General features: G+C 46.1%; 1 protein-coding gene and 1 pseudogene across 1 annotated transcript; one reads left to right on the top strand and one right to left on the bottom strand.

Moving 5' to 3' along the window:
- Window positions 1–65,717: 65,717 nt before the first annotated feature.
- LOC114695382 (RING1 and YY1 binding protein) lies at window positions 65,718–119,482 on the top strand. The gene is made up of 5 exons (XM_028872707.2): window positions 65,718–65,840; window positions 66,480–66,605; window positions 114,845–115,021; window positions 115,126–115,224; window positions 115,602–119,482. The coding sequence occupies exons 1-5, from the start codon at window positions 65,809–65,811 to the stop codon at window positions 115,852–115,854; spliced, it is 687 nt and encodes a 228-aa protein (XP_028728540.1). The 5' UTR covers window positions 65,718–65,808; the 3' UTR covers window positions 115,855–119,482.
- LOC114695381 lies at window positions 102,795–103,821 on the bottom strand (annotated as a pseudogene).
- Window positions 119,483–144,179: the final 24,697 nt, after the last annotated feature.

Here is a 144,179-nt window from a genome sequence, read left to right as displayed (position 1 = left end):
TAAGTAGGGGAGACCACAAGCTCAGGGGACAGTGTCCAAGGCCTCCGCGCTCTGAGCCTTGGACTCCAGGGGCCCAACTCCCCTGGTCCTTGGAACACCTTGGAGGCATTCTGACTGTAGACAAGGGCAAGAGTTCCTGCCCACACCAGGGACAGTGAACACAGCAGGTCCAATGTCCAAGATCAGAGGCAGTGGGGGCGGGGGGGGGGGGGGGGGGCGGTGTTTATCGGTAACGGGGATGTTCGATGCTCATTTTGTAGGCAGCTGTTGAGAGGAGCAGACAATAACACTTTCCTCTCCTGGAGCTTTCTGCCATGGTGACAGATCCATCTCCGGCACAATTAGTCAAGATTTCCTACCCGCTTCCGTTATTAAACGTCTCCTGCACTCTGAATCATCCAGCAGACTGGGAGCATCTTGTTAGCTATCCTCAACACACTTCAGTCACTCTGGGGCCTTCTGAGAAACCAGAGCCCCCCTTGGGTTTCCCTCTCCGTCCTTCCTCTTGCCTCTGAAGTACGGAGTGAGTAGTGCTGACGGGAACCGAGGCTCACAGCTGGCCTGCCTGCCCCTCTCCACTGCACCTGGCTTCACATTAGAATTAACTTTCCAGGAATAGAAGGTGGCCTACAAATGAGCAAGTTCTCCCCTGATCTAGTTCAGAAAATAATGATGACAGAATTGTCATCTAAAATAAAGTCAAGGGGGCTGGAGAGATGGCTCAGTGGTTAAGAACACTGGGTTGCTCTTCTTGAGGACCCGGGTTCGATTCCTAGCACTCACGTAGCAGCTCACAACCATCTAACTCCAGCTGTAGGGGATCTGATACCGTCTTCTGTCTTCTACCAGGCACACAAGTGGTACATAGACAGACATACAGACAAAACACTCATACACATGATATAAGGTAAAAGTAATGTTTTAAGAAAGTAAAGCTAAGAAAATGGTTTTGTGCTGGGTGGTGGTATCGCACACCTTTAATCTCAGCACTCGGGAGGCAGAGCCAGGAGGATCTCTGTGAGTTTGAGGACAGCCTGGTCTACAGAGTGAGATTCAGGACAGGCACCAAAACTACACAGAGTTTAGTGTCTTGAAAAACCAAAAAAAAAAAAAAAGAAAGGAAGGAAGAAAGAAAGAGAGAGAGAGAGAGAGAGAGAGAGAGAGAGAGAAAGAACGAAAGAAAAAGAAAGGAGAAAGGAAAGAAAATGGTTTTGTGACTATACCACTGAGCTACTATGGAAGAAGTGAGCCTTAGAGGTAGGAAGACCTGAGGTTGATTGTTGTAATAGTCACTCACTGTGTGTTGTGAGTGAATGACTTAACTGTCCTGGGTCTCCATTTCTTTATGAATGAAGCAATTTGTACTGTGTAGTCTGCTGTTGTTCAGTCAGTTAGTTTTGTTTTGTTTTGTTTACCAGAATGATTGCATCTTTGGGTAATAGTATGTCCCCCAGTTGTAGCAATGTTCATGATCACCCCCGCCACACACACACACACACCATCTCTTCTACAAGCTTGGGCCTAGCCAATGAAGCTAGACTTGGGATGCTCCCTGGTCCCTTAAGAAGGAAGACACTCATCTAGAATAGCACTGTTTTTCCCTTGATGAACAGAAATGATGGCAGTTCTAAATGGTAATAACCCTCCTGTCCTGTGCACAGCCCTTCCCTGAGGAAAGCTACCACCCAGAGGAGCCTGTCTCTGAGGAGAGAGAAGGAAGTCTCAACAGCAGCCTTTGCCTCTAAAGTGAGGTTTTTCTTGGATTTTCATATATCATCTTTTACTTCTGGAAGTTTTTTCATTTTTTATATGGGTATGGTGTTCTGTGTGTGCATGTTTGTGTATCTGTGCATGAGGTGTGTGTTCATTTGCATTTGGAGACTAGAGATGGGCATTGGGTATCTTCCTAAGTCACTCTTCACCTCACTTTTAAAAATACTTATTTTTAGCTGGCCGTGGTGGTGGCACATGCCTTTAATGCCAGCACTCAGGCAGATCTCTGAGTTTGAGGTCAGCCTGGCCTATAGAACGAGTTCCGTGATAGCTGGGACTACACAGGGAAACTCTGCCTCAAAAAAACAAAAATAAATAAATGATAAAAATAAGGTATTTTGTTTTGTTTTGTTTTTTGTTTTTTGTTTATGTAGCTCTGGCTGTCCTGGAACTCACTCTGTAGACCAGGCTGGCCTTAAACTCATAGAGATCCACCTGCCTCTGCCTCGTAAGTACTGGGATTAAAGGTGTGCACCAGCATGCCAGGCTATTTTGTTTTATCTGAACTATGTATATGTGTGTCTGTATGTGGGTTTGTACTCATGAGTGCAGGTGCCTGTGGAGACTAGGGACATCAGAGTCCCTGGAGTTGCAGTTACACCTGGTTGTGAGACACTTGACAGGGTGCTGAGACCTGGGCTCGGGTCCTCTGCAAGAACTCTGATCTTCAGTAAGAGCAGAACACACACTTAACCACTGAATCAACCCTTCAGCCCACCACTTTGATTTCGAGGCAGGGTCTCTCACTGAACTTGGAGCTCACTAATTTTACTACACTGGCTATCCAGCAAGCCCCTGGGATGTGCCTCTCTCCATCTCAGTAGTTCTAGGATTACAGATGCGCGCCGGCATGCCCGGCTTTTCACATGGTTGCTCAGATTCAAACTCGGGTCTTCACACTTCCCCAGCAAGCACTCTGCCAGCTGAGGCATCTCCGCAGCTGTGTTTCTGGATGTCCTACTTGATTCTTCAGCTCCCCTGGTGGCTTTTGGTCATTTCCTGTTCTATCCAGCTATGCTTGCCCTGGTCTGTTCTTTCCACAGACGTATTAAGCAGAGCTGCTTTATGATCTATGTCTGTTTATTCCAATAGGAAGTCTGAGCAGGACTGTTTCTGTTGGGGCTGGTTTTTGCATGTTCACATTAATGGTACCTTATTTCTCTGCATCCCTCATTACCTTCAGTTGTTCGCTGCTCATTCGCCCCTGAGGAATAACTTGCAGGAGTCATTTGAAGTCTAGGGTTAATGGGCATGCCTCCAAAGAGAGCCTATACCTGCTTTCTCCTGGTACCTTGGAGCTGCTTTAAGCCAAGGTTCAAGGATGAGGTGGCCTGTACCACCTGTCCCCAAAGCCTGGCCTTAAATCTAGTATGAAAAGCTCCCTTTATATTTGGTTCAGTTTTTCTCCAAGAGCTTTGGGATCCTGTTATCAGAAAGGGGGTACAATGAGGCAGCCCTTTTGATTTCCACTCCCTGCTCCCCCAAAGCCATCAAAACAAAGATTCACATCGCAAAATTCAGCCAGTGTCCTTAGTTCCAGAGTGACCTTATGCTATTTGTTTGCAACACGGTCCCTCCCCTCCTCTCTTGAAGCCTCCTGGCTACCCATCTGCCTTTTCTATGCCACGCGAATCTCTTTCCTCTTCCTAAGCCTTGGCATTGCCTCCAGGTTTCCAGCACCGCTACGGGCTGATGGAGTTGTTTTCATAAATGGCTTTGAGACTGAGTCAATCCCATTATCTTTGGTGAATGCGGGATTGCATTGCCGAACCCCATGCATGTTTGTAGTGACAAGGTAAATTTTAATCATTTGATCCTACACAGAAGAAAGACCAAAGTTTAAAACAAAGAAAGGAAGCGGGGACGGAAAGAAGGAAGCAAGCAAGCAGACAGACAAACTGGGGACTGGAGTTACTGGTCAGCTGGTAAAGTGTTCACCTTACAAGCTGAGAACCTGAGCTTGCTCTCCAGAACCCACATAAAAAGCTGAGCGTGGTATCACAGGGCTTGTAATCCCAATGATGGAGAGGTAGAGGCACTGGGGTTCAGTAACCAGTTAGCCTAGCCTAAGGCAAGTCCCAGGTCCCAGTGAGAGACTCTGTCTTACAAAGCAGATTGGATGTCTCCTGTGGTAGGACACCCAAGGTTAACCTCTGGCCTTCACACACACACACACACACACACACACAGACAGAGACAGAGACACAGAGAGACAGAGACAGACAGAGAGAGAGAGAGTCAGAGAGAGAGAGATATTAGTGTAAAAGAGGAACAGTGTCAGAAATGCAGGGAACCAGGGATACAAGTTTCAGTCCTTAATGAATCCCATTAACTGGAACAGCCCATCCTAGTCATTCTCCCCTCATTCATGAAATGACATCAGAACCACCGTCCTCTGGAAGTTGGTACAGGATAAAAGAGGCCTGGTTAGATCAGTGTCTGAATCATCATGTCATTATCACGATTAACAGCTTTCGGGTTCCCACCTTCTCTCCAAGTGTCTCACCCACTTTGTTATCATGTGGCTGCTCGTCCTCAAACCCACCCTGAAGTCTCCATCCCTGGAAGCTTGACGTTGTGAAGCAACCCTGTGGGCTCATTATCCCTAAATGCCCCAGTGAAAACATACCTTGGCCCCGGACTCATGTGTAATGAGCGGCTGCTGGATGAGGCTGTGGGGGCTGCACCACGAGGAAGGTTCTGTGCACAGATGAGTTACAGCTTTCCAGCTTCTGTACGAATCTTTTTCTCTGCAAATAGGGAAGGCAAAAGCAGTGAGCCTCCCGCAAGGACTCACTATACACGGGGCTTCGTGTCTTTGGCTCAGTGGGTCCAATTTAACCTCTTCATCTGCTAAATGAGAGAAGACTCAGAGATGTGGAATGAGACACCCAGGACTGGTAGCAAGCCAAGGGAAGTGTCCATATCCTTGTCCCACAGTTAACCTGCTGTGTGTGTGTGTGTGTGTGTGTGTGTGTGTGTGTGTGTGACATGCTGAGGGTGGGGGTGTAAAAATGTGTGTTCAGAGGACCCACTATGTCCACGAGTTCTTTAAAATCGCTAGCTCTGCGATGACTCATCTTGCCTGTCAACTTGATTGTCCCTAGAATCAACACAGAGACCCACACAGGGTGGGTCTGTGAGAATGTGTATAGGAAGGATGAACTGAGCAGGGAGCCCTTCCTGTGGAGCGGGCCACTCACTGCCGTGGCCACGCAGACAGAAAGAAGTCCACGAAAAGGCGGCGCTGCCTGCTCGCCCACCTCCATTCTTGCTAAGTGCATCCGTCATGCTCCTGCTACCACCGTCCTTTCCTGATGTTGGTACCCAGCTTCTTTTTGTTCCAACCTAGGCTGAAGAGCAGAGGCTTTCCCAGAAGCTTAGATAGGGACTGTCAAGGCATCCAGCCTTGAGAGCTGAGCATCTACAGAGTTCTCAGCCTTCCCAGCATGCAGACAGCCATTGTTGGACTACGTGAGGCTAGTCTAATAAATCTCTCTCTAGAATGTATATTATATTCACCCTGTGGGCTCTATTCCTCCAGGGGACCCTAAGACATCCCCCAAAAGGCGGAGGGGAAGCAAGCATGGCAGTGCATGCCTATAATGCTGCCTTTTGGGGAAGCTCAAGCAGGAGCCTCTGGAGTTTGGGGCTAGCCTGAGCTACACAGTGAGCCCCCTTATCTCAACAAACAAACAAAATAACAAAAGCCCAAACAGCAAAGGGTAATTCCCCCCTTTACTTCGATGTGAGCTATACTTGGATACCTGCTTCAGGTAAATGGCAAGTGAGGAAATGGTCCGGAAACTCCTGAGTTTGGATCATAAAAAGGTTTCCTTATTCCCTCTTTCGGTCTAGCTGCCGTGTGTGCACAGATGAAAGATGTTTGAGGTTCCTTGGTGGGTAGCTGTTTACAGAGGGAGGGAGGCCTCTTGTGATCCATCAACACTGACTTGCCAACCTGAGCTGCAGTCTGATTCCCAGCCCTAATCATGGTTTCAGAGAACAACAGCCCCAGTGACATCTGACTCATATGAGAGCACACGGGCCAGTGCTATCTACTTAGTTACTAACAATGTACCGACTCACATACATTGTGGGGGACCATAGGCATTCATTGTTTGAAGTCCCTGAGGTTTGGGGATGATTGTTAAGTACACACAGATGGACAGACAGACAGACAGACAGACCAAGTTAACTACTATCTGATTTAATCAGACTTTGTTGCGAAAGCAATAAAACTTTTATTCAGCCAAGTATAGTGACTCAAGCCTGGCTGAGCCTGGAGGATTGCCATGAGTTCAAGGCCACCTTAGACTACATAGTGGATTCTAGACTCCTGGTCTACAATGTGACTCTCTCAAAACAACCAAATAGAGCCCCACAAAAACCAAGCCTGTCAAGATAGCTCAGCAGACAAAGACACTTGCTACCAAGCCTTAAGACCTGAGTTCCATCCCCAGGAACCCACATGGTGGAAGGAGAACTGATTCCCTCCAGTTGCCCTCTGACCTCTACTCTTGCACGGCAGCACCTGTGCCTCCTGTAACCCCCACCCCAGTAATAGTTTAAAGAATTTTAAGTAAATGTTCATCTAGATTTGAATCCAGAACTACTCAACCCTTAGCCTAGTTAATTTTTTGTTTTTGTTTTTTTTGTTTTGTTTTTCGAGACAGGATTTCTCTGTGTAGCTTTGGTGCCTTTCCTGGATCTTGCTCCATAGACCAGGCTGGCCTCGAACTCGAAAAGATCCACCTGCCTCTGCCTCCTGAGTGCTGGGATTAAAGGCGTGCACCACCACCACCCGGCATAGCCTAGTTAATTTTTTTAAGATTTATTTTAATTATGTGTATGTCTGTATGTGAGTATTTGCTGTGTTTGTCAGTTCCATGGAGGTCCAAGGCACTGGATGCCCCTGGAGCTGGAGTTACAGGAGCTTGTGAGCTGCCTAGTGTGTGTGCTGGGAACAGGACTCAGGTCCTCTGCTGGAGCAATCTGTGTCTTAATCACTGAGCTAGCTCTCTGGCCCCTCAGCCTAGACCTTAATGGCCCTGCAGTGGTGTGTTACCCAGTGAAGTCTCTCAACCAATACTGGGTAATTTTATACAAGGAATAAAAGCTCTGGGCTCCTTAACCCAAGACACAAAAGCTCAAAACCAGCTGGAACCAAACAGACGACATAAGAGACAGAGGCCAAGCTGAAAAGTCTCCCCGTTCTTACTGCAAGTCCAACAAGTGTGATGATAAATAAGTGACCTTCACCTCAGGGTAAGGGGAACAAAAAGACAGCTGGAGACCCTCTGAACAGGGCACACATCTAAAGGGGCAGAGGCCCCCCTTCAGCTCTGTCTGAGGATGTGTCTATTGGCAGAGCTCATGCCTGGCATCTGTTCTGATGGATCTGCTCCAGGCCTCCCTGTGTTAAAGAATTCCAACCCTGTGTTGGCAGATCTGATCTTCCAAGAAGCTGGAGAGCTGAACTTTTATGTGAAATCCTTGGCTTTTAAGTTTGAGCAACAGATAGATGATAGATAGATAGATAGATGATAGATAGATAGACACATACATGTGTGCATTTATATATACAGAAAGAGGGGGGGGGGACACACAGGATCTCTCTATGTAGCCCTGGTCCCTTGGAACTCACTCTGTAGACCAGGCTGGCCTTGAACTGGTATTAAGGGCTTGTGCCACCACGTCTGGCTGCTGCTGCTTCTGCTTCTGCTTCTTCTGCTCCTCCTCCTCCTCCTTCTTTTAAATGACTATAGAGGCTAAACCTGAGATAGAGGCAGTAATTATAATCTCTGTCCCGAACTGGGGAAGGAGAACTTGGCTGCTCACTGTTTTTTGCTTTTTGTTTTATGTTTTATTTTTTTGGGGGGGAGGGGGTGTTTGTTTGTTTTGCTCAGTTAACTAAAATAGGACAAAACAAACAGGAAAGGAAAAGAGAAAGGAAGGGAGAGGAAGAGGGAGGGAAAAAGGCTCCTTGACCACCTGAATCTCCAACAGTCACCAAGGCGGAAGACAGACAGATGGTTTTCAACAGGAAGAGGAAAGGAGGGGCCCTCAGTGACCAATTGTCCAAGGTGCAGAGCCAGTAACCGGGAGCCCCTTCGACCTCCCGATTCTGCCATGGGTCACGCCCGCTAATCAACTTTTTATTTTCTTTTTTCTAATCACCTTGGAGGGCCTCTCCATCTTTGTTCAGCTGTAATCTTTCTTAATTAGATAATTGAAATAATCATCCAATTAAGTTGGTTCCCCTCACCCTCCTCACCAAGTTCTTGCTGGATCCAGCTGGCTCTCTCTTTTCGGCTGACTCGTTCTTTGCCTCATGCGGGGCCTGAAACGGGTCTCAAGCTGTTCGCTTTCCTCTGCAGTTTGCCGTTTCAGTTCAGAGGCGCTACAACTAAATTTCAGTTCTGGTCATGTCAAAACAGACTCCATAGGCAACTAGAAGCCGGAGCTGCAGCTGGCACAGAGTCGGCACTCGCTGCTGGGGAGTTTCCAATCGCAGGGATTCCAATCCCCAGCCTGGTATTTACTAACGGGCTGATCCAGCTTGTGCCATTTGGTCTGTCAGCAAGCATCTGGACTTTTGGGGACTCCAGTTTCCTCATCTGTGGAATGGGGATCAAACCGGGACCTGCCTCCAGGCCGCTGGGATAATGTAAGTAAGGCTGACTTCTGCTTGTGTGTGCTGAAATAGTACCAAAAAAAAAAAAAAAAAAAAAAAGCTGGAAAGAGAATGGGAGGGAGGAGCGGAGGAGGAAAGGAAGGAAAGGAAGAAAGGGAAGGAGGCAAGGAGGGAAGGAAGGAAGGAAGGAAGGAAAAAGGAAGGAAGGCCCAACCTTGAACTTCTGATCTCCTTGCCTCCACCTTCTGTGTGCTGTGATTACAGGTGTGCACCACCACACCCAGTTCAATCCAGTTCGCACAGTGCAGGGGATCCACCCAGGGCTTAGTCCGTTCAGAGCAAGCACTCAACAAACCGAGCTAAGCTACACCCCCAGTATTAGATATCCCCCCCCACTCCACCCCGCCCCGCCTTACCCCCAAGAGCTGACTTGGAACTTCCAATCCTCCTGCCTCAGTTTCCTGAACTTCGGGATCACAGATGTGTGCCGTTGCAGAAAAGAAAGAGAAATGACAGAGAGAAGCAGGACAGGAGTGCTTCCGGACGTCCTTCAGTCAGTCAGAGTGTGTGTGTGGACTCTGCAGCTTTAGTATCTCGATCCTGGTTTACTCTAACCCACACAGGAGACTTAAAGCTAACTGGCTTTCCTTTAGATAGATTCTTGACAATGAAATTTTAAGTCGGTATTGATCCTGTGTTGGCCAGAATGCAAGGTCCATGTAGGAGGGCTGAGTAGGTCACAGTGTCCGGGGACTCACTGAGGAATACGAGGTCACAGGTGCAGGATTGTCCTCTGACGGCACCTCTGAGCCACTTTCAAGTGATGGGACTAAAACATTGGAGCCAATTGTGGTGGTAAACCTGTAGTCCCAGCACCTGAGAGCCGGAGGCGGGAGGACCAAGAATTCAAACTCACCCTTGGCTGCTTAGCCAGTTGGAGGCCAGCCTGGGCTGTAAGAGACCCTGTTTCGGAAATAACCAAACCATTGCCAATGAGGCTGTAAGGTATACTAGGCATATCACCTGTGGAGAAAAATTAGAAAAAGGCTAGCAACCCCAGGACTACAGAGCAAAATGAAAATCAGTTGTGACTCAGAAATTCAGATGCCCTGGAGTGTAGTCCAGCTTTGTCGGAAGGCTGACATTGGCCTTTCAACCAGCCCAGCCTCAGTTACCTCTCATTCTCTGCCAGTGACCCAGCTCCCAGCAGCTCAGCTGCCTTCTCCTTTAGTCCGTCGGAGTTGGGTGTCCGACAAGGAGAACAGGCAGCTCTGGGATAAGTCTGGATAAGGTTCTGACTTCTAAAAGCTATGCAAGCCGTGAATCACTTTTAAAATGAACAGAAAAACAAACAAACAAACAAATAAATAAAACAACTGAAGGGGGAAAAAAGCTAAAAGTGGCTGGTAGGTTTAACAAAATGAGTTTTCTAAGTTTTTTTTTAATGGTGATTTTCTTTCTTTTCTGGAACGTGCTTTTAAAATGTAATCTTACAGTCCTACATAAAATGGGGCTGGTGATATGGCTCACTGGTAAAGAACACTTGTCACTCTTAAGGAAGACTTGGGTTTGGTTCCCAACACCCACATGGTGGCTCACAACCATCTGTAACTCCAGTTCAAAGGGATCAGACACTGTCTTCTGACCTTCTTGGGCATCTGGCATGCATGGGGCACACACACATGCATGCCTGTAAGCAAAACACTCTTACAAGTTAAACAAAATAAATATGTCTTTAAAAGGAGGGGTAAAGAGATGGCTCATGGGTAAAGTCCTTGCTATGCAAGCGTGAGGGCCTAAGTTCAGAACCTCATGCACAAGTAGAAAGCCTGTGACCCTGGTGACAGAGAGGGAGGGACCAGTGGACCCTGGGGCTTGCTGACCAGCCTGTCTAACAGAAATGGCAAGCTCCAGGTTCAGTGGGAGACCCTGACTCAAAACAATAAACAAAAATAAACAAAAAACCCCATCAAGGTGGAGAAGCTGGAGAGAGGCTCCTCACTTGGTGAAGAGTACCTGGGTTCAGTCAGGTGGCTCACAACTGTCACTCCACTTGAGAGGGTAAGACTTGGGCACGTGCACACATGTGGCATATACAAATTCATTCAGACACACACAAACACACTTAATTTAAAAGCTAAACAGGGGGTTGGGGATTTAGCTCAGTGGTAGAGCACTTGCCTAGCAAGTGCAAGGCCCTGGGTTCGGTCCTCAGCTCTGAAGGGGAGGCAGGGGAAAGTTAACAGATCTAGAGGCAGTGGTAGCTCACACCTTTAATCCCAACACTCAGGAGGTAAAGACAGGCCCATCTCTGTGAGTTGGAGGCCAGCCTGGTCTACAGAGCAAGATCCAGGATAGGCTCCAAAGCTACACAAAGAAACCCTGTCACGAAAAACCAAAATAAATAAATAAAATAAAATAAGATCAAGAGTAATAATAGAGGACATCCTGACATAATCAGCCTCTTGTTTCTGAAAGTGTATGTGTGGGTGAGCATACTCACCTCTACACACACACACACATACACACACACACACACACACACACACACGCATGTACATACACACAAACACACACATGCATGCACACACATTCACACACATGCATGCATGCACACATGCATGCATACAAACACATGCACACACATACACAAACACACACATGCATACATGCATGTGCTCATAGCCATGTATGAAGAAACAGTTTCTTGACACTCAGCTCTGAGATTCAGCACACACAAGTCTTCGGATATATGCCATGGTTTGCTACTCTCCCTATCAGGGTGACTGGACTCTAGCTGGAGTCTAGAGAGAACGCAGAGAACATTCCAGACAAACTGGTTTCCTGCACACATCATACTCCCTAGTTCTGCCTCTGGGTCTTAGTGAGGGAGCCAGAATCCATTGTACTCCCTAGGGATTCCCATCTCTTGGTATCCATGTGTGCATGTGTACAGCTGATTATTGAAATCAGTAGGGAACTATAGGATGATGGAGTATGACTTCAAACCTAGGTCACCCATGTTACCTTTAGCGTTCATGCTTCACCCTCTTGACTCACTCAGACAGATGTAAGGTGTCACCTTTGACCCTCAGCTACTGAGCAACAGCAAGCTTAGTCATAGTAGAAATAGTCCTCTACTCTGGCCTTCAGACCAAGACCGCTCAGCCCACAGCCTGAGCACAAGCTCCAGGATGCCTAGAGCCACAACCTAACCAAGCCAATTAAGATTCTTGCCCCCACACAAACAGAGACAGGTCTCGGTTTTGTTTGAAATAGCTGAGTATTGAAGTGATTTGTTAGACTGCAATAGGTAGTTAATACACAGGGCCTCTTGTCTGCAAGCCTGACCCTTTTCCTCTGGAATTTGTGAACCCTCCAGGCTCAGGGCATTTTCCTTCTCCTGTACTCGCCAGCCCACGGGGATCTCTTTTCCCTGAACTGCATTCCTTCATCTCCCTGGTATGGACCAGAGGTAGGACAAACAGCTCAGCAGGGACTGGACATCTGTGTGTCTTTATTTACAGGTGACCAACGTGAGAATATATGAATGTGCTCTGGATAATGAGGCTGGGACTCAGACAAGTCCGGGACAGTTCTAGAGCAAACGCCAATATTACCAGAGTTGTTGGGGTCTGAATGTGGGCTCTGGCAGCCCGAATAAGCTAGGCTAGGCCCCCCAGACTTGATTAAATGGAGTTATAATGAAAAGCAGAATAGGGAGATGTATTCAGTGTTGCCACTGTTGGGAAGAAAGACAAAGTGATCTAATGAGATCCATACCTGCCCCCATCATTAGGGTCTTCATATGAGGTCTCAGCCTAAATAGAAGGCAGGAGTTACACATAGCTAAGCAGTCCTGAATGGGGTGTGGTCCTGCCTATCAGTGACCCATCTTTGTCATGTTCAAGGTCTGTCCTTCGCAGAAGGTAGTCTGAGAAGTTGTCAGCACTGTGTGAAATCTGTATTGGCACCAGTATTTCCCCTTTCCCAGTGTGATACTCCTGGGGGAAACGCCAGTATACTGAGATGCATTGCTTCGGAAGTCTGAGAGCCAAGGAAAGGGTACTATTCCTTGGCTGGGAGTGGTTTCCTTCCTGCTAGGATGGTTATAGTAACACTCAGTTACCTGCCTCTAAGAGGTGCTGCTACCTCCCTCAGAGAGGCCCCAAGAGGGAAGATATCAAAGCATTATTTACCTGGTGCTTGGATATGCAAAGAAATAAAACTTATCTTTCCTCATCATAGATCTCTCTCCAAGCACGTCTCTGCCCAGCTGGAGAGTTGAGAGAGGAATACATTTCCCTGCCAGCCTTATCTCAGCGATCTCTGACATGGTTGTGTCACTGTGTAGTAGAATAAAGAGAAAAACACAGAGTTCTGGGCCCCACCTCCCTATCCTGGCTCCCCGACACCTCTCCACCCCACACTGGACTTGTAGGGGGGGTGCTCATTCAGGGGGAGACTAGGAAGTAGAAGAGTCAGGACCCTTCAGGTCTCCTCTAACAATGCTGGTGTGAGGTCTTCCTGCATTGGGGACCCTAAGGGACATTTGGCTGGCATTGCTTTATGCAGCTATGTTGGGGGATGGGAACCATCTGTAACAGGTGTGGGGTTATGCTCTGCACACAGGCTTCCAATTAGAGACTGAACTCCAGCCAGTCCTTTGCCAGCCGAGCCATGAACCCTTGGGATGAGTGCATGAGTCAGAGGAGCGAGCCTTCTTACAGGCATCTGTTGGCTGGTGCAAGCCCTGGCCAGCACCCAGATCCCAGGTTCTTTGCCCCTAGCCTCGCATTCCTTGCCTGTGGCAGCCTGTTGATTCTCATCACAGGCCAGAGCTCTTGGGCACCTGCCCGGCCCCACCTCTCAGGCCTCGGAGAAATTCTGGATACCCTATGTACCACATGAGGCCATGTAGCACCAGAGGTCTTCTCTGACTCCTCTATTCACAACCCGCTACCACCCCTACCACCTGTGGGTGCCAAAGTCAGAAACCAGATCTCCCAGGAACCATTAGCTTCTTCACACTTGCGTGGGAATAGGATCCACTTTCCCTGATCCTTCATCCATTGTTTTTTTTTTTTTTTTTTTTTTTTTTTTTGGTTTTTCGAGACAGGGTTTCTCTGTGTAGCTTTGCGCCTTTCCTGGAACTCACTTGGTAGCCCAGGCTGGCCTCGAACTCACAGAGATCCGCCTGGCTCTGCCTCCCGAGTGCTGGGATTAAAGGCGTGCGCCACCACCGCCCGGCCATCCATTGTTTTTTTTCTGGATGATTCTAAATCTCCATTCTCTAGAATTTGAATTTGAACTTGACCTTGGGATTCTTTTTTTTTTTTTAACCACCCTCCCAGTATAGTGTGAGTCTGTTTAGAGGACCTCTGACATCAGTATGCACATGTGACGATGAGCACACCCTGTGCTCACAGGTACACGTGTGTGTACACAGTCATACATTATAACACACACACACACACACACACACACACACATACACACACACACACACTTGCAAATGACAAAACCTAGTGACAAAAGCTGGCCCTTTTCACCCGGAGTGTGGTAGCGTCCACAGGAAGCAACAGCTGTGTCCTGGCTGCATGGCTTGGAGGGATTTGGAACCCCAGAGAAGGCTATGCCTGAAGACGAATGGGATCCGAAGCTTCCAGAATCCACCAGGCAGCTGGGCGGGTAGAGGGAACGAATGTTCCAGGGGTGTTGAGTGGCTGACTAGGAACACCTCCTGAGAGCTTTCCATCTGACTTGGTGAGAGGGGAATACACAGTTGAGAAATACCTTTCCCTCTCCATAAAGCCGGGCTTTCAAGGGCCTTGTCCCTGGCAGAGGTCAGGAAAGGCAGCTTGGCGACTTTCACGCCAATCAATGGCCTCTTTATTCTCAATTCTTTCTCTTTCACCGGGACAATGAGCCTCCCTGGCTCAGCCCTTGCGCTAGGAAGTGAGGAGGAAGCACAATTTAAAGTGGACCACCAAAGCACCCCGACAAAGCTCTAGTTGACAGGGGAGCCTCCAGATGCGGGAAGATGAAACCCCCTCTGGTGCAGAGGGGGATGGGTTAGGGATTGGCAGTGAGACCCCGGGCTTGCAGCCACACACAGCAATCCCCATAAACTCTGCCTAAACCGCTTTCCCCAAAGCCAGGTTCAAGTTACCTGCGGGGCTTTTGTTTTGCTGAGTGGCTTATGCAAATGTGGTACTAGCCTGGTAGCATCAAGGTGAGCCGAGGCAGCTACTAGTCCCCACCCCCCACCCCCCCCCACTTCCCAGCCTCCTGGAAAGCTCCAGGGCTCCTCCCTTGTCCTGCAGTCCTTTGTGCAACTTTACCTCTGATAGGCTCAGCCGTGTTGCTGGGTAGCAACGGGCTATTCATTGTCACGTAGCTGTTTTCTTTAAACAAACCACCCTCAATTTATTTCTCCCTCCCACACTTCATTTGGAGCTTAGCCTTCTGAGTTATCACATGCAAAAAAAAAAAAAAAAAATCAGCCATGAGGACTGTGGTCCTGCCTTCTGTGGGGACCCATTTCTCTTGTCTTGTGGGCCTCTCCTTCTTTCTTTAACATTCCAGTTAAAATAGCTGTTGTTCCTGGCAAATGCAATATTTCCATTCTGAGCATGGAGCATCGGAAAGTGCAGAGTTTATAGAGAGTTGCCATCAATGTTTGCTCAATAGCACCCCTTGGCTTTTCTCCCCCTGAGAACACCATGAGTGGGCTGGGAACACGACTCAGCTGGGAGCATGCTTGCTAATATGCACAGAGCCCTGGGATCCATCTCCAGCACTTAATAAAAGCCGTGGTGCTTGGTGGTGCACACCTGTAATCTTAGCTATCACATGAGAGTGGAGGCAGGAGGGTCATCCTGGGCTAGATAGAAAGTTTGAGGCCAGCCTGGGATGCATGTCTTAGTCTGTGTTCTGTTGCTGCCAACAGACTCTTACAAAAGAAAGCATTTAATTGGGGGCTTACTGACAGTTTTAAACCTAAGAGGTTTAGTCCCTTATCATCATCATGGAAAGGAGCATGGCATAGTGCTGGAGAAGTAGTTAAGAGCTGCATCCTCGTCCAAAGCTGAGAGAGAGAGAGAGAGAGAGAGAGAGAGAGAGAGAGAGAGAGAGAGAGAGAGAGAGAGAAACTGGGCCAGGTATGGGCTTTTGATACCTCAAAGCCCACCTTTGGTGACACACTTCTTCCAACAAGGCCACACCTCCTAATCCTTCTAATCCTTTCAAAAATTTCCACTCCCTGGGGACTAAGCATTCAAACATATGAGCCCTTCTTATTCCAACCACCGCAATACACGAGGCTCTGTCTCAAAAAAACAAAAACAAAAAGCCCAAACCAGACAAAACCCACCTAGACACCGCGAACATTCTTTTGACAGCATCCATGTGGAAGGGCCCCATGCTCATTCTCACTCCTTTTGGCCTCTTCTTGCACAGATGTCAGGTGAGAGTTGTGACTGGGTTTGCCCAGGAGAGCTCTGGAGACAACTGACCACCCACCCCACAGACCATAACCCTGAAAAGGTGCTGGGCCAAGGCAGAGGCCTCCTACCAAGGCTGGACACAAGCTACCTGACAAGGCAGAGCTACAGGTCCACATCGAAAAGCACAGGAAGACAGAGAGGAAGTAAGGGGAAGTGTGTGGTGGGTTTAGAAGGCAAGGTCACTACAGCCGCGGAGAGGAGCTGAGGCCGGGCACTCTGTACTCAAACTGCTGCCCTGCGTGGATTCAGTTAGAGTCACCAACCACCAGTTAAGGACATCTTTTGTTGCTGGTATTTTTTTTGTTTTGATTTTTTGAGACAGGGTTTCTGTTGTTTTAAAAAATAATAAGTGGCGCTGGTTACCGTGCAGAAAGGTCATGAGGCAGGAGCCACGACAAAACCCAGTATCAGAGCTTTATGGGGGGAGGGGGACACAAAAGAACCAGGCCTGAGGAAGAAGCACATGTAGAGAGCAGAGAGAGAGATAGTGGGGGAAGAGAGAGCAGAGAAGAGAGAGGAGGAGGAGTCTGTGTCCGGCCTTTTAAGGATTCCTGTGCACATGCACAGGTGGGCTGCGCCACGTATGCGCTGACTGCATGACTGCAGTGCACGTGAGACGTGAGACCCCTTCCTTAGCTGCTGAACCGCACATGTGTGCGGTCATGCAACTGGAGTGGGGGCAGAATCCTTACATTCCAGACGTTTTGCTTATTATAAAAAGCAGGTAAACCAGAATGGGGCGTCTGCTTCCAGCTGACTTGGTGGGCGTCGGTTGACTCTTGTGGGGGTAGGGAAGGGGGCTTCTGAGGTAGACAGGCGTCCTGGGGTCACCTGCTGCCTTGGGAATCGTCTGACAAGTGCTGTTCAGGTGGATCCAAGCTGGTTCCAGAGCTCGCTGACCTGTCCAGGTGGAACATTTTCTGAAACTTAGAAAAAATTTGAACATATTAAGAAGCAGCCATGAGAAAATTAAAGTCTTGGGCTGGTGACCATTGTAGTGTTTAGTACTCTGCTTATATTGGTTAGTGTTAATGAGAGAGAGAGAAAGAGAGAGAGAGAAAGAGAGAGAGAGAGAGAGAGAGAGGTTGGAACATGTTTTTAATTTTTACCTGAGATAAGCTTTATCAGAGACAGATTATTTTAAGGCACCTGTCTCCTTTATTAGTTTAGCATCTAGGAGACACGGGTGATCAATTGTTGGGAGCATTTAACAGTAATAGATGGCTATATTAAAGTATGTTTTTGCAGAGCCCAGACACTTTTTGGTCTGGGGGTATAAATACCTTTTAACTGTTACTGTTCATTACCACCTGGGTATATATGATGGTCCTTGGACTCCAGCTCTATGGTGATCCTGTAACAATTAGCTGAGTAGTTAATTAGAAGAGAGAATGAAGAAGAGAAAAGCTCATGGGGTGAGACCTTTCTTCTGGAATTGGGGACAAGGCAGTGGATCCTGATGTCCTCGGGAACTTGAGAGAGAGCAGGGTCTCTCAAGTGCATGAGAAGTGTTGCTGACAGCTCTGGAGTGAGGCACATGGAGGGAGCAAATGAAATGAAAGCTCCTACCTTAGCTGGACAATCTTTTCCCACTAAGTAACCCTGAAAGTACAATTAAGTCTGGTGAGGTGGGTAAGGCTGTACCCTACCCCAACAAAAGGGAAATGAGAAGGAGAGGTGGGATCCCAAAACTCCCTCAGGACTGATTAAGTGGCTTGGTATCCAAAAGGAAGGAAATGGATCACTCCATGCTGCATCCTGCGATGGTTCCCTGCGAGGCCACGGCCAAGCCTAGGAGGTCTACTGAAGGTCTTAGTTTGATGTATCCGACAAGAAGGAAATGGATCACCCCATGTGATCCCTGCGAGCTAATGGCCAAGCCTAGGAGGTCTACTGAAGGTCTTAGTTTGATGTCCCTATGCCCCTGGGTGCACCAGGGCAGTCAGCTGACCAGTTATCTCTCTAAGTGGCACTTTGAACAAGGCTCAGTTGATGGCCTAGCAGGGCACACACTAGCCCATGTGGCCTTTTGTAGCACACATTTAAAACAGGGACCTGGAAGCCCTTATGCAGCCGCTAGGATGATGGCATGTGCCAACATCTGGCAATTCTGTTCACCAGCTTTCTCATCTCTCCCATGGTACCTTAAATGCCACAGCTGATACTTCTGCCTGTGGGGTCAGGAGCCATGGCGTAATGGTTAGCATTCTAGACTCTGAATCCAGTGATCCGAGACAGGGCATCAATGTTGTTTTAAAAAAATGATAAGCGGCCCTGGTTACTGTGCAGAAAGGTCATGAGGCACGAGCCATGACAAAACCCAGTATCAGAGCTTTATTGAGGGGGAGGGGGACGAAAGAGCCAGGCCTGGGGGAGAAGCAGTGCAGAGAGAGAAAGAGAGATAGTGGGGGAGGAAAGAGCAGAGAAGAGAGAGGAGGAGTCTGTGTCTGGCTTTTTAAGGATTCCTGTGTGCTTGTGCAGGTGGGCTTATGGAGCCACACGACGCATGTGCTGATTGCGTGACCGCGCTACACACAAAGCGCAATCACGCAGCACACTGATGACGTAAGATATAAGACCCCTTACTTAGCTGCTGAACTGCACATGTGCGATCATGTAGCTGGAGTGGCAGCAAAATCCTAACAGTTTCACTATGTAGCATCAGAGCCTGTCCCGGAACTCACTCTGTAGACCAGGCTGACCTGGAACTCACAGAAATCTGCCTGCCTCTGCCTCCCGAGTGCTGGGATTAAAGGCGTGCGCCGCCGCCATCCGGCCAGTTAATAAGATCTTAAAGCAGAAAATTCTAGGGGACAGAGAGCTGCCAGCTCCCTGTGCCTTCTCTTCTCCATTTCAAATGTGGATGACTGTCCTCAGTCTCTTCTGCATGTTCCCATTACCTTTGACCATAAGCCTAGGTATTTCCACATGCCTGTTCCTGTGTGCACGTTTTTGCATGTGTATGGGCCACTGATGACTGAATCTAAAGCCTCTGGAATGCTAGGCAAACGCTCTACGGCTGAGCTATGCCGCAGCCCCAAATCTAGCTGCCTTGAAGTGGCTCTCTCTGTCCTTCATTTTTTCATCTGTTAGGTAGGGTCATTAATCAAATGTACCGCTCACCCTGGGTGCTATGGGCACTTGGAACTGATCGTTCTTTGCCTATCCTGAGCACTGCAGCATGGTTAGTCTCACCCTTGGCCTCCCCCACCTGCTGCTGGAGGCCAGAGCATCACCTGCATGTTCTTAGGTAGGGGCTCATGTCCCACTAAGATCTCCTGCCCTAGAGCTTCTGTAGGTATCACACCAGATAACCTGTGTCTTCTTGGAAGAGTGATTGACACTGAACAGTCAATAAACCTCCTCTATCTCCATTTATGAAGAGATCCCAGATGCCATGGGGCTGTGACTCAGGCTGTCTTCACGCCCTGATTTATTTGTTTAGTTATTTCTTCATTATTCCTTTGTAATATCCTGGGTTCTGCCTTCTCGAGTGCCCTGGTTTAAAGGACTTTTTTTTTTTTTTTTTTTTTTTTTTTTTTTTTATAGGAGACATGCCTTTCTCTGAAGGTACAAGTGTCAGAAATAAAACTTAGAGGTACTGGCATTTATGAGTGGCTTTTGAAACTGGAGAGCGCCGCAGACATGTAAATCATACTCCTCTTCCAGGAGCACAAGAATGTGTCTTTTCCTGAGAGCTTTCACAACCATTAACTCCTTGGCCACCAACCAAGTGTTCCGCTGCGGCGCTGCAACGGAATTCTGAGTGTCCCCGTTTGGGGGGACTGGGTCTGGGGTTCACATGCTCTGCATCTTGCTGGCTCCTGGCTGATGGAAGGGAAGAGACCACTCCGTGGACAGGAAGTGTGAGGAGGCAGATGGTAGGGTGCTAATCCCCCTCTGTTGTTAGAGGGCTTTGAACAATGGGGAAGGTGTGGGGTGGGTCATGTTGCCGGTGGTTACTGTTACCAGACTGGGGCAGGTAGGGAGGGGCCTCCAACACTCACCTGAGTCCAGGTCTCCTCCAGACAAAAAGATACAGGTGGCTTCGGGTCACCCTCGTGCAGGACCTTCTTACCACCAACCAGCATCAACAGAAAACACCCAGGTGCATGACGGAGACCTCTTCCCTGCTCTTTTCCCAGGGTCCTCAGAGGCTATGACCTAAGTAGGTCCTTCCCATCACCACTTTGCTGTGTTTTCCCCCTGGCTCTGCCTAAAGCTGTACATGTACTTGATCCCTGGGGACACCACCCCTCGTGGTCACTGAGATGAGGCCAGGTAGTGGTGCTTCGTGTTCCCAGTGTGAGGCTGTTGGCCATGTCCATAGTTACTAGCCACAACTCTTCGTAGTCTTGGCTGGGGCCCTCTTGCTCTGTCATAAGTAGGCAAGCAGCTCTCCAGTGCTGGCAGTCCTGGGCTCATTCATGTCCAAGGCTGAATGAAGGGCTGGGCTGGTAGACCCTGAAGCTGACAGCTCTGAGCTCTGAGCCCTGAGCGCCAGCGGCCTCCAGCAGCCAAATGCTTAGAGCTGTAGGTACTCAGATTGGAGGCTTATTGCTCTGGACTTCAATCACCAGCATCTTTAGCATTGGCAGCCATTGTAGTCCTTGACTTCCAGAAGCCGCAGCAGGTACCTGTGGGATCCAGCATTCAAGTAGGCCTTGGGTGTTAGGACCTTCATCTCCTACAGCAACTAGTGTTACAGCCCTCCTGTCCCATGTCTGGACCCTTGGTCCTGGGTAACAACAGTAATCCTGATGTCAGATCTATGATGTGTGCGACATGGGACGTTAAGGCTTCGCATCCCCCTGGAACTCTGTCTCTCATCTCTGACTTCACAAAAGCCTTCTGTCTTTCCTCCGGCTTAGCTCTCTGTCCTCCCTCCTCCACGTCCATCACCCCCTCCCCCCCATTCTCTCTATCTCCTCAGCTTCTTGTTCCTTTCCGCTCTATCCGCTTTCTAGACTTCCTCAGTGGCCCTTTCGTCAACACCACCGTTGTCCCTGCTACTCTGCCCCTGCGACCTTCGGCCAAAGCTTCCCCCATCAACACTGTGTTAGCACCTCAGCTCCCCATCAAAACTGGGCCCCAAAGGCCAAAGGGGGAAGCCTCTCCTTAGACCAATCATCCCGGGAGGAGTCTCTCCTGCCAAAAAAGCGAGAACAGCTGCTCACAGAGCCCGAAGCAAGCAGAGGGGGCAAGAGCGTTCGCTCTGGTCAGGGCCCTCCCTCGTACAAATGAAGAATCCCGTCGGCACCAACTGTGGGCCTCTTCCTCTGCACAACCAGGGGAAGAACTCCCTCTCCAGCCTGGATGAAAACGGTCCCGAGACTTCAGCAACACTTCAGACGACAAAAAGAGGGGCTGGAGAGATGGCCGGGTGGTTAAGAGCCCATACTGTTCTTCCTGAAAATTCCCAGTACCCATATCAGGTGGCTTACAACTGCCTGGCACCTCAGTTCCAGGGGGATCTCACACCTCTGACCTCTGTGGGCACTTGCATTCACGTGCCCGTACCCCCCACCACACACACATATGCACACAATTAAAATAATAGAAATACATCTTTATTTTTTTTAACGACAAGAAGAGCAGTACACGCTACTTCAAACGTCTGGAACTGGGACGTGGCTCCTGGAGCCAGACTGGTGCTTCAGTGTCAAGCATCTCTGGTTGCAGTACAGCTTCCTCAAGGTGCTTGTGGGGAGCTCAGGAGTGGGTGTGTTGGGAGTGGCTGCCAGGGAGACAGCTCAGCTGGCCGCCAGCAAGGATCGGCTTAGCTGACAGTCCACGGCTCAAGACCACTAGTGGGGACCAGGGAAGGGTCTCGCAGCTGCCGGTGAGCGAGTCAAATCGCAAGCCTCATCATCTTAACTTACTTAAGGGGAAAATAAACATTAAAAAGGAGTGTTTACAATAAAGGCTCGTCATTAACGGAACAGCCTCTGGCAAAGCTTTCCCAGAGTTTAAAGCCTGCCCTGGGGAGAGTCTGGGTTCTCCCCATCTGTTTCACAGCCACACCCACTATGGCTAAGACCACAATCTGTCACTGGCCACAATCACTCCCACACAACCACACCCCTGTCTCTGGCCACCAGCACGGACATTCCTTCTCACAGCTGCCTTCAGCCAAGTGGCTGCCACCGAGGTTCCTGAGAAATGACTCCAGAGAGATTGCTGGGGGGGGGGGGGGGGGGGGAGGAAGCTGCTGGTGTTATGAGGGAGACAGACTGGTACCTGGACTCAAGAGCCAGCCTCTAGTCAGAGGCTGGGGATGTAGCTCAGCGGTCAGAGGGCTTGCCTAGCCCGCGCAAGGACCTGGGTTCGATCCCCAGCATGGCAAAAGCCTGGGTGTGGTGGGCACATACCTGTAAATTGAAGACGGGAGGGTCAGCAGTTCCAGGTTATCTTCTGCTTTGTCAGTTTGAGAGCAGAAGACTTTATATCCCCAATGATCCTAAGCTCCTCCTGCGTGATTCTCCCTGTCCACGTTGAGGAGCTGAGGAGCCTGGAACTGTTTGCAAACTTCAGCAGGACGTTTGGGGTGGCACTGGGAGTATCGTTTTCTGTGAAGTTTGGTAAAACGTCCATTTTCCTTGTCCCTCTGCCTTGGATGCCTCCTCAGAATAAGCCTCAGTAGAGGCAGGTGAGCCCAGAGAGCCATGCTGTGACCCTCAGAAGCCCTTGGTGTCCATTTAGACTTCACTCCAGCTGACTCCTCCCGCAGCAGGGGCTTTCCAAGGACACAGCCTGGGTCTACTTCGGTCTTGTTTACACTTCAGAAATCATTAGTCTGGAAGTTTCCTTTGAGCTTCTCTCTCACCCGTACCCCACTCCAAGACAGCCTCCAGTCACAGCTCCCTCCTCCCTCTGGCTGGAGAGGAGGGATTCCTTCAGGCTGTTTGAGAATGGGCTGCCCTGTATAATAAAGAGATGGTATAATGGATAGAGACGCCTGCAAGCCTGGGGACCACAGTTCCTTCTTCAGAACCCATGTAAAGGTGGAAAAAGAGAACCAGTTTTGACACAATGGACTGGAAAGAGGGCTTAGTGGTTAAGAGAATGCATTTCTGTACAAGAGGATTAGAGTTCAGTTCCCAGCATCCACACCAGATACTAGTAACTTCAGTTCCCAGGAGATCTGATGCTTCTGGCCTAGTCAGGGCACCTGCACACACGTGCACACACACACACACACACACACACACCCCGAGACACACAAACATTTAAAAATACCATGGGACTGGGAAGATGGCAGTCAAGAGCACGTGTTACTCTTTCAGAGGACCCGTGATTAATTCTCAGCACCCACACAGTAGCTCCCAATGGTCTATAACTCTAGTTCCAGGTAGTCTGATGCCCTCTTCTGACCTCCATGGGCACCAAGCATGCATGGAATGCACAGGCATGTATGCAGGTAAAACACTTAATACCCATAAAATAAATATGCCTAAAAAGATTTCAATTTGTCAGCCAGGCAATGGTGGTCCACGCCTTTCATCCCGGCACTCGGGAGGCAGAGGCAGGCGGATCTCTGTGAGTTTGAGGCCAGCCTGGTCTACAGAGTGAGTTCCAGGAAAGGCTCCAAAGCTACACAGAGAAACCCTGTCTCAAAAAAAACCAATATATATATTTCAGTTTGTCTCCACATGTGTGCTTTTTAAAGCACACGTGCCTGCCCCGAGGCACAATATGCTCACATACAATAACAGATTTTTTTTAAGGGAAGGGGTGAGGGGAGAGGAAAATATACCAATAAGGGATTCTGCAACTTCAAGTACATTAGAAGCACCTGAGGTCTTGTTGCAGTGCAAATTGGTTCTTCTGTCCATGGTGCAACCCACAGCTCTAGCAAGGTCCCCAGGTAGCATACAGGCTGCTGGTGCTCTCACTAACCTTTACAAAGCGAAAGTGTACGGGACTTGAGTGTCCAACAAGCTCGTGATTCGGGGAGCTGCTTCAGCATGGAGGGACACGGATGGAAAGGAGATTTTAGTCTCAGGGTTGTCTGTGAGTCTCAGCTTTCAGGCTGCTTCCTCTCCAAAAGAAGAGCTCTGGCCTGGGCATCCAGCTCAGTGGCGAGTGCTTGCCTAGCGTGTGCAGGGCTTGGTTTCCATCACCAGGGGTGGCCCAGTCTCAAGTTCATCTTTGTTGCCAATTGCTCTCTAGTATTGTCTGGTGAGCCAGGTGAGGCCTCCTCCTTCCCCAGCATGAGATACTCACAGGCCAGTGGGAGCTACCTCCCGGACGGACATCTGACTCATGAGTTCTGGACTCCACCCAAGCAGAGATCAGTGAGTATTCTCATTCCAGCAGCTGAGACTGCTGAGCGTGTTCTGCTGCCAAGAATGTTCTGGAACTGTTGGGTGCCTCGTGGCTCTCGGCCTGACCCTTTTAGCCTTCCCTTTGCTCTAGTGCATGCTCCTCATCTTTCCATGAAGTTCCTTTTGTCTAGATTGACCCAAGTCCTTTTCTGTGGCTTACACTGTCAAATGACCCCACCAAATACAGTTACTTTTTTTTTTTTTTAATAAACATGTTTATTGTTGTTGTTATAGAGACAAGATCTCATTATGTCGTCCTAGTTGGCCTGGAACTTGCTATGTAGACTAGGCTAGCCTTGAACTCACAGAGACCCACCAGCCTCTGCTTCTAGATTAAAAGCATGGGTCACTACGCCCAGCTTAAAGGTTTATTTTTTATTGTTTATTTATATGTATGTGTCTGTGTGAGCATATGCCATCCATGTGTGAGTGTAGTGCCCATGGATGCCAGAAAAGGACGCCCTGTCCCTTAGAACTGGAGTTAGTTGTGAGCCCTCTAACGTGGGTGCTGGGAACTGAACTCCTCTGGAAAAGCAGCAAGATCTCTTAACAGCTGAACGGTCTCTCTAGCCCGCCCCACCTCTCTCCTTCCCTCACCCTTCCTATCCCTGTGTATGTGTGTGTGTGTGTGTGTGTGTGTGTGTGTGTGTGTGTGTGTGTGTCTGTATGCCTGTCTGTCTGTGTCTGTGTGTCTGTGTGTGTGTGTGTCTGTCTGTCTGTCTCTGTGTGTGTCTGTGTCTGTGTGTGTCTGTGTGTCTGTGTCTGTGTGTGTCTGTATGTCTTTCTGAGCTATGCTGCTACTTTGCCGCTTTGAAACTGACTTCATGGGTGCCGGCTTTGGGGAGGGAGGCTCTACCAAGCACTGTGCCTGAGAGTCAAGAGTGTAAGTGCTCAATTGATGGGGTGTACATAGGCTGAGCAGGGTGCTGCATACCTGTGTCCTGTGAGAGAGACAGAGGCAGGAGGGTTCAGGGCCAGCCTGGGCTACAGAGCAAAGCCCTATCTCTAAAACACAAAAAGCAGAACAAACAAAGAAAGCATGGACAGCTGTGGCTGTGGCTGCCCCTCTGCCCAAGGACACCTCAGATGACCTTCAGGCTCTGAAATAGTAGCGGTTCCCAGGCCAGTCTGTGGCAGTGCTCGCCAGAAGTACAGTTTTTGACCTCTTCCTTCTGTTCCCTTTCTCCCCATATTTTACAAAAAGCAAAATATGGCAGGGGGTCAGAGGAAGTGTGGTCCTTTTTTCAACCAGGTTTCAATCAAATTCTGGTTTGATTAAAATAGTCCCGCTTGGCCAGGCGTGGGGGTTTGTGCCTCGAGTCCCAGCCACTCTGGAGGCTAAGGCAAAATCTCTTGAGTTCAGACGGTCAAAACCAGCCTGGGCATCCTAACAGAACTCCACCCCCTACGCCCCAAAAAGAAAAAAAGAAGTCCTGCTTCTGGTTAAGGAACTTACACCTAAGGACAAGCGGACTCTGTACACGATATAAAGGTTGACAGGACAGGCTGTGGGGGCAGGAAGCTGTTGAAACACATCCTAGCTGCTCCAGGAGCCAGGTGTCCTGGGTGGCATGTTATTTAACTTCTCGGAACCTCGGTTTCCCCTTGTAAAGTGGTATGCTACTAATATCTCCCTCAATGAGTTATTTAGAGGATTCAACGAGCCAAGGCACATGAGTCATAATGTCCACCAATGAGCATTTAGTTAAGCACCTAGAAATCTGGAACCCTGTCTTCCAGTAAGGGTTAGCAACCAAAATGGAGTTTGTTGAAGCCAAACAGCACTTTTTTCTTCCTTCTACCCTGTTTCTCCCTCCCTCCTTCCCTCCCTTCCTTTTTAAAAACAGGGCCTCAGTTAGTAGCCCTGGCTGGCCTAGAACTCACTACGTAGACAAGGCGTGGTCTCAAATTCCTCCTGCCTCTGCCTCACTACTGCTGCAGTTATGTTCCTGTCACACCCCCTCATACTCTTCACAGAGAACTTTTGATATAATTATGATTTTAAAAACATGAACTGAGCTTGGTGGGGCACACCTTTAATCTCAGCACTTGGGAGGCTGAGGCAGGAGGAACTCTGTGAATTCGAGGCTAGCCTGGTCTATGTAGTGAGTGTTAGACCATCCAGGGCTATACAGTTTGACTTTGTAAAAGTGAATAAATAAACAAATAAAAAAGCAAAACAAACAAGTAACAACATACATGGGCAAAAGATAGAAAACATACTAAGGGCCGGGTGGTGGTGGCGCACGCCTTTAATCCCAGCACTCGGGAGGCAGAGCCAGGCAGATCTCTGTGAGTTCGAGGCCAGCCTGGTCTACCAAGTGAGTTCCAGGAAAGGAGCAAAGCTACACAGAGAAACCCTGTCTCGAAAAACAAAAAATAAATAAATAAATAAATAAAATAAAAGAAAAGAAAAGAAAACATACTAAGATCTTCAGTGTTGGTCTATGGTGGGACATTATGCATAATTTTTATTTTCTTTTTTGGCTCTGCTTTCCAGGTTCTTTGCAATGAGTATGCATACTGATTTTATGACCATAAAACAAGCCCTGACAAATATCACCTATGTTTCTGTTTATTTGTGTACATTTTATTTTATGTACATGGGTGTTTTGTCTACACGTGTGTATTTGTACCACTTGCATATCTGGGGCCCTTGGAGACCAGAAGAGGGTGTTGGGTCCCTTGAGACTGGAGTTTCAAACAGTTGTGAGCTGCCATGTGGGAGCTGAGAATTGAACCCGGGTCCTCTGGAAGAGCAGCCTGTGCTCTTAACCTCTGAGCCATCTCTCCAACACTCAAGTATCCCTTTTAGAAGAGATGAAAACCTTGGTGCAAACTGACCTGATTTTTTTTTTTAAGGTGGAACCAGATGGAAAAAATTCCCAGTGAGATGAAGAAATAGACGTTTTCTGGTCAAGAGTTTGTAGAAAGGGAAATTGTATCCGTTTGGATTCCCATTGGCTCTCTAGACAAATCATAAAGAAAAATGAAAGTCCAAATGGGTAGGGTGGGGGCTGGGCCCATGCCCGGACTTTGCCTGGTGAATCATCTACCTCGAAATGACCTCAGGAGGGCTTGTGGCCCTCCCCTTCTCCCTGCACCTCGGGAAGGCTGCCCTGCAGCTTTTCAGGGCAATGAGCCATGCTATTTATAAGTCCTCTAGGAACTAACTCTACATGCGGTTCCTTCCTCCTAAGCTTCGAGCAGGCTTGACTTAAGGTTTGCAGGTGTCCTCATCAGGTAGCAATCGCCAGCCTAGCTGAACATGGAAGAGGCCTGGGAGAAGTCCCAGATCTTTCCACTGGCCCTGGGTCGTTGGACAAAAACTCAATGCCCTTGGATGTTGCTTTTGTTGACTTCGCAGCAGGGGTAGGAAGAATTGGAAGAGCCAATAAGGACATGGAGCTTAGCTTCTGAGATGCCCATGGGCATAGCTGTTCCCTGGTGGGAAAAGCAAGCCAGAGTGAGGTAGATTATCTGCAAAGAGAGTAATAGGAATTGGAGTTAGGGTGGTGAAATCTGTCCTGGGGAAGCTGGGAATCTGGGTATGGGAAATGGGAAGGGACTGAGCATCCGGAAGGAGAGGAAAAGCAGCTTGGGAGAATGGGAATCAGTAATGGTGACAAGGAGATGGGTGAGCCCTGCTGTCACCCTGAGCCTAGGAACTTGACCTGGAGCTGTATCCTGTTGTAACATGTCTGTTTCTCCATTGCCTAGGGACACCCCGAAGCAAGCCTCCTCCTGTTCAATTGGTGTTTGCAACATGGAGGAGATGAGGCGATGCAGGGGTGGCAGTGACCAGAAGAGTGGACAGCAGTCTCCAGGGCTGCAGATACTGGCTGAGAGCCAGGAGAGTGGTGACTGTGGTCCCTGCTGACTGGAAGAAGGCACACCTTTCTGGAAATCCATAGAATCTTTGAAGGAGGTAGGTCAAAGTGGGGTCGGTGGGGCAGGGGAGGGGGTACGTACACTTGGTGTTTTTTTGTTTATTAGAAGAAAGGATGATGACTGAATTCTGGAGAAACTGGGGTTCTCCAGGGGAGAGTTGGGGTGCATTAGCAGAGTTAATACGAGTACCAGTGGGGACCGGAGTGGCAGTACTGATATTGGTCATGTATTGGTATCTGTTTTACGATAATAAAATGCCACAAATCAGGTAATTATATACAATAGGAACTTATTTCTCATACATCTCATGTCTTCAAAGTTCAACATCAAGGCGCTGACATATTCAAAGGCTGGTGAAGACCCGAAGTGGCCACAACTAAAGGCAAGATGGAAGTCCTTTTATACTGTTGTTAATCCATGCATGGGGCAGAGTCTTCATGCCCTCCTCCCAAAACACCTTCCAAAGGGCACCACTTCCCGAACTTAGAGTGAGGTTCCATTTCCAGAACATGAATTTGGGGGTGCCACATTCTAGCCACAGCAGTACCTCCTCGCTTTGCCTCCCTTGAGTCCTGAATTAGCTACAGAATCCGTTCTCCCAGGGCCTAATCAATGAACCGCTGCTCAGCCCCTCCCCTCCTGCATGTTGATGAGAGTGGCATGTGGTATCAAATTAAAAGCCCTCCGGAGGCGGGAGATACACTTATGACTCCCTTATCCACGCGCCAGGCCACTTCATCATGAAAGGAAATTAAATTGGCTTAGAGTAAATTGCTCCTCCCAAAGCCAGGCTGGTCCCCAAGCCTTCCGACATGGCTGCAAAGCTGAAGGGTGGATTATCACTGCATAACAGATTGTACCCACATCTAATAGCTGCACAGTTTCTATGGGCCAGGAAATGGAGAGTGGCTTGAGTGGGCGGATGTGACTTGGAGCTGCTCCTGAGGTGGGAGTCGCCATGTCACCTGGGGCTGCAGCCGTCTGAAGCTTCGGAGCCGAAACATCTGCTTCCAAGGCTCATCGACATGACTGGCGAGTTGACAGGAGGTGTCTGTTCCTAGCTCTGAGGACATCTCCATTAGGCCACTTGTGTGTCCTCATGACATGGCAGCTGGCTTCCTCTGGAATGAGCCAAGAATGAAAAAGCAGAGCCATGGGTATGACAGTCATAGAAGTCACCTCTGTCACTGATCAGTATTCTACTGGTAACCCAGGTTATCCGTGCTCACTGTGGGAGGGGACTAGCCAAGGGCATGCGTACCCTGGGAGGTCAGAATCATCTGGTTTGGAGTCATCTAAGGATGGTCATCTCCAGGTGTTAAACTGGAACTGACCATGCAACAAGTCTCAGAGCTGTTGGCTTTCTTCTGTCTACATGGGGATGACATTGGCCAGTTTTCAAGTGCTTTCATCTACCAATTGGCGTTCACCTACCAATTTCATCAACCGGGAGCTGTTACTGCCACACGCTACTGATGAAAACTAAGGGCTCAGAGAGGTAAGTGGCTTGCCCGATATCCCAAGCTTAGAAAGCTCTGCAGGACTGGGAACTGAACCCATGCACGGCTCCATCAAAATGAGTTGCCACTGAGCCCCGAAGATATCCCAAGCCACCTTCCATTGCAAGACAAGGTGAATTAGGAAGGCTGCTGGTACAAAGAAAATCCCTTGTCCTCTCTGATAGAGAGACAGGGCCTTATGTAGCCCAGGTTAGTCTCAATACATAATGAGGATGACCTTGAACTCCTGATTCTCCTCCCTTCACCTCCCAAGTGATGAGATTATAGGTGGGCTTCACCATGCCCTATTTTAGGTGGTGCTGGGAACTGAACCCAGGGCTTTGTAAATGCTGAGCTCTCTATATCCCTAAACCTCACCCCATGGCTTTAAATGTTTCATTGAACAGGTGACCCAGGGCCATTATAGAAAAACTACAAAATAGAATGGTTAAGGAGAGGAAAAAAGAAAGAAATGAAGAAAAGAAAGGAGAAAAAAAAATCATTCCCCTATAATTCTCCCACCCAGATCTTCCACTGTTAATATCTCAATGTATTCCCCTAAGAACAAAGGAAATGGATTTAAAATGCATTACGTTAACAGCATCTCCAGGGCACACTCTGAAGGAAACCCCATCCACTCAGCTTCCCCCACAGGGAGGAAGGCTGTGAAATTGGACCTTGTGAGTGCAGCCAGCCTCGTGTGCATGCCTGTGTGTGCACGCATGTGTGCCCCTGTGCACGCCCCTTTACTTCCCCCATATGAAGGAAGGGAGGCTTGGCACAGTGATAGTTAGCCAAGTTGCCCAGGATTTATCACCCGAGCACAGTGTGGTTTTTCGTTTTCGTTTTGGTTTCAATGAAGGGCAGGGAGTGGATGGCTTCAGGTGGCAAGAATGGCTCAACCTCTGGTTTAGTTCAAGTACCTCCAGGCAGGGGAGGGTTGATTGAGTTTAATTCAATCCATTTGGCCTTCTTAAGCTGCCTGCTGAGCTTGGGTTTCTGTGTGTTTCCAGGATACTCTGAGGCCCCCTTTCATCATATTCTTTACCTACTGAAATGACTTACGATCAGCTTCTCTCCTCCAAGAACATCAGCCCTGGAGAGGGAGACTCACCTGCCTCCCCTGCACCTGTCTCCCCAGCACCTGCTATGGTCTCTGGCAGGCTGCAGTTGTCAAAATTGTGTTTGAAAAGAACTGCAGAATTTGGGGGCTATCCACAAGGCAGTTGCTAAGGACAACCACAACTTTTATCTAAAAGGAGCCAAACCCCCTTGAAGTGGTAGTTGGAGTTGAAGGCACATTTTATCTCTCCACCTCTTCTTCCCCTTAATCTTCTTTTTTGAGGCACGCTCCTACACTGTAGTCCAGGCTGGCCCAGAAACCCCACTTCTGCTTCAGCCTCCTGAGTACCGGGATGGCCGGTGTGAGCTACTGTGCTGGGCTCACAAGGCACCTTTCTTATCGTCTGTCAGTGGCTCAGGACTCCCAGGGTCAGACCACTGCCACCAGATTCACGCTTCTTCCAAGAACTGCAAGAATTATTAGGAGTAATGGTGTATCTTGCAATCCCAACACTTGGAGACTAAAATAGAAGGCCCATGATTTCTAGACCAACTTGTGCTATAGGAGAGAAGGAAGGGAAGGAGGGAGGGAGAGAGGGAGGGAGGGAGGAGGAGTCCAATATTATATGTCCTGAACTTGGAGACACTAAAGCAGTACTGAGTTTCAATGTCAGAGGAGCTGAGAACCAAGGGCAAAGATCATCTGTATCCTCAGTATGTGAGCTAAGGGAGTTGTAGTATGTCACCAAACCTCAGTCAAATGGGATCAAAGTGGGCATCGTGGATCCTGATACATCAGCCCCAAATGTGCATTCTTCCCTTGGAGAATCAATCTCCCTTCACCTTGAAGATCCCAAGGCAATATGATTTCATGACCCCCGGGTGTTGGGATGCAGAGGCCTTTGATGGGTTCTACCTAGAAACAGCTCTTGCCCAGCAGTGTCTCTGTTCAGTGACATGAACCCATGTGATATGGGGATATGTTGGAGCATAGCTCTAAATCATGGCACCTGGTGACCAGTCAGGACCATGCTCCCAGCACCAGTGAGGGCTAGACAAGATACTTCAGCAATGAGATAAGATGTGGTCAGCGCCACACTGCTCTGTGGGCTTCTTTCTCTATTGCCTTGGGTGAGGCAGGGGGTTGCTTCTCTAGTAGGAATCCATGTGTAAGGACCAAAGCTGTACACATCATTTAAGTGGGTGAAGTTTGCCTCAAAAAAGCAAACAAAAAGCAAAATTGGGGTGCTTTCTGAAGATACCATCTGTATTTTGTGGGTTGCCAGACTAGACATTGTTCTCATCCAGCCTCCAGGTCTTGTATTTTTCTCGAAGCCCTTAGAAACAGGGTTGTGTAAGACCAATCAGCTCTATACCAATTCCCTACTCCCCACACTCTGCTATAGAGAATTTTATGATCCTAAGGGGTGAAACGTACCTCTACAGTCTCATGATGACTTGAGGCATTACCCGAGTGGGAGGAAACATCTCTGCCCCCTCATCTACTGCATGTCCCTAATTCCAGAACCTTCTAGTTCATAAGGTTGTCAGTAGACTAGCAGCATAGCCATCACCAGGGAGCTATCAGTTAAAAATGCATAAAAATGCATAAAAATGCAGAAGCTGGGCTGGCAGGTGAAATCACTTACCACCAAGCGAGATAACTCCAGTTGGATCTCCACAACCTACATGATGAAAGAAAAGCACTGACTCTCCCAAGTTGCCCTCTGACCTCCACACACCCTTGCACACTCACACACACACATAAATAAATACAAATAAACAAAAATATGTGTGCTAGCAGTTTTTTAAGAATGCAGAACCTCAGATCCAAATCAATCCTTATACAGAAATGAGCTGCATTTTTTAACAAGCTTTTTGTTCATTAGAATGCGATTCGGAATCTAAGAAACACTGGTGCCTGGCGGTGGCTCACACCTTTAATCCCAGCACTGGGGAGGCAGAGGCAGGTGGGTCTCTGTGAGTTCCAGGCCAGCGTGGTCTACAAAGAGGATTCCAGGACAGCCAGGACTGTTACATAGAGAAACTTTGTCTCGAAAAATCAACAAAAGAAACCCTGGTCTAGAACTTCATTCATCTCCTGATGACTCCAATCCCAAGGATCTCTGGATTTCCCAGGCTGCCTTAATCCCAGCACAGGCTGCTCAAGGGATCCTGATGACGGTCATGCAGTGGAAGAAAAGATCTCTCTTCCGGGTTCTGACAGCTTTTAGTTTTTCTTATTTAAAAAACCAAAAAAAAAAAAAAAAAAGTGATCGTGGATGGAATCATCATGTAGCGGAAGTGCTGTGTTAAGAGGCTTCTTACACAATCATAACCAGGTAAGGAAGTGTACAGGGAGGCTCTTTGTCAATGATAAAGCCGGCACAAATGTTTCTTTTAGTTCCCAGGCCGTGGAATGACAGAATGATGTCCTTCATGAGCCCATTCCCAGTGAAAATGTGACATTTCAAGTTTTCCAATTATTCTCACTTGAACAAACATGTAAGGCACTGGAAGAACGGCTGTCAACCTTGTCTGTACATGAGAATGGGGGGAGTTTGACTTTAAAATGTGGGAGCCTGAGCTCCAGCATGGGATGCTATGTCTTGAGGCATTGGGGGCCACGGTTGGTCAGGGCTATAGTTTTAAACACTCCCCGGTGATTCTAGAGCAGAGGGAGACTGGAGAGCCACTGAGCTGGACAGTTATTTTCCAAACTAACTTAAATATATGGGGTTAGAATTTGATCTGTATTTATTGTATGTATGAAATCTACATCCCCCCCTCTCTCTCCTTGAGATCTTTAACCTTTAACTTGCCCTGTAGCCAAGGATGACCTTGGACTCCTAACCTCCTGATCCTCTTGCTGTGATTACAGGTATATGCCACCATGCCCAGCTCTCTCTCTCTCTCTCTCTCTCTCTCTCTCTCTCTCTCTCTCTCTCTCTCTCTCTCCTTTTCCTCTATTTTTCTCTTTTTCTTTCTTCGCACGTCTTGCTCTTAATGATATCCCATACTGCCAGGAGGTGTCATTGGAGCTGAAACACTAATTGGTGCTGATTGCAAATGGTATGAACTTGGCAATGACATTTCTGTTAACTGTTCATTCTTTCCGAATTTAACACTGCCCAGATAACTTTCATGGTATCGAAGACTGCCCCCAACCCTGACCGGACCTCAAATGCCATATGGTATCTGCTGCACAGAGAAGAACTTTCTCAGTGAAAAGTCTTAAATTCTCAGGCGTGTTCACTCCTCCAGTGTTTGGCACTAGACCAATTTCCTGCTCTTACAGAAATGAAGACTAAAGCTGGGCAGCACTCAGGAGGCAGAGACAGGCGGATCTCTGTGAGTTTGAGGCCAGCCTGGTCTACTGAGTGAGTTCTAGGTCAGCTAGGCCTGTTACACAGAGAAACCCTGTTTCAAAAAAAAAAATTCAAAAAAAAAAAAAAAAAGACTAGAGTCAGTTGGTGGTGGTGGCACACTCAGGAGGTAGAAGCAGGCAGATGGATCTCTGTGAGTTTGAGGCCAGCCTGGTCTATTTAGGAAGTTTCAGAACAGCAGGAGCTACACAGTGAGAGCCTGTCTCAAAAAACAAGGTGGTGGTGGGGGAGGGGGGAAGAGAGAGAGAGAGTAGCCAGGCACAGTGATGTGCCTGTAAGCCTGACTACTAAGGAGTCAGAAGCAGGAAAATGATCAGGGTGAGGCTAGCTCGGGCTACATAGAGAGACTGTGTCTCAAAAATAATAACAACTAAATAAAACATTTTTTAAAAGTCTCACATGAGAAGAAGCTGAAAGAAAAGAGTCAAAAAGAACCGGGCAGACATCTTCACCCTTGATGCCTCCGGTGTGGGCCTCCGTCCAGGTCTTTCCATCATGGTCCTGTCACTCAGTCTTCAGGGCCATCTCACCACATTACCTTTGAAAACTGTTGCCACGACATCCCTTAGGAGCATCCTTCTTAGAGGGAAGTACCACTCGCTTTGTGCTCACCTCACCTCCCTTCTGCCCCAAGTCCAAACTTCACAGTGAAGAAGAAACTCACTGGAGGTCTGTTTAGCCTGCAGATGGCTGGGCCTTCAACTGTCTCCAGGTCTAAGGTCCTTCTAGAGTCCTGCAATTTTTTCTTCACAAGTTTTCCAAGCATTCAACTTGCTTTTAATCATGTATAATTTAGCTGGAAGCCTTTCCCAAACTTCCCTTATAAAAAAATTCTCTAGATCCATCAGTAAATGGATGGATAAATGAGACATGATATATCCACACTGTGGAATATTATTTGCCCATTAAAAATGAAGTATTAATTCACACTACAACCCTGAAGATATTGAGCCTTGAAAATATTGTATGAAATCAAAGAAGCCATGCATAAATGTGTTTATCCTGAGCCACCTCTCTAGTTCCTATTTTATTTAAAAGTTTTTTTGTTTTGTTTTGTTTTGTTTTTATTTCACCCACTCATGGTGTGATTACAGGTATATGCCACCATGCCCAGCTCTCTCTCTCTCTCTCTCTCTCTGAGACAACACTCAGAAGACAAAAGCAGGTGGATGGATCTTTGTCTTTTTAAGTTTGAGGTCACCTTGGTCTACACAGTGACCTCCAGGTCAGCCAAAGTTACATGGTGAGATCCAGTCTCAAAAAATTTTATTCCATTTATTCATTTGGGGTGGGGAGCAGGTGGGCTGTGTATGCTGAGGTCAGAGGACAACTTGCAGGAGTCTGTTCTCTCCACCTACCTTGTGAGTCTTGAGAATCAAACTCAGGTCATAGGGCTTGTTGGCAAGTGCCTTAATCCATTGAGTCATCTTGCTGGCTCTAAAGGGGTACATTTTAGACAATGGGAATTGTACCTTAATTTCTCTTCAAAGGAAAGGGTCACTCCTCTAGGTGGTTGTTTTTTTTTTTTTTTTTTTTTTTTTTTTTTTTGGTTTTTCGAGACAGGGTTTCTCTGTGTAGCTTTGCGCCTTTCCTGGAACTCACTTGGTAGCCCAGGCTGGCCTCGAACTCACAGAGATCCACCTGGCTCTGCCTCCCGAGTGCTGGGATTAAAGGCGTGCGCCACCACCGCCCGGCTTAGGTGGTTGTTTTAAAGGCACTTTCAGTGCTCAGGCTTTATGGCTGTTGTGGAGGAAGCTAGGTATCTACTTTAAATAAACTCCCCAAGTGACCACTTTCTATTATTGCTTGTCTATTTGGCTGGTTGGTTTGATTTTTGCAGCAGGGTCTCTTGTAGCTGGGAACTCACTATATAGCTGAAGATGACCTTGAATTCCTAATCCTCCTGCCTCCTCCTCTCAAGGGATCATGGACATAGGTCTGGTGAATGTAGGAGAGAAAGAGAGAGAGAGAGAGAGAGAGAGAGAGAGAGAGAGAGAGAGAGAGAGAGAGAGAGAGAACTTAGAGGTCAGAAGACAATGTAGAATGACAGTCCTCACCTCCACATTGCTTGAGACAGTCCTTTGTTCTTTGCTGCCTGGGCTAGGCTACCTGCCCACAAGCTTCCTGGAACTAAGGGGGCTCCTCCTGCTGTCTCCCTTTCAGATCACGGGGCTCACCAACATTCCTGCTGCAGTGCCAGGCTTTTTCATGACTTCTAGGGATTGGAACTCAGGTCCTCACACTGTGTGCAAACGATTACTCAGAGAGCCATCTGCTCACACCTGGCCCTTTGATTTTTTTTTGAGACAGGGTCTCACTCTGCATCTCAGGCTGATCTCCAACTGATTCCCTTCCTCCTACCTCAGCCTCCCTAGTGCTAGGATTACAGGCCCTGCTTCCCATGACCGGGTGAAAGGAAGACTAGGAAAGGCCCCTGGTACACTGAGGGCTTCTGCAGGGACCCTTGCATCCCATCCTTGGCCAGTGGCCTCTAGGGACCCCCTGTGATCCCTGCCTTCTAGCACTGTCCCGCTCCACTCAGTTCTCGTTACCTGAATCACTTCCAACATTAAGTTTTTGAAAATTGCAGTTTCTACCCTGAGAACATCCACAAATGACTCATGGGTGAGAAGACTCTCAATGCCTGCATCATTGCAGAGATTCAGATCAAAACCCCCTGAGTCATCACTTCAACCCCCTGGGAAGAGCATGTCAAAAACAATTCTTTTTCTTTCTTTCTTTCTTTCTTTCTTTCTTTCTTTCTTTCTTTCTTTCTTTCTTTCTTTCTCTCTCTCTTTCTTTTCTTTTCTTTCTCTCTCTCTTTTTTCTTTTCTTTCTTTCTTTCTTTCTTTCTTTCTTTCTTTCTTTCTTTCTTTCTTTCTTTCTTTCTTATAGCACTGGGGATTGAGTCTAAGGCCTCATGAACCTTAGGCAAGTGCTCCACCACTGAGCTACAGCCCTAACTTTTTTTTTTTAAAGAACAATAAAAACCAAAAGCAAAATATAAAACAAGAAGAACATGGAGGCACATGCTGGTAATCCCAACACTACAGAGGCAGACATAATAAATTCCAGACCAGCTGGGGTTAGAATGAGACCCTGTCTGAAAAAGAAAAAGAAAGGAAGATAGAAAAGAGGAATGGGAGACAGGGGGAGAGAAGAACAGTCAAGGAGGAAGAGAGACCAGACCATTGTCAAGGCAGAATAATGCAACCACTGTGGAAATGGTACAGTAAAACTGGAAAGATAGTTCAGTGGGGTAAATGTGCTTGCCACCAAGCCTGAAGACCTGAGTTCGATCCCTGATACCTACATGGTAGGAAGAACTGACTCTATCAAGTTATCCTTTGACTTCCAAATGCAGCTGTGGCACATGCAGCCCCCCCCCCCCATGAATAAATGTAATTTAAAGAAGAAAAGAAAAGAATGGGATAGTTCTTCGGAAAGTTAAGCATAACCATCTATGTAGCTCAGTGGCAGGGCACTTACCCAGCAGGCCTGAGGTTCTGGGTTCTGTCTTCAATACCCCACAATAAGTAATAATGTGCAAACAAGTGTGTAATCCAGCTAAGCACTAAATTACCCATAATCTTCCTCCTTGGCGTATACCTCAAAGAGTTGACGGGCAGCCTCATTAGAGTGACATTGTCTTTAAACCCTGCGTGACAATCCCCGATGTACTGTTGTGATGCCCAGGAAAGACAGGGTAATCTTGACGTCCAACTACTTCCTTAAGACCATCTGACTTCTGGACGATTATAAAAAATGCTTCATTGGGGAGCAGACAGTATGGATTCCGAGCCCATCAGCAGATCCGCACATCCCTTCAAGGGGAGACCATGAGGCTGATGGGCAAGAACACCAAAATAGCTAACAAGAGCTATTTAAAGCAGGAAGAGTCCACATCGGTTTGCAGTTTAAGGGTCCAGTCCATCATGGTGGGGGAGCACCAGGGAGCAGGTCACACACTGTGTTCACCAACAGGAAACGGAATGCAGCGGCTCCGCTCACTTTCTCCTTTTTTCCTTTTCATTCAGTTTGGGACCCCTACCTGTGAGAGGATGCCACCCATGTTCAGGGTAAATCTTCCCTTTGTCATTGAGCTTCTCTAGAAATACCCTCACAGACACACGCAGTGGTGTGCCTCCCAGGGGACTCCAAATCCAATCTAGCTGGCAGTGAAGTTTAACAGTCACAGCTGGCAAACCTAGAGTTGCTACCTTTTTTTTTTTTCTTTTCTTTTCTTCTTTGTGTAGCTTTGGAGCCTGTCCTAGAACTCACTCTGTAGACCAGGCTGGCCTTGAACTCACAGAGATCTGCCTGCCTCTGCCTCCTGAGTGCTGGGATTAAAGGAGTGCGCCACCAACCATGCTGCTACCTTTAATATAGTTCCTTTCAGGGGTCTGAGTATGTCCAATCTAAATGCTTGAGTCTTTGAAAAGAACTCCCACTGGAGGCTGGGAGATTCATCGACAATGCACATTGCAGATTTGCATGGGGAGAGGCTTCTGCCTGTGCCTGAAGGGAGCAGTATGCAGAGCATGAGGGCGAATAGGAGAAGTTCTAGGCTCAGAGTCCACTATCCACTTGTCATGGGGCCCCTGGATGACCACCAGGGAAATGACCATCAAGAAAATAGAGACCCATAACTGAAGCGATTTGAGTATGGCCAATGAGCCAGAAGAACTTGAGAGTAAGTCAACTCCAGAGGGAGATACACAGCCCTGCTGACCCCTTGATGTGGACCTTGTAAAGCCTAAAACATAATAAATGGACTTCAACTGATAGAGGTGCAAGATGAATAAGCCTATCTCATTTGTCAGTCACTGAATTTGGGATGATCTGTTACAGCAGCAACAGAAAACTAATATACATATATATGTATATGATATTTATTGGTTTTTCAGTACTTTCCTAGCGAGAATCATTGCTATGCAGATGTTGCATGATGCTATTTATCACTTTCCACTTACCCTGCTGAAGCAATCCGTCACTATCTGGGAGCCTCTCTGCAGTTCAGGTTTGAGTGTCACAAGCATTGTTTCTGAGGCTCTCTGGGAAACGAACTCCTCCTCTTCAGGAGCCTGGCGTCTGGCTGGAGAAAGACTGAGTGCCTGGGGGTTGTCCCAGAGGCACCAATCAATACTCACCATTAGGACAACAACTCCTTGCATCACTAACCTTTGACCTCTGTGCCCCAGAGAGGTCCCAAGATGCCAATTGATGCACAGGCCATATACATAGTCCATGAATGCAATGCCTTCATAGACTCCCATAAATTAAGTCATAGAGACTTTGGCAATGGCAAAATAATGTTGTTAATGTAGAGGATGCCTGGATTAAAGTAGTGGGGCTTGTGTCTTTAAGAAAGATCTTGAGGATGGATTCTGCATTCAGAACAGTAAGCTAGATGTCACTGTCCTCTACATGACTGGGTGGAGCTGGCATAAAATGTCTTGTAAGCCAGTCGTGAAATATGCACATGTGTGCAGCCCCAAGACCTGACAACAAGCTTGTGCACACACCCTTCCTAGAAATCAGAAGACAAAGAAAACTTTTAAGTGTGCTTCTCTTTTATGTGCAACTTTGGGGATTTTATTTTCCCAGAAACGTGTTTTGGGGGGACTACTTCATAATGGTCTATCATCAAATAAATTGTGGTATTCACAGAAAAAGGTGATGAAACTCTGTTCCTGGACTGGTTCAAGTGGGATCCTTGCCAAACAGCTATCTGGGTTAAAACCGAATGGTTGATTCAATCAGGCTTAAAAGGGTAGTCATTCTGACAAAGCGGGGTGGGGGGATGGGGTGGGGTCATAGCTGAATGGCTTGTTGAAGTTTCTTATATCCAATCAGCGTGGCCCACATATTTGCCTCATGTGCTAGCAGAAGCCACTGGCGCCTCCTATAAGAGGGGGCTAGCAGGAGAGAAGAGGAAGTCAAAGTCCATTGAAGAAAAGGTTACAGACTTCAGAAGTACTGAAAACCACTGGAGCCGAAACAAGTTCCCCCTCCCCTCCCCCTCCCCTCCCCTCCCCCTCCTCTCTGAAAGCACTCTTGCTGCTTTCTTCTGGAATTTTACTCCTCTTGATAATTGACATGCCCAAGGTTGTAAGCTTCATCTGCTTTGCGTCCTTTACACTTCTAGCTCTTAAAGAATAAACAGACAATGGAATAGACTTTGTAGACTTACTTCATCCTGCTCCTGAACTCGAATCCATGCGAGTTTGAAATCCTAGGGAAGGTTTTGGCTGGATGTGGGGCATAGCTGTGTTCCAACTGGCTGACTCTTCCAGTTGGTAGAGAGGACAGGAAGTAAATGGCAATAATTTCCAGAACAGGGCAGGGCTGTAGCTCTGTGATAGAGCACAGGGCTGCATCTCCAGCACCACCAAAGACCACCACCAACAGGAACTCAGACATTTTTTGAACTAACAGTAGCAGGTGTACCTTTGCTTTTTATTTTTTATTTACTTATTCGGTATTGTTTGTCATTACTTTGGTTTTGGTTTTTTCAAGACAGGGTTTCCCTGTGTAGCCCTGGCTGCCCTGGAACTTGCTCTATAGACCAGGCTGGCCTTGAACTCAGATATACCTGTCTGTGTCTCCCAAGTGCTGGGATTAAAGGTCTGCACCACCACCACCCAGCTTGTTTTGTTATTTAAAAAAAAACAAAAAAACAAAAAAACAAAAAAAACCAAGGTCTTGTTATTCACTCCAGACTAGCCCCAAACCCCACAATGCTGCTGCCGCAGCCTCCTGAGTGCTCAGATTGTTGGCATGTGCCATTTTGCAGCTTCTTTCCCTACCAAACTGCAAGTTTTGATGAAAGAGGACTTTATTTTTTTCATCTTTACTGTCATACTTAACTAAATACCTTATACACAGAAGACAGTCAATGTAAAATATCTAAAGAAAAAACGGTCACACCTACCTACTTTCAAACATATATGCATTATTTATTTACTTACTTTGGGACAGGGTCTTCAATATCCCCAGCTCGACTGGTGCATCCCATGCAGCTGAGGATGACCTTCTTCTTCTGATTCTGCTGCTTTCATCTCCCAGGTGTTGGGCATGGCATGCCAAGCCCACATCGTGCTGAGGTTGGGACCCAGGGCCTCGAGTATGCTACATGAGCGGTGCCCTGAGCAAGCATACGTACAATAATGTTCACCAGAAGGTACTAGGGGGTGGGGGTGAGGATTTAGCTCAGTGGTAGAGCAAGCACAAGGCCCTGGGTTAGGTCCTCAGGTCTGGGAAGGGGGTGTGTGTGGTTACCAGGATACTAACAACAAAAGTGGGGATGGGGGCCAGGCCTGCTCCTGGGTTCTTTCTTCCTGAAGTATATGAGTTAGTGATAATGATCATTTATTTATTGCCTGTTTTCCATAGATAGAGTGTAAGACACTTTATACTTTTTTGTTTCTTTTTTGTTTTCCTTTCTTTCTTTCTTTCTTTCTTTCTTTCTTTCTTTCTTTCTCTCTCTCTCCCTCCCTCCTCCCTCCCTCCCTCCCTCCCTCCCTCCCTCCCTCTCTTTCTTTCTTTCTTTCTTTCTTTCTTTCTTTCTTTCTTTCTTTCTTTCTTTCTTTCTTTCTTTTTTGGTTTTTTGAGACAGGGTTTCCCTGTGTGGCCCTGGCTGTCCTGGAACTCCTGGAGACCAGGCTGGCGAGGAAACCACAGAGCTCGGCCTCCTGAGTGCTGGGATTAAAGGTATGTGCCATCACCACCCAGAACCTTATACATTGTTCTCTCATTTCTCCAATGCTACATCTACAATAATCCTGTGAAGAAACCGGTGCTCAGAGAAGCAAAGCCACTTGCCTAAAGACACCCAGCTCTGAATTCTTGTCGCTAGCTCTAAGCCTCAGTCACCCCCAGCTTGTCACTCCTCCTGGGCTATGAAGAGCTGTGAAGGAAACTGGCAGATGATGCTCAGAGGACAGGTGCTGGCTGGGTCAATGCCAATTTTGTGGAACTAAACAAAATTGTTCCATGCTAACAGCTCTTGAGAGCCTTCTGGACGTGGCCTTGGGCCTTTCATGGTTGTGAGGCTTTCCTACAACGCCTCCTAATTGAATCTTTCCAGGCCGAGCTGAAGGATTTCAGCAATTCAACAAGGGAAGAGTTCTCAGAGTTTCCTAGGAAAACTCCCTTTTAGCTGGGTGAGACTGTGTGTGCCCCTCAGCTCTCTATTGCTAACCACTGAGAAACACCCTGGGAGCGAAAGGCCGGTGCTAGGTCCTGGCTGCCATTTCTCACGGCACTTTTCACAGCCAGGACTGAGGTGGCCAGTTGGCCTTGACCCTCCGGGCGGAACTAACCAGGGGAAGAGGTGTAATATGAACATCCACCTCCTAGTGCTCTGTGTACCCTGCGGGCCAGGGACAGACTTCATGCCTTCTTATTGTTCAGGACTTACGTTTTCGTTTCTAGATAACGGCACTCACCTCTGCTTCAGCCAAAGAAAGCCACATTCTAGAAGTCCTTGTCAAAGGAAAGAAGGGCCCACGCTGCTCCCCAGAACTGGGCTTCTATGTGTTGGGATTTTCTCCTTGTCACACTCACACCCCTAGTCCTGCCTACACGTGGGTAACCTCAGGAACAGTGGTGGAAGGAAACTGGTTTAGTGCAAAAACACAGCTCGTGAACACACTCAAGGAGGCTCAGTATGAGCCCCAGAGGGTGGCATATCTTGACGTTTTCGACCCATGAAATCCGCATAACCTTCTAGGGTGGTGAAGTGATACAGTCAGCCTCTCTCTCTCTCTCTCTCTCTCTCTCTCTCTCTCTCTCTCTCTCTCTCTCTCTCTCTCTCTGTGTGTGTGTGTGTGTGTGTTTTGTTTTTGTTTTTAGACACAGGGTTTCTCTGTGTACCCCTGGCTGTCCTGGAACTTGCTCTGTAGACCAGGCTGACCTCCAATTCAGAAGTGCGCCAACCTCTGCCTCTCAAGTGCTGGGATTAAAGGCATGCGCCACCATGGCCTGGCTAATTATAGTCTCTTTATTTTGGCTCCCTACTAATAAAATGCCCACCCAACATGCTACTGTGATTTTAATTATGTTTGGAGTATTTTCTTTGGAATAGATCTGGAACAGAATTAAGATTTTAATGAGGTGTGCCTGTATGAGTTTATGTGTGCCATATTCGTACAGACCCCTACACAGGCCAGAGGAGGGTACTGGATCCTTCTGGAACAGGCAGTTGTGAGCCACTGGTTTGGCTGGCAAGAACTAAACCCAGGTCCTCTTCTTGAGCAAGTAGTCACTCTTAACCACCTAGCCACTCCAGAATTAGCATTTTAATGACACAGAAGGATTCTGAATTTCTAAAGTTCTTCCTCGTGGCCCTATCTCCAAGTGTAGAGTGAACATGTGGGAACCCTTGAAATGCCTGGAGGTATTTAAGCGGCTAGAGCAGGCACAGGCAGTAACGTGAAGAGGTAAAGTGAGTGTAGAGGGATGGACTGGGGGTGGCTATCGTCTCATCTCTATTACTGCTTGGGACACTCATCTTAAGCAAATTGCTTAGACCCTCTGAACCTCCTCATCTTCCTCGTTCCTCGTAACCGTGTCCTGCGGTTCTAGGAGCTGATGCTTGCAGAACGGTCAGCATGGAGCCAGGAGCACAGCTGGGACTCAGCGATGCCAGTTCCCCTTTCTAGAGCTCAAGACGTGAGCCCAGCTTCCTGCTGGGAACTTACTCCACACTCAAGATGGTCTTTGTCATCTTCCGTTGGAGGCTCGTCCTTTCCTGAGCCCCCCGAGAGATGTTCACTGCCTACCAGCTCCTCCTGTTTGTGCCGCGTGTACCCATCCTGCGAGCATATGGCAGGACCTCCCTCTCCAGGTCTCAGGGACTGTGATGTATGACTGTGAGCTTGTTAACAGAGATTTGGAGCTGGGAAGGATGGGCTGTCCACTGCATTTGCCTCCGCTGAACATTTATGTGCGAAAACGGCACGCTGGAAATACCGGCAACTGATACAGACAGCCCACGGCAGGCAGCACAGTTCCTATCTCTCCACATAGCTCCCTCTACCTCCAAGGTCAAGACCAAACACTGGGTGCATTTGTAATGAGAGCAGGTGAAAGAACGCAGTCAGCCGGTGCACCGATGTTGGCTTGAGATGACCCTGGGTGCAATGCTGATAGCTGAGAGACTTCGGGCGAAGCCCTCCGTTTCCTCGTCGGCTAAATGGAAACACAGTCAACATCTACCTCCTTGGGTTGTGAGGACGTACTGAGATGATGAATCTGAAGTGCAGGGCACCAAGTCGGCACTCAGGAAACAGTTCATCATCGGCACCGCTGTCGTCATTACTAACTACCTCTTGGTGTTCCTGAGTGTAAGTTACGCACAGCATCTGCCAGTCAGTCAGCCATTGCTCCACAGCTGGCTGATGGTACAATGTTTCTTTTCTGAATAGCAATGGGGAGAAGCCAATAGTTTTAATAGTTCTCCAAATCTGTAAGACCTTTGTGTTGCCCTTAAGGCTGTGCTTGCCTGTGGAAGAATGGCTTCTTTTTTTGTTTGTTTTGTTTTCCAGACAGTTTCTCAGTGTAGCTTTGGAGCCTGTGCTGGGTTTCCGCTCTGTAGACCAGGCTGGCCTTGAACTCACAGAGATCCGCCTGCCTCTGCCTCTGCCTCCTGAGCGCTAGGACTAAAGGCATGTGCTACCTCCGCCCAGCCAAAGGATGGCTTCTTACAGCAGACAGTGTAGCCATTTAAACTATCAGACATCTTCTTTCTTCCTTCCTCCCCTTTCTCCTCCTCTTCTTCCTCCTCCTCCTCCTCCTCCTCCTCCTTCTCCTTCTGTTCTGGGGATTGACCTAGGGGCTCAATGAAGCAAGTGCTCTATCATGGAGCTATAGCTCAGGCCCTCCATTTTCCTGTCCAATTTTCATTTCAATTGTTTACTTATTTGCATATGTGTCACATGCATGCAGGTGCTACAGCCTGTGGAGAGTAGTCAGAGGACACCCAGGAGTCAGTTCTCCTTCTACATGTGGGTTCTGGGGATCAAACTCAGGTTGTCAGACTTGGCAGCAGGTGTCTTTTTCCTGAGCCATCTCAACGGCCTTAAATGATTTAAATGTACGTATTTATTGAAACAGGGTCTCATTTATCTCAAGTTGCCCTTCGATACATTGTGTCACAGAAATTGACCTTGTACTCCTGATCCTCCTGCCTCCACCCGCAAGTGCTGAGGGTACAGACACAGGTCCAGATTTATTTTTGTGTGTGTTTGTTTTTGTGTGTGCGCTTTGTTTGGTTTGGTTTTTCAAGACAAGGTTTCTTTGTGTAGCTCTGGTTGTCCTGGAGCTCACTCTGTAGACCAGGCTGGCCTCGAACTCACAGAGATCCACCTGCCTCTGCCTTCTAAGTGCTGGGATTAAAGGTGTGTTGCCACCACCCCTGGCTTTGTTTTAATTTCTAAAACAGAATATTGATAAATTCCCCGGGCTAGACTTGAACTTGCCTTTCTCCTGTTTTAGCCTCCAGAGTAGCTGTAACTACAGGCCTGAGGCACTAAGCCCAGGTCCTTTCTTCCTGGACTGGGAGCCCTGTGCCTAGCCCTAGGGTAGGAGTTATAGTCTCTGCAAGCTGCCTGATGTCCTCTGGTTTACCTTTTCCCCAAATTGATCTAGGGGCAGACAGAGGAGCGAGGTCTAGCTAATGCGGGAGAGTGTCAGGACAGAGCGGACCGTGGAGCACATAGGAGCCTCATCTGGTCCTGTCCCCTTTCTTCCTGCTTTAGGTGCGGTCATGTGAGCCTGTGATGCTTGGAGCTGGAGCTGCTATTTTGTGACCATGAGGATGAGGACAAGGACAAAAGCCAGCATGGTTAGGATTGCATAACAGAAAAAGAAAAGGCCAGGTCCTTAAAGCTCTTACTGAGCTTGGCTCTGAGGCCGCCTGTCTTCGGAGAATGTTTAATCCACTCTGTTCTTCTGCTTCGTGCCATTGTTCACCCAGTGTTCTCCTATACTGCTAAGTTCTTGTCTGTGGCCAAGCCTGGGAAAGGACTGCTATTTAAATTCTGCCTAGTAATAAAGACATCCCATTCCTATTTTCTCCTTGTACATTTGGGTAATTGAGTGTTTTTAAATAAATTCCACCCTCACCATAGCAAACCTGCCCTCGAAAAGGTCACCAATGGACTCTTGATTGACATGTCCAACATCTTTATTGAATTTTGTATCCAAGCTGTTCCACTGGACAGCTTGACCATGCTTTTATTTTTTTTTTTCCTGGACCAGGGATCAAACCCAGGGTCTCAAGCATACTAGGCAAGCCCTATACTGCTGAGCTACTTCCTCAGGCTGTTTTAACCTGAAATTGGAGGTCAGAATCTCTCTCAGTTCTCCAGGCTGGCCTCAAAATGCATGATCTTCCTGCCTCAGCTTCCTGAGCATCCATGTGTGCCGTTACGCTGAGGCTGCTTATTGTTCTGTTTTTAGTTCGTTCTCTCTCTCTCTCTCTCTCTCTCTCTCTCTCTCTCTCTCTCTGTGTGTGTGTGTGTGTGTGTATACATGTGAACCTCTCTGTGGCGGCGGAGATGCATGCGTGTGGGGAGTGTGTGCGCGCATGTGTCATTGCTGCCCTTGTCTTTTGTATCCTACTCAGGCACTGCCCATCTTTTTCTTTCTTTCTTTTTATTCTTAGACAATGTCTCTCACTGACCTAGAAATCACCTCTGACTGGTCAGCAAGTCCCAGGGATCTGTGTTTCTGCCTCCCCATACAGGGATTACAAATACGAGCTACCACATCTGTTTGGGTTTTTTGTTTGTTTGTTTTTTAAAATTTATTTATTTTTTGATTTTTTAAGGCAGGGTTTTTCTGTGTAGCCTTGGCTGTCCTGGAACTCACTCTGCAGACCAGGCTGGTCTTGAACTCAGAGGTTCGCCTGCCTCTGCCTCTCGAGTGCTGGGATTAAAGCAGTATACCACTATACTAATCCTTTGTTTTTGTTTTTAGCCTCAGGTTCCAGGGATTAAACTCAGATCCTTGTTCTACAAAACAAGGACTTTAGGTGCACACCTTTAATTCCAGCACTTGGGAGGCAGAGGCAGGGGAACCTCTGAGTTTGAGGTCAGCCTGGTCTACAGCCTGAGTTCTAGCACAGCCAGGGCTTCACAGAGAAATCCTGTCATGAAACAACAACAAAAACAAGACAAGGACTTTATCAATCTATCTATCCCACCAATGCTCTGTTTTCATTTTCTTACCATATATTTTTTTAAATATAAATATATATATTTTTCTATTTTTTTCATACATTTGTATGGTACGCATATGTATGTATGTGTGTGTGTGTGTGTGTGTGTGTGTGTGTGTGTGTGTGTGTGTTCAGGCTTGTTTGCATGCATGTTACAAGCATGTGGGCCTGTGTGTATGTGGAGGGGTACAGGCATGTGGAGGCCTACAGCTGATGTCAGGAATCATCCTCGGTTACTCTTCCACCTTACTCATTGAGTTAGGGTCTCTCAGTTAAACCTAGAGCTCACCACGATGGCAAGTCTCCCTAGCCAGTGCACTCGAGATTCCCTGTCCACCCCTTCCAAAGCTGGAATCACAGGCCTACCACCATGCCTTGGCATGTACATAGGTTCTGGGGACCTGAACTCTGGTCTCCAGGCTTGCTGGGCAAGCGATAACCTAGCCCAGCCATTCACCAGCCTCCTACAACCTGTGCATATTTTTAAAGCTGGTCTTTCTTCAGCAACAGATCCACAGCCGCTTGGATGCTCACCCCTACCAACCATCAACACCACATTTCCTGAGCTGAACTATGTCCCCTTCAGACTCCTTGTCCATCCTTCCTTTGCTACTCCTTACCACAGCCAGAAACTCAGGGTCCTCCTAAACTGCACCCCCCCCCATAAACTAGTTAATCACTGAAGTTATAAAAAGCATTCTTTGCTTGATAGTCTATTGCGGCTTCCTTCCCCTTATTCACTGCCACAGCTTTAGTTGGTCAGTTCTCAACCCGTGAACGTTTTTGTCTTCTTCATCACCCCCTCCCGGCCATCTGCTTCGCTGCTGGAGTGGGTTTGATAAACTCAAATGGAAACATGCCACTGACTCTCACAATCTGCATGAGGGGAGAGGCGTGTCAGAGTGAATGGTCTGGCAATGGTCCTCCCCATCATCAGGCCCTGCCCATGGGGCACAGACCCTGTACCAGCATGGCTTTTCAGCTCTCCTAGCCCATCACAGTCTAGCTCCTCATCCCAGGCTCATGATTGGATGCCAGATGTCATAGCTCAGCATTCTAAGTTAGTATCCCCCCAGGTCTCAAATCATACTGGGCTTCCCCCATGGTGTTGTGCTAGCCCTCCACCTAGCCCCGAGGTTCCTAGCCTGAGCTACTGACTATTGCTAAATCTCCCTTGGAGAATGGAATTGGGCATCACTTTAGAGCATCCCTGTCTTCTTCCACCGTCGCCTATGTGACTGGCTCCAGAAGTAACCAGTTTGTCAACCTGTTGTCTTTCCTGCCTTGCTCGCCTGCTAGCTACATCGTGACTTTGAGGGCTTCATACTGGGAGCTATCTCGTCTGTCTTCTCCGGTGAAGCATTCTTCCCACCTAGGAAGGCACTTAGGTGCAATGGGTGTTCAGAAGTTGGTTTTAAGTGAGGGAATCATTGCTCTCATTCAGTGGCTCTAGCTGCCTCTCTTAAAAACAGTCTTGTGTGACCCAGGCTGGCCTCACAGTCACTACCTAGCCAAGGATGTCCTTAAACTTTGGATTTCCCTGTCTCGACCTCCTCAGTACTGGGGTCACAGGCTGGCACATGTAGTTTATGTGGCACTAGGGATCAATCCCAGGGCTTCGTGCATTGCATGCTAGGCAGGCACTCTACCAACTGAGCTACATCTACACAAAATTCTTAGTAAGTATTTTTGTCAAGTCTTGTCTTCACCCCATAATAGTCTACACAAGACTCTGCCCACCAGCACTGCGCACATTATAAGCCAGCGCCAGTTAAGATACCAACTTAATAAATACCTGTCGGATAAAATCATGCTTGCTCTATCTTGAAGCCTCTTCTAGAATCAGAAGGATCAGGCCCAGGCCTGTGTCCAGGAATCTAGTGGTCTAATTCACCCCTGTGTAGTTATACCAGCCCAGCTCTGTCTTCTCTCAACTGTGCCTGCCAAACCCACCCACCCAACAAGAGGCTGTCACTCAGAGCCAGTGACAGCTGAGAACTCACTTCTCTTCCAGTGCGCCACACTGCCCTACACTTCCAATCTCAGGCACAGAATGCTGGTGGGTTAAGGACAAGGTGTGGCCTCCCCAGCCTCTCCCAATACAGGAACTCACCTCTGCAGCATGCCTATGACTATGAGCTGAAATGTAAGAGATAAGCTGGATTCAACAGGGACAAAGATATTATTGGATCCAGAAGGAGTGCTCAAGCTCTGGCGTGGGGTTCAGTGTTCAAGGAGCTGGGTGGTTAATATGCATCCCTTAGTCCCAACAGCCTGGAGGGAGAGGATGCTAAATCCATATTCACATTTGACATCCAACTCTCTGCACGAATACCAGAGTAAGGACCCAGCACTTGGTTTAAGGTCAGTTCCGTTTGAACAACCAAGCCAGGTGCAGAAACACACAGGCTGGACCTTTGGACTGCGCATGTTGCAATCCAGATGCTCTGCAAAGGTTGCTGATGGTGAGAGCGAGTGTGCTGCTTGCTCTCTTCTAGCATCTTCCACAGGGAGCCCTGGACAGTAGACCTGGCCCCAAGCCCACTTTCTCCACCAGAGTCAGGAAACAGTAGCAGCTGCAGTTGTTGCTAGGGATGAAGGATCAGCCACTGGGGAGCTGCGAGAGTCTGGAGGGGGCGGGGTGGCAGGAAGGAGGTCATGAAATTGACCTTGCTCAGGGGCTACCCACGTTTGGATTGCCCAGAGACATTCAGCAGGGAATAAACTAGCAGGCTCTTCATGACAGCCCTGACCAATATGATCCATGTGACCAAAGGAGTCTGAGAAGCAACTGTTGTCATTTATTAAAGGAGAACTTGCCGGATTCCACGGTTTTTATACACTTTTCCCAGTCCCACAACTCTGATAGTATACAGATTGAGGGGTTCAGACTTTTTCAGGTTAATGCCAAGCACATATGTTGTTTGGAATTTCCTTTTGTTTGTTTGTTTGCTTTTTATTTTTGAGAAATATGTCAGACAGAAAAAAGAACTACACAGCAATAAAATGCTAGTGCAAACAAACTCTGCAAAAGGTTGCGACACGGGCTGGAATGATGCCTCCTTCGTCAAAGGCCAAAAGACAAAAAAGGACATGACTACCTTTACCTCACTCTCAGAGAATTAGAAAATAGGCGAAGAGGACATTTCATTCCCGCCTCTCTCCTCTCCTCCCCTCTCTTCTCCCTCCTTCCCTCCCCTCTCCTTCCTTCTCCTCTTCTCTGCTCTTATGCATCCCAGACTAACTTCAAATTCACTGTATAGCAGAAGATGTCCTTGAACTCCTGACCCCGTCTCCACTTCCCAGGTGCCAGGGTTACAAGCATGCCCTACCACAACTGGGTATAGTGCTCAGTGTTGAGCCGAGGGCTTTATCCATACTAGACAAGAACACTACCGCCTAAGCTGCACATTCAGCCCCTAAGTGAGTGTGGCTGAGGTATGATACAGAGGGGAATTTTCAGAACAGAGCCCTTGCTGCCAAGCACCTTGGACCTGGGTCCTGTTTGCTGCCCCTTCTTTTAAGTTCCCTACTCCAGAACTCTGGTCCAAAGTCAAGAGGAACAGTGGCCTTCTAGTTGCTCATCCCAGAGGATATTTTGTCAGTTCCTCTTTAGCAATGAGGGGTCCTCTTGTGACTTGGCATAGGTGTCCCTCTGTCCTGGTTATCTCCAGCTTCTCCTCTACTTTCTAGATCTTTCTGTGTGACACTCTTTTTCTTCAATAGCCCTGGAGCAGCTGCCTTGTGTGGCTGTGTAGGAGCTTTGTGTGCCTGCCTTTTCCCAGCAGTCCTCTGTCACCCCTGCAGGGCAGGCTTACCGACCCATCCATTCAACCAAGGCCATGAGTAATTAAGAAGCCCCCACTGGAGGTCACAGAAGGAGCGAGAGGCAAGGCTGGAGTCTCAATGCAGGCCTCTGAATCTAAAACCAAGATTCAGCTATTAAGCTACATCTTCTCAGGAGACCCTCCTTGCACTGCAGTGTTCTGTAGGGTCTGTGTGTTTGGCTCATTTCCCTTCTTTGTGCTTGGATCCCTGTAGCTCAGCGGCAGAGCTTGTCCCCAGCTAACTCCTGCATGATATGTCCTATTGTCCTTATTCACCCAATGTTCCCATTTTTATGTGTTTTTATGTGCTTGCATGGGAACAGTGCCTTGCAGAAGTGGAGCCATGGACCCCGGGGCTGTTGTCACATTCTGGATGAGTCACATCTGACTCTTCCAGTAAGACACAGAGAAGAAGTTTTTCTTCCTCCTAAAAGGACACGTGGAAGATAGTCCCCTGTCTCTTAAGGTGTGTTTCTTGTGACAGGGGACCGGTGACACTGTTTGCATCCTTAAGTTGTCACAAACAAGAGAAGGATGGGATGGGGCTTGGGTTCTTGACAGCCAGCATGTTAAAAGATGTATTCTCTTGGGGTTGGGGATTTAGCTCAGTGGTAGAGCGCTTGCCTAGCAAGTGCAAGGCCTTGGGTTTGGTCCTCAGCTCCAGAAAGGGGAAAAAAAAAAAAAAAAGATGTATTCTCTCATGGTTTGCATAGGATTTTTTTTGGGGGGGGGCGGAGGGGTCATTTTTATCATGTTATATCTTGCTCTTGTCACTTGCATCCTAAATGACACATCAAAATTGTGAGTCATGTGGTGTGCCTTCCATTTGAACCCAGGGCCTTATTGTACTAGGCAAATGCTCTACTACCGCCCGAAGGCCCTAATCAAAGTTGTCATCCCAGCCATTCACCTCACGGTCTCCCGTTCTAAACACCTTCTCCTCTGATTCTCTTTCTGTTAATCCCACCGTGGCCCCTGAAGTCACCCTTCTCTTCCCCTTGCCTTACCCCTGAAACTCAATCTTGAATCAATCTAAGAGATTTTCGGCATGAACCCTTCATCTTCCTTTTCAGTTCTTCGCCAGTTCATTTTTTTTTTTTTAACTGATTGTCCTCGCTCATACACTGACCCTCAAACCACTGGCATCTATCCACATTGCTATCAAAGACACTTTAAAAACTCAGTGTGCACCTTCACTGATTGTAACTGTGCGTGGCCTGCCATGGTCTTCAAGGTGGAATGAAGCTGATGTTAAGGGTCGTAGGAGGCTCCGGGGCCCACTCCTCTGCTCTCTCTTCCACTCCGCATGCACGTGTGCCAGGTTGCAGCGCACAGATCGCCCTGCAGTGCCAAGCTACCGCTGTGTGTGCTGTTGGCCTGGCCTGCCTGTGCTGACATGCCTCTGTGGGTCACTCCACTGGGTCCGAAGTTCTTATTCACACTCGTTTCCTCTGTTACAAACCCAGTAGTTATGCAACTCCACTTGCTGGAGATTTCTTTCCTTATTGTTCTCTTGATTTCTATTGTGACCTCGATTCTGATTCAGTCCCTGTGTAGAGAGGAGTGTCTAGCTGGTCTCAGGGCATCTGTTCATCACACATTGCCACAGAGATATTCCTGGTGTGTTTCTTGTCCCTTAAGAACCTGAGAGTGGTCTTGGCGGAGCCCACCCCAGGGCCGAGCTTGTCTGTAAGCTCAGAGACAGCCTTTGACTTCTGCATACCCAGCTCGGGGGTCTTGTTTGCCGACTGCCTCCCCTGGCTCTGCTTCCTGCTCGCCTTCCTCCTTCCCCAGCCCCTGGGAGTTGTTCTGTCTGCACACGACCCTCCCTTCTTCCCAGCACTTGCTGGCCCCATCCCCCACCCCCGCCTGGGAGATGGTGAACTAGCCTTTAGCGTTACACAACCCTGAGGGCCAAGGCTGAAGCCCCCGCCCCCCTGCTGTTCTGTGACTGGGAAGAGAGGGCAATCTGCTAGGTTAAGAGAGAAATTCCAGGAGAGCTGCAACCTCCTTCAACTGGTGGCCACCCAGCTGTTCCTATCTGCTCACAGGCCAGTTTCTCTCTCTCTCGCTGCTAGATCTAACTACTGAGGTCTACTGCAGCATACTTCAGCTCAGCATTGTCAGCCTCCCCCCTCCTCCTCCCCCACCTCCTCCTCTCCCCCCTCCCCCCGGCATACATAGGAAGCATGCCTACCTGTGAATGCTCAAATTAAAAGTACGAAGGAAGTGAGTGACAGAGTCATAGCTTGAATGAGTCTCTGCTTGTGTGGTCTCCGGTTAGATTTTACTGTCTGCTCCCTGGCACGGGATCGCAGGACCCATGTCTGTTTCTTGGGGCTACAGAGGCTACAAGCAGCAAGGTGCTCTTCAAAGCCCTGTGCTTAGTGCCTTCTCCCCTTTCAAGCCTTCCCAGATTCAGGCTCAGTTGTCCTAGCTCAGGTGTCTCTTCCCCCTGTAAACCTATTGCATGGATTCATAGTTGTGTGTGTGTGTGTGTGTGTGTGTGTGTGTGTGTGTGTGTGTGTATGCGCGCGCGTGTGCGCGCACGCACGAGTTTGTGAGTGCATGCATCTGTGTGTATGTGTGGCACACCACATGGAGGTCAGAGGGCAATTTTGTGGATTCTGTTTTCTCCTTCCCCCTTTCCAGGGTTCTGGGGATTGAACTCGGGTCACCAGGCCTGCATGGCAAGTGCCTTTACCCACTGACCCATCTCTTCATCCCCTGATTCATGGAATTTTTGTCCTTGTTCCCCCAGCTTGGGTCTTTCTCCTTCCTCCAGCTAACCACATTCAGCATTCTTGAGTTCCAGGGCTCTGGTGTGTGGTGACTTCAGAGAACTTGAAATTCTGGTTTCACCACACCCTGGCTGGCTGCATGGATGTGGGACACCAGAGTCTGAGCCCTCCAGTTCCTCATCTGAGCTATGATCAGGGAATGACCACAGCTAACTTACTAGAATCTTCAGAGCCCAGGCAACAGGATTCAGCTCCCAGCCTAGTTACTTTCAGAGTGTGTGACTCAAGACAAGTGATCCCTCCTCCTTCCTCCCCTCCATTTATTTTAGCCTTAGTTCCCTTATTTATAACAAGGGAATCATAATAGAATCTGCCTCACAGGGTTATTGTTAGTATCCACTGTGTTAAAAACACCCTAAGTATGCTGGGCTTGGTAGTGTATACCTGATTCCAGTTCTAGAGAACCTGAGACAGGATCAAGGTTTTAAGCCCAGGGGCTGGAGAGTTGGCTCAGCAGTTAAGGACTAGAGTTCAGATCCTAAGACCCAGGTCAGCTGGCTCACAAATCCTATTAGTTCCAGCGCCAAGGGATCCGAAGGCCTCTTCTGACCTCAGAGGGCACCTGCACATATGCATATACGTTCACATGGACACATGTAGACATACATAAAGATAAAATGTAAAAGAGATTTCAAACCCAGGGATCAGCAATAGAGCTTAGTGGATTGCTGAGTATGGTGGCGGCGGCGGCGGCGGCGGCGGCGGCGGCGGCGGGGGTGGCGCACGCCTTTAGTCTCAGCACTTGGTAGACAGAGGCAGGCAGATCTCTGTGAGTTCAAGGCCAGCCTGGTCTAGGAATTGAGTTCCAGGACAGTCAGAGCTGAACACAGAGAAACCTGATCTAAAAAAAAAAAAGAACCACCACCACCAACAACAACACTTGCTGACAAACCTGAAAGCCTGAGCTCCATCCCCACATGGTGGATGGAGAGAACACATTCCTGCAAGTTGTCCTGTGACTTCCACACACACGCCACAGCACACCTGTACTCACATACATCTAACACAGGCAGACGCAGTTCATTTTTAAAAAAGATTTGGAGCCCAGCTTGGATTACACAGAGAGCATCTGCTAAAATAAAACAAAAAAAACAAACCCCGTGTGCTTAGTGACTGCCTGAGCCACCCTGTTAGCAGTGTGAGTTATTAACCCCAGGGGCGTCTCTACCCACACTCAGAGCATAGGCGATGGTTTGCTAGAATTACTGTAACGAAATACCACAGACCAAACACTTAAGGAACAGAAATGGACTTTCTCACACAATTGGAGCGGGGAGTCTAGAAGGAAGGAGTTTGGCAGATCTGGTCTCTCAGGGGCCTCTTTCCCCAGCTTGTGAAAATGTCCTCACCAGGCCATTCCGTCACATGTAGACTTTTGAGATCTCTGAGTGTGTCCAGATGTTTCCTCCTCATCCCTCCCCTCCCTCCTCCCCCTCTTCCTCTTCCTTTTCTCCTCCTCATTATCTTCCCCTCCAACTCCTCTTTCTCCCCTCTCCTCTTCCTCCTCAGTTTCTCCCTTCTCTCCCTCACCTTCCCTCTCTTTTTTGGTTTTCCTTTCTTCCTTTTCTTTCCTTTCCTTTTCTTTTCCTTTCCTTTCCTTTCCCTTTCTTTCCTTCCTTCCTTCCTTTCTTTCTTTTCCTTCAGTTTTTCAAGGCAGGGGTTCTCTGTGAAGCAGTCCTGGCTGTCCTGGAACTCACTCTGTAGACCAGGCTGGCCTCGAACCCACAGAGATCCCTCTGTCTCTGCCTCCTGAATGCTGGGATTAAAGGCACTCGCCACCACTGCCCAGCTGGTTTTATTTTCTTGAAACAGACTCTTGTTATGTTACCCAGACCTGGAACTCACTATGTGCTTGGATTTCAGGCATGTGCTACCATGCCTGACTTTGAATGTTTTTCTTAAAGAGACATTGTGTGTGTGTGTGTGTGTGTGTGTGTGTGTGTGTGTGTGTGTGTGTGTACACATCTTTAATCCAGCACTCAGGAAAGCAGAGGCAGGCAGATCAAGGCCAGCTTGGTCTAGATAGTAAGTTCCAAGCCAGCCAAACCTACACAATGAAACTCTGGTTCAAAAAATTTAAAAAAAAAAAAAAGTGTGTGTGTGTATGTGGGGGTGGGGTGGAGTTGCTGGTCCCACCTTATTGACTCCGTTTTAATTTAATGACCTCTAAAGATGCCATCTCCAAATACATCACATTCTGGGGTGGCAAGGGTGAGGTCTTCACCATCCTCATCTGGAGGAGAGGAAAGCCCTGTAACATATAAATATACCCCGATATTAGATGGCTTTGTTTTAATTTTTATTTATCATTGTGTGTGCATGTGTCAGGAGCAGGCATGCTCCAGTACATATGCGGAAGCCAGGACAAACCTGGAATCAGTTCTCATGTTCTACCTCATGTTGGCTCCAGGATTGGAACTCAGGTCACTGGACTTGCATAGAAAGTCCCTTTACCGGCTGAGCCCCCTCACCACTCCCTGGCCCAACATCAGCTGTTTCAGTGAACAAGATGTATTAGTGAATGAACGGTAGGACTCTTGATGTATAGGGTTTCCATTCTGCTGTGACAGAAAGAGTCAGCAACCGGAGGGCTGGATGTTGTCAGCCTGGGTGGAAACGCAGGTCAGTGGGGATTTTCTTGTTTACATTCACATACACTACCATAGCCAACTGTCCTCAACCTGAAGAGGGCACATTGGGGGTTCACATAGGATGGTGATTAGGGTGGTGTAACAGCCTCAACTTCTATCTGCATGCTAGCTTTTCCCTCCGAACTCAGCGAAATGTCTTAACTCTTCTCCCTGTCCTCAGAGAAGGGCGACTCTGATTCCAAGGTAAGGGAAAACAATTATCAATGTGGGAAGTGACTGCTGAGGTTTGGGACTTGAGCACAAGGACCCCTCTGCACATCACAGGCCCAAACCAAGTCCCAGCCAGCGCCTTGTTCATTCCATGCGGCCCAGCACATGTGGCTGCTCTGTACAGGCAAAAGCTAACCGTCAGACGGCTCACAACCCAGGCTTACTAGGATCAGAAAACCTTCGTGTATATAAGATTTACTTTAAATTCTGTAATGTGCATGTCTGTATGTGGGTATTGGTCCTCTGCAAGAGCAATGCTTACTCCTAACAGCTGAGTCATCTCTTCCAGCCCCGGTATTTGTGGTTTCCCCCTGAAGAGGAGGACTACTGAGACCCTGTATGGGTTAGGGATGGACCTAACTGGGGCATCAGGGAATGGAGAAATCACAGACACACAGACACACATACAGACTCCTGTCAGAAAGGATCCACAGGACTTTGGCATGTGTCTACATCCCTTGGGGACCTTTCAAAACAAGCTGTCCCTTTGTGATGCTTCTGAAGAGGCACACTGAAAAGACATGACAACAGATTGCGTATCGGGGGCTGAGTGGAATTCAGACTCTGTCCTGACTCAGTTTGCTCGACTAGCTAATGAAGTGATGGTGATTCTTATTTTCTTTTAAATTTTATCGGGTATGAGAATGGAAGGAGAGGGAGAAAGAGAGAGCAGGGGAGAGAGAAAGAGAAACAGAGACAGATATATACACAGAGACACAGAGAAAGGGAGAGAGAGACAAAGAGAGAGAGACACACACAGAGATAGACAGAGACAGAGAGAGAGAGAGAGAGGAGAAAGAGAGAACAAGCACAGTAGCAGAAGAGTGCAGAGACACTACAAACAAGTGGAAGTCAGAGGATCCTTTTTTGGGAATCCATTATCTCCTTCCACATTGATTTTGAGGCGGGGTCTCTCTAGTTATTTCTGAGATAACATTTGAGAGAACTTCCAGCTGATTCTTTTATCTCCACCTCCTATCTCCATATGCTGGAGTTACTGATGGGGGCCACCACCATGTATACCTTTTATGTGGGTTCTGGGGAGCTACCTCAGATCCACAGACTTGCCAGGCAAGTGTTTTTGCCTGCTGAACCACCTCTATGGCTCAGTAATGGTGATTCTCTCACTGGGTCATTTGAGGCTTTAAGAGGGGAACGATGTAAACATGTTTTTGTCTTGCCTTCAATTATTACTATCTACTGGCTATGGGGACATTTTCTATTCTAGTCTAGACACTACAGACAGAGACTGAAGAAAGGAAAGCTGTTGTTCCCCTAGAAATTAAGTTCTAGTCAATCCTTAGCAGGCAGGCGGGCAGGCAGGCATGCAGGCATGAATTCTGGTGGCAGTTACTGTGTGAAGGCTCATTCTTAATCATCTAAGGGAAAATACAGCAGTTTGAAGGGTGATGGTGACTTGAGCTCAAGCTATGTAAGATATTGAAGGATTTTTGAAGAGGGATGTTTAGCAGGCACCAGGACACCAGGGAGCTAGGAGCTATGGAGAGATCCATGGGGGAACAGGCATAGAGGCCTTAGGGGACCTGTGCTTGGCAGAAAAAAGCAAGGCACCTGCATGCCCAGAGTCAAGCTGGGGGCTGAAAAAGCTGTATGAACATGAAGATAAGGAGCCAGGAACACCACAGGCAAGATTCTGGGTCTTAATCTAAGTGTCATGATAAGTCCTAAGAGCATTCTGAGCAAGGCAGTGCAGGTCACAGGCAGAAATAAGGATCTCCTGACTGCTGTTTAAGCAGGCCCATTCCCACAGCCAGAAAGTGAACATTCAATGTTTTCTGCTGTTCATCTCTGAGGCACATGGGGATTGTCTTTCCCACTGATGATTGTGGCTATGGGACTCCGGCCATTAAACTGTGAGTACTGGTCACCCATGTCACTTCAAGGTCCTCCAGAACTTCTTTTCAGTGACCATCAGTACTCAAAGAGAAGGCGCCTCCTACAGCAGATCAACTGGCTTTAATCCGATCACTGAATCTTAAGAAATTGTCTAGTTTTACCTTTTCCAGAAAAATCTCGTTAAGTGGAACCACACAGTAAATCATCTTTGGAGACGGGCTTCTCTTACTTAGAATAAAGCATTTGTTATTTTATCCTGTTGCCTGCCCAGTAGTTTGCCCTTTTAACTGCTGAGTAGTATTCCATGCTGTAGATGTACCACAATGTGTTAATGATCGACCAGCTCAGGGCATTTGGATTGCTGCCAGATTTCGGTGCCAATGAAAAAGCAGCTCTAAGTATCTACGTATAATGTTTTGTGTGAACATATGCCTCCCCGTCTCTTGGTAAATCCCTAGGAGTGGGATTGCTGGCTCACACGGCAAGTGTATGTTTAACTTGGTAAGAAACTGCCAATCTGTTTTTTCCAGAGGAAATGTACCATATTGCACTCCCACTGGTAATGGAGGAGGGTAGTGCCACATCCTCCCCTGCACTTGGCATTGCCGGGTTTTCTGACTTAAGCCACTCTGAGGCTCAGGGGTATATTGCTGTGGCTTTGTATGTGTGGGTTCCCTCCTGAATACTGACATTGGACATGTTTGTGGATGCCGTCTCTGTACCTCCTGGTGAAATGTCTGTCTGCATCTTCTGCTCATGTTTCATTAGGCTGCATAAGGAAAAGTAAGCCATATTTTTGGATGCAAGTCCTTTATCAGCTATGTATTTTGTAAATATTGGTCCCCAGTCTTTGCCTCATTTTTTCAGGTCTGTTCCTTTCTTTTGTGTGTGTGTGTGTGCCCACTTTCTCTTCCTTCTCTTTTTGGACATAGCGTCTCATACAGCTCAGGCTGACTTTGAACATAGTTGAAGAGGACTTTCAGTTTCTGATCCCCCTGCCTCACCTCCCCAGTGCTGGGCTTATAGGCCTGAGCCACCATGTCAGATCTAGGTAGTACAGGAGATTGAGTCCAGGGCCTCTGATGTGCTAGGCAAGCACATTACCGACTGAGCTACGGTCCGGTCCAGACCTTCTTTTCATTTTCTCAACAGCGCTTTTCAAAGAGAAGACAATTTAATTGATTTGCTTAGAGACAGGGTCTTATGTAGCACAGGCTGGCCTAGAACTCATTGTATAGCTGGGGATGACCTCGAGCTTCTAACCACTCTCCTCCACCTCTTGAGTGTTGGGATTCCAGGTGTACGGTTGTGTCTGATTTATGCAGTGCGGGGGGGGGGGGGGGGGGGGGGGGGATATGGAGCCCAGGACTTCCTGCATGCTGTGAGGATGGAGCCCAGGGCTTCCTGCATGCTTTGGAGCTGGAGCCCAGGGCTCCCTGCATGCTGTGGGGGATGGAGCCCAGGGCTTCCTGCATGCTGTGGGGATGGAGCCCAGGGCTTCTTGCATGCTGTGGGGGATGGAGCCTGGGGCTTCCTGCATGCTGTGGGGATGGAGCCCAGGGCTTCCTGCATGCTGTGGGGATGGAGCCCGGGGCTTCCTGCATGCTGTGGGGATGGAGCCCAGGGCTCCTGCATGCTGTGAGGGATGGAGCCCAGGGCTCCTGCATGCTGTGAGGGATGGAGCCCAGGGCTTCCTGCATGCTGTGGGGGATGGAGCCCAGGGCTACCTGCATGGACCACTCTACCCATCCAATTACAACCCCAGCCCTGAACCTTTGTTCTTCATGCATTGTGTAAAGAATCTTTATATACCATTAGGAGACTTGCCTATTTATATTTTCTCCCTGATATTTTAGACTTTTATTCATTCGTTTGTTTGTTTGTTTGGTTGGTTGGTTGGTTTTGAGACAGTCTCTCTACATAGCCCTGGATTTCCTGGAACTTACTCTGTGGACCAGGCTGGCCTCAAACTCATAGAGACCCACCTGCCTCTGCGTCCTGAGTACTGGGATTAAAGTCATATGCTATCATACCTGGCCTGATTTAGTTTAATTTTAGTCAGTTGTGTGCTATGTTGTCCAGCAGTTTGTTTGTTGGTATTTATTTATGGGTGTGTGTGTGTGTGTGTGTGTGTGTGTGTGTGTGTGCCACAGCACCAGCACAGTTGTGACTTGTGGCCTTTCCTGCTGTGCAAGGCGAAGGTCCTTGAAAGGTCCTAAACCTCACACACAATCTGGGTAAGCTTCAGCACTGAGGGCCAGGGCACTCCACCAGCCTCCAGCTTGGACTTCCAGTGCCTCCAGTGTGATGCTCTGAATGTGCCCAGTGATATCAGGACACGCCCTGGGTCCTAAAGGGAATCTGGTTCTATTCCGCTCTGTTCCTGAGACAATTCCAAGTGGTTGGTCCCTCCAAGAAGTAATTTCCTCTAAACCCCTAAATGAACATTCTCTGCAAAGTAGGGCATTGATTGTTAGCCATTACAATTGAGATCTTAACCTTCCTAAGTCTCTGACCTTCTCGGCTGGCTTTTCCAGTCACCCGTTGATACGGTTTTCCCCCCTCTTCCCTTCAATCCCACTGGCCTGGAAAGGTTCAGTAAAGTCATTGAGACCTCAGCACACTAAAGCCTTCCAGGATGACATCACCGGAACTTAGGAAAGTAACCTACCATCAGAACTGGAGGCACCTGAGTGCATTTTAAGACAATCTACTCCCATGTACTATTGCCATTAGTCTGTTAAAGCCAGGGTAAAAGCCGGAGTAAGGCAACAGCTGTCACGATCCCAGCAGTTGGGAGACAGTGTTAGGACGAGGCTCATGAGTTCTGGGCCAACTTGGGCTACATGAGACCCTACCTGAAAAACAAGCCAACACCCATCCCCCAACAAAGACAACACAACAGAGAAGGCATACTGACATGAGCTATCCATCTAAGAAAAGAAAAACACTGAGATGATAATCTCGAATAAAAAAGTTCTTCTAAGAACCATCTCTGGGTGGTCGTTTCCTTGGGCAGAGCAAAGCGGTCTCACATTTAGCCTTCACTGTCCTCAGTTCACTGTAGACTAGTGCAAACTTCAGCCTAGACTGTGCCTGGAGTCTCAGACCACCAGGGTGACATGGGAGGGCCTGGGGCAAGCCTGGAGGTACTCGAGACAGGCTTATCTCTCCCACTTGTTTATCATGCCTTTATTAGGTATGTCTCAGGCTCAAAGTTCCAGCCTCCCAGAGCATTCAGGCTAAACCAGCAGCAGCAATTTTGTTGTTGTTGTTTTTGGAGACAGGCTCTCTCTGTGTCCTGTCCTGGCATGCTCTCTGTAGATCAGGCTGTCCTTGAACTCACAGAGATCTGCCCGCCTCTGCCTCCTGAGTGCTGGATTAAAGGTGTGGGCCACCACCGCCCTTCGAGAGCAGTAGCAAATTTAAAAGCAGGGCTGCACTGACAACTTTCCAGACCCTTCCTTTGTATAGGCTAGAGTTCTCCCTCCCTCCCACTTCTCTTCCTTCCTTTTTTCTTTCTTTCTTTCTTTCTTTCTTTCTTTCTTTCTTTCTTTCTTTCTTTCTTTCTTTCTTTCTTTTTTTTTTGGTTTTTCAAGACAGGGTTTCTCTGTGTAGCTTTGTGCCTTTCCTGGAGCTCACTTGGTAGCCCAAGCTGGCCTCGAACTCACAGAGATCCGCCTGGCTCTGCCTCCCGAGTGCTGGCATTAAAGGCGTGCGCCACCACCGCCCAGCCCTTCCTTCCTTCTTTCCTCTCTTTTTGAGACAGGGTCTAAGTAGCCCTGGCTGGCTTGGAACCCACTATAAGTCCAGGCTAGCTTCTCTCTTTTTTAACCTGTCTTAAATATTTTTTTTTAATTAAGGAATTTTCTATTCATTTTCCGTACCAAACACAGATCCCCCTCTCCTCCCTCCTCCCACCCTTCCAGCCTACCCCCCTACAACCCACCCCCATTCCCTCCTCCAACAAGGTGAGGCCTCCCGTGGGGAGTCAGCAGAGCCTGGTACATTCAGCAGAGGCAGGTCTAAGCCCCTCCCCTGCATCAAGGCAGTGCGAGGTGTCCCACCATAGGTAGTGGGCTCCAAAAAAGCCAGCTCATGCACCAGGGATGGATTCTGATTCTACTGCCAGGGGGTCCCTTAAGCAGATCAAGCTACACAACTGTCTCACTTATGCAGAGGGCCTAGTCCAGTCCCATGGAGACTCCACAGCTGTTGGTCTAAAGTTCATGAGTTCCCACTAGCTTGGCTTGGTTGTCTCTGTACCAGGCTAGCTTCTAATTCAGACATCCACATGCCATGCTGCTGGATGTTGGCTGGGATTTAAAGGTGAGCGGCACCCCCCCCCCCGCCCCCTCACCCCCCCCCCCACTCCCGCCAGACAGGGTTTCTCTGTGTGGTTTTGGTGCCTGTCTGGTGCTGGAGCTTGCTTTGGAGACCAGGCTGGCCTGAAACTCAGAGATCCATCCACCTGGCTCTGCCTCCCTGAGTGCTGGGATTAAAGGTGTGCCACCACTGCCTGTCCCCTTCTTTCTTGACAAAAGTTCAAGACAGGAACCAGAGGACCAAGGAGGGTGGGCACCTCTCACTTGCAGGAAGGTCTGCCTGCCATCCAGCTCAAGTTGAAGTTCCCTACTCTGGGACTTCAGTGCCTTCTGCCTAGAGCCATCCTGCCATGGCGCATGGACTCCAAAATCTAGGGGTAGGGTGTCCCATGTACTCCTGGAACTAGAAGACACTTCTGATAGTCTCATTTCCCACTACTGACTAAAACCAGAATTCCTGAATCTGCTGTCTCCTAGGAAGTTCCTAGAAATGAGCTCTTTATTCTGTAAACTCTCCTTTAAAACAAGCTTTCAAGAAACAATCTCCCATACTCCACCCCCAAAGGTACCACTGGACAAATGCACACACAAAAAGACATCCTGAAAAAAAGTCAATGTCCTATGGATAAATGATGGTGTGACTGCAATGGGAGTCTACAAGATTAGGTAAAGAAAGGAGTGTGGACTCGGATGTAGGCAACAGAATGGAAGAATTATCAAAGATACTCTGCTGAGGAGGAAGTGCCAGGGCTCGGGCTATCTATCACTCAGTGGCGGTCCTTGCTTACCAACAAGGCCATGGGTTTCTTCTCCACCACGGGGAGGAAAAAGTTCTACCTGAGGCATACCACATAACCCCAAGGATAGTTCCTGAAGGGACCAAGCTAACCTTGGCTGACTTAAGTTGAAGTAGTGATTACCTGGGGTTGGGGCTGGGTTGCACCAGGATGGTGAAAAACCTTAGCCCACCTTCACCTCCATGGTGCATACAAGGCCATGACTATATGCACTGAGGTGCAAGAACGGTTTTGTTCTACTTCTGCATAAATCTCCCTACCCTCTGTGGATGGGGTTTGCAGGGAGACTGCTTATTCTTTGTGTATTTACCCAGTGCCTGGGGATGTAACCCAGGACCTTTTTGCTAGGCAGGAACTGAGCTGCAACCCGTTAGTGGTTCCCTGCCTCCCCCTCCAAAGGGACTTTTTTTTTTTTTTAATGCACCAGGGGCAGAGTGCTGGAAGCACGCCAGGCCGACCCTAGAGGCCAAAGCTGCTGGCCTTGGGCCATGCCTTAACATGCACATTCCTTGGCTATCTCTGGCCCCTCTGCCCCAGGGACTCCATCCTTCCTCCTTCATTCCTAAGAAGTAGTAAGTGGCCCAGGCCTGGGAGGTTGCTGACCCTTGCTGACCAGTATAGCTTGGCCCTTCTGGGTGTGCCTGCTTGGAGGACATCTAGTGCTGATCAAGCTTATCTTGGTCACATTGCCTCCCTCTTTTATTCTCTCCCTTCAGATCCCAAGACTTCCTGCTTCCCGCTCTACGGCAGCTTCAGCGGGTCTCCAGCTCTGCTCTTCTCCCAAGAGCCAGTCCTGATAAGAACCTACTTTTTGAGTTTGCACGTCAACCAGAGCCTGGGCTTGCTCTTATCTGTCCTCCACATCCCATCCCTGCCCCCACCTTTTAGCATCACCCACTGGTCCGGTTCCTCCCCGACCTGGGGCTTCCTTTAATCTTCAGACATCCCCCCCCAAGGTTCCTTGCCAGTTCCTGGGGGTGGAGGTCCCCGAGACACAACCGGTGGCAAGAGCACTCTTGGTTGGAGCAAGGCAGAAAGTGAGGGTTACCGATCTTTCCCACCTCCCAGCCTCCGGCGCCGGAGGGAATGGAGTCGGGCCCAGACACTTCCCAAGTGCGGGGTACAGGTCAGCGTGCTTTCCATCCACGGTGCCCTCCCTGGGAAGAGCCTTAGGAGCCTCATTTCTCTGAGGCAGGGGCCGCGCGGCTCGAGGTTGGAAAGCAGGCATGTGGTCGCCTGGATCTGAACAGCAACTTCCCCGGGGAAACGCCCTATTTCGGCTGCGGGGGCCCGCGGCTCCGCCACACCCTCTCCAGAGTTCCCTCCGGCGCCCGGGCCCAGAAGGGTGCGGGGCTGGCTGTCGCCGGGGAGGGCCACTCGGGGGAGGCGGCCACAAAGCCCCGCGTGGCAGAAGCGGCAGTGCGGGAGACGCGGGCCTCGAGGCGCAGCCCCCCGCGGCGCGCGCAAACTGCGCGGAACTACTTCAGCGGAGCGGCTGCGGGGCGAGAGTCCCAGCAGCGGCCGCACAGGGCTCCGAGGCGAGTAGGGGCCGCCACCGAGCGGCGGGGGCCCCGCGGGCACGGCCACGTGCTCCCCGCCGGGCTCGCACGCTCAGACGCGCCGGGGCCGCGGGGGCCACCGGCAGGCACGCGCGCCCCCCGCGCGCACACACTCCCGGGCACGCACGCCGGCCGCCCCGCCCCCCCGCCGCGCCCCGCCCTCCCGCGCGCCACGCCACGCCCCCGCGGCGCCGGTCGTCGCCCTCCTATTGGCTGGCCGGCGCATGACGCGCGGCGCCCGGCCCCGCCCCTCGTCAGTCACTCGGCGGAGGCGGCGCTGGCGGGGACTAGTCTCGTCCGGAGACTGGCGGCGGCAGCGGCGGCGGCGGCGGCGGCCGGAGCTTGAGCCAGCGGCGGAGGGCGGGCGGGCGGGCGGCGCGGGAGGGCGGGGGCCGCTCCGCGACGCTGCGGACCGCGCTTCTCCTCTGAGCGGCGGCGCGCGCAGCTGTGGGGCGCCGGGGGCCAGCCCGTCCATGACCATGGGCGACAAGAAGAGCCCGACCAGGTACCTGCCGGGCGCCGAGGGGGCGGAAGGGGAGGGCGGCCGCGGCGGGCGGGGACGCCGGCGACTAGGCCGGAGCGGCCGCGCGGGGGAGGCGCGCTAAGATGGAGACCCGGGGCGGAGGGAGGCGGTGTCGCTCCGCTCGGGCCGGCGGCCGTGCGCGCCGCAGCCATGGCGGCTCCTCCTCAGCCGCCCTCCGCCGTCGCCGCTCCGCCCAGACAAAGGGAGATTTAACCAGGTGGGGCGGGCGGGAGGGCGCGAGCAGGGGCGGGCAGCGCGCGGCGCCGGCCTCCTCCGCGCCGCCGCCCGGCCGTCCCGGCTGCCCGCCGCCTTCGGGATCCGGCCCGCGGCCCGCGCCGCGCCCCCGCCGCCCCGCGCTCGCGTCCACGAGTCGGCCCGCTTCCTGCGCCCGGCGCGGCCCGCGTGAGCCGTCGCCGCCAGGCGCTCGGTTCCCGGGGCCGGAGGGGGCGCACGGCTCCGCGCTGCCCGGCGGCCCCTCCGGCCCCGGTGCCCGCCAGTGGGGTAGATGGGTGGTCGCCGCGAGAAGTTTCCAGCGTCGGATTCCTGTGAAATGACGACGGCTCACCAGCGCCTGTTTCTCTCCTCTCTCCATCCTCCCATCGGTTCCTGACTCCTCGGAAGGCCAAAAAGACAAGCGAAACCTGCCGCAGACGAAGGCTTTTGGGATTGTAGCGTCTGCACCTTCAGGAACAGCGCCGAAGCCTTTAAATGCAGCATCTGCGATGTACGGAAAGGCACCTCCACCAGGTACTGAAAGACGTGTGTGCTAGCTTTTGTTGAAAGACTTGTTTTGGCTTTATGTATCTATTTGCTGTGCGGAGAAGGGGAGTCGTACTTTTATTATTATTGATCGCCCTCTTGCCAACTTGTTGATTACGACCCTTTTTTTTGCATTTGGGGGTAGGGGATGTGGTTCGGGTTGTTTGCCATTTAAAGTTGGGTGCAGTGCCTCGTGCTAAAATAAAGGATTTATGGGAGGGAATTTTCCCAGGTTTTTGTCTTGTTTCAGACAGACACTGGATTTATTTGACACTTGGTTCCTTTGGCTTGTTGATATTGGCTCCCAGAAGGGAGAGAGGAAGTGGGGATATTGCTATGGATTGTAGGACATTAGGACCTTTTTGTTTTTGCCGTGTGCAGGGTGGTTTTAATTTGTCTCTCCGGAATTAGTTTTTTCCTGAGTGTTTAATGGTGGCATGGTAGTACAATAAGACTGGGTTGTGCCTTGTTCTGTCTTGAGTTGCAAATGTCTCTTCTTTCTTGCACTTGGAGATACGTATTGGAGGGTTGGAAAAGTGCAAGGGGGTTGCTGATGTGTGTGGTGTTTTTTCTTTTCTTTCTTTCTTTTTTTTTTTGGCTACTAGCTTATGCAGAATGGTGAAGAGATGTGTGTAATGTTGAGATGAATTGGTTTTTGAAGTTTGTGTGTGATGGTTTTGTATTAAAACATTGGAAGGGTTTCTTTTCTATTGAGACGAGAGTGGTTGGTTAACTGCATGTGATAGACAGCAAATGAGTTGGTACTACTTCCAGAGGTGACATTAAAATGGACTTAGGTAAAATGTAAAAACTGATTTTATAGTCTTCCAGGTGTTGTAACTTTTATTTGGATTTCTGTTGCTAAGAGTTAGGTTCTTGCTCTCCTATAAAGAGACTGTCTTCAGAGCACATAGAAAGTGAGAGTGAGGTTAGGACCTTTCAGGAGTTGAGGTTGCCGGTCAAAAGTTTCATTTAGGCAGGTGTTTGATTTTGGGTTGGTGGCGCCATCCCAGCGTGACTGCAGTTCCACCTGGATGTTCTGAGTGAGGTGTCCTGTCAGGGTCTCATTGCTCTGCTTTCACTTGGGATTAAAGAGGCTCAGCTGCAAGTCTGTAACTAGAATGAATTGCCCTAGTTAAGTTACTGGTAGACTGTTTTTGAATTTCACTAGCTCTTAAGAAAAGGGACTTTTGAATCAGAACTCAAGAACTGGAATGTATTTCCCCTTAAGTAGTTTTTCCTCTACTAAGATAGCATCTTACGATGTTTGGAGCTAATCTGGAACTGAAAGCCTCCTAAGTGCTGGGGTTGTAGACTGTTGTCACCACACCCCGCTAAGCTAGTAGGTTGTTTTTGTTTTTGTTAAAGTAAATTCATGTCAAATTTTTGTATTATAATACATTTAGTTAAATGGAAAACCCATTTCTGTGGGTTTTGTTCTGCTGTCTAAAATCGGGGATTCCATCAGGCAGCGTGAAAGTTTAGAAATGTATTTGTTACTTAAATCAATAGTAACTGTATATTATTTATGAGTAATGTTTTTTACATGTAGAATCCCTCTGAGGCCAAAGCTCTTTATTGTGGTTTTGCTTTGAGTGTTACTGTAGATGATGTTCAAGTAAATGACCAGGAAACTAGTAAGAACTTGAGAACCATGCTGGTGAAGAGAACACTTCAGCCAGTTTCAAAAGTTTACATCTGATGTATTGCTGGGAATAATTATCTCATCTTGAAATGCTTTTCAGTTTCTACTTTTATTGAAAAACCTGACTCACCAACTTTTTGGAAACACCTGAAAGGTGTTGACCTTAATATTTTGTCTAAAGTTTTCAGAGCTACAGCTGACAGTGACATTTTAGGATATTTGAGAGTCTGTCAATTCAGAAAAATGGATAAAGTGATGTCTTTCAGGGCTTTCATGCAGTTGAGTCATTCAGTAAGTTCAGAATACAGATTGCACAGATCTTTAAAATACCAGTCATGATAACTTTTTGGACAGAGGTTGTTTGGTTTTGGTTGTTACCAATACTTCAGTGTTTTAGATCTGTTCAGAAGTCATTAAGTGGAATGCAAGTAACATTTTTGGTTTTCTGTGTTATTCATGGGTTTCATGAATAAGGAACGAATATGTCCAGTGTTCTGCTCTCCTAGCCATTATGTATCCCTTGATTTCTTTGGAATATTGGCTATTACAATATTTTCTCTTGAACCTTTTTCTTGTAAATAATTTTGTACTTCCAAGATTTCACAGGATCTTGCCATTTTTTTTCTCCTTCATATTATTAATCAGGTGGCAGTAGAAAACTTAATTTGTTTTTCCGGTTTGTTTTTGCAGTACTGGGCATTAAAGTTATGTCTATAGGAACTTCAACCCAGCTGGTGGTAGGGGGTTGGATGGTGAGTAATAGATGAAAATTGGCAATTTTGAAATAGTGTTTGCCGACACACATGGTTTTGTTGCTCTGAGCTAGTGTTTAAACAGCCTTATCTGGTTAGCTGGCCAGTAGTTATTGTGGAGTTGGTGATTACTATTGTTTGTATTGCTGCTGGCATCAACCAGTCAACCCAGGAAAACAGCTTTAAATTAGTGCTAGACCAATAGGACACAGAGCTATTTGCCCTTTGGGGATAGGGTTGATATCCCTCATTTAAGTATGAAAATACTACCCATCTAAAGAGCATTTATGAAGTTCCTAGGATGTGAAAGAAGCAGCTGAAGGGAAGGGGTGTGTGTGTTAAAAGGATGTGGAACATGTACCCAGGTAAACTAATCAAAGCTGTAAAGACTGCCAGAGATGTGTAAAATCGGATTGGAACAGCCTGGCTTGGGAATCAACTAGCAGGAACTCTTCCCTCCATTTATTTTGGAAAAGGAAAACTGGTTTCTGCAAAATCAGCTGCCAGCTTTTTACTTCTTTTGTGACGTACAGTATCGTCTTTTTAACTCTGCAGGTAGCTAGTTAATTAATTTAGAATAGGGGCTTCCGTGGAGTGGCATAGAGCAGAGTGAAGGGACAGTAAGAAAAGCCCCAAGGGAAAAGGAGTGGGATCTAGTAGTGGGGGCAGACCTCTTTGTAATTGGTTCATTTATACTTGTGAATGATCCTGCTGGGCTAAGGTCTGCATTTTAGAGAGAATTATGAAGTACATGTTGGGTCTGTAATTTTTTTTTTCTTTTTTTAAATTATTTCAAAGATAATTGATTTTTTATTTTATGTGCATTGGTGTTTTGCCTGCATGTATGTCTGTGTGAGGGTGTCAGATCCCCTAAATCTGGAGTTACAGACAGTTGTGAGCTACATGTGGGTGCTGGGAACTGAACCCAGGCCCTCTGAAAGAGCGAGCAGGTCAGTGCTTTTAACCACTGAGCCATCTCTCCAGGCTCATGGGTCTGTATTCTTTTGAGGTAGGGTCCAGAATAGCTTGCAACTGACTACATAGCCTGGGCTGGCTTTGAACTTCTGGGCCTTTGCTAGTCTCTCTAGTTTGGGTATTACAGGTGTGTGTTATTAAATCTGGCCTTTTCTAGTCTGTAATTTCTTTTTTTTTTTCTCTTTTTTTTTTTTTTTTTTTGTTTTTCGAGACAGGGTTTCTCTGTGTAGCTTTGCGCCTTTCCTGGAACTCACTTGGTAGCCCAGGCTGGCCTCGAACTCACAGAGATCCGCCTGCCTCTGCCTCCCGAGTGCTGGGATTAAAGGCGTGCGCCACCACCGCCCGGCTTCTAGTCTGTAATTTCTTAACCATTCTTATTCTCTAGTCTGTAACTGATTTTTTAAAGAAGTTATCTTTTATTTTTATTATTTGTTAGTTCTGCAGGTATGTATGATGTATGTGCAGGTGAGCAAAGGTATCAGATTCCCTGGACCAGCTGGAGTTACAGGTGGTTGTTAGCTGCCTTGATACAGATTCTGGGACTTGAACTCTGGTCCTTTGAATACCTCAAGTGCTCTTAACCATTGAACGATCCCTCCAGTCTGTGAATTTTTTTAAAACTAGCTTTATTGGGGGCATACATTACATATCATAACATTCACTCATCATGAGTGCAATTAAGTGAGTTTTTTCTTAAGTCATTTGAAAGAGTGCCACTATCACCACATTCCAAGTTTTTAGAACATTACCATGTCAGTTGATTTCTTCTCATCACATTCATTGACACACAGCAAAGTTAACAGTGGAGCCTAAAGTAGTTGTGGACTGTTGGAAGGTTGCCTCTGCACCATGGTGGTACACCCAGCTTTGCCAGATGGGGAGATAAGGAGCATTTTTGTATGTATAAAATGGCAGGTGGGTGGGAGAGTCACATAATCCTTTTCCTATGTAACAATGAATGTGAAAAGACAACTCAGTCTGTTGAGAAGTCACTAAGCATTAGAGAAGTTTTGTGGAAAAACCACAATAAAGTTATGATCTTTGCTGGAACCAAAGTGCATCTGTCGGTATATTTCAGATAGTAAGACTTCCAGGCCTCTTACCCATATTTCCTGAGAATCCACAACTGTGGTTTTGCACCTTGAGTCACATTGGCTTCGTTGTAATGACTGTCTTTCATAAAAATACTCTGTAAAATACATTTCAAAAATTCCCTCTGTTTTCCAAATCATTAAACCTTACCAAACCTTTGAGCTGAATGCTCCTTTCAAAGCTGCAAGTTTTCAAGATTACTCTCACCAGGAGTTGAGTAATAATTTATTTTGTGTTATTGTATTGAACTGACCAATTCATTGGTACTGACTTGATCTTAAGTTATACATGGTGACCTTAAAGTAGATTACCTGGGTAGATAATTTACCTGATCACTTGACAAGTTTTTATTATGTACAGAGCCATCAGATTCTGTGTGTATGCACAGTGGTCCAAAGACAGGCAAAGTTCCTGTTCTCATAGAATTGAATACTATGGAGAGGGAAGAGAAGATCCATAAACAACAAATTAAGATCATTTCAACTTTTGATGGATGCCCTGAAGAATGTGGTAATGAGCACAGAGGAGTGTGAGGGCAGGTGGAGGCCGCTCTATGGACAGATGGACAGTGCTGCTGTCTGTATTTGCCTGTTTAGGTGTGGTGATGCTGCCTGCTTTTGGAGCCAGAGGAGGAGTGAGGTCTACAGATTTATGTGTGCTGTTTATCTTTTAGTTTGGATGATGTTTACATTGCGAGTCCTAGGGTACTCGACTTAGTTGTATGTTGTATGTTAAATGTAGGCCAGTTAGCATCCTTCAGTGTTTTTTCAATCACCAGGATAGGAGATTATACATACACAGCTCTATTTCTGTAGCTTACCAAAAGAACTACCAGACCAGCTTTTTGACTACGTGCTCAGAGTAGGATTCTGGACTGGAGCAGCCCACATTCTGTTTCTCTCTGGCCTGTTTTCTCTCTTGTCCTTGGTCAGTACTTCCCCTCCTTGTGGTATTGTCTTTGTCCCTACAGTAGTCCTTGCTTTACCTGTGGGTAGTGTTCACGTTTAAATGCTTCATGAACTTCTGCAGAGTAAGTACATGCTTGTAACTTGGTGTTCCGGAGTCTTCAGATTGTTTGGAGAATGTTCCCAGAAACCCCTTGTATACTGTCTCATGTTTTATCATCGGGGTGATTAGTTTTCCTTCTGTTTTAACTCACTGTTAGGCTGAGTAGATCAGCTATGATGCTGTGAGCACATCTTGTTTATTTATTTATCAGTGATGTTTTATTCTCAGACCATCTGAGTTTCCCTCTGAGCAGCTGCCCTCAGACTATCCCTTTATTTATTTATTTTAGTCAGTCTCTGTTATGCAGATCAAGATCTCAGAGATTATCTTGTCTTTGCCTAAAGGTGTGGACCACCACAACAGACCAGAGTTTTATCCTTTTATATGAGTGGACTGAAAGGTGTGAAACTTGTAGAGGTCATAAAAGGAAATTGATTCTCACCTCTATTTGGGTATATTGTTTAGCAGTCTTTTTCTTTTTCTTTTTTTTTTTTTGCATTTTTGAGGCAGCTAACCCAGGCTGACCTGGCACTCAGTATGTAGTTTAGGCTGGCCTTGAACCATAAGTTCTTTTGCCTCAGCTTCAGTCTCTGGTACATGCCTCTCACTACACCTGTTGGAGCTTGTCAGTCACTGCTATTTCAAAATACTGATTAATAAGTAAATGGGGAACTTCTCCTTCCAAGAAACAATAGCCAATGAGAACCAAGTGTAGTAACTGTGATGATGGACATGGTGTGACTGAACACATAAGAGTCGGTGATTGTCTAAAGTGGAAACAGTCTCTTCCTTGAAGAAGGCCTCATTGTTTTTGAGTGTAAGATTGGTTGTATAGACTGGCTGATGCTGGTCTTGAACTCAGGATTCTCAGCCTCCTTGCCTGGATTAATGGATCATACCTGGACTGTATACCCTGTTTCTCCTAACCTCTTTTTAACTCTTTAGGTGCTTAGGATAGACACCAGGGCCGCATGTGTGTAGACAAGTGCTCTGCAATTGAACAGCATCTCAGTCCATCATTACATTCTTTGACTTTCTCTTCCAAATGTTTGCATTCTCAGAGACTGTTAATTATTAGTCTCTACTCACCATCATTATTAATCTCTCATCATCACCTCCACGCTTGAGTACATAAGACAGATATACCTGCTTCCTGGACTGCTTCTCCATTTGAGCAGCTTGAAGGCAATTCAATCCATAGGTTGAAAAGCTGAGTTCTGAGAGTATTTCCCGAAGGTGCCACACAGAGCACACTCACAAATCCTACTTCAAATTATCTCCTGGCTCGCATTCTTTTTTGTTTGCTTGTTTTTGTTTTTTGAGACAGGGTTTCTCTATGTAGCTTTGCGCCTTTCCTGGAACTCGCTTTGGAGACCAGGCTGGCCTTGAACTCACAGATATCCGCCTGCCTCTGCCTCAAGTGCTAGGATTAAAGGTGTGCGCCACCACCGCCCAGCTTTTTTTTTTTAAACATTTATGTTTTTATGTATACAGTGTTCTCCCTGGAGGCCAGAAGAGGGCGCCAGATCTCATTACAGATGGTTGTGAGCCACCATATGGTTGCTGGGAATTGAATTCAGTTCCTCTGGAAGGTCAGCCAGTGTTCTTAACCGTTGAGCCAATTCTCCAGCTCCTGGTTCACATTCTTTTAGGAGGAAATCTAAATTCTGAGTATCTCAAAGATATTGTGGTTTGGTCTTTCCCTGTGTCTGTCTAAAGGAGTTCTGGAAACAGCTTGCAACTACCCCATCTGCAGAACATGTTTGTTCCATACAAAACGGTTTAGTGTCTTCTGAGTGTGGACCATGTCTTCCTTCATACATCCATGGGTCTTCCTCTATTTTCCTTTAAGGGCTTTTTCTATTTTCTATTTCTGTTGCACTCGTCCTATCGTGTGTGTGTGTGTGTGTGTGTGTGTGTGTGTGTGTGTGTGTGTGTGTGTGTGTGTGTATTTCAGCTGTATATATTTGATTTGCCAGCCTTCCCCTGTTGTTACCTTGTTGGAGGACAGGGTCTTGATTTTTATCATTTTGTTTTCCTGTGTTTATTATAATACAACCTGGCACCTCCTAGGGGTCACCGATGTCTGCTCTATATAAAGACTTGAAGAAATAGTTACAGTTCTTTTGGTTGTTTGTAGTTTTGGAGATCAAAAACCATTGCCTAATGTGTGCTGGAGCAACACTCCCACCCAGCCTCAGTTTTGAGTTGTAGCAAATGTTCTTTCATATGTGAGGGCTTTTCTCTTGTGTGTTTAATGTTATTGAGTTAGGTGAACATTGTCTCCCTGAAGTGTGCTCCTATAATATCTTGTTTTTCTGGTTTTTTCCTAAACAGGCACTGTGGCTTAAATGTAAGACCAGAAAGCCTTGGCAAGAAGCAGTGCATTTCAAGTAGTTTCTGGAGTGGTTTTGAGCTATGGTGTTTTGTGGCACACTTGAATATCAACTGTCATAAGTATTATCTTAGTAGCCCAGGTGGTAATTTTAGCAGCCAAAAGTCATTGGAAAGTCTGGAAATGAAGCAAGGGGTTGATTGTATGGGATAAACCAATTTTGAAGAGGAGGTTGCTTCTTTGTAAACGGACACCCAGTGCAGCTTACAGATGGCCAAAGAGTTCTGACCAGTGCTGGAAGCCCTCTGTCCATCTGCTGTTTTAACACACCTATAATTTGACATTACACCTCCTACATATGGTAATTTCACCTTTGTACCCTTTGTTCTATTTTGTTGAGTAATTTGGAGTAATTGCTTGTATTTTGTTGAAGTCTTGACTCATTCACTTCATTTATTTAGCTTTATTTTCATTTCTGTGCAGTAATTGACACTATGGTGGCAAAAATGAACTCAGTAAAGGCATTTGTGGATATGCTATAGTATTACTCAGAAATCCAGGGTTGGGATCATGAGGTAAACAGGTACAATATTGAAGCAGAGTTAGATACTACTTTCTTTTCCTATTAACCAATTTAGAATATCTGTTTTATCTTGTGGTTGGAAAACAAAACAAGACAAAACAAAAAACCAAACCAACCAAAAAACAGTGGGAAGGATTTAGGGGCATGTAAAAAAGCCTCTGAGTTAAGACAATGTATTTTTCTGTACCATTAAAGAGCGCAAAAAATACAGATAAGAAACTTTGGTGGCCTTTGGAAGGACAAGAGATTAAAAGAATGCCAGTTTTCTCAGCATGATGAATCTTTTTTTTTTTTTTTTTGGTTTTTTTTTTTTTTTTTTTTTTTTTTTTTGGTTTTTTTTGAGACAGGGTTTCTCTGTGTAGCTTTGCGCCTTTCCTGGGACTCACTTGGTAGCCCAGGCTGGCCTCGAACTCACAGAGATCCGCCTGGCTCTGCCTCCCGAGTGCTGGGATTAAAGGCGTGCGCCACCACCGCCCGGCAGCATGATGAATCTTACAACGTGGTGGTTAGTCATAGAGAGAAAACAAACTTGGTAACTGCTTTCTAAGAACAGCTCAGATGTCATATGTAGGCTGTGAGGTTTGCTAACCCTTCTCTTAGAAAAGACGTCAGACTCTTGATTCAAGCTGCTTTAAGTCCCCAAACCCAAAACCATTTAGTGGTCCATGTCACCTGTAAGAAGAAGTGTCATTAAGACTGACTGACTGACTGTAAGATTCAGATTTCTTGACCAATTCCTGGGTTGTTGTTGGCTAACGTGTGGTCATGTGATTGGCCAAGCTTAGGGAATCTGTTACTAAGTAGAAGGTGGATAATAAAAACTAAAGTATAGTTGAGCTGGGTCACTAGTCATGCTCAGTTCTAATGCTGAACTCCTTAAACAGAGCGGCCTTGCACTCCCTGCAGTGTTACTCCAGCATGTAAATGATTAGTAACTTGTCTGTATTTCTTTACTTTTGTGGCTGTATGGATATATGCACATGAGTGCAAGTGCCTGCAGAGGTTAGATGTGTGAGAGTCACCTGGAGATGGAGTCACAGGGCTGTGGATTCTGAAACCAAAATCAGGTCCTCTGGAGGAGCAGTTGTTTCTTAGTTTGTTTATTCATTCATTTATTTATAATGTGTGGGTATTTTGACTGCATGTATGTATGCACCACATGCCTGCCTGGTACCTGTGGAAGCCAGAAGAGGGTGCTGGGTCCCCAGAACTGGAGTTAGAGATGGTTGTGAGCCACTATGTGGGGAGTCAAACTTAGGTCCTCTGGAAGAGCATCCAGTGTTCTTAACAGCTGAGCCATCGCTCCAGCTCATTATTAGTAAATTTTCACTGTGTGAGTAAAGAATAGTAGTAAAGATTGATAAACTCTAGAATCCACTGGTGTCCTTGTTAGGAAGAGAATATGGTACAGGATATTTAGAGACCAAACAAAAATAGGAACATTCTCATTGTCACCAGTAGGAATTGTTTTTGAGTTTATTCATTGAGTCCACTTTCCCTGGTGCTGTACTGTAATAGGCGCTTTTGTTGACACAATGGGATAGGTGGTAGCACCATGTGGGAATGGGGAAGGTAAGCTGTATGAATGAGAGATTTCAAAGCTTTTGCGTGCTTTTAAGGAAGATGTTTTGTGAACATTTCATGTTTTTGAATTCCTTATTTGTAGAGAGTAAGGTGAAAATCCTGCTTTGTTGTAGATTGTTTTCTAGAAGGACCAAGATACTATGCATTTCTCATAGGTTCTCAGGCAGTGTCATGCTGCTGGTCTGGGTAGCGCATCTTGGAATTGCTAGTTCAGATTGTGGCTTCTTTAACTTTTCTACTTTGGACCTCAGAGCATAGAGGCATGAAAACTAGGCATACAAATCAAATACTTAACAACAAAGATGTTAAATCTTGTTGCTGTGCATGTGATTTTACCATTTGAGACAAAAGCTAATTTGCATACTAACCTCATAGATATGCCTAGTTTTATGCAGATAGTTAAATCTTGGCTTAATGTTGGATATGTGGAACATAAAGAATTTTTTGTTTTTCAGAGGTAATGGTTTGATTTTTATAATCACAATTTAGAGAACGTTGCCTCACATACATGCATAGTACAAAATGGCAGAAGGATGTTTAGGGTCATTTCAGAAATTGTCAGTCTTTCTTAATCCAAAGCCAAAATTTTATTACCCTCACATCAGGATTTCCCTGTCCTGGAACTTGCTCTGTAGACCAGGTTGACCTCAAACTCTGATCCACCTGCTTTTGCCTCCCAAGTGCTGGTACTAAAGACATACAACACTACACCCAGCTTTTCTTTTTTTAAAACAACAACTTAGTTTTTAAGAGATTTAACATTTTTTAAAAAAAAAAAATAAAAAATGATGTATATTTGCCAGTGTGTGCATGTGAGGAGTGAAGGTACCCACAGAAGAACTGGAAGAGATTGGATCTCCTGGAGCTGGAGTATCTTATGTGCTGCCCGATGTGGCCGCTGGGAGCCAAACTCCGGTCCTCTGCACGAAGTACTCTTAACTGTTGAGGAATCCAGCTTTATTTATTTGTTTGTTTGTTTTTTGGTTTTTCGAGACAGGGTTTCTCTGTAGTTTTGATGCCTGTCCTGGATCTCGCTCTGTAGACCAGGCTGGCCTTGAACTCACAGAGATCCGCCTGGCTCTGCCTCCTGGAGTGCTGGGATTAAAGGCGTGCACCACCGCCGCCTGGCAGAATCCAGCTTTTTTTTTTTTTTTTTTTTTTTTTTTTTTTGGTTTTTCGAGACAGGGTTTCTCTGTGTAGCTTTGCGCCTTTCCTGGGACTCACTTGGTAGTCCAGGCTGGCCTCGGAACTCACAGAGATCCGCCTGGCTCTGCCTCCCGAGTGCTGGGATTAAAGGCGTGCGCCACCAACGCCCGGCAGAATCCAGCTTTTAAATCAAACATGAGACACAGTACAGTTGAAAGATACACTGATGTGATTGATACCTGCTTGTGAAGGCAAGGTGGCACAAGCCATAGGGTACGCAGAGGCAGGTAGATCTCTTGAGAGTGGAGGTCAGCCTGGTCTGTGTATGAGTTCTAAGTGAGATGGGGTGGCATAGTGAGACTCTGTCTCAAAAAAACAAAACTACAAATCAAGTTGGTAATCAAAGGAAAACTTAACTTTCCTCCATTGTTAAATAGGAGCAAATGAAATGTTAAAGATTGAAAAAAAATTTAGGTTGGGAAATGAAGATTCTCATAGACCTTTGGTTGATAGCATAAATTTATTTAAATTATGCTTTTAGAATACATGTATTTTGTGATCCAGTGGTATGACTTGGAGGAATTTGTATGACTGGCCCATAAAAATTTCTCTATGATTGTGTTAGAGTGAAGATTCAGGGGCCAGCAAGACGGCTCTGTGAGCCAGGATGCTTTCCACTAAGCCTGACAAATCTGAGTTCAGTGTATGGGACCCACGTGATAGTAGGAGAGAACTGAGTCCTGTGGGTTATCCATTGATTTGCACAAGTATGCTATAACATGCTCATGAGTATGTGCATACGTACACATTAAAGAAATTAATATATTTTAATAAAATTATCTTTAAATGTTATGTATTATTTAAAGTATATTACAGCTTTGGAATATTTTAGTTACTAAAAGTGGCTTGAGACCAATCCCATTGTTGGTGAGAATGTATACTGTGTATTCCACTCTGGAAAATAGTCTGTCAGATTTTTTTTCCTACACATACACTTACCATATGACCTAGCAGTTATACCCCTTGATCTTTAAGCCCAAAGAAATGAAAACTTACACTCACACAAAAGCTATTCACAGCTTTGTCAAACCTCCAAATTAGTAAAAACAAAAAACCCAACTATGTTTCATTAGAGGAGAAATATCTCCACAGAGTAGAATACTTTGCACGAAAAAGAATAGAACATGGCTTCAAGAGCTCATACTGTGGAAGATCTTTTGGTGGCTTGTGTTGTATTATGTGAATGTGAACCTGTGTTAAATGACATGGTTAAGGGGGATTGAGAAGCATGATAGCGTCCCCCAAATAAAACTAGGAGGAGTGTGCTGTAGCACAGTTGGGTAACTAGTTTGTCAATTACTTCAGAAGATAAAAGAGAGGGATTTGGTTCTCAGCACAAAGAACTGGTATTTGAAGAGTTGGAAATGATAATTAGAATGATTTGTTCATTTACACATTATATACATGTATAATATATCACTATGCCTCATGACTAAGAGTCAAAAATAATCTTAAGAAATTTAAATCATTTTGAAAATTATAAATAACAAAAATCGGCATTGCTCTCCCTAAGTATGCATTATGCTGATGATATTTGATTGGTTCTGACGCTGCATTATAATTAAGGTGAGTATTACACAGAGGCTGAAAGGCGATTACGTGGTACCATGATAGACTATTTTGCAATTTCCTATGAGTTTTTAAATAAGTCCAAAAAAGCTTAGTAAAGGATATGTAAGGGGCAGGAGAAATAGCTCAGTGGTTAAGAGCAGCTTGCTTTTCCAGAGGACCCAGGTTCAATTCCCTGCCCCCACATGGCAACTCAAAACCATCTGTAACTCCAGTTTCAGGATGTTAGAAACTCTTCTGAATTCTGTGGATACCAGGCATGAATGTGGTGCATAGTCATGCAAGTTGAAACATATAAAGTAAATTAAAAAGAAAAACATGTAAATTGTTACTATACAACTATTGTTAATGGGCCCTGAGCATAGCCCATCAGTCATTGGATATTCTGAAACATTATATATATGTTTTCATAGTGCTTTATGTTTTTTTTTTTTTTTTAAAGACAGGGTTTCTCTGTGTAGCTTTGGTACCTGTCCTGGATCTCTTTTGTAAACCAGGCTGGCCTTGAAGTCACAGAGATCCACCTGGCTCTGCCTCCCGAGTGCTGGGATTAAAGGTGTGCGCCACCACCGCCTGGCTGTGCTTTGTTTTGCACATCAGTTTTACGTCGTTTCCCTTAATGTTAACACTCAAAGCAGTTCTGAGAGGTGGTAGTTGCTACAGCCTTGCAGTCATAGAAGCTGTTGCACAGAAAAGTAACTTGATTCCATGTTCAGTAAGACAGAGGAAAGGTGATTAAGCTAAATGGACCAGTTATCATGTACAGAGTGTTTGTAAAACTTCTTTACCCAGCATCTACACAACATTCCATCCTTTTCTAGGAGGAGGGTTTCAATTAGGAGAGAGCAATAGAATGATGCTTGTTCAGAATTCTGGAAAAAGGCCTAATCACAGAGCCTATAATGTGCAGTTAACACTGTGTGTGTGTGTATGTATGTATTAAGATTTATTTTTACTAATTCTTATGTTTCTTTTTCTTATCAGTGTTTCTTATCCTTCTCATCCTGACTTTTGGAGAAATAGTATCTTTAAAAACAGACTGAGAGTGTATAGCATTTTCTGCCTTGAAATCAGAAGAGTTGTTCTCTTGACTTAAAAAATCACACAGTTACTTGAAAGTACTTTGCATACTATCATTAATATCACCAGAAAGAAGCATTGAGTTTGTGAATGATTTACTCTGCAGGAAAGTGGTGCAATGGAAAGCACTTGTTGCCTAGGCAGAGTAGGTGGACAAGCTCTGTGCCCTTTGTATAAGTTCTGCTTTCACTGTGTACTCTGGCTCTGTGTCCAGTTCCTTCAGTTAAGTCACTGAGGAAGTCAAGGGAATATGCAGCTTGTCCTTGGCTATTTGAGGACATAATGTATGTCAGCAAACAGTCAGCTCATGTGTTGGCAAATGCCTCCTTTTATGTCTCCTTGTCTTAGTGAACCTTCCTTAAACATGGCACCTATCACATCTTCTACAAAGAACTACTACTACTGTTCTTCCTGATTGTGAAATTATGCCATTGTTTTGCTCCCTCTGTCCCCCACACACATTTGAAGACTTTGGGACATGATCTTCCTAATTGACTTCAGGGGGTAAAATTTGATGTAGTATAATTTATGTTTTAGAATTTCCCTTTTTGAAGGGCAATCCTGAGACCTCACACATGCACTCTTGTGTGACTTTTCTGATTTATTGTTTTCTGAGACAGGTCTTAAACATATAACATTTCTCTTCAATACTATGATGCCAAATTATTTGTTTAAAAATATGTAGGGAAAATGGTTTATTCTTTGTGTGTTCCCTCAGTGAGGTGTGAATAAGTACTTACATATTTTGGTGTCTCTGCTTGAAGGAGTTCTTTCTGTTACAAATGTTGGAGTGTTCAGTTTATATGTAACTGAACAGTTTTCTGGTTTTGTTACTAAATTCTTCATTTACATATCCTTCCTAATTTTTCCTAGGCTCAGTGTAGACTGATGGAAAATGAGGGTGAAGACAAAAGTATTCAGATGTCAGAATTTCTTGAAGCTAGGCCTTGTGGTACACACCTTTAATCCCAGTACTTAGGAGGTAGAGGCTGGTGGACTTATGTAAGTTGGGGGCCAGCCAGGTAGGTCTACATAGTTATAGAATGTCTGCGGCTACATAGAGAACCTGTTTCAAACAGACAACAACAAAACAAAAACCCCAAAGAAAGAATGTCTGAAATTTTGGAATCACTCCAGAACACCTGGTGCAGAAGACAGTGCATTTGTAGGTACTACTTGTACAGCAGCCCTAGGGTGGTGCATCCTCACACCTTTATTATTTAATTAAGGAAACACCCTGTAGCAAAGCTTGGTTTTGACAGACCCCATCTACATTGGGGTCTCTCTGACTAGCATATATGGAACATCAGATGTGTATTGACTGTACTAGGTGCTGTGTATGGAGACACAGCTTGTCCAAGGCTCTACAGCATGACATGACATAGTGGTGCTAGCCCAGGCCTGAATAGTGTGGTGTGACTTTGTTTTTGTTGTTGTTCAAGCTTTATTAGTGACCTTGTAGTCCACTCAATGCTGATAAGGGCTAACATTTTTTAACAAGGGTTTAACTTACCATAGGAGTTCACTAAAGTTCATTCCATGCATTTTCTCATTTAATCTTTACAAGGCAAGGGTGTACATAGAGGTATATGGCTCCTTAGTGGTAAGGAAGTGAGGATTAGTTTAACATTACTAATCCAAGTTTTTTAGTAGAATTGCTCTTGATCTTTCTTGCTTCATAGAAATAGCCTATTTAGTCTCTCTACCATCTGTGAACCACAGTTTAGAAACATTAGATAGCTCTTCACCATGACAGTCAATACGCTGAATTCTCATTTTAGTCCTCTGATATTCAGCCTTCATTGCATTTTTTTATTTTTCAGTGTATTTTGCAAGAATCTGTACCTGTATTAATTCAGTGACCTCGAAACTGGTTTTTTGCCAAGTCTAGTTTCTTGGAGATAACTTCAGAAAATACAGAGAGCTTGTAATAGGTCTATTCAACAACTGGTTGCTGTTTTGCTCTTCAAGGCTCTCTGACCGTTAGTGTGCATTTCCTGATCACATTGATGAGTGTTTACTGAACATGTTTTTTTATGCCATTACGTTGCCTGCCTTGCTTGCTACATACAGTTTGTGGCTCAGGATAGACTCCATCACAGAGGGACATCCCTGTCCCACTTATACTTAGATAAAATTGTCTGAAAACTTGACTCTTATCCCTACATGGTAAACTTCAGCTTCTGGTGCAAGGTCCAACTAATGATAACTCTTGAGAGAAACCATTTTTGATTCTCTTGTGATCATTGAAACAGCTTTGTGTTAGGTCTCCAGCAGAACATGAAATTATTTTGTACTGGATTTTTCTCTTTGCATTTGTTTCTCTGTATTTGGGTTTGAAGCCTTCAGGGCAGACAGTTGTTAAATCTTCCAAAGCAGGCTACCTACTGTAGCTTTTGTATTATTCACTGTACATTTCAGAGCATAATCCCTTATTCTCATCTCTTGTTTAAATGCTTTTCTCCCTTAAGGGTGATGTGTCATGTTGGTTAAATATCTATGTAAATTCATTTAAGAAACTTATGAGTTAGATGTGGTGGCACACTTCTATGGTTCCAGCACTGAGGAAGTTGAAACAGGAAGATGAAGAACTGGTGGCCAGCCTGGGCTACCTAAGTAGCAAATTCAAAGCCAGCTGACACTGAGAGCTGATGTGAAAAAAAGGAAGGGCTGAGAATGCAGCCCAGCAGTTGCCTGGATTTCTTGTGCAAGGTCTAAGTTTAATCTCTAGCAAATACATACTAGCACAGTACACACTCATCCTGCAGCACAAACAAGAAACTAGGTGAATGGCTTGGAAAGATTGCCATACTGGGGTTTTATTTTGGTTTCTAGAGACAGGGTTTCACTGTGTAGCCATGGCTGTCCTGGAGCTCCCTCTGTAGACCAGGCTATCCTCAAACTCAGAGATTCTCCTGCCTTTGTTGTGCTGGAATTGAAGGTGTGATCATCACACCCGGCTGCCATTGTCTTATTCCTCACTTCTGTTTCTGGTTTTACTTTTCCCATGCACTGTATTAATTTTAGGATGGTGCCTGTGATCACACTTACCTTTCAAGTTCATGCCTGCTTTTCTGCTCACAGCTGACCTAACAGTTGATTGCAGAATAGGCTTCTGATGAAGCCAGTTGCTTTAAGAAGGCAAGCTTCCCCAAGGTGGGCTCCTCAGAAGTTCTCTACTCAACTTGCTGCTGGATACCAACTGCACAAGAAGGGTATGGGTGGTCTGGATCCTGAAAATGGCTTAGGTTGGCAGTAAATGTAGATTAAATTCAACAAGATCTTGAAATCTGCTTTTCTTCAGAGATTTTGCAGTTGAGTAGCACTCAGAATGGCTGTAGTTCTTTTATGAAGGGATTTTTCAGAAGATGGACTAGAGCTCTTGAACTAAGTGGTGATTTAGGTACTATCATTTTCTGCCAGCAGGGGAAATTCTAGGTCTTCTTTCAGCTCTTTGACACTGTTTTATAAATGAAGTCTCTAAGTTGTTTATTAATGCTTTCAGAATTCTTTGACCTAATATGAGTTCCATAAGTGGAACAGGCATTTTCCCCAATGCTTTCGAGTGTTTTGGTAAAAATGATTTGTTGGATTTTAAATTTATGCACCAGTTATCAATTTGCAAACTAACTTTCCAAATACTAGAAGTAGACATTTATGCTAAACCGCAGAGTTGATCTCTTATTAGATAGAATTTTGTGTAATGTTTTGAGTTGTTTATTTATGAAGGCAGGGGCTCACTCTAGCCCAGGCTGGCTTAGCTGGAACTCAGAGCAGCTTAACTCAACTCTCCAAGTGCCAAGGTCTCGAGAGTGAGCTGACACCACTGGCTTGAGACTTGGGTAGTTTGAGAATTACCATAGTTTATTTAAACTCCCACTTACCTGGATTGCAAGTTGTGCAAACCTGTCTGGATTATAACTTTTTCTTTCAAGACACTAAAATACATTGTATAGCGTTGCTGTGGCATTGGCATTTTTCTTAAAGAATAGATAGATCTTTGGGCCGGTGGGCTAAAGTGAGCATCTGTAGTGTATAGACACGTGTTTCCCTTCAGATGGCAGGCTTGGTTGGTTGTGTTCATTGTGTAAATGAGCACGGCTTTAATCCTTGTTCTGAGTTCTATTTCCATTCAGAGATAGAGTGATGAGGACAGAACAGCAGCCAGTTTCCACTTGCATGATCTGGAATTTCCTCAGACTTATTTTAACCATCAGGTTTAGTCTTTAGTCCCCTCCTTCTCTCAAAATCCCCCTTAAAAGAAAACAACTTGGAATTGTGCAAAGGCTTTTGGCAAAGAAAGCTGACTTTTTTCTTTCCTTACACCTGGCATTTCAAGATTGAACAGAAGGAAAGTCCTCACATGCCTCTCCTCCCTGTGCTCAGTCCGAGGAAACTCAGATGACAGGCAACAAGAAACTTTGAGGTTCTGTTTTGAGACGCAGGGTCTTAACTATGTATTCCAGGCTGGTCTCCAACTCTGTCTCCCTGCCTCAGACTCTTCCCTAGTGCTGGGACTGCAGGCATGTACCTCCATGCCAAGCCCAACAGTTGACGTTTGAATAAACTCAGGCTGGCTGTGTTTGTTTGCTTTTCATTTTCTTGTGCCTAGAAAACCATTTGGACCAGATATTGGTGTGAAGAAGAGTGGGAAGATTAATTTCCGTACTGTTGAATATGGAAAGTTGCATAGTGACCCCCCAAATGCACGAAGCTTCAGTGTTGCCAGACTGGAATGATCTCTTCCAATCATCACTGAGTTTATGCCTCCATGAAAGCTTTGTAGTGTAGATCACTTCTGAAAAGATGGGTGCTACATTCTGTGGCTTGTGGGGTGTGTGTGTGTGTGTGTGTGTGTGTGTGTGTGTGTGTGTGTGTGTGTGTAATGGTAGTTTTGACACTAAATTGACAGCTTAAAAATGTTAGAATCTGTTGCCAATAAAAATTAGGAATGAAAATACATTTTAAAAATACTTAGCAAGCTAGTGAGAAAATACTTTGCTATACAAAAATATGATTCACTTACAGTGTTTTTAGTATGCATCTTCAAATTATGTTAAACAGTAGACTTCAGTTTTATGATTTTATTGTATTTTGTTCATTCCTTAATTTCTTTTACTAGTGTCTCACATGATAGCCCAGGCTGATGTACAACTCACTGTGTAGCCCAATATGGCCTCCTGAGTGCTGGGATCACAATGTGAGTCATGCCTAACTTAAGCTTCAGATTTTAAGAGATGATTAATAATAAAACTTGTCTATGGGAAGTTTTGTGGTCTAATGTGTGATTTCAGTATTAGTCCTGTAACAAAACCAAGCTTACTATAATCAGACAAAACACAGAACATTTGCCATCTTTGTTTAATATAAGGAGGTTCACACCTAAAATGCAGTCTGAGAAACTACCACGTTGAAGGTAATGATCATATATTTTCCCCCCATTCCTGTTCTTTTCAGTTCCAGATCTAGTGATTATATTAGCTTTTTTTGTAAATTCATTTGTATTTGTATTGAATGTATCTTCCACCCACTGGTCCTAGCCTCTTTGAGTCAGTATGCTTATTTGAAGATAGATACTTTAAACTGCTTTTTGTTGTCGCCCGCGCCCCCTCCCCCCCCAGTAGGATTTTTCTGTGTATCCTTGGCTGTCCTGGAACTGCTCCCTGGACAAGGCTGGCCTTGAACTCACAGAGATCCACCTGCCTCCGCCTCCTAAATGCTGATATTAATCTGCAAATCAATTCACTATACACGGTCAGTTTAATTGTTTTCAGTTTCTGGCCCTCAACAGTAAAAACCTGTTGTGTATAACCCCAGACAAGTCTTTCTATAGCCTTATGCTTTTCATTTCTCTTGAGTAAGTATTAGAAATGGAACCCTTAGGCTAACTTTAACTTAAAGCATCAGCAGCAACAACAAAAAAAGCCACTTGCTAATTATTTCCCAAAGTGACTATAATTTTAAATTCCCAGCAGCACATATGATAGTTCTAAGCTGTTTTAACATCTTCTTTGGCCTTGGTAAAATTTCTTTTTCAGCTATAGACTTCTCATGGTATTTTAGCTGTTGATGTAGTTTTAACCTTTGTCTCCAGAACAGCTAGGGTATTGAGTGTGTCTCATACCCTTTTTTTCCTTTTTCTTCTTCTTCTTTTTTACTGTTTGCATGTTCAGGTATCTGTTCATATCATTAATTCCTTTTGAATTTTTTTTAATGTTTTGTTGATTGGTCTGTCTTTTTATTAATTTGTTAGCTTTAGTTTGTGTAGCTTTATAACATCCTGAAATCAAGAAATGAGATCTTTCCACCTTGGTTTATTTTCAATTAATTTGATTTGTTCTCAGTTTACTATGTTTCATTCTTTGTAATCCCATAATAAATTTTAGAATTGGCCTGCCAAATCCTATCTAAAGGACATACTGGGCCTTGTTTTACAATTCATTGAGTATATATATATATATATATATATATATATATATATATGTATATATATATATATATATATATATATACACACACACACACACACAGAATGGAAGAAAACAGGCATTTCACTGTTCTGATCCATGAACAGTTTATCTTTTCATTTATTTAGGTTGTCCTTGATCTTGATCCTTCCAACTTTGCCTCCCAAGTTGGGATTACAGGCACATTCTACTACACCCAGTTATCCCCTCCACCTTCCCCTTCCTCTTGTTAACTTCCTAGCTGTGACTCATTTAAATTGTTAATTTATTAGTATGTGTTTTATCACAGTCTACTTCAAGGGAAGACTTCGTAATACTTCTTTCTGGCCTTGGTGCTATTGTACCATGCTTTTGCTTGGATGTATGTTTAATCACCAAGAGCAAGCTTTTAAACTTTTTTGCTTAAGTAACTTATTTTTTAGAAAATGTGTCAATATATAACAAAATAAGTCACTTTTCCTGCATTTATTGTGTCTCCACTCTTGTGTGCAGATCTATCTGGTGATGTCTTTGTTCTACCTGAGGGGTTTCCTGTTTTTCCTTACCAGATAGGGCTGTTGGTGATTATTTTTATTTTTAAAGTTTTATTTATATTTGTGCATCTTTGCATGAGTTTATATGTACCATATGTATACAAGAGCCTTCTAAGGCCACCACATCCCCTGGAACTGGAGGTAGAAGCTGTTGTGAACTGCCAGGTTGGTAGTGGGAACTGAACTCTTTCTAGTCTGTACAAGAGCAGTAAGTGTTCTTAACTGCTGGCTGAGCCATTGTCTTCCAGGCTTATTTCCTTTTTTTTTAAACACCTCTGGCAATAGCATTATTAAGATAGTGTTCACATGCCATGTCTCTTTTGCACTTCATTCTGTTCTGGATAAATGATAATTTTAATAAGACTGTTTTAGGTAATACTTATGTATGCATTGTAACTTTTGACTTGGGAATGATGCTTCAGTAAACATTTGTATATAGTTTTGTATGGAGATACACTTTGATGTCTCTTGGCTATTTGCCTAGAAATGAGATTGCTAGGTCAGAGAGTGTCTTTGTTTAAAATCTGAAGAAACTACTCCAACTCATCTCTTCTAAAGTTTCTCTATTGTCTTTCATAATAGCGTATGAAGCTTCTAATTTCCTGTCTGTTTTTTCTCTCCAGTTTTGGAGAATGTGTTGTTAATGGAAGCTGGCCTTAACAGTTTATTCATCTGTGATAAATGTCTTTTGTTTTCCTTGGCTGCTTTTGGGGGGAGGGGGTATTCAGGGTCTCACTGTGTAGCTCTGGCTGTCCTGGACCTCACTATGTAGACCAGGCTGATCTTGATAAGCACAGAAATCCAGCTGCCTCTGCCTCCTGAGTGCTGGAATTAAAGGCACGTGACACTTAAGCCCAGCTCTGGCTTGTGTCTTTTTTAAGATTTCTTTATTACTGGATTTCAGAAATTGATTATAATGGGCTTTGGTACAGTTTTCTTGTTCTTGATGTTTATTTAGCTTTTTTTTTTTAAACTTAGCTTTTGCCTTACTGGAAAATACGTGTGGAGTCATTTAGTGAATGAGCGTGAGTCAAGTCCTCAAGCTGTAGTAAGAATTACCTTATCTAGCAAAGAAAAGCCAGAATTGCTTTAGTTGTGGTTTTAATGAGAATGGCCTCCAGTACGCTCATATATTTGAATGTTTGTTCGCAAATTGGTGGACTGTCTTGGGAGGATTAGAAGGTATGACTTTGGAGGTGTGTCATATGGGCTTTTTGAACTTTCAAAGGATCAGGCACTCCCCGTGCACAAACACCCCCACCCCCAACTTGGAGATCAGGATGTAAGCTCTTAGTTACCACTCCAGCTGCCATTTCCTCCCTATGATGGTCACAGACTATCTGTAAGTAACCCTTTGTACCTTAAGCAAGCCCCCAATTAAATGCTTTTTTAAATAAGCAGCAACAGAACAGTAACTAAGACTGACTAACTTACCTGTGGTTATATTTTTTCTTCTTGAAAAATCTCTTTGAAAACAAGCCCTAGAGGTTGATTCCCCAGCAATTACATAAAAGGAAATTCAAATGCAGTTGAGATTAAGGACCAACCATCTCACTTAAGGTGATGGAGGAACTAAATAGTCTGCCTCCCCATGAAGTGACACTATGTGGCACAGCAGGCATTAGGAACATGACTCTTAACTCTGAAGTGTGGCTGCTTCCATGCTGTCTATGTTCTCTGTGCTTCAGAGTGTTTCTTATCCCACGAACAGGCAGAAATGAAGTAATGTGCCTTATTTCCCTTCTCCCCATTTTCTGTTTTCCCTGTCTTAGAATTGCAACCACAGAAAGCATGTATTTCAGAACGAATAAGGACTGTCTTCATGGTTCTCCAGGTGATCAGTTTTGTGAGATATTTCTAATTACAGTATATAAACAGTGGTGACTCTCAGTTTCTATGCCTCACTTGCTATTTCAGCAGGCCTGTGATTTGGTTTTGCTTGCTCTTGAACAGCACTTAGCTTGACAGATAAGCCTGATTTGATATGAGGTATGAAGGAGGGACTTCACGGTGTGAGTTGGTTCTTGACATAGGTTCACTTCTCCGTCCTTCTAATTTCCTCCAGTGGGATCGATGACTTCTTTTTTAAATTACCATCTGTAGTACAATCGTAGTGATTCCTTTCCCTTAGTAAGCATTTCTTTGTAGTCCACTTTCACATTGGTCATGTTACTTGATGACTTTATTTAGATAATTGTGGGTCACCTGGAGCATTTTGGTGGAATGGAAATGCTCTACATGTCTTCATCCCATTTGAAGCCTATCTTGGTTGTATATTTTCATGTATCAGAAAACAGATTGCCTAATAATAAGGGGATCTCCATTGAAGACTGCAGGTTTGATATAGCTGGTTTGTTTACTCAAGGCTCTTAGAAGCACAGGGGAGAGGAATTCATTTAATTGTTAAGGTTTTTTACATTTATTTGTGTGTGTGTGTGTGTGTGTGTGTGTGTGTGTGTGTGTGTGTATGCATGCATGTATGCATATGCTTGCCACTGTGCATATGAAGGTCAGAGTATAAGTTGATGGAGTTAGTTATCCCGTGCCACCATGTGGGTCCTAGGACTTAAACTCGGGTCAGAAAAGCTTGGTAGCAAGTGCCTTTACCCATTGAACCATCTCGCTGTCCTGAAAGGAGGTTTTTTTTTTGTTGTTGTTGTTGTTTTTAATAGAAACAGGAGCTGTTAAAATTCTACACATAAAATTTTTAAATATTAAAAAATGAGATTGATGTATTCCTATATAATAAGACCTTTTTGGTGTTGGGTCTGAATTTTGGTTATTCAAATCTCAATGAGAATAAGTATTTCCATCTTCTCAAATCCCATTTTTTCCCCCACCAACGTGTCTATACGCCGGGCAGTGGTGGCGCACGCCTTTAATCCCAGCACTCAGGAGGCAGAGCCAGGCGGATCTCTGTGAGTTCGGGGCCAGCCTGGGCTACCAAGTGAGTCCCAGGAAAGGCGCAAAGCTACGCAGAGAAACCCTGTCTCGAAAAAACAAAACAAAACAACAACAACAAAAAACAATGTGTCTATACATCTCCCTTCAGTACTTTATTTTATTTTATTTATGAGAAAAATTAATAGTGACTGTACCATATTCATTATAGTTTTATCTTCTGACAAATGATGACAATTTTTTTTATGTACTTATGTCATCAATTTCCTTGAAGTAAACTTTTTTAATTTTAGGATCATAGTGATACCCTGTAAGTTCTTGATTTTCTCAGGCATGCTGAGAGGCTGGATAGCAGTAGTATATTTACCTGTTTGTGGGAGAGAGAACAGAGACCACTTTATAGCCCTGGTTGGCTTTGAATTTGTGACCTTCCTTCTGCCTCAGCCTCCCAAATACTAGGAATTTAGATGTGTACCACCAGGTTGCTTTAGGGGCCATAGTTTAAATGATAGCATCTTCACTATTAAGAGTTGCCAAAATTATTTTAAAAGTGGCTGACAACAGAATTTCCCTTTTCCTACTGACATTTGAGGCTGTCAGAGTTATGTGCTGAGGTGGGAGAGCTAATGGACAAAGAAGTATTTTCATTGTTGTTTGACTTGAGACCATCTCGAAGTTGTTAACTACATTATTGGAAACTTGAGCCTTGAAAGGATTTTTAGTCTTGAAGAGTATGCCTCTCTGGCTTTTTGGTCTTGCTTTTTAAAGTCTTCCTTCCATAGTCTCCTTGGACTCCTAGCCCTGTGCTTTTAACAGTTCAACCCTGTACTTGAGAGCAAAGTGCCTATACTGTGCTTTGTCGGTTGTATTGCTCCTTCCTTTATAGCTAGCTAGTCCTTTCTTCGAGGAAGGGGGGTTCCCCACCCTTGGTTTTCTTTTCCTGGTAGCTTGGTTCCATCATTATTAGGTCACCAGGCTCAAGGAGACTGAACTTTAGACAAGCCACTGGATGAGAATAAAATGGAACAAGATGAAATTGAGCTCCCAACAAACTGAACTATAAGTAGATGCTCAGATTATTCTGTCATAACCCCTTTGGTAGATGCCAAAGTTTTAAGAAGTCCAGTCAGTCACCAGAACGTTGTAAATCTAGAATTCAGAGGGAAGGGTGTATGTCTGTCTTGAAGAAAGGCTCCATATGAATAGTAAGTTCCTGATTGGTGAGATGGTTTTTGTCCTGTGAGAATTGTTGGTGCTGAATGTACTACCACTACCTCTCCCACCCCCATGGTTAATATCCAGTAATTAGTGGTTGATTTTCAGCACATTTCTTTGGTCTACTTCTGTTCAGGAAAAACTGTCTGTTCATAAGAAGATTAATTTGTTACAGCACTTATACCTAATTCAGCCTCAGACTATATCACATGTTGGTATTCCATAGAGATATAGGTGCTATGCAGTGAATGATCTGTCCTCATAATGGAAGAAAAAGTCTTTATTGTAATTCTACACTGCATTTGTGAGAAACACTGCAGAAAAGTCTCATACTGTTTTTCTGTCTTGTACAACTGGCATGATTTCTGTTTCCCCTGGATTTGTGTAAAATCCTCACATGGTGTGCATATTTCTGTGTGTTTCAGTGTGGTTTATCTTGCTACAAAGTCAGGTCACAAGACTTCTTTTAGTAGCAACTTACTCGATAGTATATTTTGGTTTTTTGTCTTCTTAGATTGCCTTTTACTGAGAAGAATTTTCTCCTGTTGCCTAACTAGCTGGCTATTCCACTGCATCACTGTTGATGTCATGACTGTGGTGGCTGTCTACATTGTAGCCCACAAGACTGGCTGTGCAGTACCTAGGATCTCCTTAATAGTTCCAGAAAGTTCTCTGGCTGTGTAGTGTTGACAGTCTCATCAAAAGTGGTATTTGCGCTGTGTTTAATCTTCTTCTGCTTCTTTTGTCTCTTGGTGGCTCCTCTAGGGTTTTGATGATGGGGCAGAGCAGAGGGTACCACCTTAATCTGGGCTGTCAGTTCTGAATGATCAGTTTCACTATAATCCTCAGACCTTGCCTAGTCACTGGGTGCTTTAGTGATGGTGGCACTGACCTCGCCTCCAGTGCACCTTGGGTGTACATGATCTCCTTGGGGTTGAACTTGGGCAGCATGCATGGAGGCAGGTGGTATTGGATGAACCCAGAATTTTTTTTTTTAACTGTCATTAGAGGAGGCACATGTGCATGCTTTGGCTCTCCTGTGGCAGCCACAGACAACTCTGTGGAGTCAGTTGTCTCTTTACACCGGTGTGGGTTCTAGGAATCAAACTCAGGCAGGCCATCAGGCTTTTGCAACAAGTGCTCTTACCTGTCACCGTCCATGGTTTTTAAATAACATTTTCTTGGACATTACTAAAAGACTGAAATATGCATGCTATGTGACAGTGTTCTAAACCTCATGCTTTATTCAAGAAAAAGCTGTCTCTGAAATTTCCTTTAATCCTCTCTGTAATTTATGTCTGAAAATGTAACCTGTTGTATACAAATAAATATAGAACTAGATGCAAGAATATTTGGAAATTAAGTTGGCTTCTTTGTTAAAATCTTCTAGAAGATTGGGTTGCTACAATTTAACAGATTTTTAAAAACAACAATTTACAGTACATGTGAATTGAATTGTGTGTTAAACAGCCCCATTTTTAATGATTTTATATAGCTGTGCAGTCCTCACCTTAGTCCTGTTTTGTTCTAAAACATCACCCCAAAAGTTCCCTTGTTGCCTGTGAGCAGTCAGTTGTCTTGCCCCAGGGCAACTGCTGACTTCTGACTCCCCATAGAAATAAATACCCAGTGGAATCAAACATACAGTCTTTTGCTCAGCATATTGATGAGGGGTGTTTGTTTTGTTGTGTTCTATCAATACTTCATTTCTTTGCTGCTGCCTAATTTGTTACCTGGATAAACCACATTTTCTGCATTCATAAGTAGATGGATTTGGTATTGTTTCTAATTTTATGCTTTTTATGAATAATCTTGTAAATATTTAAATAGGACCTTGGATATGTGTTTTTGCATTTCCTTACTAGTAGATACCTGTGAGTAGAGAATGTAAAATTAACTTTATAGGACACTTCTTAACTGCTTACAAACTGTTTTCTGAAGTAGTTGTGCTATTTTTAAATTAATGCTATCAACACATGAGAATTCTGGTTTCCTTTTCTTCATCAGGACTTGGTGGTGTATTGTCTTTTATATTGCAGTCTTTTGAGTGGGTATATTGTGAAACCTCCTGTGGTTTGATTTTTTATTTCTTGAATGACTAGTGATTAGCATCTTGCTTGCTGCCCCTTTGTAACCTTTGGTCAAGTTTCTATTTGATTTTTTTTTTTTAAGCTCAGTTAAGAATTAGGATTATTTTCATTGCATTGTAAAGCAGTCTTTCTGTATTTTGGATGTATGTCTTGCTATGTAGGCCTTTTCAGCCTCTTGGTGTATTTTGAAGAACCGAAGTCATTACTGTTGTTAGCCTCTGCTCTGATGTGATGTTTATACCTCTCAAAAATCCAGGTATTGCTGTCTAATCTTGAGTGTGTTGCTGTCAAGAATGGGAATTTGGAAGGTGATAAAGTCATGAGGGCCTACTCTTATGATGAGATTCCATGTCCTAAAAGATCTCTCTCATTTTCTTCTTCCTTCTTTCCCCCTATGAGGATACACAGAAAGCACTGTCTTTGAGAAATGGGCTTTCATCAGACACCACATCCACTAATTCCTTGATTTAGGGGCTTGAGCCTCCAGAACTTTTTATAAGATACTCAGTCTGAGGTATTTTGTCATGGTAGGGTAAATGGACTGAGTCCTACTCATTAGTTTTCCCCCTCAAGGAGAAGCATACACACATACTTACTTGATACATAGTTGTGCCTTTTTTTGCTTAGCCCTGGCTGTCCTAGAACTTACTCTCAAACTCACAGAAATCTATTTGCCTCTGCTTCTTGAGTGCTGGTATTAAAGGTATGCGCCAACACTGCCTATCTGTGCTTGTTTTTAAAAAACAATTTATTTGTGGGGGAGGCATTTGTGTGTCACAGGATAGTGTATGGAGGTCAGAAAACAACTTGGAGAACAGCTCATTCTCTGTTAGGAACTCATCATGAATTAACTCATTACTTTGAGGCTAGAATCCTACGATGCAATCACTTGTCAACAGCATCATCATCTGGGGATCAAGTCTACCATAAGTCAAGGGGGAACACTTCATATTCAAACTATAACAATTATCAAAGTGAAAAATAGGTTTTGAATGATACTGTTAAAAAGGAGACCAAAAATCAATTAAATAGAAAAGTTAGTTACAGTACTAGAGTTCTTATACCTTTTTATTCTGTGCATTTGCAGCAGACAGCACAGTGATAATGATTAATTTCGTGTGCGGGTGTGTGCATGTGCGTTCATTCCCTGCACTGCGTTCTCGAGGATCCTTGGCCCTTGAGCTTCCAAGGTGATTTTTTTTATTTATTTCTTTATTTTCTATTATCAGCTTGATAACAGTACAAATTCTTATCCTAATAGTGAAATGTTTCACTGAGGCTTGCCCAGTGATTGAGTAAAACCAAAACTTATAAGCCACAGTCATCCTAGGGTCCCCCCTGCTATGTAGCCTCCCAGGGTTATTCTTTTGTCTCTATTTTCTTTATTACCATAAGACTGCTGGGTTATTATACACGGGGACTACCACACCAGCTTTTTAGTGAATTATGGGGGTGAAATTCTGGTCTTTAGGTTTAGGTGGCTAGTACCTTTACTTGCAGAGCTATTTTCCCAGCCCAGTGATGACTTATAATGTAAAGTCAACCTCTAAGTAACACTATAGAATGGATGAAAGTTAAGGTCATTCAGATTTTAAATCCTTATCACTTAGATACATCCCTAATCTTTTGTGACTCTCACCTTTGCAGAAGTGTCCTAATCTTTGAGCACTGTGTGCATGTGTCTGGATCATACCATAGTAGTGATTCTGATCATGAACATCAGAGTTGCTGTAGGGGCCTCAGGTCACTTGGCTAGAACGTGATAGTCTGGACTGTTGGAATCACCATAGCTTATGTTGTGAAATACCCCAAGACTAGCGAATTTGGAAGAGGCTCATTTTCTGAGTTCTGGAGGCTGAACTATAGTTGCTTGCACTTGATATTTAGTGAGTACTGTTTGTTTTTGCATCCATCCTTGCTACTGTGTGTAGCAGGAATCTTAAAAGTTCTTATTAATAAAATCAAACCCGAGGCCAGTTATTGGGGTCCATGCTGGTAGATCAGAGAGACAGAACAAGCCACAGCTAACCTCACCTGGTCAACTTCTCAGCTGGTCTTGTTTCCTCAGATTGGAAGCTTCTGTGTCCTCATTCAGAATGAATCTCAGCTGAACTGTGCTGCTTGAAAGCCTGAAGCTTAACCAGCCACATGCTTAACCAGCCAAATGTTGCTAGTTTCTGGTCCTCACGCCTTATATATCTTTCTGCTTTCTACCACCACTCTCTGGGATTAAAGGCTGGCTTTCTGGGATTAAAGGCGTGTGTCACCATGCTTGGCTGTTTCCAATGTGGCCTTGAACTCACAGAGATCCAGAGGGATTTCTGTCTCTGGAATGCTAGGATTAAAGGCGTATGCTATCACTGCCTAACTAGTGGCTTTTCTGTTCTCTGACCCCAGATAAGTTTATTAAGGTACACGATATTTTGGGGAACACAATACCACCACAACTGTGTGCTCACTGCAGAAGGCAAAAAGCTGAAGGACCTAGGTCATACTTTCTTCCCACCCTTGCCAATTCGTTTGTTCCATCCAAAGGACAACCTCTTCGGTGGGGATTGTTAAATTGGACATGAACAGGGTTTGGGGGAACGTAAGATTTTAAACGATAGCCCAAATGTACTTTTCCTGATTTATATACATATTTTTTACTTGCAAAAGTGGCAGTTTTTAAAATGGACTGGAGAGAGGGCTTACTGCTCTTGCAGAGAACCAGAGTTCAGTGGGGTGTAGTTACAACTGCCTGTAACTGCAGTCCTAGGGGGTCAGATGCAGAGCAGTTCCCAAGTGGTGCATGTAAACTCACACAGGCATATGCACGTAAACATAAAATAAACCTCATAAAAATGAATTTGGAAAATGACTTCTAGCAGAAGCCTTAGATAGAAGAAACCGTTTATTTAACTTTTTAAAATTATTATTAAAAAATTATGTTTTCAGTCCATACCCAGTAAAAGCCAACCAGTGCAGGCTGGGTTCTTTTCTCTCATGTGTTTTTCTTTATTTAAGAGAAAGAAAAAAGCCGGGCGGTGGTGACACATGCCTTTAATCCCAGCACTTGGGGAAGCAGAGCCAGGTGGACCTCTTTGAGTTAGAGACCAGCCTGGTCTACGGACCAAGATTCAGGACAGGCACCAAAACTACACAGAGAAACCCTATCTCGAAAAACCAAAAAGAAAAAAAGGAGGTGGGGGAGAGAACATGAAGTGGGGTATGGGGAACTGGGAGGCATTGATAGAATGTTTATGAAATTCTCAAAGCATCAATAAAAATATTACTTTAAAATTTACATGGATAGCCAAGTGGTGGTGGCACATACCTTTAATCCAGCACTTGGGAGGCAGAGGCAGGTGGATCTCTGAGTTTGAAGCTGTGGTCTCTCAGCAGCGAGGAATGTGAAAATGTGTATTTAGTGTTTCAGCAAGGGTGTGAGGAACTGTAGGCTTTCCTGAGAATCAGTTCCCTACCAGTCTTTGCTACAGAAGTTCCAGGCTTCCTGTCAGAATCTTCTGAGTGAGAGCTACTCACAAAATAACCTTTCCAAGCCCTCCAACCCCACCCCCATGTGTCTTTCATGCTTGAAGAAGACAGGCATTAGGTGAGTATGGTATTGTGGCATTTGGTTGAAAGATCCTACTAGCTAAGTGGTAGGGAGTCCTGTGGGAAACTGTTAGAGGAGAAATAACCAGTGTTAGGAAGAGTTGTTTCTTTTCAAAGCAGTTGCTACCAAATGATCACTAATGCTCACTGCAGCAATTTTATTGGCATGAGTAAGATAGCTAAGATTTTTAGTTATTTTTAAAAGATGGAGATCATCTAAACCTTTAAAACTCTAAATTGGTTGGCAGATCACTTGTTTATTGTCTGATGCTTGCTTATTAATAGCAGATGAGTTTCAGGATTCATCTCTAGACTTTGCAGTATGTTTTCATTTACCTATGAGTACTACTTCTAAGAAAATCAAGTGAACACTAAAAGGAAGAATTAGAGCAAGACCACTGTATCTAAAGATTAAAAACACTAAAATTAAGGACTTAGAAACTAAAGTGAGTGGTCTCTCTCCCCCATCACCCCTATCTGGGCATGGTAGTGCACCATAAAGCCAGTGTTCTGTAGGTTGAGGCATGTAGGTTGTGAATTCGAGGCCAACCTGGAGTATGGAGCAAGATTTTGCACATAACCCCTTTCCCCAAAAGCAAGACTGTTTAGGAGTTCATTTTTTTTTTTCACATAATATAGAGTGAACTGAATATTTTTTTTAGCAGAAAGGGAAAACCAAAACGTGGTTAATCTCACAGCTTTGAAAAACAGGTCCTAATAAATAGAGAAGATAGTCATAGTTGGTCTTTTGCCCATTAATTGTCCATGTTTTTAATTGTTGTGGGAATTAAATGCACAGGGATAGTCAGTGTTTTTTGCTAATGAGTGCCTTGCAGGAAGCCTAAGCCTGTTTGGTTAGTAAGCTCCGGAAAGCATTGTCTAAGCTGGGATCTGTGTATTGGCATTGCCTGATCTTGCCATGCAGATATCAAGTGACCTGTGACTGAGAATTTTGAGGACACGGTTTAGTTAGTGTGCTATGGTGGCTGTCCAGGTCATAAGAGTGGAACCTTTCCCTACAGCTCTCTGCTCTTAACTCTCTGTGGGGTTATGATATAGTTGGCCCTACTTGAACATCTACCACCATATCTGGTTTCTGTTCTTTAGGCCTTCAGAAAATGCCCCTTCTTCTGTTCAACGGCTTCCTCAAATTGACCCAAAATGGCTCCTTCAAAGATAGGCACCAAGGTGGCTTGTGTTCTTCAGGCAGTAAGTGGAGCTACCCAGAGTGTTTCAAGCATGTGGAGAGATTAATCTTTTCTTCCCCTACCAATCTCAGTTGCTGTGTTGAAATCTATCCTTTGCCAATCCCCCTTCCCATTGTCTTTTTGGTAATGACTTTTACTACATTTTATTCATTTTGTATGTATATGGGTTTTGCTCCATTGCTTACCTTTGGAGGTCAGAGAACTTGCACAATCAGTTTTTTCCCTTATACCATGTAGGTCTTGAGGCTCAAACTCAGATCAGGCTTAGTGGCAAAACACCTTTACCTACTGAGCCATTTCTCCACCATGGTGATTGTTTTTTTAATATTGAGGCGTTCCCCCCCCCCCATGTGTGTGTGTCTGCACACATGCCATCTCACCCTTTGCAGAAAAGAAAATGGAGTTGAATTATGAAATAAGCTCATTAAATGCTAATTTCATTTCTTTGACTATTTCAAATCTTTAGTCTTTATTCTATCACCTTTTCACCCTGCTTTAAAGTACCATATAGGGAAGTTTTATCAGAAGTTGTAATAATTACAGTTATGTGAAAATACAAAGTTTATTATAGTACTGACTTTCCTTAAAGCATAAATAGACTTCATTTAGTTTTAGCTTTGTGTCAGCAGGGACTTTGGTGTACATGCAGATTGATAGTGTATCTGAAATACTGAAGACTGGAGGTGTTACAAGGATCTAGCTTGATGCCTTAACTCCAGCAGATGATTCACTAGAGAAAAACCAGGTCTTCCCTAAAATGTCCATAGCCTCCAAGCAGGAGACCTTGTAGCCAAGTGAGAGCAAGACAGTTTGATTTCACAGTGAGCACCTACCTCTCCCATTTGTGGCTTATGTAGCTTGATCCTGTTATTTTTCCTGTGGGGGTATTCAGGGTCATTGATTGGCCCACCAGACTGATCTCAAGTGCCTGCAGTGATATTTTCACTTGAGAAAAGACATTTAACGGGGAGCTTTTAGTGGGAGAAAGAATTCTACCGAGGAGATTAATGGGTCTATAAATTTAGAGACAGAGACAAAATACCGTCTTAAGGCAAATTAAACAAGGAGACTGGAGTTTCCTTTAGAAAATATTTCCCTGGCTTCTTGGAATTTTCCTAGGTTGAAGACCTCACCTCCATGAGGACTCTCTCTTTGACAGCTACCTTAGGGAGTAAGCTTTTAATAGTCTACTTAAGTATTCTTGATTTTTTTTTTTTGTGTGTCATTGCTGTATTTGAGGATTTTTTCCTTGCTTGTTAGATAAAAAGCTTGCTGATCCTGATCTAAAGATGGACAAGTTTTGATTGAATATGTGAAGAGACCATGTACTTATAGCTAGCTAGGTTACTAAGTCAGGTGCCACATGATGACATTTTGGTTAGTTACAGGCCAGCAATGCAATGGTGATCCCATAATGTCAGCAAGGAGCTGAAGCAGTCTTCTTACCTGTTAACATCTTAGCCACCACACTAGAAATATAAATACTGTGTGTGGTAACCTAGTTACCTAGTAAGTAAGCAAGCCTACTACTGCATTGCTGGTGACGTAAAAGTACGTCACACACATCTGGACACAATGTTTAAGACCTGACAGTGAATGAATAACTGAGATGTGTTGGTTGACAGGGTGGCCTTCTCGGTCCTCTCCCCTGAAGTGTTGGTATTATGGGTGTGTGCCACTACATCTGACTTGGTTTAAATATTTGCTGTAATTTTTGTTGTATACTCACACTTGTTCACTGTAAAGCAGTGTGCTGTTATGCCAGCAGCAGCCTCAAATCCGCTTAGTACACTTTGATTGTTTCTTTGTACTGAATTTAATGCCGTGTTACTTTGTTCCTTATGGGGCTGTGGAGATAAGGCTATAAAGCCACCACCACTGTACAACAGAGGTTCACAGATTATTTAGGTTTGTGTAAATGCAGTGTGATGCTCATGCAACAATGAATGGCCTAACACATTCTCTGAACATAGAGACACATCATTAAGATTCATTTCTGGGTTTACTCTCTGATTCACCATTATTCTCTCCAGAGTAGATTTTGATCATAATGTATAACTTAGATATTGTCTCTCCAAGGCGTCCATCACTTGATAAAGTTATTGTACATTTGGGAGATAATAGGAGGTGTGTTTCCGTGTATTAATTGTGTCTGTATTGTATTGATTAATGTATTACCCCAAATCAGTAATTGCAAGATAAGTGGTGTCTTTTGTAAGGGATCTGGGAGTGGCTTATCCTTGATGAAGTTCTAACAGTGTCAGCTGTTGCTTCCTTCCTCATCTGAAGGCTTGGTATAGGGGCTGGAGAAAGTATGGTGTTACTGAAGACCTTTGGCACTTAATAGCTGTTGGCAGGTATAGGTCTTAGTTGCTCACCATGTGAGCTTATCCATAAGGCTTTGTTAGGGTCTTTGGTGTGGCTGCCACATTCCTGCACATAGTCTTAATCAGTCATCCCTATTCTTGCTTGTTTTATGAAAATGGATGACGGCTAGGCCTAGCCTGAACAACATGGATGGGATCCACAAATCACACCTTCTGTTGTGCAGTTCTTGTCTGAGTTAATAGTTGTCATACTATATGTTGAGATTTCCGAGAGAGACCTCACTCAGCCAAGTTAAGAACCAGCAAAGGAGGGGATTTGATTTGTGATAAGTGTTCCCTTTTTTCTCCCTGTTTGCTCACCTCATAGCACAAAGAGTAGATGTGTTCGAAGGACATGAGTCTAATCTTTTTCTGGGAAAAACACTGTAGATTCCCCTGTTTTTCTCCACTAACTCATGTGTTTACCTCCTATTTTCTACATGAGTGGGTCCAGCACAGCAGAAGCAAATGCATGGCATTTGGAAGGGTATTTTTCCAAGATGACTGAGAAGTTGTTTAGTAACAGCACTTTTGAAAAGGATAGATGCTATTGATAGACTAGGCAATGACAGCAACATTCCTGGAGCCTTCGGCTCAGCAGTATACCTGTTTTAAATTAGGGACTAACAAAGTACACCTCAAAACTTAATACAATAGCCTCTTATCTTTAAGGGACATATTCCAATTCCCCTTTCCCCCAAAAAAGCGTGTAGTACCAAACTTCATATATTCTCTCCTTCTCCCCTCCCTCCCCCTCCCCCCCCTCACACACACACACACACACACACACAGTTTTTCTTTTATCCATTCAGTTATGTATACATTCTTAGGATGAAGTTTAAGTTAGGCACAGTAAAATTAATAATAATAATACAAATTACAAGACTATATCATAGTAAAAGTTACTTAAAACTTGGTGAATTGATTATTTCTGGAACTTATGTAGTGTTTTTGGATTATGACTAAACGTTAGAAAGCAAAACTTTGGCTAAGGGGAGACTACTACATAATACTATGGGTCTTTTGTTTGTTTGCTTGCTTTTATTTGTGAGACAGGGTCTCATTTTGTATATTCCTGGCTGACTTAGAATTCAGAGTTCATCTTCCTCCCCCAAGTGTTGGGGACAGGTTCTCTCACTGTGAAGCAGAACTTGGACTTGAGATTCTCCTGCCTTAGCCTCCCCAACATTTTGATTGCAGTTGTGCACCATCACATCTGGTCTGGATAAGATTTTAAAGTCAGATTTATTTTCAGGGGCAATTATTTTAGGATAGAAGTAAATCAGATCGTACTCAGCCTGCCTGTTAAGGTATGTTTGTTTCCTGTGTTTGGCTCATGAACTTGTGCTACATTTTAAAATCATCAGCATCTCAGTCAGAATTAGAAATAGAAGTGTGAGTTGTGTAGATAACCCTTTGATACCTGATACAAAGAAGAAAGCATGACAGACGTTTTAGCCTTAGAACATTGTAGAGTGCTTCAACTCTTGTGTGGTGAACTGGGAGAAGTTTTTAGGAGTTGGTCCTGTACTTTCCCATTAAGAGAGTACAGGCACATCAGTGCTCAAACTCGGATTCTTGAGAACTCCTGGTTTTCTGTAAAACAGAAGTGTGTTCATCTGTGAAGGGGTTCAGGAGGTTCTTAGCATGAAGTGACAGTGACTTTAAAACCACTAAAAAGAGTATCCACTATGCCCTAGCCACTTTAACAGGCAATTTCCTACCATTGATTCCTTAATGATGCTATATGCTATTACCCTGGAGCTGTGATATAAGATGTATAAATTCATTACTCTTGTTTAGTTAATGTAAACTTAAAGACATTTGGAACATTTTTTAATACTATATTTAAAAACCATAAGATAAGAGGTCCATTGCTAGGCGATGGTGGCGCATGCCTTTAATTCCAGCACTCGGGAGGCAGAGGCAGGCGGATCTCTGTGAGTTTGAGGCCAGCCTGGGTGGGCTACAGAGTGAGTTCCAGGATAGGCTCCAAAACTACACAGAGAAACCCTGTCTCGAAAAACAGAGAGAGAGATCTTCAACATATAACTTAGAAGTTCATCCAACAGCCATTGAGGCTAATCCATGTTTCATTGTTCAGTCGGCAGCTCATGTAAGTATCATGGAGGTGACTGTAGCTCTAAAATTAAATTTGTTCCAACAGATCCAAGATCCATTTTATCTAATTTGTAGAAACATGCTTTTATCACCTGCCCACCATAATACTTTCCATTCTGATCAGCAGCAGCTTCAATTGCTGATTCAGCTCTCAAATTCTAAAAATATCTATCCTGATTTTTCATCAGGAGCACCAAGAATCTCAGATGTCACACATTTCCCATTGCCTTATTTTTCACATTCGTCTTGGTTTCAATTTCCAAGTCTTTATCAGTACTACTTTAGCGGAGGACACTAAATGGATTTGAATCTGCTTCCTTGCATCCTGAGATTAACCCTTCTCTTTTGCATCACCTGCAAACATCTGGCTGCTCCACTTGCTGGTCGTCTCCACTGACAATGCAGTATTTAGCCCTTGCTCTTATTTCCCCAGCCCCTGACCTTCCCAGAAGCCTTGTCTCACATACCACCTTACCACCCATGTTAAGAAGGAAGGAGTTGCTGGGTTCCAGTGGAGATTTTGGTCTAGGTTCCTTGAGTCTGCCTCATAAGGAAAATCCCAGGGTAATTCATCTTTCTCTACAAGGGAAGTAGGTGGGGTGATGGCAGCTCCTCCCTCTTTCCCCTCCTCCCTCTTCCCTCCCCTCCTCATAATCTTCATAATCTGGGTCTGTCTAGGTTGCCTTGAAAACACACTGACTTCATGCCTCTTTTTACACTTTTTTCTCTTCTGTTTCCTTCTGTCTTTCCACCTCCCACTTCCTCTGCTGATCTTCTCTGATGTCACACTGCCTTCTCATAATCATTAGAAAACATAGGCTCACTCATCAGCTGTATAGATCAGATTGGCCTCATACCTGTGGCTGTCTCCTCAGTGGTAGGATGACGGGTATGAAGTAAACATTGTTATAGTTTAAGGCTTGTTTTTTGCATAATTGGGATGTTTTTCCTATATCAGCCCTCTAAGAAAGTTGCCTGAAACTTGGAGGAAAATAGTTGGTTTCATTAAACCAGTTTTAAAATTTGACAATGCTTTATGAACAAACAAAAGTGTGTATGGGCAAGTTCTTTGCTTACTTCATTTGTTTCAGCATTGTATTCTCAGTTCTGTTGGGAGAGTAATGTAAGCCAGGTATGTTTTCGATTTTAACAGCTGGAGAAACTGAGACCGAGGGACTGTAGTTTCTTCTTATAGTTCATCTGTAAGCTGATAGACTAAGACTGTCCTTTGGTTTTCCTGATAACTATTATTGTCCCCACTAGAACATTTACAGCCAAAGCTGTTGGGTGGCCTTCTGTAATCCTAGTATACCAGCAGAAGAGGTAGAATTGTGAGACGCAGTCCCCCCCACCCCCCAAAAGCAGAACTACATCAAAGCACATTGCTGTCCTTTTATATCTTATTGTCAGGCGTTGAATCCATTATTGAGGTCACTGAACCCCTTTGGATTTTGATTCTGTAATCTGAAGTGCTATCTCTTGTTATCTTTTCTTTCCTTGTTAGCCTGTGCCTAAATGAGCCAAGTGTTTTGTTTTTTAACAGAAACTTTTGCTCTGCTTTCTGAGTACATGAACTTCCGTTGCATTCTCTAGTAGGCATATAAGCTTCTGGTTTACTTTTAACCTACAACAAGCCTGATGTAGTAGTGCATGACTGTAATCTCAGTCCTAAGAGGCAGACAGGAAGATCCAGGGGGAGTGCTGGTCAACCAGTGTAGCAGAATCAGTAAGAGAACCTGCCTGTGTCAGAAAATAAGGTGGAGAGCAAAGAACTTGACACTGCCCATGACCTGCCTCATACATGTGCACACGATGGTGAGTGTGTGTAATTTAAGGTAGAAATGGCACTTAATTGCTCCTCACCCAGCTTTAAGTGTGAAATTGGTAGAAATTGGCAGTTGTCTTTGATCCTCACAAGTGCTGCAATGTTCTTGTGGAGCTATAAAACTCAGAAACACAGTAGCTATCAGAGGATTGCAGGTGAAAGCCAGATGAAGCTGCCTATGGAGTCAGGAGGATGAGGGGTATAGGGCTGGTGTGGGCTACATGAAACCATGTGCCCAAAATCTAAAACCCCATTTGGAAGCACTGCTGTACACCCATGTGAATGGCTCAAATGAAAAAGACTGCTAGTACCCAGTGTTGCGGATGGAGAACCGCCATAGTGTTCAGGCTGTGCCGAGAGAGTGTGTGAAATGGTATAATCCTCTTGAAAAAAGAATTGGCAGCTTATCAAAAAACTGGATATAGACTTGCCATAGATCTCTGGCTAGGAGACATGAAAACATATGTCCACACAGAGATTTATAGTTGGTGCTCATTTCAGCTTTCTTCATTTTAGCTAAAACATGGAAAAGGCATAAATGTCTATCAAAGGGATTGTAAACAACAAGCACACAGCATGGACAAAGCTCCGAGGCCAAGCTCAGTGCAAGTAGATGTGCACTTGAAGTATATGCTATGTCATTCATGTGCATCGAACTAGAGGAATGATGGATCTGATCTGTATATCAGAAAACATGTAGTCTCATGGAGCAGGGAAGAGAACTGTCTGGGAAAGAGCTACAAAAGATGGGAGATAGTAATCATGCTGTGTGCCTGTGGTACAACTTCTTGGACTGACTACATTGGAAACATAAAGGGCTAGTTGGCATGATGAAGCACACCTGGTCTCTCAGATAGCAGGAGGAAGAGCCTAAGAGCTTATGGCCAGCCTGGACAACATAGAAAGATTCCTTTCTCAGCTGAGCTGTGGAGGTGCACCCCTTTTAAGGGAGGCAGAGGCAGGCAGGTCTCTGAGTTCGAGGACAGCCAGGGCTGTTACACAGAGAAACTCTGTCTTGAAAAACAATGACAGCAAAAATGCCTCTCTTAATACAAACAAAACTGAGAATGGTGGCCAAGTCAAGCAAACTGCAGCACCCACTGTCTTTTGCCCTCTTGGCTGCTTTTTAATGTGTGGCAGCTGTTTAGGAATGAACAGTCTTGGAGCTATTGCTATCCTTTAGCCCTGAGCTGTAGAGACTGAAGAGGCCCCGGTTCTCTGTTTCCTTTCATAACAGGCTATATGCTTTTGTAGGCACATGAACTGAGTCTTGGCTTTTGAGTCCTTATTTCTGAGGGAAAAGCTCCACTTTCTGAGAGTTGTGGGTTTGTTGTTGTCGTTGTTTGTTTTTTGTTTTTTCTCTATACCCAAGATTCTAGAAAGCATTTTATATTTTAGGGGAGCAGTTCATATAACTGATAAACTGAAATCTATCCTTAGTTCTTTTGATATTTCTTCTGCCTTTAGCTACATATTGTTTGATCAAGTGTACCCTTGGAACACAGTATTCTCAGGCATTAAAACATTTGGTCAGTGCTGTAGATCAGTGCCTGTGATACAGACATTCAAATTCAAATTCCTCATTTACATGTACAAGCCCTCAACCTCATATGTTCGAGCTCATCTACCTGGAGGGGAAGGCTCAGTTATCACCTTGTATAGACACAGCCTAGTGAGGGCTTTCTTCTTCTGTAGGTGGTCTTTGAATGTATTGCTTTAAAACGTTGGATGATCCAGTGACCATTTGATATTTATTAACTTGTAGACTTTGGAACATATTCTGAAGGATGGAGTTTGTTGAAAGGACACACGGCAAAAAAGCTAGAACCTGTAATGGTAACATGAGATTTTTTAAAAAACAATAAAACTTTATACCCCATGTGATAAACAAATTCATACTAATAGAAATCATAGAATAAATACAATGAGTATATGGGAAAGAATTCCAGTTGATGAAAGTGGAAGGGTCCAGGTCTAGAGGTGTAGGCCTGTAATTCTAGCATTCTAGAGACAGGAAGATTCCAAATCCCAAATCAACTGGGTCTGTGTAGCTATTTGAGGGGAATCCACATTAGATAGTCAGTTGCAGAAAGTTTGAAGAGAAACAGCATATTTGTAAAGTCCAGAATTTCTCCACCAAAGATGCAGCAAGTGCTCTTAACCACTGAGCCATCTTTCCAACCCTGACCTAATGATATTTCTAGAAAGCAACTCTTTACAAGTTTCATGGTCTTAAAATACTAAGAAGCTACCACAGGCAGGCAGAGAGAAAGAAGTGAAAGCAAAACGTGATGTGAGGGCCTCATCTGGACCCCCAAAAAGAAAAAAAGAGGAGAATGGAGATGTTTAATATTTTAGCGGTTTTTGCAGAAAGTTCATTTATAAGACAAATTTTAAAGGTCTTATTGTTAAAAACAAACCTGGAGCCAGATGTTGAGGTGAATTCTGAAAGATGAGAGAAACAGAACAAGCCACAGCCAACCTCACCTCAACAACTCATCTGATCCTGTTTCCACAATCCTCAGACTGAAAGCTGCTTGAGTCCTCACCCGAATGAATCTCAGCTGAACTGCTGCTGAAAGCCTCAAAGCTTAAAAGCCTCTAATTCCTGGTCCTCATTCCTTATATACCTTTCTACTTCTTGCCATGGCTTCCTGGGATTAAAGAAATCTCAAGTGCTGGGATTAAAGGTGTGTGCCACCACGCCTGGCTGTATTCCTAGTGTGGCCCTGAACTCACAGAGATCCAGATGGATCTCTGCCTCCCAGTGATAGGATTAAAGTTGTGTGTGCCACCATTTTCTGGCCTCTCTGTCTAACCTAGTGACTGTTCTGTTCTCTCACCCCCAGATAATTTTACTAGGGAACACAATATATTGGGGGACACAGTGTATTACCACATTCATTGGTAGTTATTAAGAAGAGGGTGGGAGAGTACTGGTACAGACTTTTGAGTCACTTGTAGAGTATTGAAAATTCAAAGCCTGTTAGATACCGTTAGATCAAGAATGAAAGTGGATTTGCTTTGATGTTAGAAGCAGGTACTTTATTAGAAGTAAATACTAAGTTGAAATGTTTTATCTAGATGATTACAGCCATGTGTGCAATATAAGGTCATCCCAGTTTGTCCAAATACCCCTTTATATACATGAAGGGTTTAGCTAACACTGTGCACTTGGAGATCTTGTGGTGGTGTAGGAATCCCACTTGAAGCCAGAGTACTTAACTTATGATGGTGTGGTTTCTCTAGTTAAGTAAGCAAACTTACTTACACATTGTACGATGCTTTGGTGGCGAGATTTTATATATATATCTTTTACTTTGCCAGAGAAACAGATTTAACACTTCTGAAGGTCTCGAGCTTCCTAAGGTTTTTGTCCCTTGGCCCCCAGATAATAAAAACTACAATGCTGTAGAACAGATTGCACAAGTCTTCTCTGGTCATGTGAACAAAAGTGGGAATGTGCTTGAGCAGTTGGCATATTTGAGACTGGAAAGGTGGAGGATTGGAGCTTGTATCTCACCTAGCACAAAACTGTAAACTTTTTTTCTTCCCTTTAAAAAATGGTTTGCAATTTTTTGCTTCCTTACCTTTTTGGGTTTGTTTGCTTTTGTTTGTTTGTCTTTTGTTTTGTTTTAGTTTTTCAAGACAAGATTTCTCTTCATAGCCCTAGTTGTCCTGGAACTAGCTTTGTAGATCACCTGCCTCTGCCTCCTGAGTGCTTGGGAGTAAAAGGGTGCGCCACCACCGCCCGGCTTCCTTAACCTTTCACTTGGATGTGTTCATTTTCCTTCTTAAGCTAATATGGTGTAGTGGAAAAGCATGAACTTGAGTTAAAGTCTACTTGAACTGGCCACACAATTTTTTGGTGTTTGGTTCCTTTAGTGACTTCAGAATACTGAGAACTCTGAGGTGTGGTTTATAGAAAGCTCAGCAGTGCACAGACTCTCCTCATAGAATGCACTTTTCATTGAGAACCCACAGTGTCCCAGGCAGGCTTTCTGCTAAGGAATAGCAACATAGAAGATGGGTTATATATGCAAAGGGCCTTAAAGAGTTCTGTTCTGAGACCCAAACAGTTAAGTATAACATTGTAATGCAGAGGTATGCTCCATGCTGTTGTAGCATCTGCTTCTGCACCACTTTTTATAGGACATAACACCTATAGAAGTAAGCACTGAGCTCCTGTCTGGAAACTATTAATTCAAAGCAGATTTGGGGGTAGAATGCAAAATTGAAATCGGGACTGCCTTACAATTATAATCTAGTAGAGAAACAAAAGTAGTACATTATGATGTGAAATGTTAAGCAAGCAGCAGGTGCATGCCAGGGTAGATTGAAGCGTTGTCTAAGACCTGACTACAGATTATTTGCCCAGAGAGATGAGGAAACAAGTGGTCTTGAGCTTGGGTGTGTCTCAAAAGCTAAGGGATAGAAGGTAAGCAAATAGGTGGTGGAAGGTATCTTCCAAAAACCACAAAGTCCAGTGTAGTTGGACCTGTGTGAATGAGCGGTCTGGGGTAAGGCAGTGTGGAGAGAGTTTCACAAACAGAGAGTGTTAAAGTCCAGGAGTTTAAGATTCCCTTCTATAAGCTCCAACTGTAGTTGAAGTTTTAAGCAGAGCGTTAATTACCAGTGATTTAGAAACTATTATGGCATGAGCATTTGATCATAAATGACCTTCTCGCAGCTGTTGTTTCCTTGTACTTAAGTTTGGGGGTAATTTTAAGGCTTTGATTTGAGAAATGTTGAAAAATGATACCTCAGTAAATTCAGTTCAGCACTTCTCTTAACCATCACCTGCAGAAGGTAGTTGGGTGAGTATTAGACCTGGAATTGATAAATAGCCTTTTACATTTGTTTGAAGCATTACAGATTCTTTGTGTTTCATAAGTATTTTAATGAAATGAACTATAATTTCAAAATGGTTTCATAGATTTTTAAATAGGGTCTTTGACAGCTATGAAGTAATTTGCACAGCAGATTGGATTGCTTTAATGTTTTCTTTCTTGGAGGGAGACTTGATTTATCACGTTTATTTGCATTTGAAACTGTATTTGCCTAGAGAGTTGTTGTCCTTGTGGTTTAGAAGGTGGTTTTGCATGCCTCTTGGAAGAAGGTGATTCTGGTCACATCCAACTCATGGTAGAGTGTTTGTGACATGATATAGCTGACTGTAAAGACAGGCTAAATGAGTTGCTGACAATGTAAGCTGCAACCCTGCCTGCGCCTCAAGAGCAAGCACTTTGTTTAGATGCGTTTATTAAATATTGAATGCAAGTATCCGAGCTAAAGGAACCTCAGTGATCATTTACTCCACTTCAATGTTTTCATCATCAAGGGCGCAGAAGTTTGTCTAGATGATGTGTCTTACCCAAAATCATACAGCACTGCATCAGAGAGTGGGCCTTGATGCTGCTGCAGGCCCTCCTCTGCCTGTGCAGTCTAGGAGTTGCAGTTTGGGCTGTTCTTGGGCTGCCTCAGGGGCCATGATCCTGACCAAAGACTGAAAATGCCAGAGAAACCGATTGATCTTCAGAGAAAGGTTCTAAGTGGCCAACAAGACGGCTCAGGGTAAGGACACTTGGCACCAAGCCTAGCAAACTGAGGTCAATTCCCAGGACCCACATGGTGGGGAGAGAGAACCAGTTCCCTCAAGCTGTCTTCTGACCGCCACATACATGCCATGGCACAAACCACAAAAACAATTTTTAAAAGTATTTTTTAAACAACTTAGGAAACATTCTTCCACATGAGACCTTCTATTTTTGTATGTATCTTATCCATGGACTTTCTTTCTTTCTTTTGTTTTTGTTCTGTTTTGTTTTTCAAGACAGGGTTTCTCTGTGTACCCCCCTGGCTGTCCTGGAAATCACTCAGATCTTCCTGCCTCTACCTTTTGAAGTTAAGAGTTCATCTGAATGGTTCTGCAGGTTGCCTTTTCAACAGTGGGACTGCCTGTGGCCCAGCATACTTGCATAGTGAAATGCTTGACCAGAGCAGTCCTTACTCTCTTTAAAAATTGTAAGAGCCCCCAAGGAGCTTTGGTTGTCTTGGTTATATTACTATAAAATTTTCATATCAGTTTTTTATATTGGTGGTTTTTTTGTTTTGTTTGTTTTTGAAACAGTCTCTCTCTATAGCTCTGCATGTCCTGGAACTTAAAGAGATCTTGCCTCTGTTTCCCTAGTGCTGGGACGCCCAGCTGTACTCTTTTACACCACGCTTTCCGTATTCCTTGTAAGACAACAGGAGAGATACATTAATTCAATAGTCGGTGTTAGACTCGGGAGGACGGTTTTATAGAGCATGGTGGCTCTCTTGAGTCTGGTGAGAAAGAATAATCTAGAATAGGATTACAACTTCTTTAGGGCACCCAGTTGCTCATTCAGGAAGCCAAAGAATTTGAAGGATTGTTTTGTGGGAATAGGAACTGCTATTTAGTACTGAAAGATTTCTTAAGGAGGAAAGCCGAGAAATCAGTGATACCTGATAAGGTATGGCCACATTGAAATGTGGTGGAGGTTTTAAATTACTCTTGTGTGAAGGTAGCTGGTTTTAATACAAAGTTGTCATGAGTCATATAGGTTCCTTGGTCAGGAAACAGGATTAAATCAGCAGAAAACAAGTTGTACTGGTTAAGAAGCCAGGACCATTCATGTGTGGTGGGTGATGCTGCTGGGACGGACAGCTTAGCACATTGCCTTATAGGTAGACTTAAGAATCATCCCGACATGTGTTTATGCCTTAGCTGTTTACAATTAGAATTTAAGTTATTTTATAGAGACTAGTTCAAACAAAGATCAATTATTTTTAGCTCAGTGTGGCTTTAACCAGGCACTTTTGCAAAGAAAAATAACTTTGATTTATAAAATTTATTTGCAAAAGCATATTTGGTCTGTCCAGTGCCCTGCTGTTGGAAGTACTACCATTCCTATCTTCTGGTAAGACTTTCATCTACAAGAGGTAGGAAGAATAGCTACACATAAATGCTTTGGTGTCTAGGCTGGGCATATACATGTTTATGGAATCAGGGGGGAAAATCAGTGCTTCTCATAGGGATGCCTTAATATGAGAGACCATTTTAGGCTTTCATTTTTCTTAGGTCATGAAATTGCTCCTTATACTAGAAATACTGGGTGTGATGGGGGGTGATTAGTTTGTAGCAAGTATTTGAACTAAAGGAAAAAAAATAGTCACTGTGGAGGGTTTGGGTGGAGGAGAACAAGTGGTGGGTTGCTTATAAGGTCAATTTAAGGACATCATTGAGCCATACATACAACATTTAGAACACAGCAGTTATTTTCAAATAACACAGTGCTTTTAGAAGCTGGGTCAATTTTCATGGTAATAATTGAATACTATGCTAATTAGTCTTAATTCCTTTTGGCTTGTATAGCACAGCACATCACTGTCTGCCCACACACTGTTGTGCCTATGCTAGGATGAATGGGCCATCATTTATTCTCTGTATATATAGATTTTTTTGTCCTGTCCATAATGAAGCTTGTTGGCCTGTGCTGAAGAATTGCAGCGTATTTGCTGATGTGTGAGTGCCTGACATTGGCACAGTGTTTAAACATCCTACCTGTTGGCTGCAGCATTTCAGTAGTGCCAGCAGGCTGCCCTTGTCAGGAGTCCTGCATCCTGGAGAAGCCAGAGAACTACAGCAGGGAGCTGGAAGCTGTGCTGTTAGGTGCTCTGCCCATAGCCAGGCCTTCACAAGTGGTTTGAGATGCAGGAGCTCCCTTTCTGTCCATCTCTGCTTCTCCCTCTAGGACTATATTAGCGCACATGCCTTGTACCAAAACAGACACCATCTCTGATGTCCATGATACATCTCCGCCCACACCCTGCCCTCAGCCAAGCTCTTACCCTCTCTCTCTGCCTGGGAAATGCCATTGCTGACAGCAGCCTCTAGTCCTTTCATCTTTGCAGACCCGATTTGTAGGAGTGGCTGAGCTGAAAGGAGAGTGGAGACGGCGCCATGCATCCATTCTCCTTTGCCTTTACCCGCAGGGGTTATTTATTTGCTCCTTTTTCCTCCCTCCCTTCTCCCTGAGACAAGAGTTTCTCTGTGTAGTCCTGGCTGGCCTTGAACTCAGATCCTCCTGCTCCTGCCTCTACCTCCTGAGTGCTGGGATTAAAGGCATGTGTCACCACCACCTGGCTGTTTATTTTCTCTTTTTACCTGGCATTGAGATGTAAAGTGTAGCCTAGTAAAAGACACCACAAAACTTTATTGAGGTTCTAGCATGTGGACCCTAGACGCTTTTGGTTCTGTGTCTGGCTTAATTGAAAGGATCCTCAGATCATAGTACTTTCTGTACATACCAAAGCCTCCTGTAGCTCAGCTGGCCTCAAAATTTATTAGGTTTAACAGCAGGGATCGAATGCAGGACTTTGTGTATGCAGGGAAAACACACTACACTCCAGCACTGAAATTCCTTTTGACATGAGAGTGTAGGTTAAAGTATATTATTTATACTGCTTGATAATAATCCCTGTAAACAGCTGGGTGTTGTTCCTTTGGTGTCTATGAAATGCTTTCATATTGTCTTTGTATTTGCAGCTATATTCTTCTTTGAAGGAACATATTAGGTAGGGCTGCTTCATTGTTAAAACTGACAGCACCTTTTCACCTAAAGGCTTAGACTCAGTGCAGTCATCTAGAGCAATGGTTCTCAACCTGTGGGGTCGAATATCATTTTTATATCACGATTCATAACAGCAAAATTACAGTTATGAAGTAGCAATGAAAATGGTTTTATGGTTGGGCGTCACCACATCATGAACTGCATTAAAGGGTCACACAGCATTGTGAAGGTTGAGAACTGCCGATAGAGATGTTGTGACTTAATCCCTCACTTGGAGAACTGTACTTTCAGGGGAACTGGTTTCCTGATCAAGGCCTTTGTTGCTGGAGGCTGATAGACATTCTCTGAGGTTGTGCCTCTACTGGAACTATCTGTCCCCATGTCGTGTCTTTTCAAGGGGTGTTCCTTTAACCATGCTTGCTTAACAGTCCCAGTGAGGAATAGCGGAACTATGGGAGAAGGCAGTGCTGTGGAGGTTATGCTCTTCCAGGTCCTCTACTTAGGACTTACGCTTTGGTCACCTCTGCTGTGTTCTAGCAGCCTGTCGCTTCACTTTGCTAAGAACCCATTTGAATATTCCCATTTGAGGTTTGGAGCATTGATTCTTCTTTAATGTCTAGCTAGGGAAATTTTATATTAGTATTATAGGAATCTTGTCTCATCCAAGCTTCAGTGGCCAATTGTAGTCGGCCATGGTCAATAACATTTCATCCCAACCATCACTAACCTGACAGGTCATCCCCTTGCCCAGTATTCCTCACTGGATGGGCCACTTGCCTTGTCATAGTTTGGGGCCTACCTCACTTAAGAGATCTGTTATGAGGCTGCAGAGGAGGGGTTGTTGTCTATAGAAACATTGGCTAGCATTCCTTCCCCCTAGTTTGGGTCTATGAATGGTTCTGCATTGTAAAAGTGTTGGCACTACTTAGAAGTTACACACAACAGTGATGAGAGAGCCTGTGTCAGCTGGAGATTGGTGCATGCATAACTGTTATGACACAGTCAATGTATCACTTGTCTGAGGTTTTTTTTCCACAGTGATTTCATCCCCTTGGGAGTTTTATGAACCACAGTTACCTTTTATTGCCCTGTATGTGTTGTCCATGCCAATCACAGCTGCAGGGGGGCAGGCCCAGTTGGAATAATTAGATTGAGGAGTGAATGTCACACTTCTAATTTCATTCTCTTTTCAGGGGATTACCAGTGTCCCTTTAATAAAACCAGATTAGCCCTCTGCAGCGGAAGTATTTGAAAGCTGTCAGTATAATCGTGACAGCTCAAAAGAAGTGTTTGTAGCACTCTTATAACGTGTTGGATGATGCACAGGGCTCTGTGCATATGGATCACAAGTGCATGTGATGTCTCCTTTTGAAGGCTACGCGCGCACACACACAACGTTGAAACAATGTGGAGTAATGTCGGTAAGAAGTGTGAACACAGCCACTGATGCTGTACCTGTCTCCTGTTGACTGTTGTAGGAAACCTCGCATCAATTCTCAGCTGGTGGCACAGCAGGTGGCACAGCAGTACGCCACTCCACCTCCCCCGAAGAAGGAGAAGAAGGAGAAGGTAGAAAAGCCTGACAAAGAGAAACCTGATAAAGACAAGGACATCAGCCCCAGTGTCACCAAGAAAAACACCAACAAGAAAACAAAGTAAGTTTCTGGGTACTAAATACAATGTACTCATTTACACCAGGGTCAGAGATTTTCAGTGATGACTTACTTTTATTTCTCTGGGTCTTTGCTTCACCCCTTAGACCAAAGTCTGATATTCTGAAAGATCCTCCTAGTGAAGCTAACAGTATACAGTCTGCTAACGCTACAACAAAGACCAGCGAAACGAATCACACCTCAAGGTACTATGAAACTGGAGTGAACTACTAAGTTGTTGATTTAATCATAATCAAAAGCCTAAGGTTACGGCATACTTAGAGATTTTAGAAATTTGGGGGGTGGGGGTGGGGGGTGGAATGAGGAGCTAGAGGTAAGGCTGCTGACCTTTTGAGATTATCTTGGCCAGAACAGAAAGAACAGAAGTGGGTCATCATCTCTGATCAAAAGTTCTGCTAGCTGATGGTCATGTCTCTCATTGATAAAGTGGTCAGCACGCCTGCAGCTGATGGGCAGCATTGCTTCTGTGGCGGTTCATGGTGTGTGTAGGTCCCTGGGCACAAGCTTGTGGGAAGGCTTGTGTTGACGTCACTCCCTAAGCGCTTCCCTTGGCATGTTTCAGGCCCCGGCTGAAGAATGTGGACAGGAGCACCGCACAGCAGTTGGCCGTAACTGTGGGCAACGTCACCGTCATTATCACAGACTTTAAAGAAAAGACTCGATCCTCCTCTACATCCTCCTCCACAGTGACCTCCAGTGCAGGGTCAGAACAGCAGAACCAGAGCAGCTCGGGGTCAGAGAGCACAGACAAAGGCTCCTCCCGCTCCTCCACGCCAAAGGGCGACATGTCAGCAGTAAATGACGAATCCTTCTGAAATTGCACATGGAATTGTGAAACTATGAATCAGGGTATGAGATTCAGACCCTCCACCTGCCCATGCTGCTTGCGCCCTGGAGAGTCTTCTGTGGACGACCTTGTAGTGATGCTACCAGGAGAGGTTCTGCTTGCCGTGGGCATCTGGCCACCAAGGAATTTCGTACCCTGACAGTTCCTCTTGACACTTTTATGTATTCCATTGTTTTATATGATTTTCCTAACAATCATTTATAATTGGATGTGCTCCTGAATCTACTTTTTATATAAAAAAAATCTGCTGTGCACAATTTTCCATGTACATTACAACTGGTTTTCTGTTTCTGTTTTGTTGAAGAGGGTTGGGAGGGGGGAGGGAACTTTTATTTATTGTGTTCACAGACTCCATCCTGTCAGCATATCCTCTTAAAATTTAGTTCTTTCTTCCAGCTATACTCTGTACTATCAGTTTTGATATAACTATATATATAAATATAAAATTATATATAAAGGGTTATTTGAAACCAATCCATGGCAACGCTGGTGCTTGATACACTGTGAAGTGAACACAACATTGGACAGTTGACACAGAAACGGGACGGTCCCTTCTATGAAAGTGCTGAGATGTAATTCCAATCAGTCTTACATGAAGTATGTTCCAACCTACATGGGAACTTGACTCTCTCATCTGTCTTTAAGAGTACTGGATGATATAAAAAATATATTTTTTAAACAATGTGATCTCAAATTTAAAGACTGCTCCAGATAGCCTGCATTTGCGATGGGATAATTCACAAATCACAAGTGGTTCAGTTGGAGGGCTTTGACCATTCGGAAGTAACAAAACTAGCTCCAGAATGCCAAGTATTCGTGTAAATTACGGTTACATGTTAACATTACTGTTCTTATTAAGCACTCATGAAACTATGGTGTTCTGTATCTCGAATTCTGGCCTTTTTCCAGACCCCTGCTCATGCCTGAGGCACATCAGCAGCTGTCTCTTAGTTGTAGGGTTGTGGTAGTGCATTTTTAATCCCCACCATCTAGGGAGCAGCCCTGTGTCTACTTCCCCTGTGACACTGCAGTGGTGGATTTTGTGACCATGGCCTGTTTGCCACTTCACCCCACCCCCACCCTCAAGCCCTCACCCTACTAACGCAGTTGTTAGTTTGTCTTCTTAAAACCTGCTAAACAACGGTTGTCGACCACACATCCAGACCTGACACGGATCTTCCAGTTTCTGGTGTCAGTTCTCAGCTCCTTGTGGGGGAAAGGACTGCAGGGGTACACGGGCAAGTTGTAGGGAAAGCTCACATCCCAGGAGAGGGAACGGGCAGTCTCTGTCTTCTCAACAGAGATAGCTTGACTGAACTCTAAAGTTTCTTTTCACTTTTTACCATTTTGGGGGGCGGGGGGATAATCGAAGACCACTAATGACAATTTATCACCCCATTTCATCCCAAATTTGGGTGTTCTGCTTTGCTCTTAGATTCAGGGTATCTCTCCTGCCTGACTACCTTCATATCCGCTGAGTTTGTAGTACTTGAGTCACTGTGAGCATGAGAAGGTGGTGGTAACCTCTTTTATTTGATCACACTCTAAGGACTCATGGGAGAGTGTGTAAGGAAACACCACCTCTTGATGTTAACCGGGTTTGCTTAATAATAGAACTAATTTCTATCTGTGGAGGCAACAAGTTAAGAACATATTAACAGCTTGAATTGAGTAGCCAACAGGAACGGTTCCATTCACATTTACATTAAAACCAGTCATTTGATGCGCCGTGGTCTACGTTCTGTCCACAAAGGCAGTGCTATTTGTCGCTGGGCTCCTGTTCTCAGAAGCATGGACAATGCTCCCCTCTTTTTAAAACAGTGCTTGTGTCTGGGATGCAAGCTGTACTTACCTTTTTAAATACCTTTTTAAAGTATTTATTAATGAACCAAAGGAAATCAGGTGCTTTCTGTAAGCATCAGAATATATAATACATAGTGATTTGACTATGAATTTTAAATCCACATTTTAATATTAGTGGGGTATTGCAAAGACATTCCTTCTAAAGTTTTAATATTCCTTTTATTAAGGGTCTCAGGGAGGGTTAATTAGTCAGCCATATTTATTTTCCAGAGGTGTAAGGAATTGCTAAGTTTTTTAATTAACTTTTTAAAAAAAAATTAAATGCCACCAAATTCATGTGGATTGCACTGCTCTTTGAACCAATAAGTGTTGGTATGCACTTTGTTCAGAAACACTGTGTACTTTTTCAAAACGAGTTTCATGTAAAGTGATTGGACCCCCTAGATTAGTGGGAAAGGCTGATTTACCAGCTCCTCATAGGCTACTAATTCATTCATGGCCCGTGTCTTGGTTCTTCAGTTTTGCCTCCGTGATAAATTAATGAGGAGAGGGGAAGGGAGGAAAGGCTTCAGAACGAGTGGAGTGAACTTGCCTTGAGGGAGAAACTAACTGCAGCTGGCAGTGGCGGAGTCTAAGCAATCAGATGTTCCCGGGCGCCCGGTTGCTGCTGTCACAGGCTCTGTTGGGGTGGAGGAGAGGTGCTACACGATGACATCCCCAGGCATGCATTCTGGAAATGGAATTCCTAGTAGCTTCCTGCATCTACAGTTTGCCCTACTATAGTACTCAGTAGGTAAAAAACACTAGTGTAGCTTATAAAGAGACATTAAGAGGACCAGAAATACTTGGTATTCAGTGGCACAGGAAGCATATTAAAACAAAAGCACAGTGTTAAGGCTTGCAAGTTTCCCATATGTTTAGTACATGATTTTCACACTCAGTGCGCACACGCACAGAGCTGACCGAACTTGCTCTGCCCAAGTCATGCAGTTGGGAGAAAAAAAAAAATCTTGATACCCACAAAAATATTTTAATCAAGAAACTTTTCAGTTTGGATCTGGATACTTCAGAACATTGGCGGAAGCTTCTGTGAGTTTAGCTCCACTAAGATGTCTCGCCTGCCTTATCAAGATCATTCTCAGTCTGCATTTTTAAGCTACCATATCTTAAATTATTGAGAATTTATTAATTGCTGAATATATAATAACCTTTGCTTGTATGTTACTGAAAATGGTTTAAGAGCCAACCTTTAGAGTGTGACAATGGAGCTGAACAGTTTCTAACGCGCAAGCAGTTCTGTTCTTGTGTATGACTTGTAACCTTAATTTACTGTGTAAAGATGGTTACATTATTTCCTTAGCTTTGTTTGTTGGAGACAGATAGCGAATGCTTGTTAAGTATGTCAGAACATAATCTTCCCTTGTGAACTTTTGTTAATGTCTTATACGAGCTCTATTTTCCATTTGCCCAGAAAGATGGCTTGTATAATGCTTTGGAAGTTTCTGCTCCGTCCGTCTTAGAGCTGACAGTCTGTTAGGTTTGTTTTCTCTTCATGCTAAAGTGTCGGTGGTTTTGTGAACTGGTCAGAAATTCACAGGTCTTAAATGTTTGGGGGAAATTTATATTGGACACTGCTCTTTGTCTAGCAAATAAAAGATGTTAATATATTCCTGTTATTGGCATGTGCACGACTATGTTATTAGAAGCCACTTTATCATTTTCCTGCTTTAAATAGAAATGTCTATTTATGAATTCTGCTTGTAGTTTTTTCACAAATAAAATAGTAAAATTTACATTGGAGATGATTATTTTTGTTGTTCCATAGACTTCAGCCCTTAGAAAAGCCTAGTTTCACCCCCACCCCCACCCCCCACACCCTTGTGGGATGTTTCCAGTGGGAATAGAAAGCATAGTTCCTTCAGTCCTTGAGTTACCACCAGCTGGTGTTGAGTGTTTTAGTGTATAGATCACAAACGTAGTACAGGAGAGAATTGAGCCCAAACATCAGAATTTGGAAGAAAATGATTGTGTCTACGCTCCTTTCAGCTAGGCTGTGGTGATCCAGAGGAGGAACTGGAGCTGTCCTCCAGTGTTGGAAAGCCCCCAGACAGCCCCTGCTCTTGCCAGAGCCCATTAAGCCTGTTGTGAGCAGATGGAGTGAAACACCTTGTCTGGCCCACAAGCCCTGCAGCAAGGCCGGCTCCTTCCCTGCTGCTGCTTGTGACCTGCCTTTGAGGATTCGTCCTGAGGACACCTTGTCTGGTTCTGTGCTTGAGCTGGCACTAAAAGAAAGTGCAAATGGGAGTCTTGGTTGTTGAAGAAACGCTTTTCTAAATGGTCCCTGTCTGCATTTCATCACTGTTGGGAAGATTTCAAGTGCACAGAGTAAATGGTGTTGGTGTTGCTGGTGTTTGTGCCGGGACATCTTAGGTGCAGGAAAGGTGCAGGAAAGAAAGACATCTGCTCTCCCTCCCATGCTTTTGGTGGTACTTGGAGGCCCTTTGTGGGGATCCCACTGGTAGTAGTACTGGGAGCACTTGGGAGGATGGAACCTCCCATGTGACGTGTGTGAACACTGGACATCCAAAAGAGATTATTAACCTCATTGTCTGAGAGGCCTTTGCTGTCCAGACCTGAGAACTGCTTGCAGGTGTGACCTCAGTGTGATTAGAGGCACTTGCTGAAGGAATTGCACAAGGCCAGAATGATGTTTGTGCCTGGACAGCCAACCCTTGCCTGGAGCAAAGGAAGCCTGCTGCACCTTCACCTGGACCCTGGCACTCAGAATCACAGAAGTGAAAGCTGGTAACTTCAGCCAAGTCCTGTTTGCTAGTCGTTGATGGAAGCCAAGGCCTACTCTGCCTGCCCAGTGGAAGGGGACGGCTGGTTTTACAGGAAAATCTCTAATGTTTCCAGAAAAACCCTAGACCACACCTGGGGATACAAGCCACTGTGGGGCCTAGGCAGACAGTGTAGTGAAAGATAGGCATTAATCAAAGTGGGGTGGGGTCGGTCAGGCTTCACTTTCGATCATGCATTCACAGGTTGCTAGGGGTGAGCAGTGAGGTGGAGAGGACAGTAGGCTTGGCAAAGGCCTACCGTGCAGGCCTAGATAGATAGCATAGATAGCCCTGTGTTTGGTGCTGGGGGTTGAACATAAACAGGGCCTTGCACGTGCCAGGTGAGCTCTATTAAAGTTTTATTTTTGAGATGGCTTCCCCAAGTTTTCCAGGCAAATCTTGAACGTCTGGTCCTCCTGCCCTGGCCTCCAGAGTAGCTAGGACTGCACCACCAGACCCAGATGTAGGGGTGCCTTTGCCCTAGACCTGCAGGGCAAGCACACGGGCTGCTGCAGCTTCACACCATGGGCTCGTACCAGACATCACTAGTTGATCACTAGACCTTTATTCTTTAAAGCTGAATCTAGAATCAGACTTTTCTAACACAAACGTTGATATCCCATCCCCTGCTCACGTAGAGCCCATTTGTTATTCCTGCCAAGGACAGAACTCACTCAAAACATTTGAATCAACATTTGAGTAACAGAAGCTAGGCATCCAAGGAGGACGTCAGCCGAGAGGCTCGGAGGGAGGTGTCAGGGAGGAAGAGACTACCTAGAACCTCACTCTTCAAAGAATCTGGCTCCTTGCAGAACATCGCCAGAATGGAAGGTTCCTAGTACTGCAAGCCCTGCAGCCTGAAGAGCAACCCTGAACTCCTGATCCAAGGACCTGCAGTCCTGAGTGCCACTGTGTAGTCTAGACCGGGACCTACCCAGGCTCCATCCCATCCCCCCACCCCCGCCACCCTGTTCTGTCTCAGCCATAAATCACAAGCCAGATCAACGAATGGATGTTACTCCTGGAAGTGACAGGATATACTTGAGTAGATGGAGCTGAGCAAGACTCAACTCTAGGAACTGGGTGTCTTGGGCAAGTCAGCCTCAGAGGTGTGTAGTCCTTGCAAAGACAGATGGAACATGCACTCAAGACATGCTTTGGTCTCTTGCCAGGTGAGTAGCAGATGCCCTGAGAAGTGGCTGTTGAACCATCTCTAGTAAGAGGAGATTTCTTGTCCTGAATTTGCATTCTTCTGTTCACTGATAACCTCACTGATAACAAGTTTGTTTTCTGGTTGGTTTATTGTGCTTTTTAGTTGGTACTATTTTTTCCTGGCCCAGAGGCAGCACCAGTTGATTAAAGGGCACGGATAAATAAGTGGAATCCCAGAGTGGCTTTGACAGCTGCTCTGTGGCTAGTGATGCACCCAGTGTGGCTTTCCATTAAAAGTCTGAGTTTTCAATGATGTTCATTTTTATCCTGTTAGTTTTCTTGGTTGTCAATTTTATTTCGTGGTTTAAATTTTTTTTTTTTTACTAGTATATTTGTTGAACTAAGCAATGGGTTTTGTAATAACTTTTTGGGGGCACTTTTAAAACCCGCCTTTAATCCCAGCACTAGGGAGGCAGATCTCTGAAAGTTCAAGGCCAGCCTGGTCTACAGAGTAAGTTCCAGGACAGCCAAGGATACACAGAGAAACCCTGTCTCAAAAAACTAAAACAAAAACAAAAAAAAACAGTTTTTGGAAGTTTCTTGTATATGCTGTTTGTTGTGATACCTACCTTGCCCCCATCTTCTCTTATTCCTTCCCATTCCTGAGGACCCCTTCTGCCCTTTTCACCACCCTCCCCTTGTCCTGTGCAGGTGGTCCCAGCTCCTGTGTTTTGGGGATTGCAGTGGCCACATCATGTCTAGAGGACATGTAGTGCTCCTCCCCATCCTCTGCTCACATTCTTTCTGCCTTGACCTCTACGTCCCCTGGCCTCTGGGAGATGTCAGCAGGTGGTATTTCTGTTGAGAGCTTTGGCTGTAGTTACCCTCTGTTGCCCGGTCCAGTCTCTCCCTGCACTAACCCTCTTCCCAAATAGCCCCTCTTCTGTTCTTGTGTCGTGTATATGTGTGCAACCTACGGTCTACAGACTTAACGTGTTTCTCTCCATATGTGAGAAAACATGCAATATGTCTTTCTGGGTCCAGTTTAGATTGCTTAACATGATCTCCAGTTCCATCTATTTTCCTGCAGATGATACAACTTCATTTTTCTTAGGACTACATAGAGCTCCATTCTGCTACCTTTTCTTCCTTTATAATTCTGAAGGAGAATTAGCAATCTAAGAACATGCCATCATGGAACCGTGACGTTTAACCCACAGGAGTTGCTGAGAATTGAACCCAAGGCTTCATGCATGCCAAACAAGCACAATACGATACCAACCGAGCCACATCCCAGCCCATTAGAACAGGTGAGGATCAGAAGCTCTGAAAAGTCCCGAAGACAAAGAGATTTGTTCCCTTTCGTCACCCTGGTATTTTTAAAACAATCAACTAGTATGACACAGGGGGAGGCTGTAGTGAACAGAGCAAGGGACTGTGGAGCCCAAGTACCACATACAAACCGCTCTGTTACTTGGAGGCCAGCATTGCGTCTCTGTGATCCTCGCTTTGTGGGGTGATCAGGTATTTGCGAGGCTTGATGACCTGAAGAATTCCTGGCTCCTGGCAGATGTTCAGAAATGTGCTGGTTTTCCTGCTGGCCTTGACTGTCAACAAGGCCCTCCAGACATCATTTTAGTCACACTGCAGCTTAAGTGAGTCCTTCCCCAATCCACGAGCCTTTCTTCCCCACAGCAGGTGAGATGCTGGCAGCTGGCCATGACCGTCCACCTCAGTGCTTGTGAAAATCCCCTGCCACCCGAGACCTGCCTAAGGAAGACTGCTGCAGGGCTGCAGGGGAGGAGACATTAGGCTTGGGGAACCCCATCACCATGAATGCTTTCAGATCTGGTGGCTCTGTGGGGCCTGCCTTACCCCCAAGGGAAGGCAGTCATGTTAGCAGGATGGTGCAGTAGCAGGAACACGCACATTCAACATGGATGCCAGGACCCAAGCCCAAGGCCTCAGAAGGACCCTGGGTCCTTTCAGTCTGTCTCCCCAAGTGCTTGTGTTAGAAGCTTCGAGAATGGTTGCTGCTTTTGTACTTGCCCGCAGTACAGTGTCTAGGTGGAGAAGGAGAAATATTTGCTAACCAAGATATAAAGGAGAGAAAAACTTCCTCTCACCCCCCCTGATCATAGAGTTCCCAGAACAAACTCAGTAGCAAGACTAACAGGAGAAAAGCCATTTTAACTTCATCCTAACAAATGGGACTGTCACAGCAAACTCACATTTTCCTCCTGGTGACTGACGTTTATGGAGCTATAAGGAACAGGCTTGGAGCTTCTGGGAGTTACTGACGACCGCTGTGGGAAGATGAGGGGAGAAACAGGAGCAGGGTGCTCAGTCCAGCCATATAGAAGGCTGTTCCTCAGAACCAGGAGTGGTGGCCTGTACCTGTCATCCCAGCACTTGGGAGGGGGAAGCAGGAGGACCAGGAGTTCAAGGCCAGCCTCAACTACAGACTGAATTCTAGGCCAGGCTGGGCTCTATGAAACCTTGTCTACAAGACAAAGCAAGTCCCGTGGAAGAGTGGCTGCTTGTGACAAGTCTGTGGTGTCAACCTTGAGACTTTCTCTGGTGGTACAATGAGTTCCTCTGACCTGGTGATTCCCAGGGAGGGGACCTCTGACAATCCAAGTCTGTTAGAGACTGTCCGGAGTTGTGATGGTTAATTAATCTTGATTGTCCACCTGGTAGCATTTAGAATCACCGTGGAAACGGCACACTAGGCTTGTCTGTAAGGGAGTTTCTGGATTCATTTAACTGAGCTGGGGAGATCCACTCTGGATGTGGGTGGTACCATCCTGTGTCTGGGGTCTTGGGTGAACACAAGGAGAAAGGCATCCCCCTGCCTCTGCTCCCTGGCTGCAGATGCATGTGAGCAGCTGCCTCAGGCTCCTGCCACCACCATGATGGACTTCCCCCTCCCGTGAGCCAAAGTGAGTCTTTCCTTCCTCAAGTTGCTTTTGTTGATATTTTATCTTAGTAATGAGAAAAGTAGCTACAAAGTAGGTGAGCGAGCTAGGCTTACATAAGGACCCTTTTGAACGGGGATATACTTTCTTGGACCAACAAGGTCTGCTGAATAGTCTGCTCAGGCACCAGAAGGTGCTAGAGACCCTGCAGAGCTCTCCTCCAGCAAGCTCTGCACACGACAGGTGCACCTTACTCTGGTACACTGTTTTCTAGGTCCCAACAGTGAGCTTTCAAGCCCCACTCTGGGTTTAGCAGAAGGCCGCTGGGGAGGGACAGGCCCAAGAATCAGATCTGAAAATGATCTGTTTGACAACTTCTAACTGGTTCTCTCTCGCCTTCTCCTACACGATCCACAGATTCACAAATCACTGGCCTTCTGGAGAATTTGGTTGGCTCTTGATTCCTGCAACCTGGCTTAGCATTTGGCTCTCTCAAGGCGGTGGCCTACCTACCCCATCTATTTTCCAGCGTCAAATATTTTCTCTCTGTTTCCCATCCTTTCTCCCCAGGCCTGCGGTTTTATTTTCTTGTTTTATTTTTGCTTTTAAAAACAAACAGTCTGGAGAGAGGGCTTGGCAGCTAAGAGCCCTGGCTGCTCTTCCGGAGGAGCGGGATTTGGTCCCCAGCACTCCCCTGGCACACAATCATCTGAAACTCGAGTTCCAAGGGACCCGACACCTTTTTCAGGCCTCCATGGGCACCAGGCGTGCATGTGTGTGGTATACAGACATACATGCAGATGAAACACCCACACACAAGAACAATACAAACAAACAAAAAATCCATCTTTACCTGGAAGCATTACATTGTTCTGTTTTGTTTTTGTTTTTGTTTTTGTTTTTCAACTAATCCACCTTCCTGATGATAATGTACAATAAGCTAGACATGGTGAGGAACTTCCACAACCTGACAAAGAGTATCTCACCCCAGGGTGAGGACTCAGGATCCGTGTAACAAGGATATCCGTCCATCTCTACTGGGATTCTTGCCAGGAGTTAGGTAAGAAGACTCAGCAAAGGGCATCCAGGTTGGAAAGGAAGAAGTAAAACTATCTGTCCTTAGGCATGACATCATCTTTTACATCCAAAGTCCAAAGCATCCTTTAAAAAAAAAATGAAATCTCCACCCCTGTTATACAAACGAACCTGGGAAGAGGTTCAGGAAGACGGCACATTAGAAGATCAGTGTACAAAAATCAGTGTTACTTCCATACATTTGCAGGGAACACACTGGAAATGAAACGCAGGACAAATAAGATGTGCTGCACCCAGCCCAGCTTAGTCCTGGAAACCTGACAAAGGGCAGTGAGAGGAAATGAGGAAAACTCCGTGTACAGAAGACCTGGGCTCAGGCGGGCCGTGTGTGTACTCTGATGGAACACCAGCTCCCTACCCTGCACCACAGTATGCACCACGTGGTGGCAGGGGTGGCTAGTGTCCTCAGGCAGCAGTCTCAGGCTGTCAACATTCGAGGGGAGGAATCAGCAGTTGCTAGCTTTTGCAGGCACCACCACCATTCGCACTCAGACCGGAGGAAGGCTTTCTCAGCTCCAAGCCTAACCTGTGCAGGGGAGGCTGAGCCACTTCCATGGGTCTGAAGCATCGGGTCCTTGACGTGGCTGTGCCCACTGACAACACACATTCACTGAGGACTTCGTCTGCTCCTGACACATCCACCCAGTGCTTGCTTGACTCTCTGCAAAGATGGGCCAGCTACACGGCTCAGTGGATGAAAGTACTTGCCTTCAAGCCTGACACCTTGAGTTCAATCCCTGCCACCCACACTGTGGAAAGAGAGAATGGATTTCTGAAAGTTTGACCTCCACATGTGTACTGTGTGTGCACGTTCATACACACACACACACACACACACACACACACACACACACACACACACACACAACCTAAAAGGTAACAATAAAAAAATATAAAATAAATAATATTTAGGAATATTTGTAACAAGTGAATGTAAAAACCTATGTTCTGTGAAACTATTGGAAGAAATCAAAGAGCTAGTGAGTAGAAAGACATCCCATGTTCATGGATCATTGGGAAGGAGGCAGACTGTAGAAATGCCAGTCACAGCCGGTTGGGCATGGTAGCACTTGCCTGTGGTCTCAGCCCACCCGTCTCTGAAGTCCTCTGCCTTCTCTGCCTGGTCTGTTTTGGAATCTCCATTTTCTGCAGGATTTTCCCCATCCCTGCCAGCATTAGTTCTGCCCTTTGTCCTTCTGGGTACCTTCTCTCCCAACTTTGCTGGAGCCTTTTTAGTTTGAGCTCCGGCCATGGAGGAGCAGGTTCAGCATACAACCTTGCAGTTCTTCTCTGATTCATCCACCATCTTGTCTTTATCTCCTTTAACAGCCCCTTCAGCCTTGCTTTGGGGTGGAGGAGTAAGAGGAACATATAGCTATGGTGCTGCAGTTTTGATAGGTCCAGAGGCCATTCTCGATTTTTCTTCCCCCAAATGAAAACTTTGAGGCGTCAAGGGGCACCATCACTAAGGTGAGAAGAGCTCACCGAGAGCGAGAGGCGTTTTTCAGATGAGTGTAGCTGAGAAGACCCTTTTGTTCGGAATGTGCCTGGAGCCTTTACAATTCAACAATGAAAAGATGATCCAAATGGCCAAAGGATCTGAACAGACATTATAGGAAAACGTAAAAATGGCCCCTAAGCCAGAGAAAAAAGTGCTCAGGGTGATTAGCCAGAAGGGAAATGCAAATCCAAACCTGGGTGAGATGGATGCCACACCCGTTAAGACAGCTAAGATAAACGTGGATAATTTCAAGTGTTGGCAAGGAGAAACTGGAACCCTCACAAGGCTAACTATAGAACCCAAGAAATGAAAACAGCACTCAGGAGGCAGAGGCAGGCAGATCTCTGAGTTTGAGGCCACCTGGTCTACAGAGTTCCAGGACAATCAGGGTTACACAAAGAAACCCTGTCTTGGAAAGCCAACCAACCAACCAACAAATAAAAATAAAGGTCTCCTCAGGAGGCTGGGCACACTGACTCACACTTGTCATCCTGGCACTCGAAGAGGAAGTTTGAGGCTAACCTGAGCTACATGAGACCGTGTCCCAAAAGAGGGGGGAAAATTGTGGTGAAATCATTCCTAATTGCCACTGGTGAAACTCAGATACCCCAGAACTGAGGAATGAAGAAAATGCTGTTTGTCATACAGTTTCCAGGTCAGCAATAAGATGGGGCAAAGTACAGACACGATGCAAGCTTGCTCAGATCCCAAGTGGGAAGAATTCAGACTGGGGAGATGCTCTAAGACTGGCTCGGGATGGCTAGTCACTTTGAGCCACCAACCCCAGTGAACTGTCCACCCTGAATGGAAGAAGTGCATATGCAAATTACATAGCTTGACTAATCCATGTAATAATTGTCTTTTCTGTGCTGGGAATGGAACCCAATGCCTCAAGCATGCTAGCTAGGTAAGCGCTCTCACTCTGCGTTTTACCCTCAGCCAAAATCGGGTTTGCTTTGGTATTGAGACAGGATCTCATGTATTCTAGGCTAACCTCAAAACTTACTCATAACTGTGTTTGACCTTGCTCTTAAGGTCTTCCTGCTTCTGCCCTGCCCCCCCCCCTCCAGTGCTGGATTACAGGTCTGCACCATCATGCCTGGTTTTATGCTGGGGATCCAACTCAGGTCTCCATGAATGCTAGGCAAGCACTTTGCCCGGGCCCAAATCTGGTTTTTGTGTGTTTTGGTTTTTTTTTTGTTTGTTTGTTTTACTCTAACTTCTGGCTCTTGTGTTTCTGCTGTAGTCCTGGATGCTGATTTTGAAGTAATTAGGCTGCATGTTAAAAGTCAACTTCATGATATTGTGAGACTGGGCGGAAGTGGTCAGGGTCATGGACACTAGAGTCGGACAGCACCAGTGGATTCTCACTCACCTGCCACTTGCTGTCTGGTCTTGGACTAGTGGCTTCAACTCTTTGGGCTTCCATGTCATAGTTAGTAGAACAGGTTTAATACCAGAACCACAAAAGGCAATGTTAGGCACATAGACAATATCCTACTAAACGGACCATAGCGACACTACGATTTATGCCTGCCACCCAAGAATGTACTTTGCCATGGATTCAGCAGGACTCCTTTCTTTACTTGTACCAGATGGTTAACAAAACAGCTTAAGCAAACCAACCAAAGGAATGAATTGGCTTGTGTTGCTGAAAAATCTCGAGACAGCTTCAGGCACGGTTCGAGCCAGGACTCTGACTGACTTCACACCCTCTTGTTTGCTCTGTACTAGGCTCCCTGGATTTGAGTCTTATCTGTTATGCATATATTGTTTTTTTAATAATGTATTTATTTTTATTTTATGTACATTGGTGTTTTCCTATGTGTATGTCTTTGTGAGGGTGTCAGATCTGAGAGTTACTGTGGTGGTAATCTAATTGTACTGAAATATTATTTTGATTGTATGTTAATAAATAAAGTTGTCCGGGGGTCAGAGCTATTAGAGCCATAGCAAGAGTGTGGCGGTGGTGGCACACACCTTTAATCCCATAGATCTCTGTGTGTTCAGGGATATAGCCAGCATTGGAGACATATGCCTTTAAGACCTAGGGGGCTGTACATTCAGACAGTGACGAGGCAGTCATGTGTTTGGGTTTACAACCAATGAGAAGGCAGAACAACATACTATAAAAAAAACGAACAGACAGGAAGTAGGTCTCTTTTTGCGAAGCTGGGACAGCAGGAGGAAGGGTGAGATTTTAGCTCTGAGCTCTGACCTCTCGGCTTTCTCCTTTACATTGTTTCTGTGTTTCTTATTTAATAAGACGGTTAGTTACATTCAATATCTGGCGCCCAATGTGACGAGAATCCATTAAAAACCGCTTGGCTTGGCGGCAGGTCCGCTTTCCCGCAAGGGCGGCAGGCGGCGGCAGGCGGCGGAGGAAGCGGCAGGAAGCGGCCGGCGTCCTAGTCCGAGCCGCCAGCTTCCAAGTCCGGGTGGCAGCTTCTAGCCCGGGCCTAGGTCTGTGAGCAGCTTGCTTAAAGCCAGTGCTACAAACAACTCAGACCTGCCCTGCCGAAGAGGGCCCTGCCTGGAGCTTAAGGAAGCCAGACCCAAGCCTTGACTCGGCACAAGAGGGAACACGTGGCTGCATTTAACCTTTAGCCGGCTACGCTTTCTTGTGCATTCTCTCTTTCCTCTCTCTCTCTCTCTCTCTCTCTCTCTCTCTCTCTCTGGATTTACACCTGGGACACTAGGTGGCTGCTTTGAAAATCCCTTCGGATTTCTACTGTTCTACGCAGATTTGGTAAGTCATAACATATCAGATGTTTTAAAGGAAACTATCTAAAAGAGAATTTTTTCCACATTAAAAAACAAATGGGTTTTATGTGTACATTGGAAGAAAATTGGTTTTTGTTTGAAATTTTAGGCAGTCTGATAATGGAACAACTATATAATATTAGTATTGGTGGAATTATGCACCTTATCACTATACTAATCCACATTTTAATATTTAAAAAGATAGTCAATTTAAGTGCCAGGATAACAGCTTTAGAAAAACTTGTTAAACCTGTAAAAATTCAGACAGAAAAAATTAACAGTGAAGTTGTTTCAAGTCGGGATCATAAGGTTGCAGAAAGAAAGCCTGTTTTCACACAGTCACCCTTAATTTATCCTGTAACCGTACAGCAGATGCCTGATCAAATGGCTACACAAAATAATTGGGCTCCAATTGAAATGTTGGATTTAAAAAGGTTTAAGGAGGCAATAGTATCTTATGGCATGCATTCCCTATATGTAAAGCAAATGTTAAACTCTTGGTCAACATATAATAGGATAGTACCACAGGACTGGCGGGACCTTGCACAAGGTGTTCTGGAACCCAGCCAGAGACTTCAATTTCTGACTTGGTTTAAGGAGGAGGCTAAAAACATAGAAAAACAATGGAGGGATAAAGGAATACAAGTTTGCCAGGATCAGCTTATTGGCGAAGGCCAATATGCTTCAGCACAAACACAATGTTTATATGATGTCCAAACCCTAATTTTATGTCGAACGGCAGCCTTGAATGCATGGGACAGAGTTGAGGAACCAGGAAAAAAATCTGAGTCATTTACAAAGGTGATGCAAGGCCCAAAAGAGTCTTTTACAGATTTTTTTACAAAGACTGGCTTCAGCAGTAAAGAGAATGGTCTCGGATTCAGAAGCTGGTAAAGCAATAATTGAATCTTTGGCCTTTGAGAATGCGAATGCAGCATGCAAAAGAATAATCAGGCCATTAAGGGCAAGATCTGCACCTATGGAAGATTGGATTAGAGAAACAATTAATGTTGAAGCTGATGAGCATGATGATACATGGGTAGGAGAAGTAATTTCAAAAAGTTTGAGGAGTGTTAGATGTTTTGGATGTAACCCAAAGGGTAATCAGAGAAATGAAATCTGGCAGATAGACGTGTTTCACTTTGCAGAATTTGGAAAATTGAAATATGTACACCACACTATTGATACTTATTCAGGATTTCAATGGGCAACTGCTTTGAGTTCTGAAAAAGCTGATTCTGTAATCACTCATTTGCTAGAAGTTATGGCCATCATGGGTATACCTGCACAAATCAAAACTGACAATGCTCCATCATATGTCTCTGTTAAAATGAAACAGTTTTTTGCTTATTACAATATAAAGCATATTACAGGCATACCACATAATCCTACAGGTCAAGCAGTTATAGAAAGATCAAACAGAACTCTAAAGGATATGCTAAATAAACAGAAATGGGTAACAAAAACCCCTAGAAATAGACTGCATAATGCTCTTCTAACTTTGAATTTTCTGAATGCCAATGAGAAAGGAACAACAGCTGCAGAGAGACACTGCAGCCGCCGCCATGACCAGCAGCATGTGAAGATGCCGGTAAGCCACCAGCCACGTGGCAAGGTATAGATTTATGGAAATGGATTAATTTAAGCTATAAGAACAGTTAGCAAGAAGCCTGCCACAGCCATACAGTTTGTAAGCAATATAAGTCTCTGTGTTTACTTGGTTGGGTCTGAGCGGCTATGGGACTGGTGGTTGACAAAGATTTGTCCTGACTGTGGGCAAGGCCGGAAAACTCTAGCTACAAGTTACAGACAGTTGTGAGCTGCCATGTGGGTGCCAGGCATTGAACTCAGGTCCTCTGGAAGAACAGCCAGTGCCCTTAACCATCTCTTCAGCCCCTTTATACGTACACTGTACAAGTTACTTAACCTTTCGGTACTTTGGTTTCTCCACCTATATTAAATGAGGATGGAGACAGTGCTTATCTCGGGGAGCTAATAGGTTTTATGTGCTTTGACTAGTGCTCGAGCCAGAAAATCACAGTTATTGTTTGTGTTGCGATCCAGAAGTCAGGGTACTGGGTCAGGAGAGAAAGCTGCCTCTTACAAGTTCTGGTCTGTAACCCTATTGCTCAGAAAAGATCCACACATGGATTATCTTTCTCTGCTTGCTCTAAGTCCTAGGAATTGGGGTCATATGCCTGGAACCAAAGCTAAGACTATAGCACTATGACAGGCCCAGCATGGTCCCAGGCTCCTAAGTCCCAGGACTGGGTATTATAGCGACAGCCCACCGAGAACCCATGGAGTTGAAGTCAGCGGCAGGAGGAAATGGCTGGGCAGACAAATACCAATCCCACTGACACCCACTCCCAGGAAGTCCTCACACACTGCTGGTGAGAACTGAGTCCTAGGCGGGCTGAAGCCAGGAGGACTCTGTCGGAGCTCCAGGAGGGGAAAGGGTTAGCCTTGGTGCTGGAGGTCTGCTCTTCACCCTGCCATTTCAGTTATTAGTGGAGATGCGAGGTCCCTCGGGCTTCCTTGAGGCCTTACTTATGAAGCAATAGACAGTTTAGCCTCTCCCGAGCTGGGAAGAAAGGGCCCTTGTGGATGTAGCCCTGAGATTAATCTCCTTGTGATCTCAGAACTTGTGACTCCTCTCTGTTTGTTTTATTTTTGAGGCAGGGTCTCACCTCGTAATCCTGGAGCTCACCATGTAGACCAGGCTGGCCTCAAACTCAGAGACCCACCTGCCTCTGTCTTCCGAATGCTGGGTGGGATTAAAGGTTCACCACCACGCCTGGCTGAGACCCTCTTACTTTTGCAACCATGTTATCATGAAAAGATGGCGATCTCTCTTCTGTCTGAGGAGGAGAGGGACTGGAGAGATGGCACCATTGGTAAAGTACTTGCCAAGCACAAGGACCTGAGCTCAAGCCCCAACCCCACATGAGACCGCTGGGCATGGTGGCACACATTTGTGATCCCAGTGCTGGGAGGTAGAGACCGGAAGTTCCCTGGGGGTGAGGGCTGTTGCTGGTCAGCCAGCCTAGAGCAGCAGCGCAATGAGACCTTGTCAAAAAGCAAAAAAAAAAAAAAAAAAAAAAAAAAAAGAGACAGTGGAAAAACAGCGGCGGGCGGCGGGCAGAGGTTGTCCTCTGTCCGGTATGCATGTGCACACATACACATACACATACACATACACATACACATACACATACACACGCGTGTACACACACACACACACACACACACACACACACACACACACACACACACACGTAGTGGCTGGGAAACACCAAGCTCACATTGTAGATGCTTGGGTTGGTTTGAAATGGTGCCTCTGGGTAGTCTCAGTTGCATGGTCCATCTGGGAGGTGGCTACATCTGGGGTCTTGTCAGGACCGGAGGGCAATTTCACTAAGCCTACACCCTTAAATGTGGAATTCACGGGTCCTCCTGCAGAAAATGAATCTGAAGCTTGCAACAGAGAACCTTTGGAAGTTGGGGGTAATTAACCTTTCTGTGTGTAACACGAGCTTCCTCTGCTAAATGGAGGGGAAAACTAGACCAGTTTTAATAGCGAACAGATTCGTGGTCGCCTCAGTTCCCGCAGGCTTCACAGAGCTGTGGTTGCCACATGTGGCCCGATAGGAGGGGACAGGCGCATGCACATAGCCTAAGCCGGCCTGGCACTCATGCCTAACACTACGCAACCCATGCTGTCCCGCTTCTCATTACGTAAGCTCAGGATGGCTTCAAACTCACTGGGTAGCCTCAGCTATCCTCGAACTAGTGTCATGCCCCTGCCTCAGCATTCCTCGTGCTATATTGTTACAAGCATCAGCCACCCTGTCTAGGCCCATCTCTTTACTTTTTCTCCTCTGGGTGACAAGGGCAGACCTTGTCCTGCTCCTTGGCTGTGGAGGCAACCTTACCACTTTCCCAGCCACAACTGAATTCACATTTGATCTGCTTGACCTCAGCCTCCCCAGGACAGAGTCCCCGGTGGACAGAGCTCTCGGCACCCAGGAGGTAGCAAGAGCAGCCAGCTGTCCTCTGGGGCCCCAAAAGGCCTCCGGCTGGGCTCATTTGACCTGTCTGAGGTTGACGAGGCTCCACATTTGGCTGTATTTGAGCACCAGGACTGCCGTGAAACCTGGGTGGTTAAAAAGACACAGCTGTCATCAATTGTCCGTGGTTCCGGAGGCTGAAGTCGGACAGAAGGACTGTGTCCCAGGAGGCTACAGGGAAGGTGCTGTCCCAGGCCTGTCTCCTGTGGCGCAGATGGACACCTTGTCCCTGTGATTTCACACTGTCTTCCCCTGTCTGAATGTCCACTCACCTGTGACTTAGTTTGGTTTTATGTCTTCTTTTTCAGACAGTCTCTTGGGTCCCAGACTGGCTTTGAACTTTGACCTTCTGGCCCTCCTTTCCCTCCCTCTCGAGCTGACATTACAGGTGTGTGTGTACCACACTGGTTTATGAAGGTCCCCTTTTATGAGGACAGCAGTCACGCTGAAGGGACACATGATGGCTTCCCAGAGACCTTTGCATAGGAGGTCCTAATTAACCCTACTGCATCTCCTGAGGGATGAGTCTTTCTTTCTTCTTTCTTTTTTTTTTGAGGCAAGGTTTCTCTGTGTAGCTTTGGAGCTTGTCCCAGAACTCACTCTGTAGCCCAGGCTGGCCTCAAACTCACAGAGATCCGCCTTCCTCTGCCTCCCCAGTGCTGGGATTAAGGGTGTGCGCCAGCACCGCCCGGCTGGGATGAGTCTTAATAATCGTGACAAGTTCCCAACATCTTGATGGTTTCCTGGGCCAGGCACTGAGCTGAAGCTAAGCTCATTTTCTTTGTCAACATGACTGGGTTTGGAATCACCTCGGGGACACACCACTGGGCGTTTCCAGGGAGGCTTAACCAAGGGGGAAAGACCCACCCTGGGTGTGGGTGGCGCACGCTGTGGACTGGAGTTGTGGCCCGAATAAAAACGGAGAAAGAAGGAAGCTTTCTAGCTGCCCACTGCCGTTTCCCTCTCTCTGCTTCCTGACTGTGGACACTGTGTAAGGAGCCATTTTATCCTCTGTGGCCATGCCTTCCCCACCATGAGGGACTCTATCTTCTGAACTAGCAGCCAAGATAAAAATCCCTTCCTCTCTTTACGTTGTCGCCGGGTATTCTGTCACGGCAAAGAGAAAAGCCGCGTGGCTGGGGTGTGTTTTTCTCTCACCGCAGGCTCAAGGAAGGGGTGCATGACTGGCGTTCCCTTCGGAGAGGACACTGAGGCACATATCCAGTAAGGGAGGGGCCCCTGTGCACACGCTCCGAGTGCTGCCAAATAGCACCCTAAAAACGGACCCTTTCAAGGATGATGAGACTGAGGTTGAGATGTGGGGCAACTTGCTTGAGGCGGTTGCCTGTCCTGGAAGTCCACTGCCAGTACCTCTGCCGAGGAGAAGAGGAGGCTGGAGCTGACCTTTGTCACAGATCTAGAAGGGTCAGCCCAGCCCCCGCTGGCCTGGGTTTGAGACAATACCCTGGGCCTCCAAGGGCTATGAACCTCTGTGTGCTCAACTCTAAAATGGTGGTATAACATGGCGTCAGTAACAGAGGTGTGACTGTCGGACACACAGCATCTCCCTAAGGTTCCCCTTAGCCCTGTGTTACAAGGCCTGGATTTTCTAGGGCAGTGTTTGGCCCTAATCCAAGCCCCATAAATGGCAGTCGGCGGGTTTGTGCCTACTCCCGCCCCAACACCCCAATCCCCTATAATTGGAGTCTTGCCGGTGAGTTATTGGCTCAATGTTTTTATAGGCTCCCCCGCATCCCCTCCCCACATCGCCTGCAAACAGAGGCCCTGTAAGACTGAGCCAAAAACATAGCTAAGGAAATGTGTGCCAGTGACCCAGCCCCTGCAAGGGTGATAGAGCAGAGAACTTTCCAGGGCCGGGCTCGTTCCTGTTCTCCCTCTGGCAGCTCCTGCCTCCTCCTCCCTTCCACAGAAGCCGCTCTGTCCCCTCAGACTGGGCCAGTTCCCGCTCCATTCTCTAGTGGTTCTGGGAATGGTAGGGGCTGTGTTTCCAGGCCAGCCAGGAAAGTCAGTCAGCCTGCCTGCCTGCCATTGTCTGTCTCACAGTCAGACTCTGACACATAGCCAGGCCCACACAGCAAGGCATGGTCGCTTGCACCGTGAGTCACAACCAGCCAGCCAGTAGCCTGGCCAATGTCAACCAGTCGGCCCTGTTAGCATACCCAGTCAGGCAAGAGCTTGGCTGCTGCATGACAGCTAGACTTGCCCACCTTGTCAAGGACACTCAGTCATGGCTGCTCTTGTCTAGGGTCAGTCAGGTGGCCAGCCAATATCAATCTGCCAGACACTGTCTCAGGGCCGGATTCTATTACAGTCTGACATACCATACCCACTAATATTATGAGTCAGTACTACAGTCAGGTCTCCTGGTCAGTCTCAATCTGTCAGCCTGCCAGCCAGCCCGTCCGTCAGTCAACATTCAGCTGCCAGCCAGTCGGCATCAGTCACCAGACAGCGAATAAGAATCAGTCAGCCGTGTATATAGTCAAGCCTGGTCCCTAGGGTATTATTTCACAGCTACACTCAGTTTCTCTGTCACAGCCATCCACTCAGGCACAACCACACACACCATGAAGTACCAGCCAGGCAGACGAGGTAGGACAGACACACATGATCACTCTCCAGTAACGAAGGCAAGTGGCCAGGCCTGTCATTTGGGCACAGTGACTTTCTGTCCACTGAACAGTCAGTCACATCCGAGGCAGCCACAATCTGTGGCCTGGTGGGTCAACAGCCCGTCAGTCATTCTCCGAGGAGGAGCCGACAAGCCGTCAAGGCAGTCAAGACTCAGGGGTCACCCGCAGACATGCAGTCATACGAATAGTCTGAAAGACAGCCCCCTCCAAGCCAGCTAGCCTGTCAGTCGCAGCCAGCCAGCCAGCCGGCCATCAAGCTCTTCCCTGGACACTCCCAGGAGATCGAATCCGGTCTGTCAGTCATCCCTCCGTCAGTCGGTCAATTGCCTGGTTATTATTTAGTCAGTAGAATTTTTAGGCAACCAAACCAACTGACCACCCATTAACCCACTGTCATCAGCCAGCCGTCCGGTCAGCCATGTAGACACCGAGTCAGCCTCCTGATGGACTCATCCTTTGGCTGGCCAGGCTTCCTCCATTAGTCTAGCTGCAGCGGCCATGATTGTCACACCGGCACCAGAATGGGCCTGTTCTGCTTGCTATTTATTTTGTGTGTGTGTGTGTGTGTGTGTGTGTGTGTGTGTGTGTGTGTGTGTGTACACGAGTGCCACGTCAGGCATGTGGAGGTCAGAGGACAACCTGGGTGATCAGCCTTGGCGGCAAGTACCTTAACCTGCTGAGCCATCTTGCTGGCCCATTTTATTCTTGGGGGGTGGGGGGTGGGGGGTAGGGCTGGTGTAAAATGCAACTCTTTTTTTTTTCTTTTTGAGTTTCATTTTCAAATTGTTTATTGCCCATGTATAGACACCTTTACCCTCTGAGCCACCTTGCCAGCCCCAAATAATCTGCTCCCGAGGCTGTGCAGTGTGTGGAAACAGGAGCACCGGGCCCAGACGGTCTCCCCGGATTTGCACAACCCAGAAGCTGCAGGGAGGTCTGAGGTGTGGGGGAGGTGCAGACAGGAAAGCGAAGCTATGGGCATCTGGACTCAGGAGCTTTGTGGCTCTTCACAGGATGTGTGCTCAGCAATGGAGGCATTCGCATGCCGGAGGGTGGACTTTGCGCCCTTGGATGTCACAGGCTGATCAGCCACGGGCGTAGGCCCAAGAGAAGGCTCCCCAGTTTGGACCAGCTTGAGCGGCCTCTAAGTTCCTGAAAAGCAACTTATGCAACTCCTAGCGTAACCCTGTGACCTGTGTCGGAGGGTATTAGGCTGACGGGAACACACTGTTCAGCTACACAACCTCCAACATCTGTGAGGAAAGCATCAGACATAAGTGAAGCCAGAGGGTTCGTTCAAGCTCCATTCGTTTTTTCAACAAGTCTCCCCGATCAGTGGCCGGGTTGGTCCCACTCACAGCCAATTAGTCACCACAATATACCCACCACAAAATACCATCAGCCCATCTGTCATCTCACCTAGTGACGATGAGATGATACACCGAGTCCTTACCGAGGAAACCACTGGACGGGACACGGCTCACCCCTTCAACATGTCAAGAACCAGTGGTCCCAATGCAGCCCCCCCCATCTGACTCATCAGGGCAGGGGAGGCCAGGACATGCACACTGGAGTCCCGTGGAACCTGTTACAGACAGAGGGCCACACAGGCAGGTGTCCACAGAGCGGGGCAGGGGATGCTCGGGCAGTTTTCTATCAGACCACCCGGATGTTCTGTGAGGATTTCCTTGTGGCCTTGTAGCCAGGCGCTTTCCCCTCCCTTTCTCCCCTTTCTCTTCCCTCCTCCTGGACCTCAGCTGCCCCCTCTCAGTCCCTCCTTCCTCAGCCATGCCTGCCTTCCCACAGGGCCACCCTCCCCTTCATACTCACACCCCCACACCTCCCGACCATCACATGCCAAATACACGCTCACCTCACACCCACATGCTATGTGCGTATACAACACACACATGCTCACACTGCACACAAGCACACAACACACACAGACACGTGCACACGTGCCTTACTTCTGGGCTGGCCTCCTCATGGCAGAAAGTCCGGTTCCCAGCAGCCACTGCCCAGCCTCCTCCTCTCCTCAGTCAGGACTTCCACCTGAGAGGGTTGGCCTTGCTGGCCACTCTGCTTTTGACTCCTCCTGGAGGCTCTCCTCACCCTCCAGCTCCTCAGAACACACAAGGACAGGGAAGGCTGGGAGGAGCCCGCTCACCCTCTTCTGAAGCCCAGGGCCAGTTCTCTTCAGTTCCAGCTCTCCAAACCCTGGCCAGCAGCCAGTCAGAAGAGCAGGAGCAAGCCAGAACTGCTGAGCGCCAGGGAACAGCTGTCCATCCCTCAGAGATGGAGGCTGCCTTCCTTCTACCGGACTGGGGCAGAGAGCCTCACTGTGGCTTCTTCCTGTGTCTCCTTCCTTAAAACCCCGGGGCAGTTTTAAGTAGAGTCCTGCAGCCCCACACTTCCTCTTCAGTGTGGATATGGTGACAGAGCCACCTGCTCCATGCCTGGTGAGGGGATGGGTGGGGGTGAGGAGGTGAGTGGTGGGTGAGGGGTAAGGTGAAGAGTCCACCAACACAGCCCAGGGTAGAGGCTCCTAGAATCAATGACAGCTGACTAGGGGTGAACTTACAACACCTGGGCCCACTGTGGTTCAGACCCAAAGGCCCTTCCTTCCCTTAAGAGCCTTCCATGTTGGACCTCCCAGGCCACACTGCCCAGACACTGTCTTCCCATCAGCCCCACGGAGTCAGCATCTCTCCTTTCCTCACTGCAGAGAGAAAGGGACAGCTCTGGGAGCTGAAGTAGTGATGGCCGAGCCAGGACCGACGGCTCCTGGCCCCGGAGTGATGGACAGTACTCCAAGCCCACGTGCCTCTGGCCCCTGCACCCCAGCCCTCCCTGGGCTCCCTCACAGTGGCTTCCTTTCGGTCTGCTACCCCCCCTCGCTCACTTCACGGCTGTTTGGGGCTCGGCTGGGCTGCACACTCAGTTTCTTCTTTCCTTAGAGATGGAAACTGCACATGGCGGGAGGCGCGGGGCACCCCGCCCCCACCGGTGAGGGAGCCCCCTCTCTCCTCCTTTGCTGGAGCTGCCCTTCCTTCCCCTCTGGGGTGGCATGTGAAACCGGAGCCTCTCCTCTGTTTGCCAAGCCGCCCCCACAGCAACGGCTTCTGTACGGCCCACATCTGGTCCGGGGCAGTGTGGTGGCCGAGCTGGGTTCCCGGGAAATGGCCTTCCAGAAAGGAGGGTGCAGCCCTGGCTAGGAGGCTCTGTCAGGAGTGAGTGAGTGACTGAGGTTTGGGTGTCTATCTCCTGCCCCCCCCCAAGGACCAATCCCTGTACTGCAGCCTGCAGGGCCACCCACAGCTGTCAGCTGCAACCTGGTGGGAGCCCCTGCCTCAGACCCCAGAGCCCACCCGCTCTCTGTGAACAGCCCAGTGTCCTGAGCAGACTCCTTCCCTTACCCTGCTCCTGCTCCTTCCCTCTCGCCCTGACCTCTCACCCACTTGGCTCACTTTGTCCTTTCCTGTCCCCACCCCACCCTGGCCCCCTTCTTTTCCTCTACCACAGGCTGCACCTCTTCCTCTCCTTTTCTCTCCCCGTGGGCCCATCTGCTCTCAGCCCTCTCCCTCCTACAGCCCGTCTGTCCCTCCCCGGCCCTGGCTTCTTCCTTCCCTTCTTCCTCCTCCTCTGATAAAGGTGCTGGCCTAAAACCAGGTCTGTAAGGAGCAGCCTATTCTGCAGGCTTGCCAGCCTGCGGACCTGGAGGGACACGGGGGGTGGGGTGGGGGGGTCTCCGGCCGTCTAGTGTGCACACTTCCAAGGTGGAAGGAACCCCAAGCACACCTCCTCACTGGAGCTGCCTCAGAGGACATCACCCATCTTTTAAGTCTCCCGGAAGCTCTGTTCTAAGCCAGGTGTGTGATATCAGGGCCCGGGGCCTTCTCTCCTCAGGGACGCCATGGAGCTGTTATCTCCCAGGGAGCGCGGCTTATCTTCAGGCCTGGCTCATCTCTGGGATCTGCCTCTTTCCTCTAGAGGCCCAGCCTCATCTAGATTTCACAGGATCTGTGAGACAGGCTGTCGCAGACTCCTGCAGGAAGCCTAAGGGCCTGGCTACCCCCAGGGGCATACCTCACTCAGCCACCAACAGCTTCCCTGATCATTCTTGCCCAGCAGCTGCCTGAATGCCTGAAACACCTCCACACACCCCACACACCCCACACACCCTCAGAGAGACCCATTCTTTGAAATTCTCTCATCCATTCTCTCCCTCCCCTCCCCTTCTGAATGGTGGTCTGCCAGGCACACCTACCCGCTTCTGGCCTGCCTCTCCCAGCGTGGTGCGCGGTGGCCTGAGGGGAGTTCCTCTAACAAGGCAAGGCTCTTCCTGTCTTGATGGCCACCCAGGCTCCCTGCCTGGGCTCTACTCACCACAGCCTCCACGTGCAGAGTCTGAGCGTCTAAAGACAACTTAAACTCCCAGTGAAGAGGTAGGCAGGCCCTGGAGCAGGGGAGTAGAGAGGAAAGGAGAGAAAGAGAGAGAGAGAGAGAGAGAGAGAGAGAGAGAGAGAGAGAGAGAGAGAGAGAGAGAGAGAGAGAGAGTGTTCTCCTCAGCTCCTCCCCTACAGGTCTCCTGGTATGAGAGTTGTTGGCCTTTGTTGGTTTGGGGCTGGTTCATACAGCTGAATGGATTTTAGGGGAGACACACCAGAGGAGGAGGATGGTGGGGTGGCTTAGTGTGTCAGGGAGTGGACAGGGACTCTTCAACAAAGTGTGCTGCGGCTACAGACTTTGAACCTAACCGGAAAGGAGCAAAGACTTTCCAGGCGGGCATGGTGATTGTGTCTGTAATTCCAGCACTCAAGGGACAAAGGCGAGATGAGTTCAAAGCTAGCGTGGGCTGCATAGAGAACTAAAAGCTAGCCCAGGCTAGACTTTTCCTCAACAAAACCGGACTTTGGGAGACACGGACGGGCTTTCTTCTGAGGATGGGGCAGAGGTGGCGGCGGCGGGCGGGCTTTCCAGCTGTGTGTTCTTGTCTCCGTCTCCCCTGCCAACTGCAACCCTTCCTCGCCTCTGGCCCCAGATCCAGGGACAGAGGGGAAGCCACACCTGAGCCTCCCAGACGGGCCAGAGGACCCGGGGGACGCGGGCTGCCAATGGGAATGGCTTGCAGCCTCCTGGCCCCAGCTTGCAGCCCTGTGCCAGCCTGGCGTTACTTGAAAACACTCTTGGCACTTGGCAGCAGGGGCACTAGCTGAGGGCGGCCGCCGGGTGGGAGTCACAGCGTAAACCCTTAATTCACAGGCCCGAGGGGGCTTTGTAAAGACAGTTGCTCCCCTGCTGCGCACAAACCCACCATTTCCGCACTTGCTGCTCCCGAAGAGGAGGGCCGGCCACTGTGTGAAATGTTCTTAGAGGTCTCCTGCTGAGGTGACAAGGCTCAGGGCAGAAAGGCAGCAGGCTCCCCACTGCCCCCAGGATGACATCCAAAGACCTGCCAGCTGGATGAAGAGGCCACCCTCAACTCTGCCCAGAGCCATTCCACCCACCCAAGTTGCTGGGTCCTCTGGGCAGGTCTCCTAAGCCCTCCTCAAGATGCCCCTCTATGGGAAGTACCCCCTCCCCACCTTTCAGCTGGTACTTTATACCCTCAAAATGGCCTTTCTCCAAGAAGCCTTCCCAGAAGGCACCAGGATGTCAGTGGGGAACATGGCTAAAAAGGGTTAGAATCTCACTTGCCATGTCATCTGTGGGGTTTGGTTGTGGTTTTTTGTTTGTTTTGTTTTGTTTGAGATAGGGTTTCTCTGTGTATCCTTGGAACTCGCTCTGTACATCAGCCTGGCCTCTAACAGATCTGCCTGCCTCTGCCTCCCAAGTGCTGGCATCAAAGGTGTGCATCCCTACAACACACACAGGCTCACACGGCACACAAGCACACTACACACACAGACGTGCACACATGCCTTACTTCTGGGCTGGCCTCCTCATGGCAGAAAGTCTGGTTCCCAGCAGCCTGAGCAGACACTGCACAGCCTCCTCCTCTCCTCAGTCAGGACTTCCACCTGAGAGGGTTGGCCTTGCTGGCCACTCTGCTTTTGACTTCTCCTGGAGGCTCTCCTCACCCTCCAGCTCCTCAGAACACAAGGGCAGGGAAGGCTGGGAGGAGCCCGCTCACCCCCTTCTGAAGCCCAGGGCCAGTGCTCTTCAGTTCCAGCTCTCCAAACCCTGGCCAGCAGCCAGTCAGAAGAGCAGGAGCAAGCCAGAACTGCTGAGTGCCAGGGAACAGCTGTCCATCCCTCAGAGATGGAGGCTGCCTTCCTTCTACTGGACTGGGGCAGAGAGCCTCACTGTGGCTTCTTCCTGTGTCTCCTTCCTTAAAACCCCGGGGCAGTTTAAGTAGAGTCCTGCAGCCCCACACTTCCTCTTCAGTGTGGATATGGTGACAGAGCCACCTGCTCCATGCCTGGTGAGGGGATGGGTGGGGGTGGGGAGGTGAGTGGTGGGTGAGGGATAAGGTGAAGAGCCCACCAACACAGCCCAGGGTAGAGGCTCCTAGAATCAATGACAGCTGACTAGGGGTGAACTTGCAACACCTAGGCCCACTGTGGTTCAGACCCAAAGGCCTGTGTCGGGCTTGGTTCTTAGATACAGAAGTAGAAGATGCTAACTGTCACCCCAGCAACTGGAGCAGAGGTTCCTGGACCTGAGCTGATGGTTCCTGACCTGCTGCACCCTCCACCCTAGAGCCTACCAGGCGCCCTAAGCGCAGAGAAGGCGTGTGTCCTGCTCCCTCTACCCATCCCTGTGAATTCCTGCCCTCAGAAGAGCTCAGCTTCTCCTTCTGTGGCCTGGGGCCTATCACCAGGAGGGCATCCAACCTGCTGAAGCCGCAGCCTGGCTTCAGGACCCCTACATCCTGAACCCGCTGCCCAATGCTGTGTCATCAGGGGCTCCGTAGAACTTCCCCCCAGCTCTAGAAGCTTTCCAGAGAGACTCTCAGTCTCCATGGCAACATCTGGGTACTAGGCTAAAGGTTGCATTGCAGATTAGGACACTGCAGGCCCTGGGGTGTTTCTAACGAGACATTCAGAAGATCTCACCACAACCTAGCTGGGACAGGTCCCAGGGGAGCCCTCCTAGCTGGGTAATTTCTGCCTCAAGTATACACAGCTCCCCAGTCTACTGTGATTGGACGTTTGCAGAGCTGACACACCAATGCGTGTTCCCACATCATGTCCCAGGGCAACATTTCTGTGGGTTTCTGTCCAAGATGGGGATGGCTGTTACAATCCCTTCCTTGGATGCCGGGTGCTTTTCCTTGGCTCTTTATGGGCCCTTACTTTTGTTTTTTAATCCACAATTGGCATTATGAGTTCTTTCTTTCTTTCTTTCTTTCTTTCTTTCTTTCTTTCTTTCTTTCTTTCTTTCTTTCTTTCTTTCTTTCTTTCTTTCTTTCTTTCTTTCTTTCTCTCTCTCTTTCTTTCTTTTTCTTCCTTCCTTCCTTCCTTCCTTCCTTCCTTCCTTCCTTCCTTCCTTCCT

This window comes from Peromyscus leucopus, chromosome 3 (genome assembly GCF_004664715.2).
Source record: "Peromyscus leucopus breed LL Stock chromosome 3, UCI_PerLeu_2.1, whole genome shotgun sequence".
Taxonomy (NCBI): Eukaryota; Metazoa; Chordata; class Mammalia; order Rodentia; family Cricetidae; genus Peromyscus; species Peromyscus leucopus.
Note: the sequence above shows the minus strand (reverse complement) of the source record. Positions and strands in the feature narration are given on the sequence as shown.

Excerpts from the sequence above, each read along its gene's own strand:
- LOC114695382 (XM_028872707.2), top strand. The coding sequence starts at position 65,809 with ATGACCATGGGCGACAAGAAGAGCCCGACCAG. Across the intron at positions 65,841-66,479 it reads GACAAGAAGAGCCCGACCAG|GCCAAAAAGACAAGCGAAAC; the intron begins GTACCTGCCGGG and ends ACTCCTCGGAAG. Across the intron at positions 115,022-115,125 it reads AACACCAACAAGAAAACAAA|ACCAAAGTCTGATATTCTGA; the intron begins GTAAGTTTCTGG and ends TTCACCCCTTAG.